Below are 126,003 nucleotides of genomic sequence, written 5' to 3'. Positions count from 1 at the left end.
TAATCTGTGCGCTCATTCACACTGTGGAATTATTCAGAGTCACTCGTCATGTTGGTACTCATCCCATGCAGACAGTTTTATTTGGAAAAAACAGGAATAAGACAAAAAAAAAAAGCTCATGCACATTGTCGCCTATATGTCTGTCCTGCTGTACTGAAAAACAAGAAACCATCAGATTCCTGCTGTGTGTGTGCGTGTGTGTTTGATTACACTTTGTTAGTAGACATGTAGGTAGCTGCATTACTGTTAAAGCCTCCAGTGAGAGCAGACTGAAGCCGACTTTTAGTTTCCTCTCTTGCATAGCCGGTCAAATGAACAAATGAGCTTCGTCCCACCCCCGTCACACTGACTGATGAGGATGCACTGAGTAGAAATCATCATGTAGGTCGTCTGTTGGAGTTTATTCAAGTGTTCCCAAAGGACCAAAGTCAGAGCTAGTTTGATCACGATACTCCCCTCTCTCTGTCTCAGTCTTGAAGGTTCTGTGAAATGTGTGAGTGGCACAAATGAAAGGATATGACTCGAGTTGCTGCATCACGATGGACTTCTGATTGGACTTTTCTGAGAATTTCTGTGTATGCGTGTGGACATTAGGTGCTGTACCTGTTGTGTGTATTCAAATGATGGTGGCAACATACTTTCTGAGCATGCTGATGTTTCAGAATGAGCCCAGTTTCTCTTCTCTCCCAGCCTTTACATTAGATATGCTTTCAGAATTCAGCTGGATAGAATACCACTTTGGCCATTTTGTGTAGTAAGTACATAGAGTAGGCTCACACCCCTCTTGTTCAAGTCACAGAATGGGCTGCTGCATCAGTAAAACTAGTATTTGAAATAATGTTTGCATGATAATTTCTTGCATTATTGAATTGTAATTGAATAATATGGATATTAACTCATAAGAAGGATGGATCATGAAGTCCAGGATTATGAAAAAGACTGTAGAAAATCACTAAGATGTAAAGGCCGAATTATTAACAATCTTAAATCTGAGCTCTGGAATATAAAAAAGGAAATTAAGCTTCCTAAAAGGAAATGAAGAGTATTCATCAGAAAAAGTGGGAAATATCAAGCACATAATTCTCTCGGATTTGTTCAGCACAATGACTACAGTTTCTGCCCTCATTTACAACCCTTTACCAGCTCATTTTTAGCCATTGGTGCTGTTCAATCTGTCTTACATCTTACATGTCGGGTTGTTTTGAATTGAATTTCCCTGTAAAAAGAAAAAAACATGAAGTAGGACTGTGATGCCTACATTCAACTGTGGTGACTGATATTTTTCCCTGCTGGTCATGGTACAACAAATGTTCATGTTTCAACTTAGCCTGCAGAAATGGTATTACGTATCAGGGGCTGTATTACAGAAACTTCCTAACTAGATCCTATCTTAACTGTTTGGTAAGCATGGTAATTACGATTCAGACTTAATTTGGGGAAAAAGCTTTGATTTGACAAACAGTTGAACAGTTCCTAAGTCAAGTCAAGTTTAGAAAGCTGAAATAGTATGTGAGATTTTTTAGTATGTCAATCCTTGGTTTGAAACCAATAGTATGCAAGGTGCACAGCAGTGTGCAAACACTGGACACTACGCTGGAAAATATATCCAACAATGCAGTGCAGTAGTGACAGCTGCTCTGGTATGATGTCAAAATGGCTTCAATTTAAATGTAGGTAAAGTTAAAGTCACTTTGATAGGGGACATATACTTCATAAATTGGTACACTGTTGCCAACAATAATTGCCATGATGAGCAATGCATCCAAAAAGATACATACCATGGTTTATTTACACAAAAGTATGTTAAAAAGTAGTGCACATTTTGGGTAGGCCATAAAGTTGGTAGTATGTGATTCCACAGCGAATGTTGCGAAAACTTGCATCCTAACTTCCCAAAATCTTAAATAAATTCCCCTTACTTCAGAAAAAACTGTTTAACTATCCCAAATTGAACTTTTCCACCTGTAGTAGTAGCTAACTTACTTACTAGCTAGTGTTAGCTGACAGTAGCTAATGGTAGCATTTGCTAACAGTGGTGTTTACTATTACTGTAGTAGCTAAAGGCAGCATTAGCTAAGCACACTGTCTTTCTTTTGTCTCCCATATTTATTTTTGCTCCGTATTGTTTCAGTCTGTTTCATGTGTTTCAATCTATGTTTGAGTGTGTTCAATGAGAAAAACAATGGTTGAAAGGTGTCTAGCTCAGCAAAATGAGAAAAATAGTGCTTTTGCTACGTAACAGAAAAAAGTTGACAAGTGATGTTGGATTGAGTGATTAGGATTTTCAAACCTAAAATAAGATAGGACAAATTAAGATAGATTTCAAAAGTTAGGTTTTGCTTCTGTCATACCAAATTGGGAAAAAGTCTATTTTAGACTCTATTAACTTAAATCTTAAGATAAGAAGTTTCTGTAATACGACCCCAGATCCCTTCCAATATTCCACATACAGTGTTATAAATAAAATATACAGTAGGAGCAGCATCTCTGAACTTGTAGTTTTGTGTGATTTGGTCAATGAATGTTAGCAGGATGCCATAGACATGTAGTGTGCCAATTAAGGTAGCGGTCAAAATTGTACAAACTCTGATTTTGTATGAAATTTATATAAACAACTTACTTTTAATTACAGAAGTGCCAGAAAGTCAAAATGCATGAACTTGACACGGCAAAGTTTCCCTTTAATTATGGTATCTTTAACATTAACTGCAAAAATTCTGTTTCCTTGCAAACGTCATATTTTCTAAAGAAATCGAAACACAAGCAGCTGCAAATTCATTCAATTCAAGACAAACAATGTTAAAGCTGTCATGTCAGGTTTATGAGGGTTTTACCGAGGTACAACTTTGGCTTTCAGACACTAAACTTGACTGTCAAAGGTCACATGTGTAGTGTAACTCCTGTTGTGTTTCATATTTTGGTTCTAAACTCCTTAAAGTGATGGTTAATCATGGATGTGGGTGTCAAACTGGACAGTGGAAAAAAATAATGCAGCCATGCATACCTTTGTACTGTATATTTGGTGCTGTTTGGTGGATTGTGAAGATGTAAAGTAGTAAATGGCCATGGACTTGAGGTACACCAGGGGGCACCAGTTACCTAAAAGAAGAGAGCTTTGCAGCAACATCAAGCATCCCCAGCTGTATTCCTTCTCACTGTTCCTTCACTGAAGGGCAAAATCACCCTTGGATCAACACCTAAGATCGAACTTACCTTCCTCTGTCCAGAAAAGGCCTGCCCAGGGAAGTCTGACAACTAATAACCAGACTGTGGATTGTTGCAGACATTTGGCTGTGGCTGAGACACCTGGTACCGTAGTCTGATTGGACGACCTCTGGCCGACCCTTAAACCTGGCCCTCTCCTGTCTGTACAGCGCCCACCACCACCACCTCCTCCTCCTCCTCCTCCTCCTCCTCCTCCTCCTCCTCCTCCTCCTCCTCCTCCACAGCAGCTTCATCTCTTCTGCTCTGCTGCTCTCCATTGCTTGGTGCCGTGTCTTTGTTGTACATTGTACTTGCATTCCTTCGAAATGAATAAAGAAGAGAGAAAGAATAAAAGAACAAGATGAGAAGGGAATCCCTGTTTGATCTCTTTTATATATCTGTGTTTGTGTTTTCACAGCTTGTGTGTGTGTGTGTGTGTGTGTGTGTGTGTGTGTATTTGTCCTCTAGGCCCCATAATGAAGTGCAGCTACTGTATTTTTCAATCATGAAAAAATAATGCAGTATAAAATAAGCTTTGAAGTTTCATATACATCTATATACTTGTGTTTTTTTTTCTGAAGACGACAACAAAAAACTCTCTTGCAATTTTTGTTCAAATATTGGGAGAAAAAAAGGCTCTAGGAAAGTTACTTCAGTGAAAAGAGAGTTACCAACTGTAGTTAGTGAGGTAAAACTCAGATGAAGTTGCTTACATAGTGTTAAAGATCACAGACAGATACAGCAAATGAAATAAAAAGAAACTCAGCCTTGATGCTCTCAGCATTGAGGGCAGTGGGTGTGAAGAGCAGCGAACAAATCTCAAGCAGGCGACAAACTCAGAGTTTGCAGGTATAGCTCTGCAGATAATGACTGCAGGAGTATCTGTTTTCAAAATATTGAATTTTTCTCTCTTGGTTCCCTGAGTTGAAGATGTTGGGACACAGAGTGACACTGAAATAAACAGAAATAACTTCAACATAAAAAGGCCTAAAGAGCACTTTCTGTAATTCCAAAGCCACATGGAAAAGAACTTTTTAAAACTCTTAAGAGTGTTTCGCTGCCTCCAACAGGAAATGTTCATGTTTTCTATAAATTATATGTATTGTAAGACTTAAAACTAATACTATGATTTACTCATGAAAGTGGCCACTTTTGAATTTGTCTCATTATTATCAGATGTATGTTGATAATAAATGTGACAAATAGCAAATTAGGTTTAACAAAGTCTTTATAAAAGTTCTTGTGAAGATAAATGGGCTGAAGGGTTTTCACAGGTCTGAAACAGCTTTGGTTAAACTCAGTGCTGCAGAAATTCTACTAGTTTACATACGTTTCCACCCCAAACTGTGATTGCTTTAATAATATCCAACACAAAGGCATGCACAAATATTATTTGCTTGTTGACTATAATCACAATCACTTAAATAAAATTAGACCACTGGCTCTTATTATTTTAGAGGTTTGTCTTGATGTTATCACTGAGTCTGTTTAGTAGAAGCAGTGGTTCCAGATGTATTTATTGCTGTACTTTATGTGGGTTCTTTAAGTCTGATTTTCCCATCAAAACTGAAAGTTTATTCTTCTCAATGGAAAAAGTGGTTTGACAAAAAAACTCTTACCTTGAAGTCCACTTCATAGCTTTTTCCAGTGCAAACACCATCTGCTGAGTAAGACCATAAGAGCTTTACTTCTAACAGCCTGAGGCGGCCCGACCTCTCCACTTCTTCCGACGCCAAAGAAAGAAATGAGGAAAATGGCATTATGTTTATTAAAAGCAGGTCAATCCATTCAGACATCCTAAGCAACGTAGGTACGTACACTGACCAATCTCATGCCAAACAGCAGCTGACAGTAAAATACCATCCCCACCTTGTAATAAGCTATGTTAGAAAAGTCAGTAATCACTGCCACTTGTACTGTATTACAATGCTCATCATGAAAGACGTAGGAGAAAGGCATGTTGTTTCTGAGCCCAAAACGCCCAAAAGATATGATCTAAAAAGTAACAAAAGTGAAAAATCTCAACCTAGAGTGCAGTTAAGGTCAGTTATTCATAAATTATAACATGAGTGAGCCAGAATACGGTGAGGATAAACAGAGGGGGGAAAATAAATAAAACATCTCTGGAATAATAACAACATGGACAATAATCATAAGACTTAAGGCTCATTTGGGACCTGAGGATTTCATACATACAGCGTCCAACAATGCATCTCACACTGTTGTTACACACTTATCATGGATGAGGGAGGAAGGTCAGACATCAATTAATCAACACAAGTCTGCTGTTTACAATGGAAGCCATATTGGGGGGGGCCTACACGTGGCGTTTTCTCACAACGATACAACAGGTGGAACTGAACCTTGTTGGCTCAATACCTTTGGTTACAGTCAGTTTCATGGCAACTCTGAGGTTTGGATGTAATGTGGAGCAACGTAAAAGCGTGAATAAAATCCAGGCAAAGTTACAAAGGTCCCAAATTCTGGTTTGTCATAAAGCAATGAGGCTTAGCTCCCTGTGCTCTGCAGGGATTAGTAACAGTTGGTTTTCCTTCTTAAGCGGTGCCAGAGGTTTCCCAAAGAGAGTCCAAAGAGAGGAGGGAAATGACTTTACTCACATAAATATGAGCATTATAAGTGCTTTAGGTCTCCTCCATCCTCAGGTAAAATAAAGTCCCATCATCCAATAAAAAGTCCAGAGGTACATACATATCCATTAAACAGAGCCTGCACAGTCCCACAGAGTAAACATATACACATCCTATTGTGCATCACACAGCACTGAGCCTCCAAGGTTAAAACCATGTGAGAATATCCATTGGTTAGAAGGGAGCAATGAAAGAAACGTCTTCAAAGAGACTACAGTCGAGTCACGTGTCCTTTCAGTTCCATAAAAGCAACTTCTGAAAGAGCCAGTTCCTTTCAGTGCCTCCTTTAGAAAGGTGGAGGAAAAGAATCCTGCTCACAAAGAGATCTCTGTGGAAAGAAGAGGAAAGACACAGTAGGGGCGGACAGGGAGCAGGTGGAAATGTGGCTGTCAGCCTCTTGCTGTCTTTGACCTGCTGTTTCTCCTCTTAATAAGCAGCTGTGGCGCCTGGTTCCTGCAGATGTTTGTCATAGTACAGTCCTGGCTGTGAGGATTAGCGCTACGAGGTTGACCATGGGAAATGCAGAAGAGTCCGGCGCTGCACCCACGGCTAAGGAGCCTGAAATACACAGACAAATCATAATCCAGCTGCTGTTTGCTCTTATATTCTTAAAGGATAACTTTGGTCTTTTTCAACCTGAAACCATGTTTTTGTGACTAATGTGGACTACAATTTTTCAAATTTCCCTAGTATTGAGTGAAAGCACTGACATGACACTGAGCTGCAACGTAAGCCCTCTGGACAGTTGTGTACTGTCAAAGTAAGACCACTAAAAGTGCCACTGACAGGCTCAGACTCTTTTTATAAGTGCTTGACAACATTATGGAAAGGATAGCTACAGAGAAAGAAACCTTTTTTACACTTTAAACTCTTTGTTTAACCAGTAACAGCTGTTTTACTGCTCTGCCCAAAATCGTCAGCCATTCAAACTCAACCAAGACAAAATAAAACATCTCGGCTCATCTTTCCACGATGTGAAAAAACTGAGAGTAAAGGGTTTATTTTAACCAGACAACCAGAGTTGGTGATTGTTGGAACAGTGGAAAGTCGAGCCAAGGTAGTTTTGATGAGTCTTACTTTGATTCTGTCAAGACAGTGTTAAAATTACTGATTTGTAAAAGGAAACTTGTTAATTTTATGAGAGAAATAAAACAGCTGTTTCTGGTTAAACAAAATGTAGTTGAGTTAAAATTAGTTTAAAAATAACTGGTGTCTGAAAGGGCCACAGATAAAGTCATAGCTGTGCTATATTATTCTTAACATTTAATTACATTATGAGTGGGTGTTTCGTTGTTCTTATGTTTTACCGGCCGAGCATTTTTCGCCTTCCTCCTGATGTTTAACCCAAGTCAGGGTCCATGTCTGTAGAAATTCTTTGCATACTGTTCTTGGAAACTTCTAATAAAAATCTGAGCATGTCCGTGGCAAACACAAGCACTTTTACTGGGCACACTCTGCACGTGTGCTGTTGCCTGGAGGGATTAGATAGTTGCCACAGAGCTCTGCCTCAATATTGGACCAATTTCAATTATTGTTGTCCCCATTAGTCACAAAAACATGGGAAAATAGATTCCAGGTTGAAAAATATCAAAGTTACCTCTTAATGGGTGGCGTGGTCTACAAATGACTGAATAAATAAAACTGAATAAATAACGACAGTAAAAATAATACAGTGAGCCCACTATAAAATGCATTCAGCACAAAGCGGTACAGAGAGGTGTAAGTACACAACTCTACCAATAGATGGCACTGGTCTGCTGCGCTCAGTTCTGGGGCAGACTGACTTTCAAAGACCTACACATGTGGTGGGTAAAAGCAACAGACACAGTTTGATTCAAAAAGAAATATTCACTTTTAAATAACCAGCTGCTGGTAATATTCTTTGTATGTCTGAGCCCATTTAGATGTTTGATAATATAGATATTCCTCAGCCTGTGGAAAAGAGACTATTTCACAGCCAAGACAACAGTAAACACAACATTCATACTTTCAAAGTGAAAAGGCTTATTTGAAGACCATTCTGAACCAACATTTAATGGGGAAAACAGTGGAAGAGTTAGCAATTTATCTACAGGGAGCTGCCTCACAAGACCAAAATGCAATGCAGCTATAAACCATGTTGTGTTTATAGTACTGCAGAATATTTTTAGACCCACACACTGGTCTTTGATTAATAGAAACAATGTCTCAGTCTGTCACTGGGAGTTCTCTGAAATTGTCCCAGATAGAAGATATTCAGAATAATACTACATATGCTCAAAAAAAAACAGAATATGGGTGTCCGCAGTCAGACTCAAAACTAGCTCAACTGAATTCATGTGATTTTTCACAGTGACGACATCATTTTCATGTTTCAAATCCATTTTTTTTTCATGGTTTTGGGATTAGTCGTTGCCTGTATCCTGTCTTCCCTTATGTGTCTTTGTTGTCTTACTGTCAAAGTTCAGTTCAGAGGAGGACCCAAAAATGCAGAAAGGACACATACAGTAAATTAACAAAAGGTAAAAATAGTGAAAAGTGGCTGAGGATTTCAGGTAAAAAACAAACAAACAAACAAACAATAGTACAACAAAGAGTGAAAAACGAGAGTCCAAAAACCACAAAGTATGATCCAGAACAAAAACATAAAAACGGGGAACACTGGGGAGCAGACACAGACAACCTGACAACTGAAAGAGGCAACAAACACTCACTAAATTCACAAAGGGCTTATAAAGGCCAGGTGAAGCTAATGAGAACTCAAAAGTATGGGGGAAAAAAACAGGAAGGAAAGACAACAAAGACCACAGATGTATCATAATGAAGTAGATGCAGCATTTAAAGATGGCTCCCACACAGTCCAATGAAAACTGCTCGCCTGTTGCAATCACCGAAAACGTTTTATAGCTTCGAGGTTTGCTTCCTGATTATACGACTCATTGAATATGTGCAGTAGTGTTTCCTCCGTTGTCCTCACTTAGTCTATATACTTCACAAAATTTCATCCTAGAAAGGTAATAACTGACCTTGTTTGCAGTTCAAGGTGTGCTGTCAACAGTTTCAGATGTCCCTTTTATAAGGGTGGCAAAATGCTTTTGAGGTTGCAGGACAATTTTCTGCCGCAATAATGCAAGTGACCACTAGAAAAACGTGGAGGCGAGGCTGAGCAGCGATGTCCTGTCCAGTTCATTATAATACATACATGACAAAGACACATAAGAGAAGACAATACAGGAAAAGACTAAACCCAAACCATGACATTTTTGTCAGAGTTCACCTTAGGAGTGTTGTGATCTACTGGTACTGACAGTAATGGTATTTAAACAATAAAACATTGATATAATGTTAATAATACACATATGATAATATTGTTTACCCCAAATAATGGAGAAGCTCTTGAACATACTGTGTAATTCATACTGAGTGTAATTTGTTTGCCAAAAAGAAACAAAAGGCTCAATTTTCTAACTATCACAATAATATCATGAAGATTTTTGGCCATGATAATCATGTAGTGAAAATCTGATATCATGACATTGCTAGTGAATCTGAAACCTAGAATAACATGAAGAATCTAGCTTACCTGATTTTTATTTTCAGGGCAATTTCGGCCTTTAACTGTATCATATTTCATTTCTATTTATTCCTAAAGTTTGATTACTGTGGCTTTTAATGTTTTGACATTCTGTGTATTTATCTAATTTGTGTTTCATTACACCAAGTAGCTTTTATTTTGTTGTAATTCAGCTACATTGTAAATGAAGCCTCTACCTACCATGTATTTCTGAGTTAAACGAAACCTTGAATGTCTTGAATATCTCTGCACGTGTCCCACCTGCTATCTTAGGGATGGTGATCTGGCGGCTGCTGCTGCCTTCCCCTCCCTCACTGAAGGGTTTAATCTGGATGACGTAGTCCTGGTTGACTGGCAGCGACAGCTCCAAGGAGGTGGTGTTGGTCTCAACCACGCTGGGACGGCTGTGTTTGTCCTGGCTGTACATCACCTGCAGGGAGCAGAGAGGGGAGAGGTGATAACAGTGTGAGGCGTGAAGTCACTCCAGATACAGAGCGTCACATGAGTGGTTTCAGAGCGTTCTTCTTGACGCACTGACAAGAGTTCTCCACCGTAGCTCGAGTTTGGCTCAGACAGCTCCGTGAGATGTGATGTGCCGCTGCTGAAACTAACCAGAATTAATCTCACTGTAGATATCTGCACACAAATGTGTTGGACCACCACAGGAGAGGGTGCAGCAGAGATAAGGGGGAATGTAGAGATGCATCAATCCTGATTTTTCAGCCGCAGCTTGACTCTGCGGCTGTGGATGTATGTGCCGATTTTCCTATAGAGTATGACTCCCCCTTGAGCAATAATCCAAGAAGTTGTAGCTTTGTGCATGCGGCTGAAATTATATGGCTAAAAATAATGGGATGTGGGCATTGGGGCTATCCAGGGATTGTTATTTTAAGGAAAGTAGGCAATTTGTGGAGGGCTTCAAAATTTAATTAAAATGCAGCTACACATCACATCGCCAGAATGAAATAAATATTCAAATATAAAAGTTTAAAAAACAAGTGTGAAAAACTGGCTGTACTTTGAAATTGAATGCGGTTAACACTACTGTAAGAAGTTTAGATGCTCCCTTACTTATCAGCAAAATCAGTATATTCATGAATAGTTGATGTTGATGCTGATATCCTTGTAGTTCGGCAGTCATTTTCGGGTTTTTTTGTCTGTCAGTGTGCATTACAATATTAAAACAATAAAAAAAAAACAGATAGAAACTCACAAACATGCACAGAGATAACATTATAACAAAAATAAGTGCTGGTGGTTGACTGATGAGAGAAGTTAAGCTTTTCCAGCATCTCACAGCTGTTGAAAATTACATATTTATACACATAAATATAGTCAATAATTATTTCAGTTCATTTCACATCACATTAAATCAGATGTAATTGTTTATAGACAATCAAAATTATGCTTTGTGACAGCATTCTACGAAAAGCGTGACAAGTTTCATGTTTCAAAATGTGTCACCTGTCTGTAAGTAGACTTGGCATCGTATAACCCGACTGAGGCAATATAAAACAATCACTCAAACAATCACTAGACCAATAAATCCATTTCAATGAAATCTTTTTCATTTTATTTTGCACTTTTCAAGCCAATGCTCATTGAAAAGGCAACCTACTGCCACACATCAAAAAAAGACTTTAAGCGTAGCCACAGGCGCAGAGTGGCAAGCGAAGCTCAAGCTGAGTGTCTTCACTTTGTGCGAAAGGCAAAAGTAATTAGGCTCTCTGACTTATTTTATTTAGTTATTTAAAAAGCAAACTTTTCAGTCATCAGTTGACTTATTATGAAAGTGGCACAATTATAATTTCAAGCAGATTAAAGCACTTAATCCAAAATTCAAGCACTTCTCAAACCTTGAAAACACTACATTTAAAGTCCAACATTTTCAAGGATTTCCAACACATGTATGAATCCTGTATTATACACAAATCAATACAACAGTTCGTCAGGCTGTGAACTTCACATACGGAGCAAATCACCATAAACCACAAAACTAACTGTGATGGAGGCAAAGAAGAGTGACAGACACTAAGGGCAGCATGGAATCGGACTAGGGATGTCAAAGATTGATCAACAATTGATTAATCGTTATGAAGAATTTAACCAATTAAAAATAACCAATAATTAATTAATGGTCTAGAAATGGCAGTAATTGTGCCTCCAATTACATCGTTTTGCAATTTGTTGAACAGGGAAACCTAAAACTGAACTTAAAATGAGAAAAAAAGTGTGTTTTGTATCTTATTAACTATTAATGATTAATTGATTCTTAGTGATTTTAATTATCAGTTAAGAAAATGCACAAAATTTGCCTTACAATCCTTCATCAGACAGTGGCTGACATGCACTGCAGCCCTGCAGGAGAGACGCTCTTTTTATACATGACAGATTTTATACCTTAACTATGAGCAGAAGCACACTTTTACTTCTCGTGACTGTGTGACAATCTGACGTTTTCACACCACAGATGACGAAGACCGGCATTAAAACACAAGTCTTACAAGTGAAACATACTCTTGTCGGCTGATGTAAGTTTTATTGTGGCGCTGAACTAAAAAAAGCTAATAGTCAAATCTTTGCATATTGAACAGCCAAATCCAATTCAACTGACAAAATTCTGAGTCGGGTTCAGTCCAATTAATAAATATGTGCAGTGCAGAAACAAACAGGGTACTCAAACAGAGTAAATAGACCAAGTGACAATCTGTCATTCTCTGTTACAATCAATGTTACAATCTATAAAACTATTCACTCGTTAGAGATGCAGCCTCTTTCCACAGTAAAACTCCACTTTTTTTTTTTTTTTACCTTATATCCTGTGACTTCTGACTCATTCTCCAGAGCATGTACTTGGTCCCACCTCAGGATGACCTTGGAGTTGGAAGTGTTCCACATGATTTTGACCGGGGCTTGACTGGGCGCTGGAGGAGGACGAGGAGAGTAGGAGGAGGGAGGAAAAACAACAAGCGACCCATTCAATAAAAGTAAAGCATGAAGGACATTTCTCATTATCAGTTCCCACTGTTCATCATCTCACTGTTAGGAGTGAGCATCGACTCCAGGAGGATGTGAGTGGGAGTGAGAACAGTCTTATGTTTGGATGTTTGTGTAACAGATGTATTAGAGGGTGATATTAATTTATATTAGCCTATATTAACATGATATGGTACACTTATTGGCACACAGGTGACGTCGACAGAGAGACAGGTGAAACAATATAAAGAGGAATTAACAGACATTTATGGGGAATCTCTCAGCAGGAAACATCTCATCATTTTCCAACTAAGCCTGCTTGTCAAATTGCTCAGTAAATTAAATTGGCATTTACATCAAAGATATGCCCTATCTATCAAATACAAGCAGGGCTACTACATTGTTTCACACTATTCATGTTGATAAGACGCTGAGAAACAAAACAATGTGTCCACAAAAAGGAGGGAAGAAGAAGACTTCTAGATGATGGAAACATGGCTGTAAACAGTGCAAAAAAAAAAAAGGTTTTTTGAGCCAGAAAATGTTTAGGCCTTTACTGAAAATAACATTATTTTACTCCTGCAGCCAGGACTCCAACCATGGATGTTGTGCAGTTTTGTGGTAGTACCTTAAAAGGATATTCAGTTTTTTGAAGTACTGCAATGTACTGCTGTGGACAGGGACAGCAGCATACTATATACTATATTGTATTAGATCCTCTTAAAAATTACACACTTAACCTTTAGGTGGTTAAAATATGTTTTGTTGCTGACACAGTCCACATAAGTTAATTGCTAGCTTACATGCTGGTACTCCCACTGCCTCTCTCCAAACTGAGGTAGTTTTAACCACCATCTACTTTATGTAATACACAGATTATGCATTAAGCACCTCAAAAAACCTGAACTATCTCTTTAAGTATTCAGCCACCGGGGTGCCCAATAAATATTACAGTCAATAAACAAGAAATCTCCACATGGTGCCTTTAAAGTGCTCTAGTGTAGTAAATAGTCCCTACTTTTACTCTAATTGGTGAAATGAAATATAAACCAAAGTGACCGTGCACCTTGAGCCAGAGGGAAAAAAATAAACAAAGAAAAAACACAGTCACAGCCACAATATGTCGAGAGCCCTTACGTGGTTTCTTGGTTGTGACATTGACTATGCTGCTCTGTGGACCCACTCCAGCGCTGTTATAGGCCCGCAGGGACAGGTAATAGGTACTGCTGCCCTCTAGATCTCTGATGAGTACTGAAGTTTTATTCCCCACTGTCCTGATCACACTGGCTGTGTCCTGCTTCTGCCTCTCGCCCCAGTACTGCAGCTACAAACATACAACAAATGCACACATTATACTTCATTTGATTTGTTATGTAAAGCTTCTATATGTAACTGTACCAACGAGGACTTCTTCATGCACATATTCTTTATTTTACTTCATGAATGAATAATTATATAAAATAGACAATAATAAAAGGTCATCGTATTGTTCATTAGCTGTTGGCGCTGTCCACTATATTTGCTATAATTCCTATTGTGTGGGCCTGTGTTGGTTTGACCTCGTAGCCCAGGATGCGTCTGCGGTTGTTGCTCCAGGCCAGTGGCTTCCAGGTGACCTCTACCTCAGACGCCGATACACTCCTCGCCCTCAGCCTCCCTGGAGCTCTGCTGGGCTCTGAAAGGCACAAAGGATAGTCAGGATAAGGAGGAAGAGAAGGATTCACTACACCCACGTTCACAGTCTGACTTATTGAATAAACTGCAGCTCCATCCACTCAAACCACACCACTGTGTGAGGAGGAGTGAAGGAGTGCTCCAACAGAAAGACCTGGAAAAACATGTTTTTCACTGGAATTTGTGTCACTCAAAAGTGTAATATGATAACTTGCTGCTTGGTGGCTTGGGGTCTGAAGCAGGTTCATCAAAAATACATCTACTAAATGAGGACTGCATTCTTAACACAAAAAAAGTCATAGTAATGGGAGGGCACTCATCTGAACACATTCATCTTCTTTTAAAGTATCTTGTGAACAGGAAAATGCGTCAAACACAGGAAAATGTTGTTTTACACTCTTCTATATGACCTCACTGCCCAAAAAGTTTAATTATTTAGATTTTCCTGTACATGTGTGTGTTTATGAGTATAAGATGAGCGTGTCTGGAGAATAACCAGGTTTTGTGGTTACTTTCTTTACAATAAACAGACCCTGGGCAAGAAAGTAATTACCTCTCGGTTGTTGTGGCCTGCTTTTCCTGATAAACAGACGTTATTTTGTTGTTTGTGCAAGCGCCAAACCAAAACCTACTCAGGCCACTGCTGCAAGTTATTACTTAATTCACTGAACACACCATTACAACCCCAGAAAACTTGTATCCTATCTCAGGTATATGAATATATATGTGTGTGTGTGTGTGTGTGTGTGTGTGTGTGTATACAACATTAACATTAATTTAACAATAAACAACTATTTGATATGTCTATGCATATTGGAGTAATAGTATCCTAAGCAGATAATAAAGCGGCTAAAAGAATTCATTCTAACAATATTCAATAACAATAGTAACGCAATATTTATTGAAAATCTGAGAAAATGAAATACACTTGGCAAATGAAATGTAATCAAAATATGAGTGTAGGGAGAGAGTCTGTAATCATAACTATTTGCAATTATAAAATTTGTAATTATACTTCATGAATATTGAAAAGCAGGCCTAGAACCTAATCATTCAACATCCAGTGCCTCTTTATTTTTATAGTATTGTCAGTTTTTTATGGACACAAAGGCCAAACGCCAGGGAATCAAGGCCATCAAATAAAACAATGACTGTAAGTCCACGGAAATAACAAATTTAACTTAAATGTTAATGTTGACTTTTATATACTGTATTAGGGCTGCAACTAACAAGTATTTTCACTGACCATTAATCTGTTGATTATTTTCTCAATTAATCGATTAGATGTTTGCTCCATAAAACGTCAGAAAAATGGTGAAATATGTGTTTCCCAAAGCCCAAGATGACATCCTCAAATGTCTTGTTTTGTCCACAACCCAAAGATATTCAGTTTACTGTCAGGGACGACTAAAGAAACCATAAAATATTCAAATTTAGGAGGCCCATATCAGAGAAATTTGACCTTTATTTCTAAGACTAATTATTGAGAGTGGTTAACTACTATCAAAATAGTTGGCAATTAATTTAATAAGTGATTAATCATTGCAGCTCTATACCATGTGTACTATTTTTAGATAGTTTCTCAAAATAATGAGATTGCATTTCAAAATAAGATGTTATCTCAAAATACTGGCTTATAATAAAATAATGACTCGTTATTAAAGTCGTTATTTTGAAAAAGCTTCTCATTATAATGTGTGAATTACAGCGTGTGAATGATCAAACATTAATATAACAATAGTCAATGGTATTGGCGGCACTGAGCGGGTAGAGGCCCCAAATCAAATTCTGCTCAGGGCCCTGTATGGGCATAACGAGCAAAGAAAATAAACAACTGTCACCAAATTTCCATTTCCATTCATCACCCTTTTCTGCACAGACTATAGTCAGAGACTGATTGAGGAAATATGTTTTCACAGCCTTTCAAAGTGTTTGAAAATATGATTGTAGAGTGAATCCATGCTAGACAGAACATTTTGAGCACTGGTCCACTTCACGCATTGCTTTTGCTTTCCTAAAACTGGTAGTAAAATCTGATTAAAAAGATTAAAACTGATTACTGATTGATTACTGGCTTTGCTGCAGATTTTCAATAGTACACACCTTCTTCTGCTGAGTAGATGGTGGTCACTGGACTAAAAGGGCCTTCTCCCTTGTTGTTGTAAACCCCGACTTTGACTTGGTAAGGGGAGAAGGGAGGGATGCTCTCATTCTTGAACACATATCTCGAGGCATCTTGGGACGTGACGGCAGCCTGCATCCAGCCCTGCGCCCCGAGTGGGCGGAAAGCCACCACGTAGCCGAAGCCCGGACCGCTCTGCAGCTCCTCAGGAACAGGCTAAGGAGGTATGGGATGACTCAGAGGGATGACTCAAGATGACTGATCTTAAAGATATTAATATACCTAAAAGATATGCGGCTATGCAGGGATTAGGGCACTTAGAGGAATAATGCTGAGGGTGGTACTGTACTTGCAAGCCCGGCATGAACTCTGGCTGCTTAAGTGCTTTTATACTGAGGAGAAATAAAATACAGCTAGACAAACAGAGGTGTAGACTTTAAATCTTTGTATTTAATGCTCTACTTTGCATTAAAAGAAATTAACAACCAAAGTGAAGACAGATATTCTAGACAAGGTAAAAATTAAGGTTATATTTCATTATTGTTGTGTTTGGTATCATTTTCAGTGTAAACTAATTTATATCACACATTTCATATGTCAAAACTGTGTGTTTTTTAATTTTAGTTTATTTCAGATATGTATTTGAATGAACCATATATATAAAACTTATATAACTTATATATAAATACTGAATCTATGTAAATACAAGTTTACCTCCCAAGTGATGACCAGCTCTGACCGTCCTCCACCACCACCATTCACTCTGGCTGGCGTCACCCTGGGAACTAACAGATCAGCCACAGTGTTAATAACAGTCTGCAGATTTAAGTATCTGTGATTTGAAATGAAAGTATGTTGTAGTCTGTTGCTCACTCTAACATTTTAACAGAATACTTTACAGATATAGCATTATGCCCCTAAACAATTTGACTCACAATGGACAGTTTTTAAAAAATCAATTGCGTTCTACACTAGTATCAGCTAATATAGTCTCCCACCGCTAGCCTGAAGCAGAGCTGAAGAGCAGACTGCAGAGGTCTGCTAAGCTCACTTCTTCCCAACTCCACACCCCCATATTGTTTTCATTTTCAGACTTGCAGCCTTCAGCCCCAACTGACAATGCTTCAGGTGGCATCACTTGAGGCAGTTTATCAGACTTCATGCAATTCCCTCTAGAGCCACAAAAAGCTTTATACAACACTTTTCATAAATGCAGCAGTACTCCACAATAGTTGTAATGATAGAAAATTTTTAACTTTGATACAAAACTAGTATAAAAAATAATGATGATTATTTAAATACCACGGCAAAAAGAAAAGTCTTTTTTTTTTTTGGTATGCCTGTACCTGCATGTATGTGTGTGTACTCCATTGACTTGATTGGGTGTGTGTTGGTTCTGAACCAAACATAGCTTACTCCATAACTGTTTCATGTATTTTCTATTCTCTGCCCTAAAGAGGACTTGTTTTTCCCTCTCTACTCACACTCACAGATGAAACTGTGAGACTGAAGCTCCTGGGCATCAACACATTTGTTGTGAATTTAGTTCAATCAGGTGTTGTGTGTCCTGAGGAAGTGGAGAATTCTTTGAAATACACTGGTACAATAAGGCCTAATTGCTGTCTTGAAGTAGCATCCCTGTATGTATAATGTGCATAATTTGCAAACAATTTGTGTCCCTGTTGGCAGCATAGGAAATGTCAGGAGCTTCTGATACATACGCATTTCTTTGGTGCGGGCCTTTTTGGAGGGTTTGCTTGGTTCTCCTGTTCCAATGCTGTTGGTTGCCAGCACTCTGAACTCGTACTCCACCCAGGGACTCAAGTCAATGACAGTGGCTGACAGCTGCTTCCCCCCGAGCAGCTCAGGAACTGAGAGACATCACAGAAATAACCTTTCATCAAAGCCCTGCGAGATCTGCCACTGAAAGTTAGCCACGCTCGTGATGTGTTATTTACTGTCATTTCACGTGTGGTGTTTGAAAAGGATACCAGTCACGCACCCCACGCATTCTTTTTTACCTTCTCAATAAACTTCATGTTCACACAGCCTACACACACACTGTCAGACGAAACCAACCTACCTGTGGTTACGGCCTGCCACCCCAGAGAGAAGGGCGTTCTGGCCTGGATGGTGTAGCTCAGGATGGGGCTGTGGTTGTCCATCCCTGGTCCCCAGGACAAAGCAGCAGTGGTCTCTGTCATCTCAGTTACCTGACAGTCCACAGGAGGGCCGGGAGGACCTGGAAGAATGAGACATACTGTAGAGATTAATGAAGACCAGAGGCAGAAGACACAGTGGGTGGGCCATACTTAGAGCTGATGTAAACTGATAAAACAGAGTGTATAAGGATGGCTGTGAGTGCAACACTAAACTACATCCAGTCCAAACACAATGCTCGTTAAACTGGTGGCAGAAAAGATTTTAAAAAATCTAAAAGTGAAACAAAACTAATAATGTTTTTTGAAGAACCGTTAATTGCACTATAATTTAGGAAATAGAAAAAAGATTATGACATGCCCTACAGCAATGGTTAAGAATCGCTCCCAGGGTTTGAAAAGTAAATTATGAGATGATTTAAAGGATAGGAAAGAAGAAAATACATGGATATAATTTCTGTTGCAAAGAATTATCTTAGTTCTTCTCTAACATTTGCTTTTTTTTAGGGAATAACTTAACAGTTTTACCTTTTCTAAAGGTTGAAATGTAACAATCTAAGGAAATTAAAAGGGAAAGTCACTCCCAGGTGAAACCATTTTCGGCTCATGAACATATATCTCATCTTAAGAGGCCATAAACTCAAAAAGTTGGGAACCACTGTCATAGAGGGATAGGAAGGCAAAGATGAGATCTTATTGTACATCTGCAAGGGTGACCAGACATCCTGAAAATCTTACGACTGTCTGCCCCCCCCCCCCCCCCCCCCGCCCCCCCAAAAAAACAGCTGTCCCAAATCCTGTCCTATTTGTCCTGAAAATTGATGTTATACTACTAGATTGTATGAATTAGCTAAAATGAGCGCCGTCTGTGTGCTGTGAGACTGGACTTGATATGTAAAGGCAAAAATGTTGGTGACACAGTAATACTGAAAAATGCTGCACTCGACCATTGTGTATTTTGGAGTGCTGCCAATTTTTTCATGAATAATTAATAATGGAGATATGTGCATCAAGCTGTCACCAGATGATCACTTATGTAGGCTATTATTCCTGCTTTTAGCTATTAATTTGTTTTTGGACAATATGAAGGATTTTTTTTTTCTGTTTTCACTGCACCGACTAGGCTATCAGGTGAAACTGTGGGAGGAAGCTATGATGACAAATATCTAAAAAAAAAAAAAATGTGTTTGCTATAGTTTAATGACAATCTTAGCTGTTGAAAAGATGTTTAAAATGACTGTAACACACCTCTAATCTGTGCATGTTTCATGTGTCCTGTAAACCAGGACACTGTACTTCATATCATCCTCAGAATCTGCGAGGCAGTCACACAAACTGTGCCTTCAATATGGGAATATGGTGTACACTGTCAGACTGCAATTTAATTAAAGTATACCCAACAGTAAGTTTGTTCACAGTCTTTCATTCACTTTGTCATATAGAGTGGTAATGGGATTCTTTGTTGCCGCTGTTGAATAGAAGACTACTGCCATGCCCTCCACCAAAGCACTTACATTCTTGTGTTTACATTCTTTCATTTACTGTGAAATAGGGTGACATTCATGGCTAGCAGAAGGTTTCTAGTAATAATAATGATAATACTACTAGGACTACTACTACCACCACCACCACTACTACTGATAATAATAATAATAATAATAATAATAATAATAATAATAATAATAATAATAATAATAATAATAATAATAATAAAATCACTGCAGGTTCGTGAGCCACACAGAATTCTTTGTCAATTAATGGCTACAAATAACTCTTCCAGTATAATGTTAACAGATATGTTTCGCTGAGCCCTCAGGAAATCTGGAAGAAAACTAGCCATGATTTGTATTCTCCCGTCACAGAGATGCAGTTATTGCACAATAAACACAACGGTTTATTACTTGTTCCGACTGACAAAAGTAAATAAATACTTGTCAGCCCATTCACTCTGTAACTGGCAATTTTCCCAATCAACTTTACATCTCTTTTAAGAATTGGAATTTATTCTCAGTCCGCAAATAGAAATTAGTTCATTGTGTATAAATCTACAAATTCATATACATAAATACATAACCTCTTATATTTCCTCGCTACAACTGTTCCAAAATTCACTTCTTTAACTGAAAATACAATGTAGTTTTGCATTAGTCCTTACTAATGTTTTTTTAACATAAAAATATCTCTCAAATCATGTTGACCTCCTCTCCAAAATAACTTTTGGATATCTCCAGGCAACAACTATTTTTTGCTCTGCACATAATTTCAATTGTTTTCAAGTCAACCAAGTCTCTACATTTTAGAGTTTGATAATAGTGAGTTAGTTCTCTGTGTGTAATTCCGTTTACAATTCGCTGAAGTGTGAAGATTAGATTAGTATTTGTTTTATCTGTTATTGCAATTGACTGACATTTTAGCTTTAATATGACTTGTGGATAGTTTATTATCTATTATTACTCCAAGAAATTTAATTTCCAACACTCTTTTGATTTAAGCATCATTTATAAAGAGTTTGCTCTTTAGCTTAGAGAGAAACATTTTCTCTGTGGCCGGCCAGCCCAGAGTGCAATGTGAGGCTTGACTGAGCCAATGGCAGGTGCAGCGCTGGTGTGATCGTATTGCAACTACAGATGTGCTTTAGAAAGACGTAACTAATACAATATTGTTTCATATAGTCTATGGTTCAGATGTCTTGAAGTAGCTCAGAGATGTGCACCTTAGTTTGATTTAATATCTCAGACACACGACAGCCTGACATGCCATGCAGGCAGCCTCTTGGAGGTCATAAAAAAATATAAAAGGGCCTATTCAACTAGCAGATGAATAGACCGACCTTATGGCCTCAGATGTGTAGTCTGTCAGCTGGTAGGGGGAAAAAAAAAAGTTTTAACACGAGTTTTATAAGCCAAAACTGAGCCAGCTGATCTGATGGTGAGGAGCCAGTATTATATAAACTCATGGACTCTGGAATAGTGACCCAGACTGGCACAAATGAGGGCCCTTTTCGGACACTATGATGTGACGAGCCCACATATCAGTGAATACTGGAAATTCCTAAATGTGTGTTAACCACTTTTGCTAATGCTGTATACCATTTATATTGTTTTATATTATTTTTTTTTATAACTGTCCACCATTGTTATTTCTGTCTTTTAAAGAACTTTGTTTTGAAAACTGCTATATAAATAAAGTTTATAAATTCAATTTATAAATGTGTGTTACTACAAAAGTGTAAGATAAATAAGATAAATACAATTTGCATGCATGAATGCATGTCAGCAGCTGTATGGCTACAGTATGTGTGTACACTCTATTGCCAGGTAATAACCTCTTAATGCAGAACAACAAACCTGACTTAAAGGTGGAAGAAGACAGGAAAAAACAGAAGTACAGAGCTGTGAGCAAAATGCAGTGCTATCTGGTTCTAAATCGTCAGTATACTATAGCACCTGACTGATCAACAACTGAAGTGAACCTTGACAAAGCACAGAGTGAGTGAGCACAGCTTTGCTACTGAAAATGGGAGACACAGGAAAACCTGGCTCCCTGCAGAGCAAGGACTCAACTGTCTCTGCACTCTCAGTGAACCTCACCTAATGTGTAAAGTATAAGCATCTTTGATAAACACATTTTAAAAAATTAAAATGCAAATTGAAACTTTTCAAATGAAGGAAAATTACCAGTCCCTCTAGGGGAGGACTCAAAAAGCTGCCAGTTAGCAGCAGTCTATGTTGCTGCCTGCCATAAACTGAGGGACAGTGAGTGACGCATTATTTATTTCCCAAGACATTTCTGCCTAGCCCCACTCTACTGTGCTGTGATTGGCTACTACCAGTGAGCTGTGATTGGCTAGTTCTTGATGCCTCAGTGACCCGTCTGTATGATTGACAAAGAGCCTTTCTACTGTTGTGAAAAGGTCTATTTTAACCATGAACCATGACTCTTTCATAATCCTCCCCAAGTAGCTTTTGTGTCTATGAATAGTTTTTGTTCATAAACCTAACCAAGCAGTGTTTTTGGCTAAACCTACCCAAGTAGTTTTTGTGCCTAAACTCCACTCAACTGTGACTGAAAACGGAAAATAAGCAACTAAGTCTAAAAATATTTAAAAGTGCCATTTAGCTTCACATGGGTCATTAAGACCAGTGTCCTAGATGGAAGTCCGGTCTTTGATCCATTCATCCACTTCAAGTGTCTTGCTAAACTTCTCCAAAGTAGCAGTCTATGCTCCTACTCACAGCTAAACAAAGCACACTTTCAGTAGACAATCCCAGCACAGTGAGTTACACTTAGGCTGCATGACACACATTGTTGTTGATATATTCAATGATATTTGTTCTGGTAGTGTTTCTTTGAGTTGCATGTTATTTCTTAGAGTATGTTTTCATATATATTTTCAGAGTATGTTTAGCATCTAAATGTCTGAACACTCCGAACACTGACACACTTACCTCTGACTACCACATCAGTGGCAATAGACACACTGTCCACCTTGGTCTGAACGGCACACGTATATTTCCCTGCATGCCTCAGTTGGATGTTTCGGATCATCATGTCACCAGCTGAGCGCTGTCAGTGCAGAGGGGGATGAAAAAAAAAACAGTAAAATGTCAGAATTTTAAAGTTGCAAAATGAACTAAAAGGACTTCAGAAACAAGTGCAATGCCAAAGTGATTTTTTTTGGCATTCAGTTTATTACATTACGGAGGAGAAAGGTACAACACAAGTCCAGGGACACACAAAATGACTGAGTGAAACTTTTCATGACCATTTATGAGGATGCTCCTTTGTGAGGAATTAAAAAGCTTCTTTCAGCTCCATCCCTTTTATTCACTCTGGTTCCATTTACTCTACAGACAACCATTCAATGCCAAATGCATTATTAGCTTTGAACTAAAGTTAGCACTAATGTTAAGTTGATGTCTTATCTATGAAAGTAAGGGACTGTGAAACAGGATGAGACTCGATAATTACTTTGATGTATAATCAGGGACATTTTATAAAGATAAAAATTCAGTTGCTGCAAGTCATCCACTCTTTGAAAATCCCTGCCATCATTACGATAATATAACTGAGGATAGGATGCGTCACAGATCTCTCAAATTTTATATACAGCAAGTAAAAAAGAACCTCAAGGCTTACTTATTAAAATCAAATGAAGCTGGAATAAGTCTTACAAAATGCAATAATCATATGTTGTGTGGCTTTCAGACATGGAATAAAAGGTAAATGTCATTGTCTCTGTTCACTACACAGCACATGTGTATCTATGAGACACAGCAATTCCTTTACACTAAGGCTGACTTGTCTTGATATATGGGGTCGCATGAAAAAACAGCAAAAAGCAAACTGAAATTGCAAAAACATACAGTAATATTTTTTCATATTTTTTTCCTCAACATTCAAAATGCTGACTGTGTCTGACACTGGCAATACATTCTTCCTTTCTGCCTTCTCATCTTCCTTTTTACCCCAGATAATATAAGTGGCATTTTATTTCAGGTGGAAGGCATATTTCAGTTTCTATACCACTGTGTTAAAAATGTCAGATAAACATTATTTTCTGGATAGACACCGGAAAGAGTCCTTAACTGGTTATTAAACAGTTTCAACTTAGTTCTGCTGCCTCTATATGACCTACATAAGCAAACAAGAAAATCACTGAGAAGATTATAGGTTATTTCTATATAGTTATTCTTGATGCCTGCCACCAGGTTGGAGGACACAGAGCCTGTATTTAAATTTTCCTCGCCAAAAGTACAGTAAATAGTATGTTAGCCAGTTAAAAATAAGCAGGAGCAGATTTCTCTTTGAATAATTTTATTTTTGACAATATGAAATGTCCCTGAAGTATCTTTAAGAATGCATTCAACTATGTTGTCTATTTAGTTAATTTTAAAGTCATTATTCACTCTTGAGTAGACCTACAAATGCTGCGGCAGGCTTTTAAACCGTCACCGCTCTGTGTCATCATTTCAATAGTAAATCTGAAAATACCTTAAGCCTGTAATGTATATTGAACAAAATCAGTCTGTTATGTTTTTTTTCCATCTCTGAGCTGTAAAGCAGTGCTCAGAGAGCTTGCTGCTTGATATTTACTCAAGGTATATAATATTACAGCCCCATGGTGTTACAACCCATACAACTTTTATATGACTCGGATATTTAAAACTGATCTTCAGTTTACTCTTGGACTGAGAAGACATACTTCATCTCTATTTATAACAGATATCTGAGCAATTAGAAAATGTTATTGATGGTGTAAAAGGTAAAAACAAACACTGGGATTCATATATTATATGAGCAGTGCTTCAGATGTTACAGTAGCTACATTAACTATGCCTTCACCTTATATATAAGCCAATGACTCACTGCTATTGTATGTTACAGGCTGTATTCTCCTTGACTTCACAGCAGAATCTATCAATCGTGAAAAGAAAGTCATGTGCAAAATACCTCTTTCCATACAGACTAGGAATGTTTATGTTAAGTGTCTGTTCACCGTCGGTATGTCAAGAGTTTCTGTATCACAACATGTCAGCGAAGGTTCAGCGTGGAGGAGTCGAGTGTTTAAATGAACCACAGGGCTACACACAATTACAAAGCTCTTGTTATTGTTAATAATCATGCCAAATGGAAAAAAACAACGAGAGGTTATAAAGAAGCCAAGACCTCATAATTGCTTTTCCTAATTAAAAGAGAAAAATATTTGGTATTAGATGATCAAATATAATGCATAGCTGAGTATTGCATAATGAATTCCTTGGTTGCTGCTTTTGTCAATAGAGGAGGTGTTATTAACAAGCAGAACAGGCAAAGATACAGCCCTCTCCTTCATTAAAAAAAAACAACAAGAAATTATCTGTATGATTCATCATGAACAAGTGTTCAATACTTTGCTCCTGAAAAGATGCAGATGAAATTAAGCTGCAGAGAAATGAGATGTAAATGTGTTAATGATCATTGTGATGGAGTTCAAATAGCTGATTTCCTTACAAGTCACTTTAAACTACTTTATATGTGTCTAACTGCATCTATATAATAAAAAGTGAGTGAAAAGAGAGAGACTGAATATAACAAAGAGCGTCTAAGTATTCACATATGGTTTTTCTTTAAGCCTCTGTCCACATGGTGTAAGCTTTTTCAAGTGGTAAAGTCAAATGTACAAAGTCATGTTCAAGTGGAAATAGACAGATTGTCAAGAGGATATAGAGGCACCTGTTTTTTATCTCAAGAAATGTTGCTTAGCACAACACAAGAGTCTGCTGCTTCAACACATTCTGTAGTTATGCCATTATGAAAAGTTCAAAGGTCATTTAAATAACATGACTCACAGACGTGTGTGTGTGTGTGTGATGTATAAAGCGCATTGTGGGGCCATATTACAGAAAACTAGGTAGGAAAAGACTAAGATAAGATTTTTCCCAGTATGGTATCACAGGAAAATCCTTAAGAGTCTTATCTTGCTTTTTCATATTTTATCTCAGGTTAAGAAATAGTAAATACTAAACACTGTTTATCAACTTTTGCACCTAGCAGCTGATACCATTTCTCTCATCTTGCCAAGCTAAACAACTTTATAACCGTTGATTTTTTTTAAACAAACATACTTTGAGGCATTAAAAACATTGAGAAAATACAACAATGGGCACGTCTACACAGAAGACTTAGAGGTTTTGGTAACATCTGTATGGTAACATCTGTAGAGAAATACAAAGATGTCTTTTTTATGGGAACTCTAAGAGAAGACACAGTCTGCACTGAGAGTATCCATAGGGTATTAAAACTATGGATACTCTCATAGGGATTAAACAGTTTACCTTTCACTACCACTAGCTGTTGTTAGCTAACATGCTTCTGTAAAACATATTTACTATCTTCAGTTTGGATAGGAACACTGACTCAGAAACTGTTCATCTGGAATGGCATTTTTCTCCCAATCCTAATTACCACGGTTACCAGTAAACAGTTAAGACAGGACCTGCAAGTTAGGAATTTTCTGTGATAAGGCCTCTGAGGGGGATGTTCATGTGCAACACATCATATGTGTCTTTCCCTGAAGACACAGGAGATCTAAAAATATTATTGCACTTACACCGCCAACTTTTTCAAAATGTGCCCAGTGGCTTCCGAAGTGGATGAGCTGCTCATTGAAGAACCACGTGAACTTGAGTTCCAGCGTAGGGTCATGAGATACCTGACAGGGCAGCACGATGCTCTCACCCACCGTCACATCCAGATGACCTGCCGGACTGGTGATCACAGTTGGCTCTGTAAACAGGGAACATAATATCAGCTGGGGCTGAAAATAATAATATTCTAATTAATTTGACAGGTATTGCAATTACATGGGTCATGATTTTAGTGGGAATGGTAATTTTTGCATTTCATTTTCACTGAAATATTTATCTTTACAAAACAAGCATGTTCCTTAACATCTGGAGAGCACAATTTATAGGCCAGGACGTCTCTGTACCACTGCAATGCTTCAGTTTTAATGGCACGTTGTGACACATTTCACCTTTATCAAAAAAAAATCCAACTCCCGTGATTTGGATATTGCATTTGGCCATACTGCGATTTTGATAATATTTCAAATAAGTGTTCAGCCCTAATATCAACAGTGACCATTCTCCTTCACAGTAGATATACCTTTTCCAGACTGTTCACACTGTCTGCTGTATTTATAATAATACACTTCCTTGAGCTTTTTTATTTCTTTATGTTCCCTGAACATTAAGGAATAATTGCAAAAACAGTCACACTCAAAAACAATTCCTTTCCTCCGTCAAAGCCTGTCCCAGATGTTAAACAAACAAGATAAATTACTTCTGAGTCTGCCAGTGAGCTTATATTGCATCTCTTTCTTTGAGTTTCATAAATCAGAGTATGGTCTTATATATCACTAAACAACGACAAAGAGGAAGAAAAAATAAACAAACAAAAGGAAAAACTCAACCATTATAGCAGGTCACATCTGAGCCTATAATTTAGGTCTGTTTGTGCTGAGACAAAAAGCCATCCTATTTCATCCTCACTGCGGTGCGCATCAACATAATCTTTGGTCCGTCTCGGCTGGGTGTCTCATTCAACAGCAGTGCGGTGCAGAGAATATAGCACCGAGAGACCCATACACCAGTCCACTGTGAATTATGCATGCATGTCATAAGCATCTAATGGACAGGCAAGCCAATGCAGCATGTCAGGGGGAGTAAAGGTCTATATTCGGCTCTGTCAAAACAAGCCAGCTTGTTTATCTCGCACCCCCTAAGGAGAACCGACTGGTCATGGCAGTGCATTCCAGGTGAGTCTTAGCAAAGTTTGGCACCAGATGTAAAATGAGAGGGGTAAAACTTTCTGCTTCCGATTGCAAAGCTGTCACGCTCATTTCCTGTTATGACTGGGAGGAAAATCACAAATTGGCTCCCTCATTCCCCGCAGTGTGCACCATGCTTGGCACTTTTCATTCTGTAAACCTATGGAACAACAACCATACAGAGATGTTTTTTAATGTATTGATATGTGCTGGATTTTAATGCACAGAACGGCACAGGGATTGTTGTTAGGCCTGAATATCTGCATTCAGAGCAAGTGAAATTTGAATAATACGCCTGAGGTTCAGTTAAGTCAAAATAACACGTCAGTGATGAAGTGGTAGCTGACATCAACCTCTGGTGGAATCCAAGGAATGATTTGCAGGTGAAATGCAATTAACTGCAGTTAACTAGGCAGCAGGATCGAAAGCCATCTGTGTTCAGAATCCTGAAGTCCGGTACAGTCCTGGTCCAGGCTTCAACATTCACTTCACAGATTCACTTCCAAACTAAACAAGTATTCAACTTGAATTGTTTTTAGTTATGAAATAATTAGGTGATTAAACTTCAACTGACAGGAAATGACAATAATTTTGCTAATCAATTTAATTAGATTTTATAATGTGGTCTATGTTCATTTACTTAGTAAAATGTTAACCCATTTACTGTTTCCTGCATGTCAAATTTGAGTCTTTTCTCTACTTTATAACATTTTAAATTAAACATATTTGGATTTTAGACCATTGTATAAACAAAATAAGACATTTTATACTTAATTAAGAGAAATTGGAATGAGACAAAATGTAAGTATGGATAATAGTTGTCTCTCTCACGTTAAATTATACCAAACAATGAAGTCTGATGATGTGAAGTGGCACGGGATCATGGGAGTCCTTTTCTTTACTTTTAAACAACAACCGTAACTGATGCGAATCTATCTGACATGATTCAGGCAGAAATCATGCTCACAGAGTATCAGAGTTTTATTCGTGTTACCTTTAGTCGCATTCACCAGCTTCCTTCCTCACTCTGTGATGTATCTGATATATCCCATGTTTTTCCAGAAGCTATAGCAACTAGCAGCTGGCTAGAAACAACTAGCAGGAAACATCATGGAAATTATGGATTTCTCTGCATTTGAAGATTTTTGGCAGCATTTGGGATTCAACATCATTCGTGCCTTATTATATTTATATTCAAATTTTAAAGGCAGTAATGCAGTTTAGCATCAGGTTTTCAACATCCAGCATTCACACCATATTTTCTCTGATTTCAGGAATTTCCTTCTCTAGTTTTCTGAGTCATTACCAAACAAAGAGGCCAAACATTTACTGTTTCCTTTTATCTAATTTGAGGCTTTTATCTGTTTTATTATATCATTATAAATGAGGTGTAGTCGAGTTTGAACTAACAAAATACGACATTTGAAAATTAATTAAGAGTGATTAACTGTAATGACATTTTAAAGACTAAGTTAAAAAAAAATACATTTTCAAGTAATCAATAATGTATACTATCATTAGTTGCAGCTCTAATCAACAGCATTATTGACATTGTCAGTAATGTTTTCTTGTGTTGGACTACTTTCTGTGTGTAAACCTTTATTCTGGAAAGCACTGTGCTTGTGCAGTTTCTTGAATTTGTACTCTAGTAAAGCACATGAACTGAGTAAATGTATAATTTACATTCCCTCTCTGGCCAATATTATAAATACACACACACATGCGTACATACAGTAATACAGTACGCTGTATAACAGCTCCATTCCTCCATGTAAAGAGGCTGTGGGGGAAAAAGGGAAGCAGAATTGGGCCTCTATGCAAGTCAATTTGCAATTCAAAAAACTTGTGAAGAGGAATCACCAAAAGGCATTTTAATAGAGCACTGTTGTTGACTCTACTCTTTAGAAAGACCTAGAAAATTCATTGCACTGCAGAAGTGTGTGATTTAAATGGATTGAAATCTTAAACAAACCCAGCATGGCTATGAGCTACCGTACAAAAAAAAAATAAAGGAAGTATGAATTAAACATTGAGGTGCATGAATGCAATAAGCTGTCTCGCTTCCTCCAGCAGCCACCAATCACCTAATTGGACAGTATATCTGTCAGGTGAGCAGAGGGCAGTCTTTATAGCAACTCTGCTTCACTGTTTGTTCATCAAGAGTACAGGGAGGGTCAATGGTTGTTAATTTTAGATGCAGCACTGCTCGGTTGGGTTTGCAGACTGGCAGATCATCGGTTTTATGTTCCTCCAAAACACTGACAGCCATAAATGATGTGTTTATTAGGAGGGCTGGATAACAAAATCTGCAAGACCTGTGATGTTCAAATAGATTACATAAAATGATTTATCAAATACATACCAATATCAATTCGAAAAATATCTCAAGCTTTTGAATATTACTGTTTTACTGTAACTGTATTATATTCTGTATAGTACAGGGGCAGTTATTTCCAAAGAAACAGCTAATGGGGATGAAATAAACAATAAAGAAGCAACACCAAACTGTAATTTTCAGTAAATGATGCAGGGCTGATGTTCGAAGCCAAGCCAAGAAATTAATGTCTTACCTTTAACCAAAAGGCTCCCAGCACTGCTCGCTACTCCAAACTGGTTTCTGGCCACACAAGTGTAGAGTCCAGCATCCATTTTAGTGACATTAGAAATCCGCAGGCTTCCATTATCCAACACAGTAACTCTGTGGGTAAAAAGATCACCACATTAGGCCGATCGACAGCGCATCAGTGCTGAGTTAATAAAGTTCAACTGAAATACGGCTCTACTTGTGGAAGCTCGCGTGGCTGTCATTTTATATATACATTCAAAGTGCATAAAAATCTACTCCAAATGAGCAAGTCCAGTGTCCTAAAGCAGTTCAACTTTAGCCTGGAGTTTATCTCAGTCAGTTTTTAATTGGCTCCCTGTGCTTCAGCGTGACATAAGGAGAGAGAAGCTCAGTGTGAAGAGCTACAGTTTGATTTCTCAGCACTGAGCTGATAAGGACAGCGCAAGATCACTTTATGAGAGGAAAGTTTCATTTTGAGTTCAAGAGGATAACAAGTTGAATCCTAAGTAACTGAATGTTATGTATCTACATATACTATATAAGCATATTATACATTTTATGTTAGTAATATTGCTCCAGGAGACATAAATAGACATATATTAGTTAGGAACATGATTTTTCCATATAACTTGGCTGTTGCCTAAGAGACTCAGGTTGTGACTGTATTACGATGTAGTACAATACATGCATCTAAGGTATTAATTTTAATCCAACACAACAATGCTGCATGATGGTTAAGACATCTCACCCTATGCACAGTTACAAAGGGAGGCAAAAGCAAACTGGAATTATCGCCTCATGGTCATATGCCTCCATCAACCAGTCAAGTAGTAATTACATCCATGTCTGTCCAGACTCATATAATGTAAGTAAATTTAATTAAATGATTTAAGTGTTTTTATCACTATATTGTATTATTAGATGTATCATACCAGTGAATAATATCCAGTGAGAAATGTGCTGTCTTCACTTGAGGAATTTACAGAGCACTGATAGAGAGCTGAACATTGTTCCTGAGATATCACATCTCCAGAACGTGAGGTCACAGTGACCGTGACCTTTGACCTCCAGTTTCAGTTTATCCTCCAGTGCAAGTGAACATTTGTGACAAATTTGAGGAAATTCTGTCAGGGCATTCTTGAGATCTTGTGTTCACAAGAATGGGACAGACAGAAAACCCGAAAACATAATGCGTCCAGCCAGTCAGGAGCTTTGCTTTGGTATTGAGAAGCTACAGCCTTTATTCAAAACAAACTATAACCTAAACTGTACATTTACTGCCAGACTGATAACTTCATCTCTCGACTTTCCCTCCGCTCAGCATGCATTCACTGTGACTCTATGCCACTCGCTTTCTCATGCTAATTTAAATGTTGCACACTACATTACTCTGACCAGTCCGTAGTCTGCAGTGTTTGCTGACCCACCTTTATCATCATTGCTAAATCCAAAATACTCCAAAACAGGGGCAAAGACATTTTTCTTTTTTACTAATGGTCCTGTAACTCTAACCCCGACACACCATGTGTCTCTGCTTGGCCGTGCTGCTTTGTCCACCAGTAGAGAGACTGACCTCTTGTGGCGTGTGCTGCATCCTGCAATGCATAACCCCAATACAGCATCTCTGTATCAGTGTAATAGAAAGAGGAGTGACTGTGTCTGTATGTATGACAGTACTGAAAATCACACTGTTGGGATTTCTTCTTTATGCCACCCTAGCCTAGTTGCAGCCCAAGATAAGTAAATTAAACTTTCATTTACTGCCTGTACTCAGAGATTAACATTTTCTCACATCAAACATAACCATGAAACAAATGAAACAAGACAGAATATGAGGTTTCATGTTACAATCCTGAGCTGAGAACCAGTGCAATAAAAAACATATAAAGCCATTTGCCAGTGGAATTATTTGGAATATTTCATTAGTAAAGCCACAAGTAAAAAAGTTTTAAATAACAGCTAAAGAGTTTATAATTGTATTGAGGCCTGCAAGATATCTTTATGTGGTTCAAAGCACCTTGCATGTGTTGGCATAGATACAACTGTTAGTATGTATGTATGTGTAAATAAGTGTGTGCGTGTGTGTGTTACATGCACATATGCAGGAAGAGTATTTGTGGCCTTGTAACAGCTAATGGGCATCCAAATAGACAATAACCTGCTAAGAGCTCTGCAGATGTTCATCTCTAATGTGGACAAATGCTTTAATAAATAAAGAATAAAAGTAGAAACAGAAAATTGTATTGCTTCTAACATTCAATGCATCCAGTTCTTGGATTAAAGTCATTGTAGTCTTGTATATTTCAGTGAAATGTTACGAGCAGAGAAACTAATTTGACCTGCCTGGTTGTGTGGTAATAAAAGGAAGTTGGAACAGATTGCCCCAGTGAGTCCAAATAACAGATTCTCATTTCATCTGCTGGCGTCATCAGTCAAGCCTGACAGATTTCCTCTGACAGAGAGAGTACCACTGCTACTTCGCCAGTCAACAAGGTGCTGCTGGAGTGACGTAGAGCCAAATATGAAAGATAAGTCAGCAACAAGGCACTGTGCGAATAGAGTGCATATGCCTCCAGTCTCTTCGTTCATGTTGTAGAGCTTTTTCAGTTCGTCTGTTTCATCTCAAAGCAACAATTAAATTCATCCATGGGCTTAGTTTTTCTCATTTCACCCACTCCGCTCACACTCAACTCAAACAATCACAGCATTATCACTTGTGCTTTTAACTGTAAACCATGACAACAAATCATGAACTACTTTTTTGTTATTTTAAGTGCAGTGACAAATTTCTAAGCAGAAAAAAATAAACTTTAGAAATGTTGATGCCCCCCTCCTCTTCAGGAGCACTGAAAAGATTTGTAGGGGGTTGAGTCCTTAAAAGCATGTCAGTGTCAACAAGGCCTTCAGTACAGTGTGTACAAAAACATGTGCACAAAGACCTTGCACAGAAATATGCATAATGGCATTCATTTTGCCAATTCTTAGTGCATTTGAGTGGCAGAGTCAAGGATAGATGATGAAAGACGAGAAACATTTAAGTGGGAAACTCGTTTGGCGAGACCCACACACTGAGAACGACCAAACACTTTACAGGAGTGAAATGAATGACGGGGTTACAGGTGATTGAGGCAGACAATAAAAAATAAAAAGGTTTGATTAGTTTTATTTATTTGCAAATCCGAAAAAGCATTTCCCCTCGCTTTTTGGTGAAAAACTGGCCTCACATGTTGCACATAATGCTCAGAGTCAAAAGCAAAAATGTTTTATTCGTGTGTTTAGATAATGCAATTCATTTCAAGCCGTTATTTAATCAACTAATTATCAGATCTCACTTATATTAGCTTGTTATAATGTATCACTAAATTATTTATTTCTAATACCTACTCTTCATGTTTGATCCTTTTGTCTTTCCTGGTATCAAAGCATTTCAGCAGGTTTGGAAAAAGCATTTTCCTTGTTCTGTCTCTTTTGATCTCTGTAATTACCGGAGGTAATCTATCACTTCCCTTAAAAGACAGTGTGACTGAAGCTTTTGCTTACTTCCTGTGTTCTCCTTCTGTTTCACAGTTGTGCCTCTAGCATGCTTTGAGGATACGGTAATCACGGTTCTTTTTCTTATCATGTTTTTCAAAGTAAACAGTCTGAAATAAATACGGTTTAAATATGTTAGTCCTAGTAAAGAAGAGTCAGCAATAACCTGATATTATGTAAAATATAGCTGTATTTTATAGCTGAGGTTTGGTTTTGATTTACAGAAGAATTGTTCTTGTCTTGTTATCTGTTTGATAAAAACCTTTTATTCTGGCTTCACAACACCACACCAACTTCCATCTCATGTCACATTTTGTGGTATCAACCGAAAAGTCTGTGTCACAATTTAATACATTTTAATTGTTCTGTGTTGACACAAATGTGCAAAACTCACTAACAGCTGGGAGTATCAGATACCTTCTGAAAACAACATCTCAAAAGCTGTTAACAGTAAAGAGATGACATGTATCAAGTTAAATGTAAGACTTTTTAAGATTTTTAATCCCATCATTCAAATAAATCAAACATAAAATGGGAAAACATAGACATACTCTTCTGAGTAAATACATATGTTGTCAGTATATTGTCATTATGAGTAAAGAAAAATGCCAATAACTGGCTGACATTCGTCCAAATATGTTTATTAGCACAAATCTAAAAGACTGTAACTGGTTAACAGAGGCACTCAAATTCAACTCTTGCACTTGGAATGAATTTTAGATCATTTTAGACCACAATTATGGGATCCAACAAATAAATATTTCTGACATTCCCAAATATAATTTAAGACTATTTAAAGGAGCAATGTGTAAGAGCCTAACTTTCAAAAATGACCGCTGTAGACCAAATAGCAAGTTAGAGCTATAGAGAAAGAACATGATGTATTCATAGCAGCACCACGACAACACACTGGAGAAAACAACAAAGTCAGTAAAGGGTCAATCACCCTTCCTGATCATCACTTGTAGATCTCTAGAGAATAAGAATAATAATAGAGGCAGACCAGGAGCCCATCCATCAGTTGTCACACTGAAGTCAAGAATCTGCCTTGCTGAGAAGTCCTGAAGCAACAGTCTGAGTGTCTCCCAGCTCTGATCTCCCCAGAGGGGGCAGGCATGACGAAAAAATCCCCACAGGGATCAATAAAATATCACACTGTTAAAAATGGATTCCCTCAGGCTAACATAACAGCCAGAGATTGCTGAACTAATAATTCATTTGGTCTAGTGTTATCAAAGTTGTTGAAAACAGGCAATAACCATTAAGCCTAATGAGCACAGGTTAATATTTGAATGATGTCAAACAGCTGCTAGATTTAACAGTCTGATGCCACGGCTTAGCTGACAAAACCAGGATGTTCACGCTCACTGCCATGTGTTGGGATTTCTGTCTTGAAGAGTCATTTGTCATAGAAAGAAAACTACAACACCGGGTAAACATCCAATGCTTGTGGGAAAATTGTGTTATTGACATTTTTGATGGATTCAAAGCAGCAAATGCTACAACTTCACCTCTTTTACAGAGTTGAGTAGAACTCCAGCACACTTTCTCACTTCCTGCTGAATTATTTTATTCTCTCCTCTGATTCACCTCTCCCTGGAAGGGAGGCTCGCCCTCAGTTAGTACTGACGTTCGGCCCAGATTATCCAGTAATGTGATGGGTTTACAGATCTGACCAGATCATTTTCAAACACGTTTAATATTTATGATTTAAAATCTGGATAATTACATCGGTACAGAAGAGAAAGACAGGCGCCAAGCGACAGTAAACGGTTTTAACTCTTGTGAGTTATGTTAGCTTGCATGCTACTGTTGATAGATATTAAAAGCGACATTTAAAATCTCAGCTCCAGTTCTCACTGAGGAATATACAGTGTTGACTGTTCCATTTTCTCATCCAGACTCATTTAACTTCTGCAAAGTATAACGTTTTTACAGCAAGTTCTTCAGCTACATGAAATCACACGAGATCACCTGAGCTCGTGCTCCCTCCTCTGGCATGATAAACTTGATAATATATATGTCGCTTGTGGTGTGTTATTATTTTTAAATCTTGTAGTGTGTCAGTGTTCGGGATTGGAGAGAAGAAAATCTGTGAAGTCTCTCCTCATGAATGTGAGATTTAAAAATCAGTTGCCTGTAGCGTGGGGCCAACTTAAGTTGCACCCTTCTCCGGCACACCCGTCACACATACAGGTGTGTGGAAAATCTATCTACACTTAATTTAATTGGTTCAAAAAGTCATGGCAATGTGGTTAAATTATATGCCACCAATCTTTGATACTGCCTTTCAACTACGGTTTTAGAACAATTTCTGGACCACATTTGAACCCTTGCACATTAATTACTCCATTGATAAATGCCTTGCCCTACAAATCCTCACTAGAAGCTCCCATCTTATCTTCTAAATGGCACAACAGTGTAATGGGGGTTGAGCTGGTGTTTCAAACATAACTGGTTTGAAAGAAGAGCTTGAACACCCCTTTCTAAAAAGATCCCTTGAAGGCAGCACGGACCTCCCAAAATGATCAGAAATGGCCTGTATCGCCTCAAAGGCTGGAAGTATTAAAATACATTAGCCTCTTCTGCAGCGCTGCCCATTCCCCGAGGAGCTGGGGGTATATTCTCCTAACTGAACTGAGGGCTTCCTTTATAATGGACTATAACAAAGAGTTATGGATATGAGATGTCGCAAGGATAAGACTCGCCATTAAACTGTGTAGTAGCCTATGTCAGACTTCCTCCTCACCAAAGCGGCAAAGGAACAGAGCGAGATAAAGATATGAGGAGCATTAGTTCTCTCAAATGCTTTCGCTTTGTTCCCTTTTCTCTAAAAGGTTGCCCTGGAGCAATTAAGGTATTGGGTAAATTTGTGGGGTACATAAAACTTGAGCAGTGTGATATAGTAAACAGGTACTTTACCTCAACCTTATTGGCCGGTGTTAAAGTGAGCTACTGTCTGTAATATAAAAGCCTTGTCTGCCTCTCCATGGTGCAACAAAAAACTAAGAGGCTGTAAATGAAAAACATTATTTTAACCACTAAAGAAGGATTGCATAATTAACTCAGTATATTACTACTGTAGGAACTTGTAGTATTCTCAGCTCAACTGCTGCTTATTTCATTCAACAGCAATGCACAGACATTGTGTACTGGCAACAAACACAGAAAGCTCTTGCAGTTCTAATAGCAGGATTATAAATTGATTCACATTACATATATATCGTTTAGCGTAACAATCTTAAACACAATCTAAAGGTAATATTCCTGAGAGCTATTTCCTATATCCGTTTTACAATTGCTGGCAGTGGTCAGCGGTGAAATTAAATTAAGGTAAGCACTTTATCGTTAACCTCATGGCTCGTTGCGTAAGTGCACGGCAACCCTGTTATAAAGCTATCTTGTTATACATGCAGGGGATGTGAGCTGATATAGGTATCACCGCTGCCTGATTTCATTAACTAATCAGATCCCGCCCAGTTCTTAGTTGATTTGTTCTCCCCCTGCTCTAGATCCTTGAAAACATTATCCCTGGAAGATTAGAAGGAATTATGGGTATTTTAGTTGAGCCAGTGGGATGGATTAGTGTTGTGCCACCGCTGTAATAGCATTGGTAGCAGCCTCATTTCGATATGGAGGAAACAAAATGCTAACGAGCCCGGCGTCGGGGGAATAGGTTTGCAAGAAATGCTGCAATAATGTCAAAGCCTGACATCTTGTATGCAGCTCACCTTCCTCAGGGCAAGGCTGTAACGTTAAAATCTCAAATGGGGAATCTCACCTTTTATGGTGCGATTGATATTACACATTGCAGTATGGATGCATTTTCCTTTCAATACTTAAGAGGATGATAAATCTGCAAGCTGGGTACCACGTTTAGCAGGCGTCTGCAACACATAATCTTGGTGCTGATGCTGCTGCTCCCCCTCAACTAAAACATCTCTCTCCTCCCATAACCAAGACGTCTTGGCCTGGCATTAACAATCACATCGCAACTTCAGTTCCCCCAGCATACTGTTTGACGGGGGGGGGGGGGGGTGAGACATTACTAAACCTGCTGTGCTCCCACTGTGGTGAGGATGGGTACCCCAGAGGTTGGGTGTGGAAAAGCTGCTGAGCCAGTTGAACAATTAATCCCATATCAAATGAGAAATCTGGACCCCTGCTACGTCACTGCATGTCCCGACAGGTGTGCTTTACCTCCTGCTGGTACATTTCAGCATGAAATAGAGATGTTATCAAACTGAAAGTGGAAATGCATCACTGAGTGATTTGTGTACACCATGCTGTGTTTTTTACAACTGAGAGAGACTCTGAAAGCACACCCAAAAGTTTCCAGCAATACCAACTAAAAACACACTTTGTTTAGTGCCTTACCTGACAGAAGGGCAATTAAAAGTGTAATAGCACATCAGGGTGTTTTGTTTCCTCCAAATTTAATCTTGTTGAATATTCAGAGCTGAATGAGAACAGTGCACATATCATCAAATGGTGACATTTCAGAGGAACTTATAGAACATGACACCCCAAATTTGGTTCCCAAGGAAAACCCAGTTTAATTTAGGTCAAAATGCTGTGAACAGTTCAAAATTATGTGCCTGAACCAGAACAGTGCCTGTGGGTTATACCTAGAACCTTCTGTGAAAGGTTTCATCCAGAACCCCCTGAGGCAGGTTCTAAAGAAGAATCCTTCTATGGCATGAGAACCTCTTTATATTCCAAAAGGTTTATCTAGAACCCACCCAGGGGGTTCTTCTAAGTTTTTTTATTCTAAGATTTCATCTAGAACCCTAGAACCCATCCAAGGGATTCTATTGTGAACTCTTTTATAATGTAGTTCAAAGAACACTCGATGAAAGAGTTTGTTAAGGATTGGCGTCTTCGGATGAAAAGGGTTTTCAACGGGACCCTTAGTTTTACAAAGAACCCTTGATGGACCATTTCATCGAGAAAAAAAAAAAAGGTTCTGCAGAAGCAAATGGTTCTGGGTAGAACCTCTGTTGTTCAAGAGGAATCCTTCTGGAACCATTATTTCTAAGAGTGCACCACATCTGCATATCACCCTGATTGCTGCCATGAGAGACAAAGCAGTGAATCCTGATCAATCACTGACCGCGGCATCACATCTTCAGGGGGAGAATTGGTTTTTCTTGTCTGATTAACATTTGTTTTTCCTTTTTCTTCTCCTCTCCAGCACACAGAGGTATTGCATTGATCTGTACTTAACCTGATTTCTAATAAAACAAGGTGTCCAGCTAGTTCCCCCAGTGTCACCACCACTATCACACAAGAATGTGTGTTGTTCAGCAGCTCACCATTGATCAGGCCCTTTTGGGGATTTCACCTGCTTCTCCCATGTCTCGATGGTAGCCTGGATCATCGTCTGCCTTGTGCTCTAATGACCCTCCAGGCCTTACATGCTGCTAATGAGCTGATGGATCAGTGCATCGATCCAAGTGCCGCAGTCTACGAACGGCCAATTACCTCAAGTAAACAGTGCAGAAACGGGCTCTGAGCACAGCCAGGAGAGCAAAGTACAATGGAGTTCAGGGAAGAAATGTAGATAGCAGGGGGAAAGTGGTGGAGTGCAGAACGTGTTATGCAATTCAAATTGTATTGTGTCACACTGTGGTTCTGTTCTTTGCAGTTTGTCACCATGAATATCAAGTAGGGAAAAATAAAATAACAAGTCGATGAAATACTATTCTGCAAGTAAAGCAGACAAACTAAACAATGGGCCCGTACACACTGCACTTACTGCTCTAACACAAAGAAACTCTGTACCTGTGGCTCTCTCTCAATGCTTCCTTCCCCTTCCTCCAAGAAATCACGCCCCGAGGAGACATCCTGGGCTTGCATTCGATCAGAACATCGCCACCCTGTCGGGCCAGAGTCTGGGCCTTCAGCAAGTTCTGGGAGAAGTCTGGAGCGATAGCTGATAGGAAGAGTGGAAAGAAAGGAAAGTAAGTATTGTGAGGGAGACAGAAGAAGTAGAAAAAAACAGGTTTAATTTACTGTCTGAGGAGACAGAGGAGCAAAGGCGGGGGGGGGGGCTACTGAGGAAATGAGAGCGGGGTAGCGTCCTAAAAACATGCAGGTCACTCCATCCATTAGGTAGGTCAGCTCTCACATCCTTCTCTTTCTCCACATACAGACTGACTGACTGACTTGCACACGTAAATGCAGGGGAACAGACACGGTGCATCATTTTTAAGAAGACATTTTATTTGAAAAAGGTGGGTTTTCCAATTCCATGAATTTTCCTTAGGAGGACATTATGCATTAAGAATTAAGCCGCGGGGGCTCTGAAGCAAAAATGAGAGAATGTAAAATGAGAGGGAGGCTTTGTTGCTGCTCCTTTAGGCCTTAATTACTAAGGCGCCGTCGTCTGGATCTGTTTTGTATGCGCACCGACTCAGCAGAAAGCTCTTCAAAGTGAACACGCAGCCTGGCGCCAGTGACATGGCTGAGCACCTGCCAACGCATGCTGGTGCACGTCCATACACAACAATACACACAGTGATACACATGTATTCATGCACACATCGCACTTCACAATTATTTCTTGACACCGAGTGTGAAATGCCAGCATTTCCTCCATCAGCACAACAGATATTTGTCTTCTCATAACACACATGGATTTATACGATCTCATATCTTAAAGCCAGAGTTGGAGGAATTATAGTTTCAATAAAAAGTCTTTATGCTCATGTATATTAAATGAATGTAGCGATGAACTATTCTTTTTATAGTTGGGAGGAACACAGGAACAAAGTAAGACATTCCTATCATGTTCTGTTTTTGATATTTGTTTTTCACTGATGCATGGTATACAGATAAACACTGAAATCTCATGATTGTGGTGAATAAAACAAGGCTGGGCAACGTATCAATGTTATATCGATATTGTGATATGAGACTAGATATTGTATTTTTGATACTGTTATATAATGATGTGGCATATGTTGTCTTTTCCTGGTTTTAAAGGCTATTCAAGCTGTTTTATTATTTGCCTTTACCCACTTGACCATTATATCTGCATTACTAATGTTTATTTATTAAAATTTTCAGTGTGCAAATATTTCATGAAAGCATCAACACTTATCCTTACATTACTTTTGCAATACCGATATTGGTATTTAGTCTATCCATATTGCCCAGCCCTTCTGTTGGATAGCTTCATCTCCAGCAATACATCATATTCTATAGGATCATAACCATTTTAACATTTACAGTATGTTATTTTAGAGAACACACATGGTCTCATAATACTTTGTAAAGTGTAAAGATGTTTGTGACGTTCAGGCTTTTCACTACTACACTTACTGATATGTTTCAAACCCACACACCTACAGTACAGTAGCATTAAAACATGTTCAGAGGCTCAGTGAGTTCCACCTGCATACATGCAGTTACTTTGCGTCAAGTTGCCAATCACAATTATGTACGTTTCGAAACACAAAGCATCTAAAAGCTGCTGTGTCAGGAGGTGAAGTGTTTTTGACAGACCCCTAAGACTTTATTTGACTAATGCCAGTGTGTCAAACTGCCACAGCAAAGTGCTGTGAGTGAAGTTTGCACTTAATTTCTAAAATAATAGGCCACTTATGTGGAAGCTAATGCCTACATGTATTGAGGAAAATACAGTCACAATTCACAACTCTTCTTGCCAGCATCTTAACCAGTTGGTGATCTGAAGGAGGACGAGGGGAGATGCTACACGACCAATAAAATCTTTGCATTCATATAAATCGCACTGGGACTCAAGTCAGTGTGGGAGACACACACACACACACACACACACACACACACACACACACACACACACACACACACACACACACACACACACACACACACACACACACACACACACACACGCGGGAGAGATGAGACGAGAGACAGAGAAATAAGTGAGTCAGAGAAAAATATTTCACATGGGCTGCTCTAAAAAGAGAAAAGTTAGAGAAAATTTTCCCAAGCGAAGGTCAACAATATGATAACTTGCATTATGATTCAGAGCCATTATATTGAAGAGGCCAAGTAGCTCAGCATATGTAGTCAACAACTGGCAAAAAGTACAATTTAAATAAGTTAAAACAATATTTCTTTTCACTTTTCAACTTAAACATGAGTGAATATAAATAACATGTATTCTAATGGTAAATAAATGTTTTCATTTTAAATAGAATAACAGTGCCATTTAAAAATAAAGTACCCAATAGAGTGCTTAAAATAAAGTGCTTCATTTTAAAGAAATGAAATAAAAAGTGTAACTTGAGTTTCCATTTTTTTCGTTTTTGTTAATTGTAACTTGTGCTAACTTTTACAAAGACATAATTTTTGCTTTATTTATTTATTTGTTTATTTACTATTTATCATCCCTCGGCTTCAGTGTGAAAACTGACAATAAAATCTTGGCTGGATAAGCTCGAGCTCATTTCTCTCACTGAACAAGAAGAACACCCCTGCCCTTGTAGCAGAGAGAGTTCAGGGGCAGAGGAGTTGCTTAGCTGAACATGTTGGTCTAGTCTGTCTGACTCATTGATCCTTTATCTGATGAAGTTAGAATCTATGGCTCCGACCACGGCTCTGAAAAATCAGCTGCCTAACTGTGCTGTGTGTCCTCCTAAGACCCGGCAATTCATTTTCGTCCTCTGTGAGGACACTGATGCCTTTGTCTCAAACATCATGCCTGTAGTTTATATGAGTCCTAATTTCCTCTAAAAAGCAAATCCTGGGCTTTCTAGTGATGTAACACTAATTAAGATTTTATAAGTTTTAAAATACACATTTTAACCCATGTCCTTTGAGGTGCACAAAATGACTTGCTTCCTCTCATTTTCAACCATTTTCCATACTTACATAGGAAACAGAGCACTGAGTGAATCTGATTTTTTGATCTGTGTGATGACATGATCACATGGGTACAGGTCAGACCACCAGGCCTCTGGGAGACCTGCACACGACAGACTGCAGTGTGCACTTTATTCAAATTGGTGAAGGGTTGAAGGATGTAGTGTTTGTTAAGTGCAGCATGTGTCTTAGAGTACAAGAACTTCTTCCCAGTGCAGCATTCATGACATGTAAGCATGTTATGTCATGTGTTTTAAGTGATTTCCACCATCAAAATTTACCCATTCAGCAGTTTTGAATGAAATAAAGTAAAAAAACTATACCATTAAAATGTCTGTTAAAATGACGAATGATATGATTTGTTTTACATTTATTGTCAGTGTTTATCAAAGGCGACAGAATGAATAAGAAAAGCAAAAAAACTTTCTTACATTCCACTTGCTTAAATTCTGCTTAAAAAAAAATCTAAATAATAAAAACTTTTTTCCTCCAATCCATGGAGCTGTCCGTGGTGCTGAAGTAGCAGGCAGATTTGTAATTTAAAGTTTTCTCAATCCTTCCATTTTGTCAGTTTTTGTCTTAGATCTATAACATGCTTTTAAACTACATAGCTTATAAAGTGAGTTACTTAAAAGAACCAGTTTTGTCACCCACTGGGCTATTCTGCCATTAAAAATTAACAAATCAGATCGTAACCTTCATGTTGCCTCCACCTGTGTGTCTGATTACATTTCCAACAACCTGCGCGCTCTTTGACTATTTTTAAGCCTGAAGGACGTCACAAATATAACACTGCTTTTACTGAGACTCCACATGCTGTGCGTTGGCATTTGCCTCCGAGTTCAACTTCCTGTCTCACTTTTCTAAACTGTGACACAAATCTTCCAAAATTCTATTTCTTCTACAATTAGTAACGCTAACATGAAATTCACTTACCTCACAGCATACATAGACACCTGACATATAGAACCTCAGTGAATTCGATATCTAGATAGATTCGATATTTCTGAATAACAGACTGTTGGATTGACACAGAATTGATCATAGACTCATAGATCATTTTTACATCAAATAATTTTCAAATTAATATTACATATCAATATTTAATCTTTTTAGTCAATGGTTAATAAGTGGGACAGGTCATTAGGGCAAAATAAACACATTTAGGCCGATTCAAGACCTGCGTCACCCTGTCTATTTTGGCATTATTAGATGCTCATTGTACATTATCTTTTACTCAAGCCATGTCTCCAGTCAAAATAATATAATTGTTATACATAATACTAAACATGGCAGTGAGTGGTTAGATACAATCAGGAGATTATTTTATTTACTTACATAACATAATATATAACCAACAAAGCAAAGAGTTTCTCTTATCGTCTGCTGTTCTCAGTGCACACAGCTGCTCATTCCCCAGCAAACCAGTCAGTTCCACTTTCCCAGCTGAGGGCTGACCATCATCAGTGTAGTCACTTGATCATGAGAACAGGACCAGGGTGCACTTTTGGGCAAACTACTGGCAAAACAACAGTAGACACGAATGCTCTTTTCTCAGTTTGCTCAACACAGAGGCAAGAACAGACACAAATTTATTTATTATCTGCTTTATCTGCTCTGCTTTAATAGAAGGGGGAGTTTTAGTTTATCCTTCAGATGTGCAATAAAGCCATTTATTTTTTGCTAAATATGGTTCAAACAAGAAAATAGAAAAAGAGTAATGATTAAAAATGAGCATTAGGGGAAAATGTTTTTTGAAAAATTATCTTCGTGATCCAACTGGCAAAACTGCAGACATGTGTCGCAAATGTTCTGCCAGTGTGACTGTGGGTGGAGGAGATATGGCCTCAAATGTGGACCTTTAATCAAAGCGCCTCCACCAGGCTGACTGCTGTCGTATTTATTTTGGCAGCTTTTGCACATTAATCATCTTTGCCAAATTTAAGCATCCATCATGTACCATCTAACAGCTATTAAAGACATGGCATGAGAACAACTCCACTGAATGTATTTACAGAAATCAACAAAGTCTTGCCTGTTTGGACTTACCTATGACTCGGAGCTCAGCGTTGGTGAAGATTCGGCCGTGCTTGTTCTCTGCCACACACTGGTACATGCCGATGTCGGCCAGATTCAAGCTGCTGATCGTCAGCACTCCATTATTCGCCTGTACCCTGTCCTGCTAAAGACAAACACACACACAGATACACACATGATTCAAAGTGGAATCTGCTGTGCTAACCTGACAACAAACACTAAACAGGTTTAGACAAGATGAACAGTCAGCGGGAGGCTTGAGTGGATGCCTCTGGTGCAATAATATGCCCCAGTATAGAACAAGGTTCACATCCAACCATGACCTCAAGTGTGCCATGACTGCTGTTTGATTCTTAAAGTATTTAGGCCCTTGGTTAATCAATAAGTAATGAATATGCTGTTATCAAAATCATAGTGTGCTTCTTTTTTGTTGCACATCCATGCTGATGCTTAAAGGTGCATTAATTGATTTTTTTTAGCCACTTGAGCCCTATTACCCTGGACAAAAAAACTAACCCCCACTAACATTTGGCTTTTTTCTTCAATGGGAAAGGACACAACTGGCACTCACGGGCCAAATTACTCTTTATGAGTATTTATCGTCTCCAGCTCCGATTGACAGTGATGTAAACATGACACCCAGGTGGACACACTAATTTTCAGCGCAGGAAATGAATGCTTGTTACCCCTTTTGCTCCTTTTTCATACACATGTGCCGCTTGGCTTGTCTCAGTTTGACTTGGTGCATCAGCCCATAACAGCAGAGACTGCACCTGCTTGAAGGTGTGTGTAAAACTGTCTGTCTGGGACAGAAAAACAAATTAGAATTCAGTTTTGTTCCCATTACAAGATAGGGCAATAGGGAATAAATGCCACTCATCTTGAAATTCAATAGATGGTTCAATAGTAACAATACAGCCAGTTGTAGCAATACATTCACAGTAGTAGCTATACATGCAGTTGTTCACAGTTCATATAGAAAGCAGTCCTTACAGAGCACTCAGAGGGTGTAATTTCATCAGACAACAGGTACAACTGTAACATCACTTGAATTGTAACAATGCGTTTTTTTCCAAAAGGAAGGCGTGGCTCCAGAAATGTAAAAACACACATATCATGCAACTAATTATATTTCTTACTAGCATCCAAATGTGAATTGTCTGCAATAAACTCCATCAAAGATCAAGGAAAAATAACTGAACTTTATGCTTCACAAGAACAAGCAATAAAATCGATCGTGATGTTTGCACTTGTAGATTTACATTTCAATGAAGACTGGACTATTGGCCTTGGTGGAGGTCTGCACTTTCCAAATGCCCTTGTAGTTCCCTGTGGTTTTGTCACTACAGTAACAACATTACAGGCAGGCATTTGATCCATTGTTAATAAGAAAATATTGTTCAGTGGAGCCTCTGTTGAGAAAAGAAGATAAAATCATCGGAGTTTCTGTCTAAACAGCACACTAACAAGTTACAGTAACTGGCCTCAGATTCACATGAGACATCCTGGCCCTTAAAATACCATCTGAGAGACCTCAGTGGATGATCCCTTAGCAAATCTGACAATGATCCCTAAAAGGAGTGACACCTGTTTATATAACAATGCCATTATATAAACAGAACACATGACACAGTAAAAGCATACTAGATCCAAGGTTTCAGTTATTTTCTGATCTTTGTATTTGTCTTATGTTGCATCTTCTTGTCTTATCGGTACTGTGTGATTTCAATTGTGCTTTTTTATTGTTGTTTTGGTGTGGAAAACACACAGCCAGCTTCTTTTCAGAAACTAATGAGCATCCAAATGAACAATAAAGAATGACATATATGAACCTTTAAATTCTACAAGCTAACAAAAGTTATCTGGCCTATATAATTCCCTAATTTGCTGCCTCTATTTAAAGCCTGGCAATTTTACACTCATGTCAGTATAAAGAAATAACCATCCAGCACTAAAGGCTTTATAAATGCTCAGTTTTTACACTTAGCACTTAGGATGATGACGGTCACCAGCAGTTACAGTGGAGACTCACAGGTTGACCTGTTTGATGGTGGCCCATTGTAAAAAAGTTCTCACCAAAACAGCAACATTTTTTATGACACTGTTTCTTGACTTTACTCCTAAGACTGATTGTGTGCAGTTTACTATATTTCTAATAGTTTCAAGTAATAATGTTTGGTTATTTTCTATGGTTCGATAAAATGGTATACATGAAGTACTAAAAGGTCACTGTAAATTCTTTCTTACTGTCTTGCTTGGAGCAGCATCTGGAGCATTTACCATCATTTAGACCAGCCGTTCCCAAACTTTGCGTTGTGACCCAGTTGCCAATTGGCAGAGTGTGTTGTGTAGAGGTAAGAGTTCAGTACTGTTGGCTCCACAAAAGCCAGTCAAACTGCAGAGGACAGGTCTCAATGGGTTCTCCAAGTTTTTGGACAGTGGAAAAGTAAGTCAGTCATGTGGTGTGTTATGAGTACTTGATAAATCTAGTTCTTATGGCAATTCATGACATATTTTTGTAAGTTTGGGTGTTTAGGAAAAACCAAACTTCAAACTGAAAAAGTTTGGGAACCACTAGTTTAGACTAAGCTTTCTATGGTTTATATAGTAATCTTAACAATAATTAACCAATGCAACAGCATCCTTTTGTTGTTTACCACAAACTATTTCAGGACTTTTGTAAGGAAGGTGTGAGATATTTTTTAAGGAGGGCTTACAAAGAGCCTAATTAGAGCCATAACTGTATCACATACTAGGTGTTAATATGAGAATGCCGGACTAAATCTGCTTCGAGGTGGGTAATTAGGGCTATATATGGACATTTTAAGTACCATGATGCCAACTGTGTTCATTCTGATGAATGGCCTGATCTAATTCAAGCTTTAGCCACACTTTTTCTCTCCTTGGGGGGGTTGATAATTGAAACACTGCTAATTTTCTGTGGTCTTAATAGGCCCGCAGTGACTGGATGTAACCCCCCTCTGCTTTACATAGCACTGAGACATTATCAAACTGTGGTTGAAATCAGACCTCTGAGGAATTAGTTAGGAATAAGCTGCAGCAAGTAGGCTATTCTGTACTCCTGAAAGTACTGTGGGGTGTTAGGTAGAAAAGAAATATGATATGTTGTTTGTTTTAAAGTAAATAACATAAGATTTTAAATATGCCTACACAGAGTACAGATAGTAAAAACAAAGTTCTCTTCTTCCCACTGCTCCTTTTTGACCTTTACAAGGTTTAGCACTTTTTTCTGCTCCCTTTTTATAGTTGTGTCAATTTGAGTGTGGCAGCACTCATTGTTCTTGCCCTTGATCTTTCCCATTGAGTGTAGCTGGACCTTTTAATGTCACTGACAAAGTAGTCCAGAGGGTCCTGCCGCCAGTCTGTCTGTCGTCTGGAATCATTACAGCACTGGCACTTGAAAAGACAAGGACTGTCCCTTAACATCAGTCAGTGACACTGCTGAGGAGCTTCAAACAGGGCTTGTTCTGAGGTCCAGTCACACGATGGACACACGGCTGACCTGGCGCTAAAGCCGCCGCCAGAGGGGGTCTTGGGTGAGGAAGGATACAGCAGTTTCCAAGTGGAACACAAGTCCCTGGATTTTTTTGGCCGGGACTGGATGCTTATATGTGTGTTCAAGGGGAAAAGGATGATAGAGAGGAAGGGGGAGGAACAGAAAGAAAGCGACTTTGAATAGATGATAGATGGTCCTTTTTAGGTTACACAGTGCAAGGGCCCAGGGGGATGAAAGAGATGAAAGAGATCTGTGTAAGTGCATGGGTCGGTGCCACACTACGCTATTCTGTACCCACTGCCCTGTTAAAAAAAACCCTCAGAGACTCCGTGGTGGCTCTATCACAATCTCTTTAGCACTGCAGACAAATGGTGGCATTCGTCTACTTCATGGCGATCATTAATTATGCTCGACTCTTCTCTGATACCAGCACTGTTTCAAGTTGAGCTGTGAAAAGGAGAATCATTTATGCTCTGTTGTATGCTGATGATGTAATGATCCTTCTCCTGATTGCAGTTAAGTTTGCCAACTTGTTTTTCATAGCCCTCTCCCAGTTTTAGATTTCCTATACCTTTTCCAAAGTCAAATTCAAGCACTTTTTAAGCATAACTTTTCAAGCTACTCTGGTAAATTAGATTTACACACAAATGTCTACTCAAATTTATTAGTTCACTTCTTCAAAAAAAAATATCTGTTTTTTAAACATATATATATAATTTTGGGGCTTTTATTAATTGTTGAATCTATAGAACAGTTGAAGAAAGGGGAAAAGAGAGTGGAGGAATGACATGGAGCAAAGGGCTTTCAGCCAGAGTCGAACCCACGGCCTCAGTACATGGGGTAAACACTAACCAACTGAGCTACCAGGCCACCAAAAATTAGAAAGAACTAGATAATGTTTTGTGATAGAATTATATTAAAGGAAAACACACAAAGTTTCATGTTTCAAAATGTGTCACCTGTCTGTAAGAGAAGTGAATGCAGTGGAGTCTGTAATTTAGATTTCCAACGTATCTGTAAATCATAGTCACTTCAGTTAACCACCTAGTTGCTATGGATTGATCAAACAGTGACATTTTTAGTCGCAGTAGGGAATGAAACTGTTAACATCATTAGCAGACATTTAAAGGCAAAGTTAGATGTTATATTACACAGTCCATCTATGAATGTACCGTATTCAGCTTACAAAACTTGAACTTGAACCATATTATATCATCCTCAATTTAACAATCTTATAGTCAATTCAACAACTTGGAGTGGCAAGTGTAGTCATCTTCATTTTGAGCGAAAGTCAAAATGTCAAAAAGTCAAAAGTTTTTTGTTAATCTGAAACTATTCAGTCAGATAACATTTTTTTTAAATGAAAGTAATGCAATTAAAATTCCAAACAGTTTCATCCAAAATCCAAGCACTTTTCAAACCTTGAAAAAATTACATTATATTCAGGTGTTTTCAAGGATTTTCATGCACTGACCCTGCAGTCACAATTCTCCCGTTTCTCACAATTTATGACACATTTTCACACCTTTTTTTTTCCTTTTCATTAGCTGTTTCTCACACTGTCAAATTTACTGAATCCACCTGATCAACAATACCACTACTCTAAACTTGCTGTATCCAGCAGCAGAAGGTTTTAAAGGAAAGACACATATTTTTCTGAGAGCAGTCCAATTCACATACACTTAGAAAAACATTTCTAAATCTTTTCTTTTTCTGTGTTTTTGAGATAAAATTTGAAATTGGATTAGATAAGCCTAAAGGCTGTGGTCCCAATGCGATTTCCAGCTAATAATGTCAGTTTTGGTCGTCTATAAGCATCTGTTTGCCAATAAACGTGTACTTGTTATTTTCCTTCTTACTGCAATCACCACAAATTTTCATTTAAAGGGTCAGTCTCATGTTGAGATCAGATCATGGATCTATTAAAACACCTATGGATCAACGTTGTCACATACAAGTCAGGCACACACATTACATACAGCCCTATCCCTTAAAAGAGCTATGCTACGTTTATGAAGGTATGCTTTAATAAAGTCCAACAAAGTGTTATTATTAAGGCAATCACTGTAAAAGGCCATCCCACGAGAATATGCTGCTTTGTCATCATAATCAGAAAAACTTCATATCATGACAGCCCTCACCAGAATACAGGAAACAAGTTTCATATTTTCCTGGGGGAGGACCCCAAGACTCCAACTTCGGTTTTGAAATCCTCCCTAGTTTTGAGGTCTCAAGGTTGAAAAGTATGATTGCAGTAGGTTTTTTGAAAGCGTGCCACAACATCAGTAACTCCTCAGAAGGCTTTGGAGGTCAAAGGTAGTAAAAATCTCAAAAAACACACACTCATGTACGTAACTAAAAGACAAGCTGGTGGTGGAGTGGAAAAATACAAGCATGAGTGGGTCCTTGTTTCAGCGGGGTGACATTTTGAAGTGACAGCCCTCCTCTGCGCCATTTAAATCCCTTGGAGGAGGCCCAAATTGAGGTGGAGAGAGAGAGGGAAAAGTGGGAAGATGAAGGATTGAAAGAGAGCGTAAGAAAGAGAAAGAGAGCATGAGAGATGCTGAGATAACGTGAGAGAGGTAGAGGAGGACTGATCCATTCTAATGAGGAATAACAAATGGCCCCCTTGGCCTTCCTCTCCTTCTCCCTCTCTCTCTACATCGCTGACCTTTGGGTTTGGAAATTGATTTACTGTTGCCGCTGTTGACGGTGGCATTTTGAAAATGGTAACACCCCACCTCATTAATATAGCCACATGTACAGAGAATATGTTACCTTGGCCACCCACCAAAGGAATTTTTTACAATGTTATTTACAAATCAATAGTGGAGATGCACAGGTGGAGTGATAAGGGTTTCCTGTGGTTAAGGATGTGAGCCAAATAGAGGAAGTGACCTTTGTGAGCGCTTCAATATTAACAAATACCACGCCAGCCATAAATGACAGAGAGAGGAGATGTTCATGACAATAATGTCTATTTATACGGATTAAATTTTGACTTGCTGCACACACAGGATTTGCAGATAACTACTTCTGTGTCATAATGGCAAACCATTTAGAGTGCAAAATTCTTCTAACTCTCACCGTATGTGCATTGTGATCCGACTCTCCAATTAAAGCGCCCCAGATTTCAGATATCATCTTAGCTTTCAATCCAAGTTACAGAAGACTAAAACCCACCTGCCCCCTTTAAAGACATGTCCAACAAAACAGTAACAGTCCAGTGTTGGGCTCATTACCCAATCCAAACACTTTCATTGACTGCGATTCACTGGAGCAGTTCTTTGTAGGCAGAAAGCACACTCACTCCAGCAGCACAATAACACAAAACAAGGCAAATTGCCTAAATGTGAAATGTATTTTGGATGATAAGGCATTTTTCATCCTCCCCAGAGAGAAGAGACTTAATGATAAAATTGAGAGTAGCAGATAGGAGAGATTGAGCACTAAATTGTCGACAGAGTCCCTGGTTGATGACAGGCAGAAAATGGCATCGCTTTGGCTTCTTTGCAAAACACAAACACCCTCGCCCAACACACACACACACACACACACACACACACACACACACACACACACACACACACACACACACACACACTTAAACACACTTTTGATGCCAAATTTAGTCCCAAGCAAATACAGCCATTTCAAAGTGACACATTCTTGCCAAGAACAAGCCTATGAGTTGGAAATATTATTTGCTTCTAAGCAAAATGAATAAAAAAACAGTCCATCCCTTTACTAAAATGGTTCTGAATCTAGTGTAATCTTATCATCTTTCATCTTACACATTAAGTTACGTTTATCTCCACCAACTCAACCGCCGAGAGGCTGTTATAATGAAAATAACATTGACTCTCTGCTAACAATAACAAAAGCCATTTCAATATAAGCCTGTCAGACTCAGCCTTGTAGCTTTCAGGAGTCTTAATGTGTTTGTTGTTAAAATAGTGCGGCCCAGATCGTATGATTAGGTGTTGATTAAAGTTGCTAAGCACAAATTCCAATTTTTTATTTTCTTTCTCATACCACCCACAGGTCTCATTGATACATATACAATACGTAGAAAGTATATCTGTCTGAGTGACTGACTTCTTCAACTAGTCTAAAAGAAAGAAAACACTCACTTTTTTCATCAATGAGGTTAAATGCTGTCTGAAAAAATATTGCATGTAGTATAAGACATTTGAAGCTGTTAATAGCCACTCTTCAACAAACAAACTGTGTTTTAAATGTCCCTGAAATGTGTGGCACTTTGTGCCATGTATTATGGACATTGCATATTATCCTACAACTCACTAAATGCGTCGTCTTTTCAGACCGAGCAGGATCACAGAGTCTGCAGGTAAACAATATGTCAGCTGCCAGTGTGGCTAATGTTAGCAGTGCTCCCAGCAGGTCCACATGTCTGTATTGAATGTGGTCCGGTAGACTGATTCTATGTCAGTTTGTTCTAACACAGCCTACATACAATCTTATTTTCATTTTCTAGATCAAATACTGCCAAACTGCACTGGCTTTATCTATCCCACTATGCTGATAACAACATCTGGGCCATTCAGGCATTATTGGTAGAGGAGGGCCGCCATGTGCTAGAGCTGCAGCCCTGGCTAGTGGTGGACAGCTGTGTAACATCTTAGATGCAACAGTTAACTAGCATTGAACATGAAAAAAAAATCAATAATTCAGTCAATCAGTTTTTACCACAGATCCCCCAAAAACAAACCAAATCAGGAAATAAAGATTGAAGTAACAGCATCTGTATTCAGATTTCAATAACAGATAATATGTAAAATATATAGACAGTAATAAATGATGTGGTATCTGATCAGTGCATGGAGCTGCGTACCTGCCAATACCCAATCCCATATTTTAGGCAGTATCAGAGGCATTTTGTGAAACTGTGGTACTGTTACAACTCGTTGGTTTTTTTGGTTTAAATTGGATGAGGATGATGAAGTGTTTGAAAAATCCAAAGTAACAGCTGCAGTTCAAACTAAATATTTCAGTGAAGTTGTAACACAGGCCAGGGGTGAAGCTTTGCCAGCAACTGATCTGCACTACCATAATTTGAACTAGTTTTCTGGTTTGGGAATAAAGTCAGTATTTGATTATTTTACCATTGTTTATTCATTACTTGGAAATACAATGAAAGTGTGGTGGACACTTGATTTTTCTGATTTTTTGTGCTACTGGGGGATTTGTGTTGTATGGTGGAAAGAACTGTAGATCATTGTTTGTCTTCTCATGTTCATATTATTGTTTATATTATTGAAATCAATTTTAAAAACTCAGATAAAGAAAAATCCCTCACTTCCATGTAGTCCAGAGGCTCTCCGTTCTTCAGCCAGCGGTACGAGGGTTTGGGCTTGGCGCTGGCTTTGCATTCCCACACCAGAGTGTCATCAATGGTCTTCTGAACGTCCTGAGGCTTCTCCGTCAAGTGAGGTGCAGCTGCGAGGTCACACAACAGCACATACTGTAAATTAACACTTTAAGGCTGCACGAATGCTTGAGCATTACCAGAACATAGCAGTTTCAGAATAAATCAATGAACCAACCAAGCGGGCAATTAAGTTCATTAAGGAAGCATCCAAGGGCACAAATCATAAATCCACTTCCAATTAACCCAAAGCTAACCTCCACTTGAAAAATATATAAATATATAGGAATAAAAACAGCTGTTTGAGCTCAAAATGGAGAAAGATCAATAGTGAATGGTGAAAATCCCTGACTGTTGGATTCAAAGCGAAAAGATAAGCCACTGGATTTGCTACAACTACAATGAATTAACTAAAATGATGCAGATCTTTTACAAGCATCAGCTTTACTGACTGTATTATATTTCTTGCCATGCTCACAATGGAGGGTTGTCATTCTTTTTTAGTGCAGTTAATAACACAGGTTATATTCCCCTTTTGTCTTTTGAAACCTCTGAAATCCATAGAGAAAATGCCTCTATATTTATGATGGTGGTCCTAGTGTCACATAAACGACTAGCACCTTATCTCTGGCGACAGTGCAACAAGATTTATGGCCCTTGTGAATCACCCACATAAATACCGGACGCCCTCCCAGGGTCAAGGGGAACAAGATAGTTGAGTCAGTCTGCCTGCTTACCTAGCTGTGTTTCTTTGATAATATAATAATAATTATAATGCAATTCAATTTTCTCAATTGAAATAGCCATTTGTCTTATCTATCTCAGACTACAGTCACAGCTGTAACAGTACCTGTGGTAAATCCAGTGTCAGGGACTTTTTAGCTGGGTGAATACTCACCTCCACACTGGGACTTAAACCAAATGTTTTCCACACAAAATAAAGACTCTCCTATCACCAGGATAATGTGGCTATGTGTGAATCTGTTAAGTCAAAAACAATGTTCAAGTTTTTTATCATATGTGCATAGCACTATACGTCGTCTATATGCTAGCATCTGGCCCAACAATGATAAAGAAGTTGTTCGGATGAGAACAAAGAGGAGTGGATTGCAGTGTTTCTGGGGAACCTCTGTATTGTGGCCTATTCCCTGTGGTCCAACTGGCCTCCATTGGTCTTGGAGGCTGTTTTGGTCCTGGTCTGGCCATGTTTACTTGAAGCTCTCAGTCCAGTAAGAGTCAGCTAATAGGACCACTCTCAACCCTTGATCCCTCCCTCCTTAGGTCCAAGGACCGCCGGGTGTAACGCACAGCACTATTGGCTACTCTAAACACCAATCAATGTCTGCAACAAGTCACTCCCCAGCTGCCAGTTTAACAGAAAACATGTAAACAATAAAACCTCCAACAGCTGTTGCATGGGAACTTTAAATTCAGTCATGATGTTCTCTGTGGAGCTCAGAAGGGGATCAAAGTTTTGTTTCAGGGTTGAAGTTGTCATATCCTGTCCAGTTTGGAACCGTCTGTGTTTAGACACCGTGTTCCTGTCAACTCGAAAGGCAAAATCACAAAAACATTAGATGAGAAAAAATGTCTGGAAGCGTAAAAGACAACAAGAGCGTGTTTCAAAACGAGCTAAGGTGTTTCCTGCTGATTATTTGTCTTTGTTTCCCCTATCTTCGGTAACAGTCCTGCATGCATTGACTGAAGAGCATTTTACTTGGTGGGAAGACTCATTCAAGTAATATTTAAAAAGCTTACAGAGAAGTGTTTGTCAGACCCATGTGAGAACTGAGATAATATTTTGTTATCAAAAAACAAGCTGTCTTTATGCTCTTTCTATGAGAAAAAATTGCATTATAAATACATTCGGAAATGAGCGAGCAGCACTGAATTGAAAATATACCACTTTACAGAAACAAACACTATATGACATCCCCGTTAACAATATTACAAATTAGACCATCAGAGATAACATAATGGAAGGGAAGACATGATGCAAGCGACATCTATACAAAGTCGATCTGATTGTGTGTGAGCCCATTCAAATGCAGTCAACTGCTAAACCATGATCTAATTTCATAAATCCCCTGGAACTACAGAAGGACAATTAAGTGGGAAATCGAAAGAGAGGCCTCCCCTTATTGTTCCTGTGCTCGCATTGGTTGGGTGTCGCAAACACCACATCCCCTTATTGATTCTCCTATTCTTCTGTACAGTTGATGGATGTCCCACAAGCTCCTGTCTATGGGAGTTTAAAATGAGATTACAGATTTTTATCACCTGGCGGCCGGCCAGTCTGCAAGGCTTTGAGATGAGACAGGACTTAAATCTTACAAGGAGAAACGTGACTTCCACACAACAACTACAGAGGAAAGGCCATGCAACATAGTACCACGGCAGTGATAGCTACAAGTTGTTGAAAAGATATGACCTTGCTCACAATATGACCATGACATGATCGCACCATTTTCTATTGTTTCAGGAGCGCTAAGTCATCAAGGCACGGTGCTGTGATGCTATACCACTCTACGAACAGGCACTTCACTTTAAAGTAAAGCATGTTTAATCCTCAGCCTACCTACAGGTACTGTGAGCATTTCATCTTACCCACAGGTGCCGCAAAAAACCCTGTATTATCATATCAAAGGCATCCTCCTTCACAGGAAAGAAAAATCTGGATTTGATGATTTCAGTCAAGCACATCCCTACAGGGCCTTGTGGGCAGACATCATCAATGCATAAACTGCAAAATAATGGAGAGAAAAACCATAAAAATCCTTCATCAAGGGCCATTAAAAGCTTTCTCAGAATATGGGCCATAAGTCCAGTGTTGGTGAGGGAAAAATCACCTCTCCCTGAAAGGTGGTATAAATCTGTGAGCTACGGCCCCGTGTTAGCCGCTGGCACAATAAAGAGCTTGTCAGAAATGAACTACTGGTAATAGGTTAATTTATTACCACATTCCACTATATGATGCAGTTATATATGGGTTCTAATAAAAGCTACAGATTGCATGACAACAAATTAAACTTTTTTGTGAGACTCACAACAAAGCTGCACTTTTATTCTGCAAGAGTTTCAATCAGGCTCAGAAGTAGTGAACCTCCGAGGCAATGAATCAGTGGGTAGAAGGCTTGGTAAAAGTCTATAAATGTACATGATATGTTAGGAAGACGACTGACAGGTTGAAGGTATAAGATATGTTTTGTTCCCAAGACAAGAAGTTGTGAAGTAAGGCATGTTTTCGATCAAAGTCAGTGAAAAATATCCTCCTACTCACCATAGAAAGACAGCTTTCCTTTAACAGAGTTTCTTCCTCTGCTGTTTTCAGCCACACATTCATATATCCCTGCATCCTCCTGCTGGAAGTAAGGGATCTCTAAAACTCCGCTGGCTTTATTTATGTCCACCTTCCTGCCAAAAGAGGCTCCATCCACTCTTCTCCAGCTGATAGTTGGCACTGGGCTAAAGGAATGAAAACAGCAAGGCCACAAAATGAAAAATACTCCTGAAGATCATTTTATCTGGGGGATTTAGCTTGGTCAAAAACATATATATATGATACAAATGAACACTGAAAAACACTGATAAAGCATGCCAGTGTTTAATTAATCTGAAACATTAACTAATGAGTGCTTTTTCTCAATATATTCTGGGTGTACAACACAAGAAGGAGTCATTAAAATGTGAAATCTGCTCTCAAAATCACTGCACGGGGTCCTCACACATTACCATGCAGCTCCGATTGGTACAGTAAACAACTAATGGTGGAGTTATAACTGCGTGTATAATAATTCACAGAGGGACATACTTTCCAAGTGCAAAACACTCCAGTTTGACAGTTGAGCTCTTAGCAACGGGGACAACTTCAGGGAACTGCACTTCGATCTTTGGCTCATATTCACCCATCACACCTGCAGTTACAAAGAGAAACATAGAGATGATGCCATGAATGCCTGAAGGGAATTCTTTCAGCTCAAGGCTTTGAAAAGGTCACAAAGACACAAAATCAAAAACAAAGTTTAAGGCATGACTGTGTTAGCTAAAAGAAATTATAACTGTATTTCTCTGAACACTATGCTGTGTTCGAGGGCTGAGGCGAAATATCAAATGTGTTTTTTTCTGACCACTGATGGGATTGAGAAAAAAACATCAATTATTTTAAATAAATGATATCAAACATAAAATGACATCAAACATATAATAATCATGATTACAAACCTATCTTGTTTCAACATGAAAAGAATCAGATAATATGATACAGTTGCTTGCTGCCTCATGAGGTTGACATCACTCAGGGTTCTCATTTCCAAACAAGTCAGATGGATAAAAGTCAACTTCAAAGGAAACTTTGATAATCTGATAGGCAAGATTGTTTAACCAAGAGACTCATCACTCTTTTGGACACATTACGCAGCAGCATCATCCACATACATTATACATTTGAAAAAATAATAGTTTGTTAGATGTCTAGGTACCGTCAAAGGTAGTGGAATTACAATAATGTGTTACTCCTCACACTAGTCTGGTAACACAAATCTGATCTGATCACTTACAAATAAAGATGGAAATACACTTGCTTTTAACTACGCGTTCGCATACGCACCCCTACGCTTCATGGCTGCCTCTCGTATCCTGCATCCATTTGGAGCGATGGTTGTGCGCGTCCTCAGAAATGAACGCGACGCATACGCGAACGCAAATGCATGGTTAAACAGCAAGTATATCACCGGCCGAACAGTGCAAACAGTATGTGTTAAAGACCTGAGAAACAAATCTAATTTCCCTGCAGTCTGAACACAGTCTAAAAGCATAATGAACACACTAACCCAACAACAGCAAAACTTTTATTTTGTAAGCCAAGTCACGGGCATAATGAGTTATAGATGATTAAATCTGTTGGCAATAGTTACTCACAGCCGGCAGAATCAATGGTCGCCAGCGAAGAGCTTCCCCTCTTAAAACTTGTTAACTTGCCAGGCTATACCTAATTAAAGTGACTGCACCTGCAATTTGAAAGTTGTGCTGCCTCAAATTTCTATTTCAAAACAAAAACAATACATCACTCTGCCTCTTTGTTCTCTGTGTATAACAAGAAGGGTTAGGGTAAAACTTTCATACCATCAACCCGCAGCACTAGAGGAGTTGGTGGTCCTTGGACACTGCTTTTGGTGACCGTGTTGGTGACTACACATGTGTAGTTGCCCACATCAGAGGGTTCCACTTTGGCGATGTAGAGGTTGCCTGTCTTCTGGGACACAAATCGCCGCGTGTCCTGAATGACGAACGTCGGGTACTCATTGAAAATCCATGTGAAGGTGAGTTCTGTGAACAAAGAAGTCAGAGACATGAGTTACACAGGGCAGAAGTCAAAAACACATACTGTATTTATACATCATCTATACCCATGTACAGATAATGTGCGCTTCATCAGCAGTCTCATCACTTCAACGTGAGTGGATGCCTTCAGGGATAAACCAATTAGTGGATTGGATTGAGTGCCAGCTTTCCATGATTAAAAACACAATTTATAATTGAAGAGCAATTACTCTTATTCGCTGTTGGATAAATGCCCTTAATATGGAAAAAGTTTCACAGGTTCAGTGCGTTGGAGTGATGTTACTGAGAGTGTGAATGATTGGCTTCACACTCACAGCAGGAATATTCAAGTATTTTCTGATGTGGAATGCATGACTTAAAGGCAGGGTGGTGAAATGAGGAGAGGGGTGGTTTTAGGTGAAGTAACGACTAGCACTGGTCCCTCTCTTAAAACCAATGAAGCACCCTCGAGCAAGGCATTTAAGTCAGTAACATCGGGATAACGCCATGTTTACACTGACAACCACACTGTATCAAAAACAGAGCCTGCAAATTCATTTCAATCTGAACACTACATTTGTACTAGGGTGTAATGATCCATCAATCTGAACCAATGTGTCAATCCAATGATCAACAATCCAATATCTTCAACACAAAGTAAAAACATCGATCTGTGCCATTACCATCAAGATACACCTTAATTTCGAAATTCAAACAGAGCTAGTATCTAGCAGATAATAGCAAGAAACAAAGAAAGAGACAATGAGAATATTTAGGTTATAGCAACTAGCACCTTGTCAGAAACGCCTCACCCTGAATTAATTTATTATTTCTCTGGGTGCGACCATTATTGGACACATTTGGGATCATGTAAGTCCACAACTACAAAAAAACTTTAACATATGTCTAGTGTTTTTAGACATTTTAATGCATAAATGTTACTCATTACAGCTTTAAAGTAAATTTTACTGCACTTCACTGGTTACAATCATTTACAGTTACTTATGCGTTGTTTGACCAAAAGCAGAAAAGGAACGGGTGTCAGCTTCTTCTGTTAAGTGGGCATATGATATGGTCTCATATTGATCCCAGGCCCCTGGACAGAATCGAAAGTAAATATCATATCATTGTTCAAAGAACCGATTGTATCATAGTGAAACTTGTGATTTTACACCCCTGATTTGTGCAGTGGGGGAACTGAAGCAGAGGACTTCAACTTCTGTTGAAATGCAGTTCAACATCATTCTGCAAATACACTGCGTTAACCAGTCACGAACATGACTTCATGAGCGATCACTGCAAAACAGGAAAAATTAGTTGTTGTGATAATTTTTCTTGGTTGTAAATCCTAACCGTGTTCAAGTGTCTTGGCATCTGGTTTGCGTTCCAGCACATGGATGTATCACTCAAATCAGCCTTCTTGGATCACATCTCATCTTCTCTCCGCTACCTGAAGCAGCACGCCCCCACAAAGGCAGTTCCTTTGCAGTTTTTGGTCTGCCCGACGGCCGAGGGCTGTGTTTGTACTGGCAGAATTTCCATGTAAATGTGAGGAGAGTGTTACATTTGTACTATTAAAACTCTGCCAGTGTAAATTAAGCTTAAAATAACATGAGTCTGTAATTTTATTACCACTGTATCATTAAATTATGCCCCGTTTTATTTCATTTTACATCTTTTATTTCATCTACCTTCTTTTTTTCATACCTCTTCTTGGGATTTATCACGTAATAAGAATTTGTTTAAAAACACAGACACAGTGATTGTACATAAAAAACAACAATAAGCCTCTCCCTTTGTGGCTGTCATGTGGCGGCAGAGGATCTTAAATCAACCTTTAAGCAGCAGATCCTGCATAAAAAAACTGTATAATGCCCAATAAAACCAATGTATTACAGATCATGTTATTCAGTGTGGTACCACCTAGTCTACTATTCATCATCCATAATAACAAGCTTCTGGGAAAGACTCCCAGTACTATCAACCAAATGGAGTGCAGTCAGAGAGGCTTTGCACTAACAATCAGCAGCATTATAAAAAGGAATGATGGTGTTTTGACATATTGACACAAGGATAGATTGCTCTGGACCATATTGCATCCCTGTCCCAAAAGCAATCTTGGCCGTTGGTAAAAACTTGTCTAAGCGATGACTCGGCACTACAGTACAGGGAATAATTGAGACGTCAGTTGGACACTCATCTACTGACTCAGTATTCTTCACTTCTGCTCTTTGGGGGGCACAAGGATGTGTGGGCTTTGACATATTACTGCAAACCTTGCAGATCACAACGTGACACAGGATCTTGAGAACTTGCGAGGTGCATGTGAGGACACTCTCTTTATCGAGCACAGACAAATACAGACAAGAGTGGGTGTTTTTATGTGGGTTGGACCAGCAGAGGACAACCTGACCTTGTGATCATCCCAAGAACACAACATGAGATTGAAAATGGGACCACACAGAGTAATCACATCTGTCTCTGTTTTGTGCCAGTGATGTCAATGTGGCCTGCTTTCAAATGTGCCATCTTTTCAAAGTTATAACGTATATAAACTTTACGATACGTAAGAGCTCACCCTGCTGTTAGCTTTATATGTCTGCAAACAACCCGTAGTTATGGACAAGTGTGTTTTGGCATTAAAGGAATAGTTTAGCATTTTGGGAAATACACTGTTTTGCACTGTTGCCAAGAGTTAGATTAGAGAAGATACCACTCTTTTCTCTCTATATTAAATATAAAGCTACACTCCAGAGATGATTAGCTTAGCTTAGCATAAAGACTAGAAACAGGGGGAAGAAGCTAGCCCAGTCCTGCCTAATAATAAAAAATCTGCCTACCATATCGCTGGGTAATATGGACAAAATCAAGTATGTTTGACCAAATACCTTGATATTGATATTTATCAATATTGTGACAATATTGTAGTAAAACTACTGGTGCTTTCACAAAATTTAAAAAAATCTAAAAGTTTTTGATAAATAATTATGGTCAGTAATATACAATGACTAAATGGGTAAAGGAAAATAACAGAACAGCTAGGACAGTCTGGTGAGTTCAGAAAATTGCATCACTTTGATGTAATTCAGTCTTTAAAACCAGGAAAAGACAAGACTTGCGTATTTGCTTTGCCTTGTCAGCACCTTTACAGCTCCCTAATTAACACGTTATGTCTTGTTTGTTCAATCCTTACCAAAAAGTAATTTCTAGTTTTTCAGATGATTAAGAACAAGACTACATCTTGGCTGCAAGCAGTAACTTTCTGGAGTCTTGTCGTAATTGTCTCTCAATTTTATTTTATTTTTTTTTTTCAATTTAATAGTTAAATGGATTTAAGAAACGAGACATAACACGTCACATTTTTTTTTCCCTCTGGACAGGGTCAGAGAGGGCAAGCCCATAACGGACAACTAAACTATTAGTCCGACAGGACTGATGACAGGGTATACAGCACAGAGGTAATTTACAGTGGCTCCAACCAGGACTCTGAAAGCAAATACATGAATTTCCCAAAATGTTTCTTTGACTGATTTGAGACACATAATAAGAGGAGTTGTGTTTTCAGATTTCAGTGTACATCTCTTGTGGCTTCTGCCATGAACTCCATCCTGGCCTCTGTGACTTATATCAACTATAACTTCCTGGCTTGATCCAGCCGACCTACAGAGAGAACAGCTGTAATATCCTCCCTCCCCTAAATAATATATCTCAGCTCTCATCTTGACAAGGTCATGTATATTTAATGTCTGTTTTTGAAACAATATCTTCCAATGGTGCAGGCCTTGACAAACTGGAACAACAGCAAATAAGAGGTTACTAATTGGTTAGTTAAAGATTCATGGTGAGAAACAGGAAGCAGGAAATAGGAAGTGGAGAGCACCAATGGTTGTATTTGATGATCTGACTTGAGAGCCTTCTGCGGATGGGCGGTAATGGAATAATGCAATCATGACTGACAGTGAGTGGCAGATTTTCATTGTGGTTCCATTTAGCCCTTGTATAATGAACAGGCAGCATCAATTCCCCCTTAATGATCTGAGAGGAGGGAAGAGAAATGGAACATGACAGGCCAAGGACATACTGAATCCAGAGTGGTTTTCTGCACGAGTGTGTGTTGTATCAAAGAAAAGTATATGCACAGCTTGTGTCAAAGTTTGTACTCACAAGTCTCTTCCCTGGACAGTAACAGCCATTAACCGGGGCTACCTATCTGTATTCATAACACAAGGCAAGTTCACTCTACGTAATGGCTTAGGTCACGCACATGGGAAAAATCCCTGCGAGCTATATGTGTTGTTACTGGCCACCAAGCAGCCTCTGTTTTGGGGTAGATGCAGTGCATAGAGAGAACAAGTGATTTCAGCCTTGAGTAAATCTAAAAGGCCCGTTTCCATTAGTGAAAGGAGGTCAGATGCATTAGGTCCTGGATGCACCATAGTCATTCAGGCCCTTTTCAAAGCAAAAGATGGCGCAGAGCCGACGCAAAAACTGCAGAACAGTGTGGTGCAACAACATCACTAGGGCTCCTTTTGGATATTTGACAATATTTTTGGTCATTTTTTAAAGCACAACTTCTCACTGTCTTACAGTTTTAGAACATCCTGACTGCACCAAAATAATTCCTGCAGCTGTCGTGAGGGTTTTGAGGCATCGTTAAAATGAAATAATGGCTTCCTGAATCATGCATGGGATATTGAAATCCTTTAAAGGGGAGATGAGGCACATCCTTGTCTAAGGCTGTATTGTGCTGATCATGAATTATGTCCTGTCACCCTTTATGAGAGCATGTTTCTCACTTTCCCAGCACTGTGAGAGTCTATTGAAACGCCAGTCTGGATTTTCTGTTTCAGATGTGCGACAAAACAGTCACAGTGCTATAAATATAGTAGAGCAAACCATTATTAGTCTGAGAATTTTTATGTATTTCTCATACCTTTTTAATACATAGAATTTGCAAAAAATGTTTCTTGCATTTGCAAAGATATTTTCAGTCAATTTTCAGATTCAGTAGTCTCTTTGTCCATGTGTAACAATATTCAGCAAGATTTCTCGGCCAAACCTTGTCCATCTTAAAGATGGAAAAAGTACGATTTGTCAGTTGCTGTTTTTAATCGGACCAGAAAGACAGCTGATGGTTGAATCTCATTCCCAGGTTGTCAAATACCAAAGTTTTGGGTTGGGAAACTGTCCTGAACACAGCAAGGTAATGAGAAAATAAGAAGGTATGGGAGGACGGTGGGGTTTGCTGTGGATGCAGGCGCAGCCACCCACTTCTTGTGGGTGGGAGGTGGGGGTGGAGGGGTCCTGCACAGTTTTTGCCTTTAAAATTATCATACATATAACGTAATACATATATTATCAAAAAAGTTTTTTCTCTACATCAGGACAAACTTTGATTGTCCCACTAAAAAGATCTGAAGACAAATTCAGTTACCTGTCTATACTCGAGGCCGATGCTGATATTCGGTAAGAATAAAATCATTCCGATATTGATATATGAGCCAATATTCTCTCTCACTCTCTCTCTCTCTCTCATGAATATAGCAACTCACTTGCAGTAAAAAGAATAAAACTTATCGTTTCACAATGGAGGGGGAATGTCATATCATTTTTAGTATGCAACAATATTTGTTGCTTCACATCTGAGACACGTTGTGTCCTTGTCCTGATTAACTGACTTAAATGATAATTATTCTATGGAGGAAATTAAAAACTGGCTTTGGGTGAGCAGATTTCTGACCCACTTTCCAGACGAGCCAAGCCAAAAAAAAGAATGTTGAACCTTGTTCTGTAAAAAAAATATCAGACAGCATATACAGAGACACTGATGTAGACCAGCATAGTTCTGCTAGGTCAATATCAGTGGACCAATTCATCTATCTGGCTCAAATTTATACATATATATTTAAAAAAAATAATTTATATTTCACAGTAATATTAGGTTATACATTTACATTTCTTTGCACCTTTCCACTGTGATAATTAACTGAATATCTGATATTGGACTGTCACGTGGCCAAAACATTTCAAAACATTTTAAAACATCATCATTGGGACATTTTTTTTCCCCCCACAATTTTCTAACTGATAATGATCATGAAAAATCATTTGTGATCATAAATAACTACTAACTGTGTCCCCTTTCTGTTAAAAAGAATGCAGTGGACTGAAGTGACCAGGTATGATACAGACATTCATATTTGTAGTCTAAGAAAGGAGCTGAATGAGGACAAGAAAATGGAACTGTTCAGTGTGTGGGTTTATGTGTACGTATGTAACTAAAACTAGATGGGACACATCATTATCATAGCAGATACAGTCGGGCCAGCCTTTCAGCAAAGACGTTTGAAAATTGGAGATGATTCATCCTAAAGCACATCTCAGCATCTCCATCAATAGGCATAATCTACGATGACAGCTGCTGAAAATATTGTCAGAAAATGGATCATTCCAAGCACTGCGCTGTGTCTCCGGAGAACAGCTATGATCCATCACAACAAGAAGGGATGAAGGGGCTGCTGGTGTAAATAAAAGCAGTCTGTACATTACTCTGCTTGGTTGGACAAAAGCATGCTTGGGCTGCGTTTATTTGATATGAGGAAAACAGCAGGGAAGGAAACTGACCTAGTTTGAATGAATTTTACCAGGACTAGCAATTAATCTCCATTCACCCAAATAAAATTTTTCTTGACAGTTTAGTCTGAGAGCATTGATGTTGCATATTGAATTTTGCACATCCTTGTACATCATGCTATCATATCATTGCATTACATGTAACTGTGCATGTTTTATGCAAGATCAGTCCTAAACACTTACTCCGGCAAAATTTAAAATACTGTACCTCTAGTCTATGATATTAATTTTGAGTATTTCAACGGTAGGTATAACAGCATGGGTAAAGACTTCATATTACTTTATTAATTAACTTGACTTTTCCCAACACAGTTTCTGTATAGACCATTTTCCCCCAAATGAATCCATATCCCAGGGAAAGAGTTTTCAAAGGAAATTACTCATTTTAAACAAGACAGCTGCCAGCTGATTTAAAGTTTTCACAGATTGTTCCTGATGAGGGACAGATGCATGTGTTTGACATGTTCATAAACATATTTATTTATTTTGGCTAATCTTGTACAAAGTAAACTATGTGTTGTTTAATACAGTAATAATAATTTATTTGTACATGCAATCTACTATATATCATCTTATTTCCACTGCAGTGTTTGATTTGAGGATTATTTGAGGAACAACTTAATGCCTGTACCATAGCGGGTCAGACCCCAACATTTGTCAGATTTATACTTATTTATTTCTAACCTTGCTTGTTGTTTGTATTAGCTACAGTTACTCCTTTAATCTGTAGCAGTGCAAACATTCCCTAACCTGGATTTGTTTGCATTTGGCATTATATTTCATAAATTACATTAAAGGGGTAGTTTGGATTATTTGTAGTGGGGTTATATTACCTTCAGCAGATGACGGTCAGTGCAGTCTTAGTATAAGGACAGAAGTCAGGAGCTTAGCACTGTAGTGTTGCAGACAGAGTTGACAGAAACATGTATTTTAGCCACATACATAAGATCCACCTAAAAAAATCAATATCTGTTTAAGTGTTTGCTATATTTACAGTTTTTTCACCACTTTACTTTGCCATTAGACATTTATTTTGGAAGTACATTTTCTCAACCATATTCCTACACATAAGAGCGCCTGCCTGTGGCGCACTGGTCTCCTTATTTATTGAAAATTTCTTTCATATGTTTATTCTTGAGTTGCTTGTTCATTATGTTTTGTTTTCTTGCCCATATATTTTCATGTTCTTTTACATGATTTAAATAAATCTATTTTAATTTAATGCAACATTTTATGGTTACGTTAAACTGATTTTATATGCCAATTTAGTTGAGGTGTTTTTTTTTTTGCAATATTGTTACACATGTACTTTGTTTGCATTGTGCAAATATATATTTTCTTGGACATTGTTAGTCAATGAGTTTTTCAAGTCTGCTTCCTACCACCTTCCTAGTTCCTCTGGTCAGGTATCCTTAATCCTAAATGAATGGCCAACATTTTCTATCACTGATAAGTCAGAGGGGAATTCTACCAAAATCTAGTAATAGAAAAGGCAGCAAAAGGAGTTACTACTCAGTGTGCATAAATACAAATCTGCACAACAGTTATCAAATCTAAAATCATATCATAATATTTGCATAATAAGAGGAATCATTTACTTGAATGATAATGTGATAATGACAATGTGAGTTTATGTAGCTCAGTGGAATTAAAAGTCTTATGTTTGTGTTTTCTCAGCATCTTCAATAATAAAATGATGATGGTGAGACATTTTACAGGCCTACAGATTTTATGTTAGCGTGGATGTAGTTATCATTCCTTTTTAAGAGCAGGTAAAGGCTTCGTTTCAGACTGGATGTGACAGATATGGGCCAGGTGCAATGTAACAGTGTTGGTTACTGACAACAACCCCTCCAGGACTCTAGTCCCAAATGATCAGTGTCACGTTAGAGCAGAGTCCAAAGGGAGTTCACAGTCTAAATATAAAGGAGTAAGCTATGGTAACAAATGACAGACAAGATGAACATGAATTATTGAACAGAACTATTGAATAAGTTTATTAACATTTCCCTGAAGACAAAAACATCAAGACCCAGACGTCATATTTCCAATTATTTAGTCAAATTTTTACCCAAACACACTGTGGCATTCATCTTGGTAAACATCTGTGAAGTGTGATGTTGTCAAATATGCAAGATCGCACTCACAACAAAGCAGTTGGAGATCTTGAGCAAAGTGCAACATCAGAAGCTGAGGGAGTTTCCTCAATGTTATGAAAATGAGTTTATAAAGAGAGATGATACATTTTTAATCCTAATTTAAATAAAATGATGTCCTGAAATCCCCTCTTTGCATGAAAATAAGACAGCAAAAAGCGACAAAGAATTTATAAAGCCCTGCTGGTTTAACCATCTGTTAGTTGAAGGATAAAATGATACATTTCATAAACCATAAAAGAAAATGCTGTGCAAGTGACAGGGCGACATGCCAGTTGTGTGAGAAAAAAATGACGTGGAAACGATTCACATGATTAGAGTAGGTTGCGTTTTCAAAGATGTTCAGATGAGGCACACTGTGAGGCTGCTTACAGGGGTGAAGCTTCCACCTGCTGTTAACGTAAGTAAAACATGATTCATTATTTGATGCGTTTCCTCACTTTAAAGGGTTTTAATTTTGCATTTTTCAACCCTTTTTCCCATGTTTTTGTATCTAAAAAGTGATTAATTTGGACAACATGTTTTGAAATTGGTCCAGTAACAAAGCTGCAATGTAATTCTTATGGACTACTGTTTAATCAGAAACAGCTGTTTTATTGCTCTTGCCAAACTAGCCAGACTTCCTTTACAAAATAGTAATTTTAATATCATCATCTTCATCATCATTCAAACTCGAAGCTCATCTTTCAACTGTTTCAACAATCACCAGCTCTGGTGTCTTTGTTTGGTTGAAATAAACCTGTAATTCACTTTGTCACATGTGGAAATATTGGGAGAGGAGCAAGAGAGGTCAGATATCAAAGAAAGACCAGGCGAGAAACCACATGTAATGTACCTTCACATGTAACGCAGAGAATAAAGGGTTTATTTTGACCAAACAACCAGAATTGGTGTTGAAATTGTTGAAACAGTGGGAAGACAAGCTAAGGCACTTTTGGTGAGTTTTATTTTGTTTCTGTCTTTGATTTATGTTAATATTTCCATTTCTGCAAAGAGCATCTGGTTAATTTGACGAGAGCAATAAAACTTACTCTTTAAAAACGGTCTATCTCTGTAGTGATCCTCTTCATAATGTTGTCAGACACTTAGAATAACAATCTAAGCCTGTCAGTACCCTACTTTCAACTTCTCTCCCCCAATACTGGACCAATTTAATAAACTGTTGTCCCCATTGGCGATTTAGACAGAAACTATACTCAGGGTCTAGGGTCTCGGCTGAAAGAAACGGAAGTTACCCTTTAATATGCAAGTCTGATGTTCACATTATGAGCCTTATTACCTCTGGAGAAGGTCATTCAACACCAAGCCCCTTTTCAGAACTGAGCAACAGCACTTTTGAGTAATTCTTGAGATTTGAAATTGTATAAGTAAGTGCTCAAAGCAAAAGCCCTCCTTGGCCTTGTTCTTAAATTCTCTCAAATCTAAAAATGAGAAACTTTCTTTCATGCCTGTCATTTAACAGCATGTTGTACTTGTACCACACTGTATGTGATTTCATACACTCGCATGCTAAAATGTAGTTTAGATTGAGTCCTCGCATAATCAACATTAGAAAAAAAAGCTGGACGTTTGGCAAGTAAATCACTGCTGATTTGAAATTGGCTGTTTGGCAACCTGTACCTGGCAAATTAAAATAAAATTATCAAATTTAATTACGATTTTCTACCTTCAGCCTGGCAAAGGTACAAAAAATGTTCTCACATCATGGGAATATGAAATGAACAACTGAACCACAAAAATAGAAACAGCCTGCAGTACATATTGAAAAGTCATGCTTTGTACACCTGTTCTTCCAATATGTACAACTTAACCTACGACTGGATTGGTACGCTGTGTAAAAAGTAAATAACAGTAAATAAAAACAAAATGGAATGATTTGCATTTTTTTTTAACTCATATTCAATTGAATACACTGCAAAGAGAAGATATTTAATGTTCAATCTGTATTGCAGCAGGCCAGTCTAGTAGACACACTCTTTTACAATGAAGCCACGCTGTTGTAGCACATCCTGAATGTTCTCTGAAAAAGACGCTGTCTGGATGTCAGCATATGTTGTCTCAAAACACTTGCCATGGGTGCTAACACACCCCAATAAAGCCATAGTTTATCGGTTAAAACATTAAATACCCTGTCTTTGTTCTGTATTCAGTCTAATATAGGTTGGAATTGATTCACAAATCATCGCATTCTGTTTTTATTTGTGTTTTATAGTGTTCCAACTTTTTTGGAACCAAGGCTGTACTAGAACAGCTCAAACAATGCTGCAAAGATACACATTTAAAATTGTTCACAATTAAAATTGTTCACAATTTTAAATATGTATTCACATTTTATACAACATGAAATCCCCGAACTAAATGGTGCAATCTACACCGACTTCAGCATTCATTAAACCTACAAATAATCCAGATTATTTTCTTGGCTAAAAGGTGACATAAAGGTGACTCGTTAAACTGCATCAATATACTTTCCAACTGAATAAATGAACGGTTGTTTACTGAATATCCCTCCCCTTTTCTGACTGGCTTGTAAATAGCACTTGCAGTCTGTGTGTGTAATATGTGCAAATTGCCCAAAAGGATTTGGCACATGTAATCTATCCAAGGAGAAGTCAGTCAATGTCGACTCATTTCTGCGCGTGTCGTTAAAATGCCGCCTAACCCGGAAGGTTGTCTGGGAAGCGCTGCATTCCTCGCCAATGCACTCACATAAAGGACGCAATCTTCCTCTTCCAAATTGTAAGCATTAGTCCTGTGCCTGCAGGATTGCCTTCACAACAGACAGTTCATCAAGCTTCCAAAAACAAACTGGACAGAATTTTGCATATGGGACAGTCTCCTGCCTAAATCTGTTTCCCTACGAATAATGAATAAACTATTGAATTTAAATTGCTGTGCCCAGATCTTTCAAAATATTTTTAGACACTGTCATGACACCGCTACTACAGCCCACCACTCCTGACAATACTGCTGTTTTGTTTTCAGCTGGCTGGAGTGTGTGCTGGCATTTAGACACCTTGCAGCAGGGGATGAATCTAAAAAAAAAAAAAAGAAGGCATTACACTATGAGGCTGCCAAATGTAAGCATATGGCTCATTGTTCCAGCTTTTCTTGTCAACACAAGGTGAGATGTCTCATTATAACATATACAGAACAAAGCACTACAAATGTAGGTCCACTGTTGGGTTTGCAAGTAACTGCGATAAAAACAAAAACAGCCCATCCTTTGTCTCATTACAGGAGCTGCACAGCGTGGTTTCACACAGTAGCAGCACATGAATTAGTGGATTAAAGTTTACACAAAATGACACCAGATAATAGTTTGTGTAAAATATGTACATATAAAATCCAGCAGCTGAAGGTTTAGGTACACGTTTTCCAGTTTGTTTGCTTCTCCTCAGTGTCGTACTCATACTAAGATCTTTAATGGCAATGGCATATCTTTATTGATCACTGTTGTCATTATTAGGGCTAGGCAATATGACCGAAATCAATATCACAACTGATAGAGTTGTGGAATATGACAATATATGTCTTGTATGATGATAGAAAACATAGTCATATTATGCAATATTGTTTATTTCGCTGTGTTGCAAATCACAGTTTTTACACTAATATTTTTCATCACTTGCACAATACATTGTCTTCTTCTGCAAAGCACAGATGCAGGAAGAAAATATGCATGAAGGCAACACAAACAAGCATGGAGGAGAGTGAAATAAGCTGGTCGGAGTAACTTCTCAAAACAGGAGAAGAACTCCAAGCAGCCAAGACAAACAAAACGAGTTGCTTGTAAAAAGGACTTTCTCTGTTGGACGTGGTTTGGGTATGAAGAGTCAAATTCAAAATGTAATAAGACATGGGCCTTTCTATGTTGTTATTTTATCATAATTATTTATTAATTAACCTTAAGCCTTTGGTGAGCCCTAATGACATAAACTGTATGCTAACATACACTGACTGCCAGAAAAAAAAGGTCACAGACTCTAATATTTTGTTGGACCACCTTTAGCTTTGATTATGGCACACATTCACCTTGGCATTGTTTCAGTAAGCTGATGCAATATCAGAACATTTATTTCTGTCCAGAGATGCATTAATTTTTCACCAAGATCTCGTATTGATGACGGGAGAGTCAGACTGCTGCATAAAGTCTTCTCCAGCACATCTCAGAGATTCTCAATTGAGTTAAGGTCTGGACTCTGTGGTGGACAATCCATGTGTGAAAATGATGTCTCATGCTCCCTGAACCACTCTTTCACTATTTGAGCCGGATGAATCCTGACATTGTCATCTTGGAATATATCCGTGCCATCAGGGGAAAAAAAAAATCCATTGATGGAAAAAACCTGCTCATTCAGTATATTCAGGTAGTGAAGCTGACCTCATTTTTTGGGCTCATAACGTTGCTGAACCTCGACCTGAGCAACTGAAGCAACCCCAGATCATAACACTGCCCCCACAGGCTTGTACGGTAGGCACGAGGCATGATGGGAGCATCATTTCATCCACCTCTCTTCTTACCCTGATGCACCCATCACAAACAGGGTAAATCTGGACTCATCAGACCACATGACTTTTTTCCATTGCTCCAGAGTCCAATCTTTGTGCTCCCTAGCAAACTGAAGCCTTCTTTTCTGATCAGCCTCACTGATAAGTGCTTTTCTTGAGGCTACACAGCTGTTTAGTCCCAATCCCTTGAGCTCTCTTCACACTGTGCATGTGGAAATGCTCTAACATTCATTTTTAAACATAGCTGTGAGTTGTACTGCTGAATTTTTACCATCTGATTTCATCAAACGTTTAAATGATCGCCGACCACAATCACTCAAGAGTTTTTTCCATCTACATTTCTTCCTTGAAGATCATGGTTCACCACTATCCTTCCGGGTTTTAATAATGCGTTGGACAGTTCTTAACCCAGTTTTAGTTCAGTCAGACAACTCACGTTTTAGAATTCAGTTTATTCAGAAGCAGAACATGACTTGAGTTTGGCGCCTAGGCTCCGACTTCATCACTCTCCGCAGGTTAAGTTACATAGAGATATAAGGGGAGTGATGAGCAAATTCTTGAACCCCTCTGTCAGAGCCTGCAGGTGGATGCTGGGGTGGTGGTGGGGTTACAAGAGCAGGCAGTGACACCAGTGCAGGGCACCAATGCATAGCAGGCAGAGGGGGAAATGGGAGGTTTAGCAGTCTAAATTAACTCGCAGGTGTGGCCACATTAGTTTTATCAATCTCCTTAGCTGTTTTCTTTGCTTGATGCAGGCCAATAATTTGACCCTTCTGAAAGAGAGTAGCATCTTATCCATGACCACAGGATATGTCTTTTAGAAATGAGAAGCTACTCACTGCATCAGTTAGGGTTAAATAACTTGTTGCCAGCTGAAACATATTAATAACAGCAGTAATTATCCAATGGAAGAATCTTACCTATTTGCTTAGTTAAATCCAGTGGGTGACTTTTTTTTGGCCAGGCAGTGTATAACATGACTATTTTAGCTATCATGATAAATAAAATTTAGGCAGGATTACATGTAAAATTCTTTTATATATTGTAAAATACAAAGCTTACTTGAGACATCACCTCAATAACTAATAGTTTGTCATAATTAATTTGGACACCAGATTTGAGTAAAATTAAAATAATAGCAATAATTATAGTAATGACAGCTTTTTGACACATCAAAGCTCATATTAACCCCTGGCTCTGCATTCAGAGTCAACTGGAAACAACAGTACATTAAATTTCAACAACATTTCATTGTGACAAAACATAACACAATGTCACCAGACATCCAGTGAATACTTTTAAAGACAAAAAATGAAAGTGAGAGAGCTAATTTGGTGTAAACCAGCTCTTTAAAACTGATCTTTAAAAATGAAGCCATCCCCTCCCACTCCCTGCTGTGTGCACTGTGTTACAGTACATCCTGATTCTCCAACAGTGGAAAATTACATTCAGCCTGGCTGACTGGTAGCAAAAAAAAACATCTCCAGACCCCTGTGTAGGAGTTAATAGCACTGGATGCTAACTCCCATTGATAATGTCATGGATGCAAAGGGCTGATGAGAAGCAAACAAAGCACCTTCAGAGAGAAGCTCTATTACTCAGCCTGGCAGGGCCCCAGCCACAGACAGCCTCTTCAGTCTGCATGCCAAAGTTTTTCCTCGCCCCCATTGAAAATCAGGCTGACAGGCCAGAGTGTCCCAAAGTAAAAATGACTCACTCCACTGACCTCAACAACACAAACAAACAGCAAGGAGATCTGAGGGGGAGAGCACAAACATGACTTCCACTTTGTCCAGATAACCACGGACGAGATGAGGAATCAGAGAGGTGATACCACACTTTAACGATATTTCTGTGTAAAAGTGATAGTGACGCCTCACTGATGCTGATTTTTTTTTTTTGGTTTGCAGCACAAATGACTGATTGTGTAAGGCAGTGACTGAAGCTGAGATTAAATAAAAAAAATGACACTTCTAAGCTCTTTAGATCTCATCATTACATCACATATTGTGGACATGTTTAACAATATTAAAGCCAGACATATATCAGACAGCTGATATTTTTTAATTACTTTTTAGCTTCATAGGCAACTGTCTGTATATGTAATTCTTTTTCTTCATTCAAGTTATTCAATTTATTGTAATTTATATATATATACATTTTATAAAAAATAAAAAAACAGTTAAAGTTTGTTGTTTCTATGGACATCAGCCCCAAAAATCCAGTCAGACTCTAAACATCACATGCCAAAAAATCCCCCAGAATCCATTACATGTTAAATGGGCCTGAACCAACCATTTAAGTCAGTAATCATTTAGTAATCATGATATCCACCCATCAATCAATCTTTAGCTTCTAGCAGCACAGAGCTTAGATTAACTAGTAGTTAATTAATTAACTAATTAGCTAGCTAGCAACAGCATAGTGAGTCGGATGATGATACGCCCACTTTTCTTTCATTTAAATGTCTCCTTTCATTTAAAAAAAATCTGATTGCTGAAAAAATAAATTAATTCAGAAATGTGCTACTTTTGGCTCTGATGCAGCCCCTTGGGTCTGGGTCTTGGTCTGTAGTCAACTCTGTAATCTTGCTCAATGTCCCATCCACAGCACAAGCCGACTGTTAATTAGGCTACTTCATATACTGCTGGGCAACTTAATACAAGCTTATAATAATACATCACAATTGTTCATAATTGTTTATCCATATTGCATATTAATAATCTGAATCTGCAAAGTAAATAATTAAAGTTATCAAATAAATCTTGCCTGGATGGAGTAAAAAGTAAAATATTTGCCTCAAAATTAAATGGAGTGGAGTTATACTACTGCAGAATGTAGTTATTCTAAAATTGACATTGGGATTTTTATTTTTACTGCAAATGTAGATCAGTTCCAAGTATCTGTCATCAGTCTCCTTGATTACTAATAACTACATTGGCATCAACCATGAAAAAAAATAGTTGATCCCCACTCTTGAAAAGCCATTTCATCTGGACTTCAAAATTAAGGTCTTCCATAAGATATGAAACCTCAGAATATATCTTACCTCCAGAGTGGGGCGGCGGGCCACACAGCAAGACAACTCCTTGACCTTCACGAACCCTTACTGGACTTCTTCTCTGGGTCTTGAAGTTCTCCAAGTCTGTTTACCACAACACAAAAGCAATAAAGCAAAAATCAAAACTCACCTCATTTTTCACAAAAGCCATAAGCACACAGGCAGCAAACAGATCATGCCTAGTTGTTGACTGAGATAAAAATGCACTACAAGTCATATCTGCTGTTGCTCAATAATTTCATATCTGGTCAGAACAAAGCGACAGACAAGAGTTTCACAGTGCCATATGATGCAGAACGTCTGCATATTTCCATGAAACACCGATGCTATGTTTGCATAAAAGCAGACAAAGTGCTGTAAAGTCCTAAACACTTCTGACTGGAGCAGAAAGCAATTCCTCAAGTATAAGTCACACATGAGTGAATTTAATTGGAACTGCGTATTGTTATCACTTTCTGTGTTTCATCCAGTGCACACAGACCAGCAACAATTAAATGAGTAAGACTGAAACATCATTTGTATGGAGACCGATTACTTGTTGACAACCTGCTGAGAGAAAGCAAATAGAGACGGCAATCCTTGAACACTTTGGCTTTTCTTGCCTGCTGTGGCTCTTGGAGATATCGCAGGCAGTGCAGCCAAATATGCGGCTGCCATATAATGACATAATCAAGACTGAATTCAAAAACAGGGAGAAAGAATGCAAAACTGACACCTCCTGTGTACAAGCACAGCGGGATGAGCTTCTGCATAATAAATACAGTACGTGATCTTTGCAGACCTTGTGAGTAATGGAAAACTGCATCCAGCAGAACAGTTTTACATTATCACATCTGAAAGCAGCTTTTTTTGTGGGGGGGGTTCACAAATGATTTAGTGGAAAGCTGCTGCTGTATGACTTCACAAATTAATTAGTAGATCATTAAGTTCTTTTCATGTTTGTTGCAGACAGATTGTGCTTCAGTAGCCAATTCTAAATCTATGGCTCATCCATGGATAACAATCACAAAAAGCCTCTTTGTGCATGAACAAATTCAGCACAGTCAGGGTCCCTCTGGAACACCAAGCCATCTATAGATCCTTAAGCTCCTAATTTATCTTTTTTATGCCGCATACACTGAAAATGTTTGTAAAAGCAAACATTATCAACCCTTTGCTATTGTTCATGTAATGCACTTCATGTAACATGACATCTTAACACTGGTGCTGTTAATCACTAAAAAAAAGGTTTTTGCTTTCACAGCCAATTTCAAACTGTACTTAAATTGAAGCTTTGAGACTTTCACAATATCCAATCCTTGGTAAAAGCCATTTCTCGCAGACATTAGCAAACCAGCATTGGAAACCCAGAGAGGCAGAGATAAAATAAGGCTTTCTACTGGCTGAGTTTTATCATAGATTATCTGCTTTATTTAAATATATTAAGACTTACTGAGATTAAAAACAAGACAAAGAGTCTACAGCCATGCTAGTGGCTCTGTGAGGCTTTACTTTGAATGCTTTGTGGTAAATGCTAACTCACCCACAATGACAATAGTACTGATAGAGGGTAACAGGTATAATGTTTACCGTCGTTATCATCTTAACTCAGCATGTCAACTTTTGATAATTAGCACTAAACACCAAGGGCAGCTGACTGGAATTAAGGCCGTCACAATAACAGCAATATTTATAAGCAACCTAAAAAATTTTAATGCATGTTAAATGGTGAAACAACCAACACACATGACACTGCTATCCCTAGGGCCACTCCAATAGCACGGCTCAAAATAACAGTCTTTTCTTTTTAACTGTTCCATTTTTTTCCCCAGCTACCTCAATATACCCTTCTGGCTTAGTGAGCAGGCTAAGGAGCTATCTGATAACATATTAAACTATAGCTGCTCTGGCAGGGCCACTACCTGCTGAGTCAGACAGAACGTCCCAGCAGCTGCAGGAGCAACGATTCTGAATGGTTTGATGTTGTGAATCGTTTGGAATGAGTTTATATTCTGCACACTCATCCGAATACTGATAAGAAATAATACACTATCTAGTAGGCCGTCTGTGGTTTCAGATTTGCTGCGGAAAACGTTTGGTCCATTGTCAGACAACCAACCATTTTATGTGGACAGTATGTGTGTGACTCCTTAGACAGAAAACAGCTCTGTGTATGTCCGACTGTATCTTTATGGTATCTCTAATGTCTTTAAAGCTTGGCTTCTGAAATGTGCATAACTATAAAAACATGATATCAATAATAACTAATAATAATGTAGCACATGTCAGAATTAGCAATTAAGAGGGGCTTTACAATGGGCAGCAATAAGGATGTAAAATGAAAACAATTCAAAATTTAGATCAAATAGCAAGAACAAAAAGTACCAAACACATGTACACACAAAAATTTCCACATATACAGCATATACAGTACATATGTATGCGAACAAGGAAATACATGTACACACAAAACCTCGCACACGTTTTCTAGATTAAGAAATTACTATAAGAAAGCCTGAGGATAAAAGTGAGATTTCAGGAGCATCTTAAAAGAAGATCCTGATTTTGCAAGTCTGAGATTTTCATGGAGTAGCATTTCTGGCATAGGAGAGTATTTTTTCTGATATAAAATAATTTTGCAAGGCTTTTGTCTGCCAGACTGAGGGTAGAGCAAGTGAACGGCCATCGTGTTTGTACAATATTGTGCTGGTTTTTAACATCTACCTGCCCAGGGATCGCAAGTAAATTAACTACATAGCTAACTCGAGCTCACAGCTGTGTTGTGCATGGAGCTGTGAAAAGTAAACTAATAAACTAAACTTCAGGACTTTTACTTCATATCACATTTTGAGAAATAAGTTAACACCTTAAGTTTATTTCAAACTTAAAAATGCCCAGAATAAGCTGTTTGTATAAAAAATAATATATGAATTTTCTTGACTAGAGCAGGCATTTTGCTCCAGGTGAAGGGAAATATGCCTTCAGAAAAGTTCTTAGCGTTAACTTTGCATAGATGGATTACGTTTTGAATTGCAAAACAATGTCAAATTACACTGCAGTGCATTAGTGTATTTTATTCCTTTTAAAATAATCTAAACTGAATAAACAGACTGTTAATTTATTGTCAGTTTAGCAGCTGCAAAGAAAGAACAGTTTCATCTGTGAATGTCTCACGGATGAAAAAGTCTTCTGATGAAAATGTCTGCACAATCACTCAGCAACAGCTCTTCTTCTTATGCACTCTTCCCCACTCTTTAAGCGATGCAGCTTAAGTGAGGTGTCTGCCACAAACGAGCGTGTATGGAGCACAGAGTTGGACCAAATTAATTATTTTACCATAATTACAAAGACATACAGGGCCAGATATTGGACAACATACAGGATCAATTTGGGCACTTTTCTAAAACCAGACTTACACATTAGAAAATATCAGAGTTGCTCAACTCACACTGAGAGTGAAGCTCTCCTGATCAATATTCCTTTGGAGTATGGTGGGGCGTAAATGAGCTAGACACACTAAAAGCCAACAATGCCTGACAACCCAAGCTGTTCTGCACCCCGTGGATCATCTTATCAAGCCTATCACGGCTCTGCACCTCCATGTGCTTCTCCATGGCAGAGTTCAGGCTATTTTGAGTGCTTTCAGATCCATGAAATTGGATGTGAATTTGCATTTTTGTGCTAGCTACATCAATGTGACCCATTGTAATGAATGAGAGGCGATTGTAGAGAAGAAAAATTGAAGCCATTCTGTTGGAGTGTGAGCTCGAGGGCAATTTGTGATGTGGTTACATTTGTCACCTAACCATTGGACAAAAGGCATAAAGAGTTTTTAAAACTTTCCAAAAGTGCCTTTATTGAAGTTCTGGCTATGGCATCATTTAGCTCCATTTAAAGGTCCAGTGTGCAAGATTTACTGTAATTAAGAGAATATAGCATGAATGGAATATAATATTCATAACTATGTTTTTAATACTGTATAATAGCCTAAAAATAAGAATCTTTTTGTTTTTGTTACCTTAAAGTGAGCCCTTTTTATCTACTGAGGGGACCGTAGTTTCATGAAAAGAGAGGATGAGGTGATTCACCACCTCACCCATATGTGCCGCTAAATCCTACATACTGGTGCTTGACGTCCTCTGATGTGATCTGACCAGTCGTGTGGGTTTTTATAGAACTTATTCTTAAAAAACTATGAATCTTTAGACTTTACTGGCCACAATCAAAGACCATTGTTAACAACACATATTAGGTTTGACAGAAAATAGAACATAAGTGGTAATTATCATCTACAGCTGTGCATGTAGATACAGTAACTGGTAGCTCCTTTGAACTTTTCTCTTTTAATCAATAATTTTTTGGCTTTTTTGCTGAAACACATTTCACCTAAACACTTGCAGGCATTGGAGAAGAAAGCGTGGAGTTTGGATTAAAAAGCATCAGACCCTGAGACAATCACTAAATGCAGTCAGATCAGCTGATGCACTGCCATGGACCATGCCAGGAAGATAAGAGGTGAGCAGAGACAAAAGCCACGCTACAGCTGGGACTTTGGGCTGCTCTTGGATAATGTCCGGTCAGGAAAATTAAAACAAAGTGGGACACAGGCAGGTGAAACACTGGGAAACCAAAGAGTGATGTGACCACATAGAGAGACCTGCCCCACAACATCCTGGATCGTGCTGTTGCATCTGGGGGCCGGATCGCCCTTTGAACCGACAGGATGCAGCATGCAAGACTCAAGCAGGATGAGGGGAAGAGGACTCTGTTTACATCAATGATACTTCATGCTCAGGCACAGTCACAGTTGACTGACAATGTTTTGAAGAAGTTGACTTTTTTACAATCTTGTTGCTGCAGTTTACATACAATCTGATGCAAATTCAAAAAACTGCACTATAACTACAAACCTAATATCATTGTACCACCCTGTGCTGTATAATGATAATAAATCACCTTGAATCCTTAAATCCTAACAAATGTCAGATGAAGTCTCGCATTACCTTTCTTTATTACAAGATATGAACGTGGTATAAGTTTATGTAATTATAACCAAGGCTGACAGAAAGTTAGTTGTTGATTTTAATTAATTTTGTAATTAACTAAAGTGTTAAGTAAACACTTCAACCAGCTTTTGGCTCAAGATTAAATGCCAGGGTATTATCAAAATATATTAATCTAATGATCAAATCCATTAATGAGTTGTAGAGATATTTTACTTTGGACCAAAGTGTTGGATTGGCAGGCCGACAAACACTGCCATCCCTTATGAATAGAAGAAAATCATATTACAACAGACCAAAAGGACATGAACATGTTAATGGAGGTTTCAAAAGAGCCATGTCCCTTTTCTAACTAAACCAAAGTCATGTCTTTTTCTTTTTTAGAGCAGCAAAGTTGAAACAGCCAAGGCTGTCGGTGAGTTTGCCAGGAAGCTAGTAACCTCCCACCCAGCTGTAGTCAAACAGGAAATGGGAAGAGCCTTGGAACCACTTTTAATGGGATGACATTCACTCATTTTTCATCTCTACCCGCTAATGCCATCTTTCTCTAAAGCCTTTTTACCAAACCATTTACTTTTCCTGAATTACTTTAAAAAGAGAAGTGAATTTTAATCCATCAAAAATAAGTAGTCTAAATAATAAAATGATAAAGGTGCAGAGACGTAATTATGTGTTTCACTGAGGAAACCTTGCCTCTCTCTTGCACTGCTGTGTTATCCACATACTTGACACTTTGCTGAATTAAAATATACTCGCACTCCAGACCAACTCCAGCTGCAAGGCTAACTTGTCAACACTAGACTTATCTGTTCATCTAAAATATGTTGCGTATGTTTGTTTTTGGTTTGGGTTTTTTTTCACCTTATGGAAGGTTTTATATATCTCCTAATGCAGCTGTTTTTTATGTGTGATTGTGTTTTTATGTTATCTCCCTCAAAGCTCTTTGTACACCTTGGTTTAAAAGTACTATGCAAATAAAATTATTATTATTATTATTATAGCATTATTCACATTATTTTTAGCTTTATTATATCTTGATCAAAGAAACTGGCAGGAGAATGTGTAATATATAATTTGCATGTATTCAGCATGGGAGGAAAGAGAAAGACCCAGAGGAAACCTACACAAACACATGGTGAGAATGTAAACACAGAAAGAAAAAAAGGTCAATTCAACCCTCGAATCTTTTTTGTGAGGCTACAATAGTAACCAGTGAACCATCAAGATTATTATATATGATAACAATTTTGGATTTTTTTTTCACCTCCAATTAAAGTTCTCATGCAGCATTTTATCATTATCCATTTTTCATTGCAAATTGCCCAACAACTGTAAACAAACATGATTGCTTCTATGAAAATGTTTACCAGCTGCTGCACTGCATAAAGTGTCATGGTGCCAAGTCTTGATTTGTGGAAATTCCTTCTCATTGAAACAAACACATACTAAGTGTGCCATTAAACATCTAAAATCAAAGAAAGAAGTGGTTTTGGGGAGAAAACAGTTTTCATGCAGACCTAAAAAAACTGACACAGTCAAGTACAATAGTTGAGTCAAAGTCTTTTGTAATTATGAAACAGAGAAAACACAATGACTGTCCCACTAACAATTAATCAAAGTCCCTGGTTATTGTTTGGCAGTCCAGAAAAATCGGAGGCACTCTGATTGTGAGTCTAAAAATCCTTCATTAGCTCATGGATTACCAAGGTGTTCGAACTGTTCATCAGGGTACGAGGTGCAATGAGAACAGGTGTAGGAAAAAGAGGTGTAGAATTTAAAAACTCATCAAGTGGTCATGTGATCAGGCCAGGCGTTTTAGTTCTGCCACCTGAGGACCTAATAGTAGGAACTACAAAAGTAAGTAAGTAAGTGTGAAAATGCATACCACCACAACCACACACTGACATAGTGACACAGTAATATACCGCAGTAGTCATTCCCAAAGATGGGTCACACAAGATTTTATTTGGGTCGCCAAACAAATGAAAAACTGTGGAAGGAATTCAGTAAATTTCATATTTATATCTGCATCACAGCTTTTATAATGCATTTAAATCGTGTATATTGTTTTACTGATGAGAGGTAAAAACGAGATCCTGTTAATTCTTCCTTAATGCAATTATTTTGTCTCATTTATGAAGTAGGCTAAAATGTCCTATATTGTTTCCTGGAAATAAAAACAATTAGATGTTTGTTAACTCCTAAATGCATTTATTTCTCATTTCTCATATTTCTGATATATAACACGTGTACATGTTTTCAATAACATGTCTCAAGAGAATATAAGGTGAAGTGGAAATGGCAGTAAAAATGGTCAGGAACATTAATTTACTCATTAATTAATTAACATTAATTAACTCTTCCAACAAATTGCTGATAAGGCCCACTGTGAATGTTCAGAAGTCTGTCATTTTCAAAACGTGGATCCCCAGAAAAAAATTTGGGAGAGATACGATACTTATTTTAGAGGGAAAAAAATTAATAGATTATCAATATTGGGGCCAATATGGTGAATTTTTAAGCTGGAATTAAAATAGACCTTTTGCACAGTGATTTTGCACTAATAGGACTCACAGTCTCAGAAAGCTGTTTTATAAAACAAATACATTTATTACAGAATATTTACGTAACTATTTTAGAATGTTAATTAATTTAACATTTTGTCAACCGATTGTAGAAATTAACTAAGAAAATAAAGAATAAATAAATAAGCATTGTTTAGTATCAGTCAATTGCTGAATATTTATTTTTTTTATATGATAATCTATAAGGTTCAGGGAAAGAATCATACCTTCTCAGTATTTGCACCTTGTCCTCATATATGTTCCACCTTGTGCTGAATCTGTACAAAAAACCCATTTATATCTGTGCATAAACATATATGCCAATACTGATATATCTGTTATTTTGATCCACAATCAAAGGGCCTCAGCTTTCTCTGGACTGAACCATGGATGTAGTATTTCACCACTGATATTCCTATCCTTGAAAAGTACCTGACCTTTTTATTCTCATATTACCAACTACTACTTTTTTGACTGAGCACCCCCTACATTTTCTTTGCCTTGTGTTATTACTTGTACAATGCAGAAAGGTTTAGTGAAACTTTTCTAAATGCATAAACCCTCCAACATTAAAATGTACAAAAACAAATTTACCAAAAACGGTTCTCCTAATTCCTATAGAGGACACAATATCTATGGGATGTTACATAGAAATCTGACAGTTGTTGGAACTGATTAGTAACAGAAAAGGTGTTTCTGAAGTTTGGTCTGTTAAATTATGTTGTTCTGCTGAGAGATGTGTGGCTATTTCTGGAAGCACTTATCTACTTTTCACAGCTGGAATTTACAGCAAGCCATTTTTTCATGCAATGCGATACACATATGCATGCAAAACAAGCAATGAAAAAGTTATAGAGTGGTAAGCTAGTATTCTTAAAATGGGATATCAAGTCTTTACGTAGACACTGGAAAAAATACTGACTGTGGTTGCAGAGAGTGAGGGAAGTAACTACACAGCTCCTATCAACAAGTCGTACGTCATATATTACCATGAGGTAAAAAAAAATGCTGCAGATGATGAAAAACCATCATCTCTGTCATCTTTGTCTGCTTCTCGTCTTCTCTCCTCTGAAGCATCATGAAGTGAATCCTTAACAGTGAGTGGCACATGACATTTGAGGAGTGATAAACATCAAAGGGGCCTAATTCATACAGAGGGCTACCGCTGGTCTCCCCTGACAATTACAACACTGTTGTGAAGTGCTGCATTCAGTGCCTTCCTCACTAAAAGATGATTTGAAACCCATATAGAGCACTTAGCATCTCAGTGCTGACGATAAATGTTATTGTCCTTTCCTCAGATGCTCTCAAGCTCCAAACAGACTTAATTTTCACCTGAGGCAAAGCAATGAATAAAGAGTACAGAGCTGATGGAAACTAGAGAAGCAAGAAAAAAAACAAGAGATAGAAATCTTGCAAAGTAATTACACAGATAAGGCAGTTAGGTTAGACTGGAGCCAGTAAGAAAAAAAAATGCAAATTATGTGCAATTACAGGACTGAATTTGATAGGAGAAATCATGAGCACCAAGGTATAAGGGAGTCGCATCCTGCATTGCTTTCATAAATACAGCTATTTCACCCTTCATTAAACACTGTGTTACCCATGTCGCTTTATAAGCAGCACAGCATCAAGGCTGTAGCATGTTCTTCTTCAGGACAGGCATCCAATACACTCTGCCTGTATTGCAGGCCCTGCAATCTGTTGTAAAATGTTGCATCTTGCATCAGTGGAAATCCTTTCACTTACACCAAAAATATCCCCGGGAGATTAGGAAACTCAATCTGGCTCGATAACCAACTAGATTATTCCTTCCAGCACTCCCAGCAGGCGAGCAGAACCTTTTAAACATTTAAGTCTGTATTGTCAACAGGATCAAGAACCTTTATACTTTTAGAGGTTTAAGCCCCAACCAGATGCTAACAGAAACTGTTATATCATCTATCCTTCAGAGGATTAAAAATGTAGGCTATCCTAACTGTTACGTGTGCACTACATATTCATGCAACACAAATATGATGTTGTGGGACATCATTAGTCGTTGCAAATCCAAGACATTGATCTTGTTCACCATCATCAGCAAGGATTTCCATGAATGAACCGCCAAATATAGAACACAATGTCAAAGAAAATACAAAAGTTTTTAATAATGAGTATGAGTAATTACTGTTCTACATGTTTTCTGCAGCAGAGCCCAAAAGCACTGTGCCTGGTTGCACAAACCACCTTATTTTTTTCCTAAAAAACAATGTATAGAGTCATCAACATAATTTCTTTCAATCCTCACCTATATCCCACAAGAAGTGTGTGGTCTCTGTATCTGCAGAGACTATGACTGTATCTCCTTATTTTCTCATTATTTTGCAGAGGTCAAGATGTTTTACCAAACGTACTGTTGGTTTTTTGACAACCTGGCAATGAGACTCAGCAATCACCTGTCTTACTGGTGCATTAAGAAACAGCTCAGACAAATCCTACTGATTCTACCTTTAAGTTTCAAACTTAGATTTGTCCCATATGCATGCATAAAGCCCCTTAGGTTGTCTCCTTGCCTGAATGTTTCAACAAAAGTTTTCACAGTAGCTACTGTCATGATACAGGTTACTATGGTTACGCTTCACTCACATCATATTTTAGTGTTACAGCATTACTATCAGTGTTATTTAGTTTCTCCAAATGAACAACAATATGAGACAGCGTTATGGAAATGTTTGACTAGACAGCTACAAAGTTGCTGGTGCTAATGTCAAAGTTATACTTTCTAACAAGTTGCACGTCGCTCATAGTATCCAGTGGGTTTTCCCTAGACTGAAAAATGCATCTTGCTATCTCGTCATCCTCTTCAGCTGCCAAGGATTCAACTATTGTCATATATATTCCACAAACAGTTTCCTTTTTAGGAAATTATTATGAGTCCCTTCAAGGTCCTTCTTGCCCCAACAAATACTATTTTAATTTAGGTGAGATTAATGTATTAATTTAAGATTAATTCTAATGAGAATTTAGCAAAACTAGGTTTGAAATGAGTAAATCCAGAATTACAATTAAGCAGAGTTGTGTTGCACAATCAAAACTAATCTTAGTTCAGTAAATCCAAATTTAGTGATGTACACTGAAACTAAATTAAAGTTAAATTACTTAAATTAATGTTGAGGTGCTTGCTTACCCAGATGGACATAATAAACAAATAAATAAATCTGAGTACTGTCAGGACCTAGCTTTGTAAGTATAAAAGAGGGATTGAATTTGTTAACTTTCAGCTGCTCTGTGTTTATTAACATTGCATTGTTTGCTAGCTAGCTAAAAAAGGTATTAGAAAAACAAAATGTTACATTTGTATGATTGATAGAAAAAAGTAAAAAAAAGAAAGAAAGAAAAAACCCTTATTGTTTGCTAGCTAACTTGCAGAATTGTAAATGAATGAAAAGAGGAGGCACATCATAACACTCAACTGGGTTAAGTCAGTCCCTTAACTTTCTTCAAGGAACTTGACTATTTTTCTCAATCTATTTCAAACAGACAGCTATTTTCAAGTTTATACCGGATCATATTTTAAATATGAGTTAAAAGTTTTGGTTCAACAGCATTAAATTTAACCTAGGTTTAGAATAAAAAATTAACTGAGGTTTGAGGTTATCAAAAGGTTCAAAAAAGGTTTAAAATTAAACTTTTTTGGTAAAATCCAGCCTCAGAGATGAAAGGGTTTTCTCTTACAACATCCTTAGAAAATCCTTATGTTGATTTTATTAAACTCATTCTTTCCTAAGGTAGACTGATGAAAATTTAAGGGAAATCTTAGCCTAAGTGAATTTTATGCTACCAGACCTGATAGGATTACCTGCAACACATCATTGTAGATCCTTGTGTTTTCTTTATTAATGGCCTTTACCTCGGTCTTTGTCTCCCAGAGTTATTACATGACCAAGAGAGGTGCAAACCCCTCGGTGTTTGAAGGAGCATATTGAGCCACTCTGAGTCAGAGTCTGTTACAAATGACACGATACTGACTCTCATAACAGGCTGCTCCTCCATGAATTATTCCCCTGACCCGAGACCTGCTCAATCATACGGCACACTTAATTAAGTTAAACCAAGAGCAATAAATAAGATGTACGACACATCAGCACTGATGCTTGTCCTCATCCGTTGACAAAAGCAGCAGGTCCCAGGTCAGGCCCAGGCAACGAATGAGACCAATCACGATGACATACAGTTCAGGTCAGGCTGCAGAAATTGATAGGAAATGTGAATATGATCAACAGCCTGCTGAAAACTCAGGGCACCGATTTATACACTATATGCAGAAGATTTAATGCTGCTTTGTGACAAAGGAGCACCAAATCGTGCCTAGATGGATACCTCTGGTGCTCTCTCTGCCAAGGATCATCTCTGTGCCTGCTACGGCAGAGAAACAGACATCAGAATTCAATCTAGCTGCACCATCTGTTCACAGATATCAGTGCTGTCATTTGATATGGGCTGCCCATCAAGAATGGAGGCCTCAAGTTCACCTTGCCATCAGAGATGCCTTAGACTCTGGTCTTATAAACCGTGATGGATGAGAGGCTGTAAAGCATCAACTATACGGGATCTGTCAAGGCCCACCACACAATCATCACAGGGATGTGAAAAGTTTAGAACCACCAGGCAGAGTAAACACCAGCACTGGAGCTTTAAGCAGGGGCAAGGAGACAACATACCATGATTCAGACATGGACAATTCATTTGTGTTTTCTCATTATTAACTTTAACAGTATTAGCCTTCTGTAAAACTCTCTTGTTGCTTGTTTTTTTTTTTGTTAGAGAAGATCAGGTCTGACAACAAACAATTTCCAAAGAATCCTACTGGGTCATTATATTTTCAGTGAACCAGAACGTCTGATGTTTAATGAAACTTTTACTTTCTAAGGCAAACACAGACTGAACTGAACTCAAAGGAGCTGAAGTTGAATTAGGGTGAACTAAACTCAAATGAAATAAAATAATAATAATGAGAGGAACACAAATTTTTCGAATGGGTTATATTTTTGTATCGTTGTGTTTTTGCTTGTTAGAATGGGGTTACTATCAGTCACTGTGAAATAAGACATTGTTTGGTGAAATGTAAGATAGACTTACATGCGATGTGCAGACTGGCCTCTCTGCTGACGATGGTGCCAAAAGAGTTTGATGCCAGGCACTGATAGATGCCAACGTCTCCCTCTTTATTCAGATGGCTGATGTGTAAGTTTCCTCCCATGAGGGAGTAACGTGACCCCGGTCTGGGCAGGATGAAAGAGTCATTGAGCTTCCACCTGTGAATGGAAGCACATGACACACCACAAAATGAGTTAGAAAAAAGTTAAAATACACTATTTTTCATCCACATCCATGAGCTGATAATCAATTCTGATTATTTGTTTAGACCAATTTATGCTGATGCGTAAACACTGAGTGACAACAACCTTTTTCACTCCACCTCTCCCTATTATACACGTATTTTTGTTATTTTTAGGAGGGGAGGATAACAGTTCAGCAGTATATGCCGCATAAAAGTGGTATGCATCATGTGAAAGCTTAAAGATTAATTTATGATACAGTCAAATTTATGACAAGTTTTTCTAGTCATAAATGTGTACTAAACGTGCTTTCTTTAGGCACCTATAGACACTTTTTTAAAGTGTATAGGGGCTTACAGAAATATGAGGGAAGTATATGATGCCTATTATCATGCTCCATAATGTCCCATACATTGTACCACTTATTACATAGATTTGATGGACAATTTAACAATTTTTACCACTGAAAAATTGACATAAGTAGTCAGAAATCCCTCCAAAATACCACACTCACAAAATGCAAACAGTTGTTGTTGTGGTAAATCGCCATTCCTCGGGAATATGTAGCCTTTTCACCATGGTAAAAAAAAAAAAACATCACAGCCCTGCCTCTATCCTCTACATCCTCTGGATTTGCACAAAAATGCATGGGATTAGCATAAAGTGTGCACGTCTGTAAAGGGGGGACTCTTGGGTACACATAGAATCCATTTTCTTAAGGTGAGACATCAAAGGACTCTTCTGAAAATCTCCATGCATTTCACTCCCCAAAACATAGCCTAACTTTGTTGCTTAATTTACATCCCAACAAGCTAGCATAACATTGTTGGTACCACTGCCATCTGTTTTCAAGTTAGTGTTAGGGTTTCATATGATACCAGTTTTAAGTGGTAGCTTTCAAACTGACCCTGCTAGAACCTCTGAAAGAGAACAAAAGTGGCTGGGGACATGAATGTCCCTACAGCGTTGAAAAAGTTCATGTATAATAGAGACCACCCGGTAGTCTAAACTGTGATCAAGCAGCCATTATGCTAGATAAAGCCGCTGTTAACAGAAATGACAGTCTGATGTGTGTTGCAGCAAAAACCAAAATGAACATAACTGAAATGAGAGGCAATCAGCAACAGCCTTTTCAAACAGTGTTCATTTCTATTCAGGCTTTTTTCCCTTCAAACACAACTCTTACTCACAAATCAAAATCCTCTACATTCATTTGACATTTCCTTTTTCTTTTCAGTCTGTTTGTCCATCAACCATCACAGCCACATTAGGGGGAGGCCCTTTCACTGCAAATCAAAATCCTCCCCTCCAATCATAGTGATTACCGAACGGGAGGGCCAAGCACCAGGGCTGCTCAAACAAAATGGCCACATGCAAAGCACAGGATAACGGTGCATTTTGATTAAACCTCTTGTTTTGAATAATACGGGAGTCCAGCAAGTGTGTGTGAGGAGGAGAGAGACCAGAAACATGTCAGAAATCAACTTTTAAGTTCTGAATTTATGTTGTTCACAACAAAAACCTGCTGAGTTGATACCACTTCAACCAAATGTGGCATGTGACCATAACCTCCTTAATGATTATGTAGACTTCAATGTTCAGTTTCTCTTCACCGTGAACAGTAAAGAGTTTACAACAACACATGAAAAAGGATTTAACTTGTTTTGCAGAAAACTTTCTTAATGTATTCAGATACATTTCATCAATTCAATAGGTTACTGAAATTGTCTGCATTATACCCAAGCTGAGCTGGTGTGCAAATGGCACTTTCATTTTCAAACCAAATTACAGTCAAAGGGAGAAGAAATGAGAAAAAAGAAGAGGGTAAACACAGACTAACAAGAAAGTGACACTTGCAAAAGGAGCCTCTCAAGAAATAGCTTTTCATCGAAGAAATAAGGCACAATTAAGTTGAACATTAGCTCCTTGGTCTTGATTAGATTTCCACATCTCTGAGTAAAAGGAAGCTTGAGGTTTCTATTTCTGACTTATTTTCCTCCTTCTTCAGTAGGAAAGGCTTTAGACAAAGAGAGTGGGAGGCAGTGTTGGAGAAGGGAAGGAATGGAGGGGGGACATATGCAGCAGAGCGGTGCTCAATGGCAGATTGGCTGATTAGATTGATTTAGTGATTTGGTGTTGCAGCTGGAACTGGTCCAAGAGCTCCAGATGAGACAAATCAAGGGACCATGGTGACAACTTGGAGTGGGGGCTTTATGTGGCAGCAGTCATTGGGTAGTCTTAGACAAATTAATTTGTCCTTGGCGCCCCTGAAATAGACCTGCCTCCACACTCAGCAGTGAAAAGTCACTACGCATATGGTGTCCTGCTGCTGAACCTCAAAAGGACCCAAAACACCCTTTCAAAACTCATTTCAAAAGCTGGCACAAGTGACCATGTCAAAATGAAAGCACTGTGATGTATGCCTCCTGATCTAACAACACAACTACTGCACTCAGGCAGAGGATATTTGGATGTAAGCCCTCTGGAATCATCAACAGTTTGATTAGTAGCTGTAATTAATTACATTTTTTTCTGAGTAACTAACAAATTACAATTACATTTAATTACATGGAACTAGTCAAATGTGACTATTTACTTTCCAACACTTCAAGTATCCTATTAGACATTTGTGTGAAATTTTGTCCTTATTAACGAAGGAATTCTTGGCTTATGGCGGAAAATGTGTTCTGTAAGGCTACAGTGACTTTGACCTTTGGCCACCAAAAATCTAATCGATTCTTCCTTGAGTCCAAGTAGTCATTTGTGCCAAGTTTGAAGAAATTCCCTCAAGGCGCGCTTGAGATATAACGTTCACAAGAATGGGATGACCCAAAAACATAATGCGTCTGGCAATGACTGTCGTCGGTGTGGAGGCATGAAAAAGGCTTTTGAAGGTTTTTCAAAAATTGTGAATCACACTTACGCCTGGGGGAGATAACAACACGTCCATCTGAATATCAAGCCCATCATTAAAAGGGATGAAAAGTATGATATCATAACAGCTTGTGATCAATCTGAAAATCACTTCTTAATGTGGTATATCAACTGCCACAGTTGGTGGCACTTGCTGTAATTAAAGACCTAATTAAAGCAAATTTTGATTTGACATGGATCCGGGCACGCTCTCAGAACTTGAACTCAGAACGTGGAGAAAAAAAAAAAAAACTTGCAGATCTGAACTCATAAATTGATCTTCATTTTAAAAAGCAGGACTACCCAGACAGTGAAATAGCAACTGATTGCTTAATAAGTATTCCAGCCAATCCAAGTGATAAGATCTTGTACATTCATTTCAATTTGTGCCCATTAGGCATAACACCAAGGATCTTCAAGCTACATTAACGGCCACATATGCTGATGTTATGAGGGATCGTTTCAACCTATTACACATTAAATGCTTGGCTTTGCAATTTGCATTTAATTACACTGACAAGACTACAACAGCTATGTGGCCCCGTTTGATAGACTATGAATTAATAGCTTATGCGCTTGATGCACTTTAAAGCAAATCATCGTTTGTCATTTGTTTTCATTTGTCATCATTTTAGCAACAGAGGAACTGAGCGTCAATTTGTTTCTAACACAACTGCTGGGAGAACACTCAACCTCTCAGGGCCAATAGTGTACTGAACTTGCTCTTCCTGTACCTCAGACCACCAAGTGATTTGAATCATGTTTATCATGTAGCGATATCCTCCATATAAGCTGCCCTGTAGCAATGTCTCTGCAGCCGGAGGCCACGATGCTGTAAAGTTAACTCTAGCAGGTCTAAAGCAGCGATAAGGAAAGACAACTTCTGCTGCATCATTTTTTGGTACACTCTTATAATGAAGGGTTCCAAAAAAGGTTCCTACTGAAGGACTTAAGTTCTACCCAGAATCATTTGCTTCTGATGAATGCTTTTTTTTAAAAGAGAGGGTTCTTCAAGGGTTCGCCCCTTCAAGGACTGTTGAAATCCCTGGGGAACTCTTTTGTCAAGGGTTCTTTGTAGAACACCCTGGGCAGGTTGTAGACAAAAGTTCTGGAATGTAAAAGGGTTTTCAGAAGGACCTCCTGGATTAGTTCTAGATAAAACTCTTGGACTACAAAAGGAGGCTCTAGAGAAAACCCTTGGAAGACAAAAGGGATCTCTGTAGAACCCCCTGGGTGGGTTCTTGATAAAACCCCTGAAATATAAAAGGGTTCTCAGTAGAACCCCCCGGGTGTGTTCTACATAAAACCCTTGAAATATAAAAAACATCTTAATAGGCACCCTTGGATGAGTTCTAGGTAAAACTCTTAAGGCCAAAATGCACTAAAGGCGCCTGATGCTCGCGTTTTGAAGTGCACCCATTGTTCTAAATGGCAGAATGTGCACTGAAAGCTTTGACGCGTGTCAAACTGACTCGACGCTCGCACTCCGAACTTGTTTCGATTTTGGAGCGTCAAATGGGGACCAGGGCTTTTTTATCTGCAGCCACAGTTCGTGTTTGGGGAGAGTCAAATGGAATAAAAAAGGCATGGGCGTGAGGAGCAGGTGCTGATTGAATTTTAGCTCCACCTGAAAGCAGATTAAAAAAAATTTACCCGCAGCAGAGAGCGAGGGAGAGAGAGAACGTGTGAATATGGACAGATGCGTCGACTTGATATAAAAACTTTTTATGATCATGAAACATAATATTACTGTATACTTCAGTGGTGTGTGATTTTTTTTTTTTTTTTTTGCTCCAAGTCCCATTTGTGTACTTTTAAATACTTAATTACTCCCTGTCGATTAATCATAACTACGAAGATCTAAGAAGATAGAAGCCCTAGAGAGGGTTCTGGGTGGAACCGTTACACCACAGAGGGGTTCTCTGTAGAACATCCCATAGGGGGTTCTGGGTGAGACTTTTCACATATGGTTCGAGGTATAACCCTTTATGCTGGGTCCTAGGAATAACATGAACATGAAAGGGTTCCAAGTGGAACGTTTATAAAAGATTCTACCAGGAATCAAAAGGGATTGGGGACAAGCCAAGGAACCATATAAGTTTCTAGTTAGCGCCTTTATTTCTAAGAGTGTATGTGAAATATGCTACGCTGGTGTTTTTCGTCTTCACTGCATCTCTGCCATGATAGCAGCAGAGTTTTGGTGCATGGTTCTCTTGGGTCACTTGATCTTCTCAACAGTCAGTGATACTGATGACAGGAAGCTCTCAAAGTGAATCCTAAGCAGATCGATGTCCAATGCAAATATAAAACAGACCAACAACTGAGAGCAATTAATTCATCATTCTCAGATTCACCCTGACAGACAGTGAAGCTAAATGCCGTGCGCAGGGAGTGTCAGCGAGCCATAAGGTCAACAAATGCCTACTTTTCCCAGTCTTTGGTACAGATGTTGCACTTGAAAGCTCTGGGATATTACCTGAAGGTTCTGTATAACAAAAACTGAACAGTGTGCATAGAGCCATGCCTGCAGCTGTTACCTGTAGAAGGGTGGTGGGTGTCCCTGGGCCTCACAGCTGAACACCACCTCTCTGCGATTCTCACCAGGTTGAAGGGGAAACACCACACTGCCGGGCTGTTTGGTGAACACGGGCCTCAACAGGATTCCGCTTCCTGGGTGGAGAAGCAACAAAACTGCGTCAGCTTTGATGTCCCAGTCAGCCTGAAAGCCAATTTTTCAATTTTTTTTTCTGCTGGCAAGTAGATTTCCAAGGCTTACAGGACAGAGGAGGGAAGCAAATGGAAAACAGTGCTGCCTTGGGAGAAGGTTGAACAACAATAAAATCTATGTTTGGCATAGATCCGTTGGCCATGCAAGCAGAGCCCATGAGCATTTTTCATATTAGTCATAAAAAGTTGCTAGATCCCTGAGGTACTGCATAATCAGGCTGGTAACCTTCATAAAACTTTAATGCAAACATCTGAATCTACAGACTTGTCAAAGGCACATTGCACTGCCACCATGCTTCGGTACAATTTCATCTAAACCCTTCAAACTTATCACCTTCTTCCCAGGGGGTGTCATCCAATAATAAATTTGAAAAAAAAAAAAATACCACAACAAATACCGAGAGTAACATGGTCTCATTTTAAATCATTCTCCTCTCATTTGAGCCATCAAAATGGTGCCCTTTGTGACTCAGACAAAGAAAAAAGACAGTAATTTCAGCAGCTGGGGGGAAAAATACTTAAGACAGGAGCTGCTTTTCTTCCTGAAATACAAAATCAAAACAACTTCTTGTGCTCTTTCTAAATAGATTTTTTTGATCTGAGGAAGTGGAATAGAAATTGCTTTTATTTTATTTTAAATTTCATCTAAACTACTCATTATTGTTTATCATGCAAGCTTTCCATGATACAACAAATCCCTAGTGCTGCCTGCAAATCTCTCTGAATTACAGTTATTGCTGCACGGTATTTTTGCATACATGCACTGTGTGTACACTGACAATCATTATCATAACTGTTCATCATGTGGCGTTCTGCAAGAAAGAAATACAACCATAAAAGGAGATTTATTCATCATTACAACAAGGTTGTACAATGAGATTTTGACACTGTTCCCTCTCTGATTGATTGGATTGACTGAAGAGACTAAATCAAAAATACATATATAGAAAAAGTATAGAACAAACACATTTACATGAAGGAGTGGTTTGGATGAATTAAGCACAGCCTGAGGGAAGAAGCTGCTCTTCAGTCTGGTGGTTCACCTGCAGCAGGGTGAACAGGATTACTACCTTCAATAATACCTTTAAATAACCAAACTGTACAGAACTAGAAATGCAAGTAACAATTATTTTCATTATTGATTGATCTGGCAATTATTTTCATGATTATAATAATTGATATATATATAATCGTTGATTGGTCTTCAATGGGGGTCCTCAAGGTCACTGCAGGGTTCCCCCAAATTATTGTTTAACATTTTTTTTAAGTTTTCCCCTTTTTTTTCGAAATTGAAATCCAAACTTGCTAGTTATGTATTTTTGAAAAATACTGATCATGCACCCCTGGTCCGTCTTTCTATTAACTAAGGGATATCTGGACTTAAACCCCTGGTTTAGTCTATAACATATAACATAAATGCTCATCACAATTTCCCAGAGCCAAAAGAGAAGTCCTCAGATTGCTTCTTCTGTTCAATCAACAGTAACCCGGAGTAACACAAGAGTCTTTGAAACCCAAAGACTCTTCATTTGATGTTATAAACAACGACGAAAAGCAGCAAATCCTTATCTTTACGAAACCGGAACCAGCAGGTGTTTGACATTTTGCTTTAAAAAGGACTATGTAATCAATTATCAAATCAGCTGACAACTAATTTCCTTTCATCAGCAACTAATCTCTGCAGCTCTATACAGCACAGCCCATAAATAATTGAAATGCGATAATAAAATTCACTGAGTTATACAATAGCATTGTTGATTTGTTTTCTTTATAAGAACAAAAAGAGGAAAAAACAAGAAAACACAAACAACAAAGACAGCAGTATGTCTAGTGTGACACTTGTTTCTTGGTTAATTACAGAGGTACAATAGTGAATGTATAGTGTGCTGGAAAAGCCTGCAGTCAGAGTGACCCATGGGGTAGTAGACACATCATTGGAATAAACATTTCTTTCTGTGATGGAAGAGGAATTCATTTGGATTTGTCAGAATATATTTGCATTTATGTAATGGCACAGAAGTGGGAAGATCCTGTAGGTAGGGTAACTAATTTGTATGAGAGGCAGGTATCCTTTTCAAGTCTCTGGCACCATGGGAGTACAGGTTTATCCTCAAGACTCAAAATAACTCTCAGAGAGGGTGGAGCTGTTTGACAAGGGACCTTGTATGCTGATTGTTCCTCTCCACAAGGATAAACCTCTCAGAAAGTTACACAGAATAAAAGGCCGCCTAATTATAATCTTTGTTAGATGAAGCGTGTCCCTCGAAACCACGCTGAGAGATGATTGATTACCACAAGACACTCCATGTACGGTCCATATTCAGACACAAATCCTCGTACTTGTTGTACACCAACTTGGAAGGATGATAAAGCCTGCGGTAAACAACACAGGATGAATCACTGTGCCTGATTAAATTGATAAATGATTCCAGTTATTTAGTCACAAACATTTACATTCAGCATTATTCTGAAAAATGCTTAAAATCTGACTCTTCAGCTGGCAGCCCCAAACCTAATCCAGCCATGTGGTTATTAATTATTAGCACTTGAACTCCAAGCAATTCAGAAGTCAGATGTCAAAGACATTTTATCCAAAATGAACTTGTCCAATTTTACACAAACAGCAGAACAAACAGAACAGTAGTAGTTTAAATACATTTTGCAGTAGCTTGCTGGTAGTACACTTAGATTATTACAATATTTCAGTAGTGATTAAAATAGTTCGGTTACTTTTCTGCCATTTTCACTGAAACTACAAACAACTGTGGGCCATGAAAGGAATGTTTTAATGTTTAATTTTACCATTGCTTTTCTTGTGACTGATGCACACTGAACACACAACCAAAGCTGAGATTCCATGCATCTTCCCAGCGGAGTATTTTATTTTTATGCTTATGTATGACCCGTGAACAAACAACACTTTCTGCAAAAAACTCAATTGTGTGGAGTTTTTGCCGGCATACAACTTTTTGTATTATTTTCATTATAATTTCATATCGTATGTACATTGTCACTTTGATCATTTTTCACACAAACTACTTTTATTAAGTAGCTTTCATTAACCAAACTAGATTTCTCTCTAGGGTAACTTTGCTGTAGTTCAACTTCTCCCAGTGTGAAGTAATTGGGAGCTTGCAAAGCTCTGCTTACAAAACAGTTTCTCTCACACAGCATGTGTGTTTTTTGATGTTACGAGTTCAACCTGAAAAAATCTTGACCTGACGGGGATCTTGGATGCACTGTGTGTATGATTCATTAATCATGTATGCTACAGTTTACTACAGAGAATAGTATATAAAAAAAGAAAGAAAACTGATGATGCCACAAACCCAGTGAGACAAAAGATATTCATTCACGTATTTGAATTTACATTGAACTGAATATATATATGGCACAACTGTAATGAAAAGTCTCAACACTCATAAGAGCAAAAGCTTTTTGTGATAAGGGAACAGTCTATACATTTTATCTAAAATGACATATCATGAATTCTCAGTAATGTGGATGTAATGACCAGGTGGGTAAAGGCAAATAACAGAGCAGCTAGAGCCGACCAGTAAGTTCAGAAAATTACATCACTTTACTGTAAAGCACCACTTAAAACCAGGAAAAGACAACACTTGTACCATAATATGATGTAACAATATCCAAAACCTAGGATGATATCTAGTCTAACATCATAATATAGCGTGGTGGAAAATCTGAAAATGAAAACAGGCACGAAGACCAAGATTGTCTTTGTGGTGTTTTAATAGAGCTTTGCAAAGGATCAGTACACAGTCACACAGAGTGTAAAATGAACTGATAATGAGTCAAGAATGTAAAGGGTTAGGAGGAGGAGGCTGGGTCAGGATGGACCTGAAGTGCTTCTTGGGAGGGTCAGGATGTGATTGTGTTATCAGAAGTTGTTCTTCCAAAGGGAGAACAGCTGTGTGTTCAAGGATGAGTAACCAGTTAGTGCCTGACAATACAAAGAAGTGACTAAGAGGAACAATAGTGACCAGTTCAGCATATAATTTTCCCACTACAATAGATATCATATTGACATATTGCCCAGCCCTAATTGAAACACTTTTTTAAAAAAAACAATTGCTTTGCAGTTGTTTTTCTCAACAGTTGGTTGTCACAGCAGTTGTTTATATTAAGAACTCAATGAATGCATGGAAACTGTAACAAAGAAAATGCACTGCTTTACCTCATCCTAAACTTATTTTAATAACCACCTGATTAAGAAAGTAAAAAAAAATGTCTTTGAGCACAATGAGTGATTCATCAGGCTTATTTAATGTGCTGGACCTCTCTTAATTTACCTCTTGGTGCGTTGCTCTCGCAGAACAGAACAACTTGCATTACCCCTACTGCAGCCACAAGCAAACACCCTAACCATCCTGAACTATGTCTATCAGAACATTATTGCATAAGTCGGGTGTACATTGGACTCTTGATCAATCCCTGGGTTAACTGCAGCGCATAGACTTAAGTCAATATTCAATTAATGGGAAATTAATCAACACAGATATTTGGTTGCAAATTAATCAACACAGATATTTGGTTGCAGCCCCCAAGTCACAGTTCTAACACTGCTGAACTGACCTGATCTCTGGCAGCACCATGGCAACTGTTATTAAAGGTTGTTATAATAAGTGTCAGGATAATGAGAAGGGATTGAGCTCCAGGGGCTGTGCCCGGGGGCTCAGTTCAAACTGATGCAAACTCTCTGAAACTCTTTCGTTGAGGGAATGAATGTAAGATTCGGTAGGGGAAAGTGGAATAATTTTCAGACTTGCTTTCTTGTAATCAAACATTGAGGTGCTACACACTATTCCAGCACGGCTCAGACTGAGATCCACAGGCCAAAGACAGTGAGGGATTTTTCTTTTCTGTTGGAATTTCATTTTGGGGCCTCAACCAGACCATGCTTATTAGTACAGGAAATTCATAACTTTAATATGTCTACTTTTTGAAATGGATGGTTGTATAAAAATATTTTATGTCAAATTTAGTTTGTTTCATTGATGTTTGCATCCTCCTCAAGGAAGGAAATTAGAAAATGGAGCACTTCACTTCACCCTCTGGTGTTACAAGGCTCAAACAGGTAACTCTGCTGACCTGCTCGCGTTTTTGGTGAATGGGGAACTGAACAAATCAATTTGCAACTAATTAATGTGAGTGTGAGTGTATTTCCCTCCTGCGAGAGATAAGACCAATCACTTCATCAGCCAATAAAAGCAGAAGTGTCGACATGATATACATTTTTTCTTTGCACCATCTTTCATGGAGCATGAAGTGTGTGAACTACACTGCAAACTGGATTCTCTGTTACATTAAGAAGCAGACAGATAGATCTGAGTTATATACTCTCCTCTCCTCTGCGTTGTCTCGCTCTCCATGCAGTTTGTGCAATACAATGAATCATGAATGCAATTTGAACTGGAAAGTCTGATTTTCTGAGTTCCTAGTTGGAAATTTCTATAGTATGTTGGTATTTAAAATTTGCTGTCTGCTGAATCATAAACAATTTTCAAATTGTTGAAAGCTGTCAATTTAATAACTATTTAGTTAATAACTTAAGTAAGGTGTCTATAAGTTATCATGTCAAATCTGTAAATTTTCAATTTCGCCATCATAATAATGGAAATCAGGCATACAATGCAAGTATCATTCTGTGTAACATCTTCTAGGAGTCCAAACAATATCATTACAAAATACAAATCAATACAAATACAAAACACATTAATATCACATACCATCAGTATGACATCATTATATAGACTCCAGTGTCCCTGCAGAGGTTCTATTTAACATTAAATTAAAAAAAATACAAATACAGAATGTGATGAACGTGAGCAGGTTCAGTTTTGGGACTATGAACTCAGTTCAAAATTCAAAATTGTGAATTATGAACATAGTTCATTTTAATCTGGGTGGACTGAACTTTAAGCTAGCCCTTGTGAACTTGCACAACACGGGTCACATAAATATGTGCAGAGGACAAAAACAATAGATTAAGACAAAAAATGCATGCATTTCCCCTATCTGTTACAATCATGCATTTCCCCCTTCGCAGTTAGTTGCCATTTTCTTAACCTGGAGGAGGAAAGGTCTTGTTACTATAAATGATTTGCACTGCAGCCATCCCACCTTTTCAGGTATCTACAAATCAGGAACTATGTCAGAGGAAACGTTTCAAATTTTGAAGTTTATGATTCTCCTGATGAACTTCAGTCCTTATTAATAACTGAACCTGATACCAGAAAACTGGTTTCTAAGTTTGTCAGTGTGTTCACGGGTCAGACTGCTCCATCTACACAACATCTGAGGGAGTCCTGGGAGAGTGAAATTGGAATACAAATTTCAGAGGACACATGGGCTAAATGTCTCCATAACATACACTCTTGCTCAATCAACTCAAGATATCAATTAATTCAGTATAGGGTCATACATAGGCTCCATTATTCACGTGTTAAATTGCATTCATTCTATCTATCCTTGTCACCACTTTGCATTAGGTGCAAAAAATCTGATGGGACTTTGGCTCATATGTTTTGGTTCTGTGAAAAACTTCACAAGTTCTGGTCAGGTGTCTTCCGTTGCTGAAACATAGGTCACACTGTAGAATAACAGATGGTCATACTGCAAAGCCCTCAGCTACCAGATGCAAAAAGGCTTTTTTTTATAGTTCAGTGTAAGTTTTCTTAATACTAGAAATACATCTGGCCAAGTAGTTAAAGTTTAAACTTTAGAATCAACACTGACACTTTTAGTTGACAGATTGTTATCATGCTGAAAACAGGATGTTAGACTGTGATGGCAGGTCCAGAATCTGAGCACGCCAGAGCACAGAAAGCACAATGATGAAAAAGCTCTCTATCAGAGAAGTGCACTGATCCAGAATCCTAACAGGAAGTTGACTGCACAATGCCAGAGGACAGAGATGGAGGTCATTATGAAAGGGTCCTTTTAAAAAAACTGGGCCACCCCTACTCATATCTGTCACCTGCTGCCAGATGGTGATATGTGCAGCCGTTTTCCAAGGCTCCTCAGACAACACAAGACTCAGCATCGGAGCACAAGTGGAAGGCAGAGGGAGCTGTTTAGGAGGCTGAAATAAAAACTAATCTCAAATTCAATACTAGCTGACAGCAAATGAATTCCTCCAGCTTACCTCAGCATGAATAAACAGGCACACGGGGAGTCGGCTGTGGGGGAGGTATCGGTCGTTTGTGAGGTCCCAAATCCATTCGTTTCAGCTCAGGGTTTTATGCATCAAATAAAAAAAGCCAATCTTGCTTTTTAAAGCATCTTTCCCCTCTGTCCAGGCCGATAAGGTACACCTTTAAGGTCTCTCATTCAGGGGCTGCAAATGTTACTCCAGAGCAGGAAGGTTTGGGTAGTTTTGAGCAAGCTATAGATTCAAATCACATTTAAATGTCTGAAATATCTGGGGGACTTGTGTTTCATAGTCCTTGAGAAACAGAAACATCAAACCTAAAAATATTAGCATTTTTATGTTTCACCAGTAGAATAGTGGAAAAAGAAAAAATAGCAGATGGAGATTGCCATATTCTTGTGAACCCAGTGCTAAAGAAATAATGAGAAGACATATTAGAAACATGAAAGAAATAACCCAAACGTCAAACTAATACAAAGTGTTCCAGACTATACTTTACTGCCACGACTATCAACTTGCATGTACTTGACTGTACTATACTGCAGACTCTCGTTAATTCAGTTAATTACATTTTCAGTGACACAGTCTACACGGAGAGGAATGTGGCCAACACATTCCCAACCAATATACCGCCATGTCACACCATTCTCCAGCTAATCAAAGCCAGTGCATCTGAAATTCAATAACAGCCCATGTATCCAGGGTATCCAGTGCCATGTTCACTGGGGAACACAGAATTGATTAGGTCCAACCCCATATGTGGGAAGGGCAAATTAAAGCTATTTTTTGTTGTTGTTGCTCCCTCTATTGAATGTCTACATAAGCTCAGGAACATATTGCTCCTGAGAATGCCATTTGTCATCTAATTGTAGTAATATCCCTACCTTTTCCTCTTCAAGATTGCTTAGAAGGTTATTTGTCACTTACCAGCTCTTATGGTCCACACTAATGGAAACATTCATCATACTTTATAACTGTACCATAATGTTTCCAACCATACAGTAGTAACTTACAAAATGCTTGATTTGACCATTAGTGTTTGTTTTTTTTTATGCAGTGTAGGAGTGAATTCCTGTAATTTGTAAACAGAGATGACAGAGTACAAAAAAATCTATATCATGATTATAATGACCAGTATTATCTCTGTTATCAGTATTATCACAGTTTTGTTAAATGAACTGAAAATTTCAAAAAGCTCTGAAACACACTGAAATAGTTTAACCAGGTTTAATATTGAAAATGTCAGTGTTTTCTCTGATGCAAAACAAACCCCCGTTCCACGCTGTGCCTCCATCTGAGAGACTGTTGCTAACTTTGGTTGATGCTACTGTAGACAGTATTTACAGTATTTATTTAAAGAGTTATCAATGATAATTAAAACTGAAAATGGTAATAGTAATTGTCAGGAATTTTACAGTGATTTATTATGAAGCCAGTAATAATTTCATTCCTATTTGTAAATATTTCTTATTAAAAGTGGCACAAATCTCATAAATACTGTAGTTGTCCCCTAATAGTCAAACCGGTAGAGGTGAGAAGAGTCTTAGTCGACCAAATTTTCATTTGTTAGCCGCAGGAAAAAAAAAAAGCTCAAACTCCATTCAGGAAAGTGTCAGAGGATTGTTGCAACACAGATGTTTGCTTGTTAGCTCAGTTACACGGTCCGATTAGAGATACCTCTGAGACCGACGGAGGCCAATCTGATGACCGGTAATTTAAGTGCCGAGGTCCAACTAGGACTCTGACTACGACGATGAAGACACGGCAGGTTCAGGTGGGGAGAGGAGGTGTGAAGCGGTTGAAGAGGGAGTTTATAAGAAGTGAATTAGTAATTATGCATCATCCATTGATAAGTCTGCGATGGACCGCAAGTATTTGTTTTTGTGATGTTGGAAGTTACACATTTGTGTACTTTGAACAACGAGACTTGTGTAAGGTTATACTATGTTGAAATCAAATTAACAAAATGTTGAGTGTCATTGCAGGTTGTTCCAAATCATTCAGAATTATTGGTAACTAATGCCGCTGGTATTCAACAGAAGGCTCATTTCATGCTCCAAAAATGCATATTCAAATAATTAAATTAGTATCATAAACATTTGATGACTAGTTGACTAAAGACTTGAACTAACGTCTACTGATTTACTGTTTTATGAGTACTTTAAAGCATGGTAATCAAAAACAATTAAAATTTTACACAGAGCAGTGCATTTTTAAGTACTAACTGTCAGGAATATTATCATGGTTTATCATGAGACCAGTAATCATTTCATCCCTATTTGTAAACAGTTTTTAAGAAATGTGGCATAAATCTCAGAAATCTTGTTATAAGCTATGAAACAGATCCAAAATATCATATTTATTTTGTTTACCAGCAGAACATACACTTTCACACTCTCCAATTAAACTACTCTCTATGAGTGATTGGTGTGATACTGAAATTAAATATTTTAATTCTTTCAGATAAATATAAATCTGGTGGTAAGTGCATAATTATTGCCCTGCTTATATCTAAATAACACAGGTAAATTGTTCACATTAACGTCATCTTTACAGGCCAGTAACATCTGCCAGTAAAAGCAGCTCAGAGATCCTGACACAAACTTATATTGGTGTTTAATTGATAGTGATGTATTTACATGAAATGATGCAAAGTGCAGAAAGATTATTATGCATCTATAATTAACACTACACACTGCGTATGCAAACACGTTTAAAGTAGATGATTTTTCATTCCTGGATGGCACAAAAGTAGCGGCCAGCTATGGGAGGAAGATCCACTGGGGAATATTCCACATCTTCACATATACAGAACTTCAAAAGATGCAATAAAATCCTTGCTTAAGGATTCCTAAAAGGCTTTGCCATGTTCTGATGAATCAATGAGGTAAGTCAATATTTGAAACTCCAGTCGTCTCTGGGATGCTCACTGGAGGATACAGAGCAGAGTAAATGTAGTTCTAGGAGATTATAATGCTGGCCAGAAGCAGCCCTTCGTTTTTCACTACGATCTGCTTTAAATGAACAGTGCTGGTGCTAAAATTATAAGTCTCGTCTTGTATTTATTTAGGGTCATTTTTTAAGCCTGTCTTAACACAATATTTAAATTTACATTTAAACAGTTTTTGGTCTCTGTAATGATTCCTCCTGATCATACTGAGATCTCCTACAAATGATGTTTCTATGCGAGCGACTGGGGGTATGAATCCCACCATTTAAAATTTTAAAGTTAATATGAGGGTTGCAATTGTTGCAACAGTCGCAATTAACACTAGAAACTCCAACAGGTAAAATATAAAATTTACCTCTGTAGAGGACGCAGTCATTTTTGTGCTGTTAATTTAGCACCAGACCAATATTCTGACTTACTATTGGCAACGCCTTTTGACAACTAAGATGTGTGATAGAGCTGCATCATAAGTGACTGGCTACCTTTTATATGATGAGAAAGAGTTATTAAAGCAAAATAGGAATTAGAGAATTAGTGAAGATGAGTCTGATGGTCAGTTTGATTTCTCTAATCTATATACTATAAATATTATTATTTATTGTAAGCTACACACTCTATAGACAAGTGTCACCTTCATGATTAAAGTGACAAGTAGAAAAGTGTAGTTACAGAGTAGTAAGAGGATCATAGCGACACCCTGCTGCCTGTAAATATTTCTATCATTCAGCGCCGTCTATGCTGATGAAAATAAACCCCCAGACCAAGCTGCCTCTGTAACAAAATATTTCAGGGGAGACATGACTACAGATGTAGTTTTTACTATAGATGTTTGGTGGAGCCAAGCAGTGGAGCACCTAATGTAAATTTAACCTGTGCCGACCATCTGCACTCAGCTGCTACAGCTACGCTATTCAAGCTAAAGTTTATACCTTCAAAACTACACTGTGCTTTAAAAAACAAGCTATATTAAAATGCTGGTAGTGTGGGGTGCTCCTATTGGGCCACCCCCCTGTTTAAAATTAACAAATCACACACTGCTTGTACCTTGAAAATTAATGCATTATAATAACTGGTAAATTTTACCCATTAGCTGTTTGAGGTAAACAGCAATCTTTGGAGTTCTAGTGTGAGACTATCTTCCAAAATTATAGTCTTTTTTTTTGTACAAAATGTACTCTTTTTGTTGTTGTGCCTCCCTGCAGCTCAACAAAGGAACCTTCCCTAACTGTGAAGATACCCACGAGAGCTGACCAACTCATATTAGCTTCAAAACTTCAAAACAAAATGCACTTTCACTTCACATCACCACATCACATACTTCCATTACTTTATGAGGCGATTTCTTTGCAAGCAGTATGGACAGGAGGAACAATTACACTGAACAACGTTTGTAATGCACATATGAACTAGGGCTGCAGGATATACAATTACTTCAATTACTAATTGAACTAATACTAAATTCAATGAAACGGTCACACAGGCGTCATTTGTGACAGTGGCACAACTGCTGTGCCAAGCCACTTCAGCACAGCACAATGAAAAACTCATTATGGCTGTGCTGAATACTTAGTTCTGATCGGCCAATAAACACAGTCTGAGGTGAGTGATTTCTAAACACTAGACATCTAATCATATCACTCCACTTTCAACAAGTCCAAGAGATTTTGTTGATTTTTCATCAAATTAAACTAAACCAAGATCCTGTGCCAAAAATACATTACTTCTCTGAAGCTGCGGGCAGCCACTCAACTAACCGTGCAAGATTTTTCAGTTGTTAATTCTGAATTATTCCGACAGCACAAAACATTTGATTGCCGGTTAGAGCCTTGATAGCAATCTTACTGGATTTGTTTACGTTTCTTTTTCCAGTGCTGTTAAATTGCAGCCCTTCAATGCCAACTACAGATGTTTCTATGATTGCACTCCTGCCAATTATTGTTAGGCAGATGCTTGGAAATTTCATTGAGCCTGTAGTAAAATGTTTTGAAATCTTTTGAATGTTTTGCACCCAAGTATTTATGTGTTTGGCAAATGGTTGCGTGATAGGAGGGTAAATGTAAAGCAAACTTCACAGCAGGGCCTTTATTTTGCTTGTAAGGACTTATTTTTTTCCAAACAACCACATCTCTTTGCTTCATTGTAATGTTTTTGAATATTGCAATGTGTTAATTCAACAGAAATTCCATCTCCTCCGTCTGTGAGCTTTTTTATTAAAGGAGCAATATGCAACAATTGCATCTCCTAATTAATACTGCTGTGAGCTGGAGCCATAGATGGCAAATTAAATAGATTGAATGGTTGAATGAAGTTGTTTGCCCCCGCCCCCTCCTCCCGAGACTCGAGGAGGCTCAGGCAGACTACGGGGCTGCTACAGGAGCGCATGATAAATGCAACATTAAATTGACAATAACATGTGATGACTAGTCCTACAATGTAAGTTGATCAACTGTTCATAACAGTCAGTTGTCTGTCAATGTAAAGTTAAGCCTGTTATCCTGAAAACAATAGCCCACTGCTTTGAAAATGCACACACTGGAATTGGGGTGCAGTGGCTGCTTGTCTGATTACCTGAAACTAAACATCTTCTCCATCTACAAAATTATATTATGATTTCATACGACTAACAAACAGACACAAACTCACTCAGCGAACATTCTGCATTTATTTGAACTCTGATTAATGTGAAACAGGCAAACAAAAACACAAGTTATGGACCAGAATAGAAATTTCAAAGGACAACTCCATGGCTGTCCTTAATCTCTGATATCATGGTCATTTTGTGATTAAATACTGGAGGTGTTAAAATTTCAACATTTAATCGATAGAAATGGGCTTTCAGTTTCAAAAATCCAATCAAAAGGCACAATCAGTGATTCTCCCACTAGGCCTCGTTTTTCTCTCGATCCCTGCCTACTTGCAGTACTCAGCTTGTGTCTGACGCACCATAACCTTTTAAAGACGAATTTTAAAATGTAAATTCCAGTTGTCAGTTGAACTGCAACGATTAATTGGTTAATTGATTATTAATCAAATAGTAAATTAATTGTAAACTTATTTGGACAATCAATTCATCTGTTTGAGTAATTTTTTAAATTAAAAAAAAGACAAAATTCTCTCATTCAGATGTCTTAAATGTGAAACTTGTGGATTTCTTTCTGATCAACATTTTTTACCATTTTCTGACATTTTATAGACCAAAAAACTACTTGATTAAACAAGAAAATGATAGATTATGAAAACTATTGTTAGTTGCAGTCCTGTCAACTTAAATATTCAAGTATAACAGATTGCTTCTTTAAAGGAAAAAAAAAATCGAGCTTTCTTGTTAATACATCTTTGTGAGCATGCTCTCCCATACAGGTTACGACTGAATGACAAAACCACTCCCGTCAGATGGAGACTGTTAATGCAGTGCTGGAAGTGACTTGCTGTGTGAAGGTTAGCTCTATCTGTGTGGGGCAAACCACATCAAGCCGAACCTCAATGCCTCTTCTTTGCTCCCTTGCTCTCTCTCACACACCCACACTAAAACATGCACACGGCACACGCCCCTGCCTCAGGCCGTTCAGACCCTCAGGGAGGAATGGAGGGGGAGAGTTGGTTAACTCCCAATGAACTCACTACGGGAATGACTTCCCCTTGGCCCCATTGCTCTCCCACACAGCCGATGCCTACTGTTAAAAAAAAAAACAAAAGCAAAAACAATTCCGAGTCTGGATAAATAACCTAGAAGCAGCGATCTAACAACCTCACACTGTGCTTTCTCTACCCAGTAGCGCACGTCTGCATACTAAAATGCTTATCATGTCTTTCTCAGAACACAGAAGCTTTAGAGGTCTATCATTAGATTGCGCCATACTTGTCTTGCAAGCAGAGCATATGTAATGTAACCCTATACTGAATATTAATGCCTGGTTACTCTGCGTTACCAACTGTGAGTGTGAGCCTCAAGAGTGAGGCAAGGTCTGTGCAACACAATGCTTTTCAGAAACGATTTGCCCTCTGCTCCTTTGTTAAGCACTAATTTGCTTTGAATAGATAACTCTGGATGTGTTTTCTGCACCTCATGATTGCCAGAGAGTACATTTTGTGGCTGGGATCTGGTGTTCAGTGCAGCACAGACTGCAGCAGACTTGAATCATCTCCTTGAAGCTGTTTGTTTGAGATCAAAACTCACTGTCAGGTTTTGTGGCAGGATTTCCACCGATGTCGAAGACATTCGCTCTTCTGTATATTTAACAGAATGCTTAAGTAGGACATAAAATGTGATCCAGACTTGTGGTGTAGATCCTAATCCCACAGTGAGTCACAGTTCCCTGAGGAAAGCCTCATTAGACATCCACTGATGTGTATTGGATTTAGTGATAAGTGGTGCTAATTGCCATGTAGGCAAATTTAGGTGCAGACGACGTGCTGTTTTGCTTTTGCGAAGACACGCGCATGCACAAACAAACACACACAGTGGCAGTTACAAGCACGCACACACACGCACGCACACTAATTATTTTAGGTCCCAGCTGTGAGGAGGGGCTGCTGATTTGGAGCAAGGCAACATGAAAGATTACTCATTCCTCAAGATATTGTACTCATGCGACAAAGCCTTTATTCATCTTGTGCTCAGCTTCAGACACTCTGAAGAGAACCAACATTTGACCCTGAACGTTTTGTAAGGGAGGAAAATCAGGTCTCTCATTAAAAGCAAGATCAATGACAAGATTTCTGTACTACTACTAGTGCAATCTCAATTAGAGCAACAATAGAGGGGCTCTTTAAAATGAATGACTGCACATTCAACTACTAGATAGGGACTGTCTTTCAGAGATAGAAACCTGGCTTATTCTTTTCTGTCAGGTTCCACTGTTGGGGAATAAAAAAGAGATAGCTGCTATGCAAGGGTGGATATTTAATTTCACTGTTGGGGGGGGGACAAATGACAGAAAATTTTCACAAAAGTGATTCCTGAACCAAAAGTGCTGCCCAAAATACTGTTGTATGAGTAAAAATCCAGATGATATGAAGCCTGCCAGAAACTCAATATTTTCACATAGTGTTTGCTGTCTTTTTTATGAATTAATTCTTCATTTAATTCCAAAACTACAAACAAAACTTACATCATGAAAGCCATTTTACATGTAGTAAGGAAAAACATATATATATATTTAAAACCTAAATACGAAGGTAAGTCCACCTTAACTATGATATAGTAATATTAATCTTACCATGTACAAAACAAAGTATATTCACACTGACAACTTAATGCTACTGCTAAGTTGACGCCTCTATGGGCAGCGCCGTCACTCGTCTGCTGCTCGCCTTCCCTCACTCGCATGCCGCACACACTTCTGCACTGCCCTATTCCTAAAAGGAGCAATGCTACTCCAATAAAGTCCAATAAAACATAATTATTAAGGTAATCGCAGTCACAGCATATTATTATGTCAAATTATATAGTTATGTTTACAATGATATGTTAAGGGGAACAAATTTCTGTTTTTCTTGGAAATGAGGCGTTTTGGACCCCTCTGCCCCCCCATAATTTCCACCCCTCCTGCACAACTAAAGCCTTGAGGCTGCCAATGAAAAGGCAACAATTTGAAGCTTTGATACCATGTGTAAAATTGGTGGAAAGCTTTGGGCACTCTTTGCCATAAAGCCTTTTAGTTTTCCATTTTGCTTTTAACTGCAATCTGTTCTGTATGCCAAGGCACCATTCACACAAAAATCTATAAATAACAATTCATAGCTGCTGTGCTAACAACATAAAAAAAAGTGTATGTTTGGGAGGCTTACCTGCCAGACACTCCACCAATGACAGCAGCACTATAAGTTTCCATAGCAACTCCATTTTAATGGTCTCAGGTCAATACGAGCTCACATCCAATCACAGGTGTGTAGAATCCTGGCTTTGTCCTTTCCAGCACTTTCACCGTTCTTCTGTCAAATAAAAAGAGAAGGAGGGGGGAGAAGCCATTAGACATTCAGAACCTGGGTCACTGGTCACATCAAGTGGTGTTATTTCACAAGGACTGTAATTGTTCGTGTTTGTTAGGCAATGACTTTAATGATCTAAGAGGATGGTAAAACCCTGAAAAAGACAAAATATTTTCTATTAATATTTAATCTTTGAGGTCTAGACAACAGTGAATAGCAGCTCTGTTTTGAATTGCAGATACCGTGACAGAATGATGTATATCTGTGAGAATAATCAAGAAAACACTCCATCTTTCTTGCACAAACACAGAATGATTTGTCCAAGCAAAGCACTTTCAAAACACTTGTGCTGTGGAGTTTGCTTAAGAGTGCTTAACATTGCATAATAGGGATCATGTCTGCAAGAGAAACATAAAGGGATTGCTTGCTTGTACTCAAACCTGCTGAGACAAAACAAAAAAGCGAGCTGGTTGTCAGACACATCCCTAGCATGTAATAAAGCACTGTCCTGGCTCCTCGAATTCGTCTGAGCTGCAGGGATTATGTATTTCTGACATAAAGAGATGACTGTACGCGGGGCAAAACCATTTTCAGTCCCCCGGGAGACTCACACAATTGATTTTTCTCAAGGACTAAAGCGTAATCTATCCCTGCTAAGACTCCAATGAAGTCCCAAAAAAAGTTGTGAAATGATAATGAGACATATTCCTCCTGCTGCTGACAAACGGTGATGTATTTATTTGTCTAAATACTCTAACGCCCCCAACATGTTGATAGCTGAGATCCTCTCTGATAAAGCAGCAGATAAATGTTTGTGTATCATAGGCCGGTTATGGAGCAAAAGAGGATGAAGAGGAGGAAATTAGCCATTGTCTTTGCTCAAACTGACTTTTGCTGGTACATTTAACTGACTGATGGCACAGTTTCCTCTGACTGCACACCATCAGCGTGCTGAAGTAAATGAGAGGACAAAATTAATAAGAACATACAGTAAAGTCTATCAAGAGGCAAGTGCCAAAAAAGCAGAGACAACTGAAAGATTACACATTCATAGTTTCTCAGTTATCTGCATGCCTCTTATCTTTGCACCACTGAAAGGCATGACAGAGCATACTGATGCTTATGTGAATATATCAGCTGCGTCCCTGACACGTTCGCCTACACTACTCTTCCTTCTGCTTGTGCTAAACCATTAAAGGTTTTCCCCTATAAATCTCATTATGGAGATTGGGTTTTAGAGTGTCATCTTAGTTCCAACTTATCTTGCAGTTATTAGGATGCAAATGTCATGAGTAAATGTTGGCTTTTAATAATAAAACAGAGAGACTTCAAATCCCTTCTTATGCTCCTGGATATTTTTGGAGTGCTCCTCCTTTGAGGGAATAATTGTGAGAGATGCGCTGAATAAATTACTCCACACAATGTCTTTAAAAGGAAAAAAGAGGTGCCTAGAAATCCAGAAAAACTTTGTATTCCAGCTTCACGCTTATGCCATTTTATTCAACTGTTTGGTTAACATCGAACATTCATATCTACACTAAATAAGACAAATTAGTAAATTTTATTATGACTACCAAAGTAAATATGTGAGTCACCTCAGCCTGCTGCAATATGACACTCATACACTTGATAACTAGATAACTGAATTAGGATATAAAGATAATGGTGAAGGCCAACTTCACTGTAATCATACAGTAATACAGGCTAGAATTAAACAGTCAAATTCATTAATTTATTTACAGTATTCTCTGCAACGAACCCATCCAAGTATTAGGAACTAACCTCCAGTTCTTTACTGACAGGAGAACTGACCAAGCAAACATGTCTTTGATGGTGGAGAAACCAGAACACAGCTGGAGAACATGTAAACTCCACACAGTAAGGCCGTAACCAAATCGTGATTCAAACCCTTGACCTTCTTGCTTTGACGCAAAAGTGTTAACCCTTTTTTTTCTTAAGTCTGGAAAGCTTATGTAGTCTCTGTAATGTAACTTGTGTAATGATGTTCTTCAACCATTCTGGCTTGTGACATTCACAAGTGCAACTGATAGACTGCCCTCATTTATATAATTTCTCATGATGCATTCTGGAGAGTTTAAGCTTGCCCTTTCGTTTGTTAGCGCTTGTAATGTGTTTTTTCAGAACATGGTGTTTTATTGTGGTGATTGTCATTTTTGTGCTTGTTTATTGTTAGACCATGAGTGAAGTGACAAGTACATTACTTTATTTTAGAAGTCATTTCCCTTCTATCACAAGCAAAAACAATTCTAGCACAGTGTTTACAAATGAAAGATATTTGGCAAACACCTGGATTATGGAGTTTAGATCAAATTACAATAGTGATGGGAGGATGAAGCCTTATGAAGCTTTGGGGCTTTCTGTCAATTTGTACTAAAAAAAAAACTAACAAAGATTTAGGGCTTTAAACTCAGCGAACATAGTGACATCTGGTGGTTTGTATAAGTTACAATAAACCTTCAAAACTGGAATTGAAGCACTACCACACCTCACTGATATTAATAGTCCAAAAGCCCGAATGTTATTAAACAGGCCTATACTTTTAATCAGAAGTGCCACATTAAATAAGCCTATATTGTGCAACATGTTACTGTCAAATAATTATGTGTTATCCAAAAGTCCTATATACAAAATATTTTTGCTGACACAAAACATTAATGTTCCTTTTTAGTGTAGTTTAGTCTGAGTGCCACTGTGGGCTCATGCTTTTAAACTTTATGGTTGATATTTGTGTGACATTTCATTTATGTTACAATGTCATGTGATTGGAAAATGATATTCATTGAATTAGCTCTAATTACATCATTACTTCCTATCATAAGGAAATGTTCTCATGCTTATGATTCTGTCTTTCTAAAGTAAAATGCCACAATTATTCTCCTCTCATCTTATCCCCCTACTGTGCCAACCATACAGTTCAGATAAACTGTCAGAATGAATGAAGCTGTATCTGAAGTATCAGTGACGTTTGAATCGTCAGACGTCATAAGTCATGTGATATTCTTCATTCGACACAAGCTCTGGCACGATGTATTGAAACAGTGTGCTTCACAGGAGGGAAACAAGCTTCAGCATTTCTGTATCATCTGTCCGTCTCTCAACTACAGGTCAGCGTTGTGAGTCTGATACCTAATAAATGCCAAACATCATGTCATTCAATTGTTCGGTTAACATCTAACATAGAAATCTCCACTGAATCAGACAAATTACCAGGTTTTATTTTGACTATCAGAGTAAAGGTGTGTTTCTCCTCTGACTGCAGTTTAAACAGCTGTTATTTGACACGCATACGCTTGTGACAAGTGCTTCATATTTTCAAAAACTCTTCAAGTAATTGTTTTGTCAGCTATGTAAATGTTTGACACTCTGGTCATCTAAAATTAATTCATCCCTGCCTTGACAGCACCACAAGCGAACATGACCAGAACGTGTGAAGTGTTGAGACACCCCGTTCATGAAGGTATCTGTTGGCCCCCTAACAGCAATCTCTTGATCTCTATTAGTCAGCGAGCCCTGAGACACGAGACATCAGACAGCAGGGTTAGTGGGGGGGATAAAAGACAGCCTTTTGATCCCAAGAAGCTCAGATGATGGCTAGTGGGAGTCGGGGGTGTCCGTGGCAGTATTTGACTTCCTCTTCAGTACAAATTAATTACCCGTGTGACCTTAAGTGGTAGTGACAAGGCCAATGACTTACTTTCATCCCAAATCGATTCTCTCATTTGTTTGCTGTATGAAATGAAAGTTAATGATAGGCATGGCTTTCAAAGTTTTGCCTTTAAAGTTCCACCCTCTTTCATGTCTCTGGAAAAAGCCAATGGTTGAAAAATGGAACATGATCAAGGCTGGAATGACAGTCGTGGCCTAAACATTTCCTGACCCAATTCGCACAAACTCATAAGCATTTAAATGTGACACACAACTGCGATGAATTCAGCCTCTCATTTCACAAATGCAGGTTACATAAATAAAGATTAACATACAAAATCTCAATGCAATAAGTGAAACACATTTACAAATTTGCTTTCTTTCTGGGTAATAATTTAACCACCGCTGACCATGTGACGGGCATGTTGCATGCAGCATTATCTCAGTGAAGTGCCTCGTTTTCCTCGCAATGAAACTGGCATTTTCACTCAAGTACTTAGACAAACTTGTCAATTTCTCAGGGATATAGAAATGCTATCTGCAAAATTCAAAACCTTTGACATAAGTTTACTTCAAGTGTGTCAAATTGCGGGTGATTGATGTTGGGAGATTGAAACATTTTAATTAGTGGCAGGTCATGATGATGAGAGGAGTTGTGCAAAATGTCAGGTGCAGCTCAGTGATGTTGCCTTCATGATCTGTGGGTAAAAATAAATGTCTAGAGTTTGAGGGAAAATTGTGTTTAATGCCCACATCACGTAATCTTAATAACCTACTTGCAAGATGATACCTCGTCTAATATGAAGACATTAATATTAGAGCACATATTCCTCTGTAGATTAACAACAATTCTGATAATAAATTAATCATTTAAGTTATTTATCAAGCAGTCAAAATGCCAAGAATTTGCTTATTCACGCTGGTCAAAAAAAATGTGAGCATTTCTTGGTTTTCTGTTATATTTATATCTCTGGGCATTTTATGGTTGCTCAGACAAAACAAGTAATAGGATGACCTCATCTTAGGTTTCATGTGCTTCAGGAAATTGTGATGTTCCTTTTTGAATGATTACATGTACTCAGACTTCTAATTACATGGAATCAATGTCATGTATTTAGAGCGGCAACGATCAGGCTTGTGTCTACTGGGCACACCTGCATCACGTTGCGGCTATGGCTATGCCATTTTATACATTGCTTGCGTTTCCACCAGCCGGGTCTCGGTGCATCCCAGAAGCAGCTCTCCTCTCCACTATGCTTCAAATATGTGCCAGGTGTATTTTTGATGGATGCAACGTCAAGCTGCACAGAGCGAATCAAGTAGGCAGGAAGACAAACAGAGACGGCATTGAGAATCCAGTCAGTTTTCAAAAATAGAACCCCCTGTGCAGGTAAGTGGTCATAAAAACAGACAAAAAAGAAACTATTTAACTACAAAACCAACTTATTCATATTAGAAAAACAAAATGCAAGAAAAGAGGACAGGGAATCAATCAAATATGAGCAAAGTCTGAGCAAATCAACAAAAACAAGAAGGAAAAACACTCTCAAACTCAGCTGTTGTGTAGGATGGATCAAAACAATGGCGCAGATGCGACGTGCAATGGAATAAAGGAGTTAGCCAAATAATTAATTAATCAATCAAAAGAAAACTACTTGCTAACTATTTTGATTATCAATTGTTTCAGTAATTCTTCGAGCAAAAATGTCACACATTTTATGCTACCAGTTTCTTAAATGTAAGGATTTACTGCTTCTCTTTGTCATTAATGATAGTAAATGAAGAGTCTTTGGGTTTTGGACTGTTGGTTGGACAAAAGAAGCAACCTGAAGACATCACTTTAGGCTCTGGGAAGATTTTCATATTTTTTTGACATTTTATAGACTAAACAATTAATCCTTTAATGTTGAAAAATGATCAGCAGATCAATCAATACTGAAAATAATCATTAGTTGCAGCCCTAATTACATGTACTTGGACATCAAATCACACTTAATCAATGCCATGTATTGAAACAGCTGCAAGCTTCGACATAAAACTGAGTGAACACTTCATTTTGTTTGACTTTTGAGGAAATGCAGCAGCTTTGAGGGAAGCCTCAGATTTGTGGAGACAAAGCCCTTCTCCAAATTCCAGTGTTGTCAAAGTGACACCTCTTTCCCTCTTCTTCTCTGACAGCACCAGCTGGAGTTGATAAACCACAGATTGTAGTTCAGCCAGCCACAGACGCTGACAGTGATGGCAGTTGATTCGACCCTCTCCACTACACCCGATCTCTCCACCAGCATCAATTTTTCAGGGCTCAAAAATGTATTAATAGAAGGGTACTCCAGGTCCCGTTGGTTGAAGAGTCCAGATGAAGATAAAATTCACACTAAAATGCACAAGCACCCCACACACACACACACAATCACACCCCCCCAACCCCCCCAACCCCACCCCGAGCTCTGAATCATGAATGAGAGCAGACTCCCACACTCCACAGGAGTGAGACAAGACCAGGAAAAATGGCATACAATGCTGCATCTTTAATCACCTGAGCTGTGACTTCACTTGATCTGCAGACACCAGCTCGATCAGTGTTTTCCTGCATGTGAGGCTCATCTCGCGGCTCTGAGTGCCTCCAGTCATTTAAAATTCATTTTCTGGTGGTGCTCGAGTTGAGACTAGTAGTAGTAGGGAACGTGAAATTTCTACTTAATCCTGCATACTCTGATTCACCGCACACATGAATCAAAGATTTACCGAGCTGCTCTGTGGAAGAGTGGCAGTGATAATGATATCAAGTCCTAATCAGATGAGAGTATTTTATCGTTGGGAGGCTCTTTACACTAAATATCAAATGATTAAACCGTAACACGTGAGACAGGAATTGAAATTTAAGTATTTTCTTTACTTTTTTAAATGTGGGAGCTATTTACACAGTGACCAAGACCATACTGCACTCTTAGAGATAAGGGTTCCAAAAAGGTTCTTCTAGAAAGGCTGAGGTGCCATGCAGAACCATTGCTTCTATAGAAAAAAGGGTTCTTTGTAAGACTAAGTGTTCCATTAAGAACCCTTTTCATCCAAAGACCCCTTTTTGGAAGAAAATGTTCTTCAAACATTGTTGAAATCCTTGAAGAATAATATAAAAGGGTTCTAGTCAGAACTAGAGCTGGGCGATATGTTAAAATTTTCCAAACAATCATCGTCAGCCCATCCATCGGCGATTGGTGATATCTTCGTCGTCCCCCTCCCACCTCCTCCTGTCCTCTCGGGTCTCAGCTGTGAGATGCGCGCAAGTCGTGAATTCAGTATGTTAAGCATGCTGCATGCGCTCACTATGTCCAACAGACAAAATAAACTCACAAGCTGTCTAAAAATGACATGTCCTCTCACTTATTTCCCATTTTAAATGGAGAAATACAGTCGTACACCTTCTGAATTCAAGTTTCTCTCTTTTACCGAACTCAGATGACCTTAATTGGCTCGTTAACTCCTTGGAAAACACGCTCAATTCAAACTCGACAGAAGAACATGTAAAACTCACCAAAACCGTCTTTGTTAGTCTGTCCACTGTTCCAACAATCACCATCTCTGGTTTGATCAAAATAAATTCTTAATTCACCATGTGAAAACTGTAACAGGGTTTCCATCCATTCTTATTCCAATTTTCAAAAATAGCAAAAATAAACATTAATGGAAACGCTAGAAATTCAAAAAAAAACGTTTTTACGCTTGGAGGGGGTGGATTTGTCTGCATATCGATAAAAGGAAAGTGCAACTTTTTGCTATGGAAACAGGTTTTGCGGATAAACGATGACTGGACCGGATACCACGTCACACGTATACGTTGTGGTCACAAAAAAATGGCGGCGGATGATAAAGTAAGATATGTTTGGCAAAACGGTGACCAGAGTTCTTCCAAACGCCGACAGGTCGATCAGGAATCTGTCCATGATCAGTTGTTGACTGTCAGCCAAGTGTGTTGTTTGTTTTGTGGCAGAGAGACTGTCTCTGATGACGTCATCTCATGGCGCACTCTCCTCTCAATAATCGCAAAATAATAAATGGAAACAGGCATAAAGTTAAATTATGAGACATTCGGATGGAAACCTGACTAGTGTAAAGAGTCTGACTGTGCAGGCTGTTTTCCTCTCGCTCGTCACCCAGCTCAGCGCACTCATGGTCAACTGAGTGGGTGTGAACCGCGCCGCTGGTTGAGAATGCGGTGCAGAGCAGAGGCTGTCACTCTGCAGACTATTACAATAGCAAAATGAAATGACAAATATAGCCCTCAAAATTGGCCAATCAGCGATGGATTCAGACCATTGTCGACAGACGATATATTCATCCAATCGCCCAACCCTAGTTAGAACCCTGAGTGGATCTGAGATAAAACCCTTGGAAAATAAAAAGGTTTTCTGTAGAGCCCCCTTAGTGTGTTCTAAAACCCTTGGAATATAAAACGGTTCTTGGTAGAAGCCCCTGAGTGTGCCTTTGTTGGCTTTACAAGGTGGAAAAGTTCTGGATAGACCATAAAGAGAAGTTTCTGCGTGGAACCATTATGATGAGACCGGTTCTCTGTAGAATCTAAAGAATCAAACCATGTCCGATGAAGGGCTGCACCCAAAACTTCAAATGTGGTGATATACTATTAAAAATGCTGTAAGGGGCAGTGTCTGATGTGGGGACTTAATTTTATACTTCTCTGTAGAACCTCTCATAGGGACTTCTCGGGAGAACCTTTCATAAATGGTTCTAGGTGGGTTGGGTTCTAAATAGATCTCTCTGAAATGGCTCCAAGTTGAACCTTTACAAAAGATTGTAAAAAGCCAAAGAATGCTTTATGGTTCTAGGTAGTACCTTTATTTCTTAGAGTGGGTTGTTCTATGATGGTTTGCATGGTACCAGCTATGTGTTAAGTTGCCATTTGTAGCCTCCTGTACATTTTTACCAAGAATAACAATTCTTTCAAAAGGTATTTTGGAGCCGTTTACTTCTGTTTGTACTGACTGTAAACACTGAAAAAGGTACTTTAAAAGTTGCACTGACATGAAAGAACCTCCAAAACACAGAGACTTCCCTCTGCCAATCTTGCTCTTCAAGAAATCCATGCACATATAATCAATAAGCTCAAAACTTTCTTGGGTTGATGCTTTTATGCATGCCAAACCAAATTTTTCATTCCTCACAAATGGCACACCACGGGAGTCAAGGGAGTGCCAACGTATTCCCTAGCCAAGATTCTACCTCAAACAGTGGCACAAGACAAAGAGACTAATGGTGTTTTGATCTAAGCACACAAGCCGCAGGCATGACATAACACATGCCAGCTTCTTCATTCCTCCAGACCACACCAGGGGCTCTCCACGAATCGTCCCAATCTCCCCTGTGACAAGAGCAACTGAGTATGTTGAAAGGTTCCTCCTGCTTTCACGCATGCTCCAAGCCCGAGTTTTAACATAATGAGGACAGTATATGGTAGTTATTTACACATCATTCAGTGTTTCCCCCTAGCTTGCCTGCTCTGGGAGGACGGATGGCAGGGGAGATGGGGGCTGACAAATTACAATATTACAGAACATTTGGACATGAACAAACAAACTTTTCCATATTAATTTTATTTCCCAGTCAGAAGAACAAGCAAAGAAATAAAGTTTGTTGCTTTGTTTCAGCAGAACCTCTAGCATCTTCACCATTGTCACTTGTATCTGGTTGGATGTAGGGCTCCAACTAATGATTATTTTCATTATCTATTAATTTGTTGATTATTTTTTAACTTAACTGTTTGGTCTATAAAATGTAAAACAAAACAACTGAAAAATGCTCATCACAATTTCCCAAACCCAAAAGTGAACAGCAAAATACACTCACAGTGTCGCACATAAATTAGGTAAACTTAAATAAAATATTTCATTTGGGCAATGGCAGGTGAATATTGTCATTATAGAACAATGCATTAAATTAAGTGATTTATTTAAGCATTATAGATTAAATGGTTAAAGCTTAAGCAATGCATTCTCTGTAAATACTCTAAATAAGCAGGGTAGCAAATATTGCGCATTTTTTTCAATAAATAAGTGAACACATTAACAACTAATTGATTGATTAATCATTAGTAATTACTAAGATACAATTCTTGTGGTATGCAAGTTACATGGAACAACAGCAGCACCTGTCCTTATTCAACAAATGACAAAAAAATGTCAGACGGGGCTGAATTACCACCATTTCCCAACTAAACCTGTGAGCCCTGGAGAAAGGGTGGGCTACACAAAACATACACTGGCAGATAATACATTTTTAATCAGTTAAATTCTTAACGGCGATTAATTGATTAATGATTCATCACTAACATCCCTATAAATAAGTAATAGATGTATGTGAATTAATAAATCTTTGTGACTTTTATTTTCACTGGAAATAACCTAGATATGAGAGTAGTGGCCTAGATTTTAATCACTCCAAATAGGTACCTGCAGCAAATATATTGTGTAGTTGTCTTACAACTGATGTTAGCTCTGACTGAAAATGTTTTTAGGCCCAAGTGGTTGATTCCTGTGCACCTGCCTTCACTGAGGCACTAATTAAGGATCCCATTAGGATTTAAAAGCCTGCCAATTAATAGTTCATTAAATGCACAGATTTAGGTCTTTGGTGAAACACTTCAGTGGAACTCAGCAGTTATCATGGGAGGTAATTTTAAGGCTACAATGGAGAAAGGTTGAGTTTCTGTGAGGATCATAAATCCTCTTACAGACAACAAACTGTCTGCCGTTAGTATCATGGCAATCAGTCGTATATACAAAATTGAAACACAGTGATCATATTAAAAGTCTCCCAAAGTATAGTTGTTTATATGATCACTGTAGCTTTTACAATGTTAACAGGACCTTGTTAATCCGAAGACGTTTATGTACTTTCCTTGCTTGTAGAAACTGGAACATAAGATGTGCAGTGATGTCTCTCAATCAAATGACAATTTGAGAATCCTACTTTCAATTTCAAAATTGAAAACTTCACAAATAGTAAGTAAAAAAAAATGTTTTTCCCTTTATTTATAATCTTACTTTTATGTTTTATGTGTGACTCTGGAGACGCCCAGCTGTGATGTCCATCAACATCACATTCTAAAATTGAAGGGTTTTATCTTTGTCCTTCCATTTTTATAATTACCACGCCTCATTTTGTTACTTTTTTCACTTCATACTGCTCACACTACTACACATGTAGGATAATGGATAAAGGAAGGTGTTTGCTGCATTTGCCTTGTTAGAGTGGTCAAGATGTAGAAATCTAGTCCACTTCACTCACTGTATATGTAACACCTAATTTTGTGTCATATTTGAACATTTGATCAAAAATTTAAGTATACAACTCATTTCCACACCAGTATATTACAAATATAGAGGTTTTGTGAGGAGAGGAAATTATTTTTCTGTGACTTACATGATATTTCACTGCCAGCACAAAATTATGTTTATAGATGGACACGTCTCTGAGGATGTCGCTGACTCAAAAAGTGGAGGAGGTTGGACAATGAACTTTGTAGTGCTCCTCTGAGGCAGTGTGCATGAAAAATGAAAAAGAAAAAACACACACATGCAGCAAAAGACTGAGGCATTTTGATGTGGGGGAAAATATCTGGCATCTGATTAGCACTTGAATTGGGGTTGATGATTTTAAACAGGCAGTAGGTAAGAATATGATCCAGATGGTTTTTGCTGCTGCTCCACTATAGCCTACACATTATATAGAATTATTGTGAAGAGTCACATACGGTATACACATAACACACGTAAAGGTCAGATCAATCAAATATCAGTATTGGGTGCCAATACTGACGTAATTCACTCATCAGATAGCAGACTGAAGTCACTGATTCACATACTGATCCAGATATCATAGTCTGACGTTCTTATGAATTATAAACATATGTAATAATTCAATTAGAAGCCCACAAACAAAATGTTATAGCACAAATTAATTAATTAGTAATTAAGCAGTTCTATAAAGATAACCATTAGCCCTAATATTTCTTTGTCTCCCAGAATTCTATGGATTAGACGTACAGACTAGAACTGCCACGATTAGTCAATTAATCAATTAGTTGTCGACTATATTTTTTCAGAATTATTTTGAGGAAAAAAATACATGGGGCAAATGCTCTACCAGATCACTGTGATTCCAGTTTCTTGAATACAGATATTTTCTAGTTTCTTAACTCCTCAAGGACAGTAAACAGAACTTCTCTGGGCTGTGCACAAAACAAGACATTTGAAGACATCACTTTGGGGTTTGGGAAACACTGATTGTTACTTTTCACTATTTCTGACATTTTATGGACCAAACACCTAATCACTTAATTATGAAATGATCAATATATTAATTGATCATTTTAAAAAAATAACCCACCAAAACAAAACATGATACTTTCTGCAAATGAATTAGCTACAGCTGGTTAACTCAACATGCCTTGGTTTTGGAGGTATTTTAGTCTCAAAACTTTCTTAGTGTTCATAGTTCTGATGAATGTTTTATTATTCAAATCTAAAACAGTTCAGATACGTTCTAATTAGGGATGCACCGATCGACCGGCAAGAGACCAGAACTAGCCATTTTTCAGCGTGACCGGCCAGTCAGCGTCACATATCCCATTTTGTACCGTCACTGTCACACACATGTTCTGCACGATGGTCACGTCATGCGCGCAGCAGACAAACTGAGCGTGATATCACAACCACCACAGCACTGGTCACAACTACACATGCTTGCATGAAGTTGGTGTCAGCGACAGATTCTAAGAACAGGATAAAGAGAAGACAGACAGTCTACAATGAGACAGAGCAGCTGACAGTGTCGCAGAACAGCCGTGAACTTTGTAGCTCTTCAGGCTAATGTTAGCCAGCAGCAGACTGCTGTTCACAGAGGGACAGTTAAAATCTCACCTCCTGTTCTGGATGAAGAATAAACAACCTTTGGATGAGAAAATGTTTGAGGAGACACATCAGCAGACTCGTTTAACTTCTGTGTCTCTGTTTCTCATGGCAAAGTTTTATTGCAGTAAACTGTTGCACCGCGTCAGCCTCTCTTTTGTTTACGTCTGCTTCCACACGATATCACGTGAAATCACATCCCGCGAAATCCCGTGAGATTCCATGATCGCATTCCTCCTATTCATAATCTTAATATAAAACTATAAGAAAATGTAAAATAGTACTTAATGAATATTTAATAGTCAGTGTTTTATTATGAACATCCAATTTATTATTTTTTATTTTTTACAAGAAAAGTTGCAAAAATGTTTCTGAATGCTGTCAATTACAGTTCTTGGAAAGACTTAAAATTGGAATACACCAAAATTGGAATCAGCAGGTCAAACCCTTAAAAAAAAAATCACAATCGACCAAGAAAATTGAAATCTGTGCATCTCTAATCCAACAATCTATACCTCTTAAAGAATATAAATATAGTAAACATGTATATTTTTAATCATATATATGTGATCTTCATCCCGCCAGTCAAGCACGCATTACCCAATGTAACCCATTAATGGTGGAAACCAACTCTCTCTAATCCAAGATAGATACATCAGACGTTCCCCGGTATACCTTATAAGGAGTCCATCGCTGAGAAAAAAAATTGAGATTCTCTGTGTTAGGGTATCAGTATCAGTAATCAGACTGGAACTGGAAAAAAGTGTATTGTGCATCTCTAGTAGAATTTAGCAGGTTCATTCAAGCTATAACAGCCACTGCCCCAAATGTACTTCGTTTTGAATAAGCAGAATAATTATATAGCGTAGCTCTGCAGGTAAAATGTTGGTGGTGTGCTGGAAAGACAGAAACCATGGATCATACTACTACCTTTGCTTACCTGTAGTATTAAAATGCTGCAGAAATACCAACCCCTATATGCTCCGTGTCTGACTGCACATAATTTTGCCTGCATCAGCCTCCTTCAGTCCATGTGCTGTTTTCCCACTTCTCATGCAGACCATGCTCAGCTTAGTGAGGTACTATGAACTTCATGTTTCACCCTCCTCCTCCTCCTCTTTCTCTTTCTGAGCCACTGACATCATCAAAAAACGTGTCCAGCCATAAGCCCACTTCCCCAAGGAGATGTGTAGTAGCTCTACTATTCCAACCACTTGGCTTCGAAAGGTAAGAAGAGTAACTGCACTCCAAAGTAGTGTTTGTGTGGGGAATTAAACCACAGCTTTTGGTAGTAACAGGTAGTAACATCCAGCTGGCATTATGTCAACACGAAACAAAAGACTTCCTTGCAAACAGAGGAGGAAAATGACACAAACTGTCCACAATGTAGGACAGGGAGGAGTTAATTGACAAAAGAAGCCTATCCTGCAACCTTCTCAAAATTTTCTTAGTAGGAGAATCAAGATGTGCAAGGCAGCTCCCTCTCAAACATATGGACACTTGATTTCACGAGGATAACTGTTTCCAACAGAGTGGCACGCTAAAGGACTTCAGACAATCTGAACGGCAATCAAGCTCGGAGCTGGGTGCAATCAAAGAGAGGCAGAGATGATGAGACTGGACTGAGTCCAATCCCCTGTTGATCACTGACGACAAATGAGTTCTGCCAGAGGATTTCAATGAGGAAGCACTGATAGGTGGATTTGTGACCTCTCTTATAGGGAAGATGCATGATATAAATGATGGCCACGGCAATCAGAGGACACACAGAATGTTATTGTCTCTAATGAGGGACGTGGAAATTGTGTAACTCGATTGGGAGCTGGACAACTGGCACTTCATTTAGATGTTTCTAATTGGCACATGGCCACAAAGGCATGGACACCAATATATGCATGCATGTGCAATTACACGGGGCTTGTAACGTGTGTGCAACCTATACTGCCTGTTAGAGAAATTAAAAATGAACATATAGCATGCATGCTATATTTTCTCGGTAAAATATCTAAAATATTAGATTTTTACAGTTTTAATGCAATTATCTTTGATGCTAGAAGTGGAAGTTTGTGTGGACATAGAGTACTACAACTCCCATGCTGTAGTAGTCTGTGTGCTGCCTATATTGCCTGTTGGCGAAATTAAAACGAGCCTATAGCCTGTATGCTAATATGTAGGTAAAATGTCTAAAATATTAGGTTTCAAACTGTTTTTACTGTCATTATCTTCGATGCCAGGAGTAGAACTTTGTGTGGACTGGTGGTTGAGGGCAATGCAAACCAAAAATAAGCAATAATTGGTTCGGAAAATTGAAAATATGAGTTTAAAGAAGCGTATTTACCTGAGTCGGTCCCCTGTGGCGTTGGCTGTTTATCCCTTCTCGGATATCCATGTTACACCGCGCATCTCCTCACTCCTTCAGCCCAGCAGCTCCCAGCATCGAGTCCACGGCCACGCTGAAGTTGGTCTCTTCAAAGTGCGGACGTTGCTCTAGAAAACGGATCCAAACTCTCCTCTCTCCTCCTCTGAGGAAGGTTACCCTAAAACACGCCGCCGCTCACTCTCTCCGCTCCGGGTGCCAAGCGGTGCTTTCACAGTCCGAGTGGTAGCAGTCCGCTCCTCCGCTCCTCCGCACTCCAGTCCCCGGCTCAGTCATTCAGGGCACCCCGGCAGGCTGGTACGAACCGAACCCGCTGCGGTGACTCCAGACAAAGAGGTCCGCGGTGTTAAATTTCGCTGTATAATGTCATGTTTTAGGAGCAGAAAGTGTTCACGGTCTGGTTGCCGTCTGTGTTCCGTATATTCAGTCCGGCTCAGCTCGTCCACACGATGAGGACTGGAGTTGTCTGCGCGCACGGCGGCAGTGGCACATGGGACATCAGAGGTGAATATACAGGAAGGGGTTTTTTTTTCACGCTGCAGGTTTAGATTGTACGTTCCCCTCAGTGTCCTCATCCTCATGAGCCTACATGACTGTTTGTTTTATGTGTTCTTTCTTTTTCCCCTCTGAATGAATTATTAAAAACAAACATTAAACAAGTTTAGTTTCCACTGGTGGCAAAGGTATTTTACTCGAAGTAGCAATGCGCCTATATGAAAATGCTTACAAATAAAACTCCTGCATTCAAAATATTACTGGAAAAATGTAAATAGCCCCGTATTCAAAGAAAAATAATACTTAAAATATCAAACGTGAAGGTTCTCACTTAAGTGTGCAAATCTTACTTGGATCATTCTATTATTTATTGAAATACAAAATAATATTTGAGATAGAAGTAAGCTTAATATAAAAAAATCGTGGTACTTTAAATTACGAGGAGGCTGTCTCAAATCCTAACCCCTAAATGTTTACTTATAAAAATTATATTAAATAAATAAGACCTTTTTGACGTTTCTTGACGAAACTTAAATACTACATTTAGTTTGTATTTTCTTTGTAAATCATTAAGCTTTATGTAAAAAAAAAAAAAAAAAAAGGTGTAAGTTTTAGTCCATGGACTGAGACTGATTTCAGCCACATCCCTACATTTTTAATAGTAGGAGTAGGTCCCATCATTTTGAAGTAAATGTGTGCAAAAGTCTGTGCCAGCTTATGCTGATTAGTATCTTTGAGAGCTCATTTACCAAATGTTGTCAC

At 38.4% G+C, this 126,003-nt stretch overlaps 1 protein-coding gene across 1 annotated transcript; it reads right to left on the bottom strand.

Annotated features, from left to right (window-relative positions):
• Nucleotides 1–4,953: 4,953 nt before the first annotated feature.
• cntn3a.1 (contactin 3a, tandem duplicate 1) lies at nucleotides 4,954–125,518 on the bottom strand. Its single transcript, XM_084721410.1, has 23 exons — nucleotides 124,708–125,518; nucleotides 109,642–109,785; nucleotides 93,541–93,673; nucleotides 87,891–88,066; nucleotides 75,215–75,310; nucleotides 58,667–58,870; nucleotides 57,357–57,459; nucleotides 56,826–57,010; nucleotides 53,477–53,616; nucleotides 44,652–44,784; nucleotides 39,531–39,681; nucleotides 30,220–30,347; nucleotides 26,429–26,604; nucleotides 22,785–22,902; nucleotides 18,261–18,419; nucleotides 17,899–18,048; nucleotides 16,892–16,962; nucleotides 16,159–16,393; nucleotides 13,941–14,056; nucleotides 13,519–13,705; nucleotides 12,217–12,329; nucleotides 9,667–9,835; nucleotides 4,954–6,410 (listed from the first exon to the last, which is right to left on the bottom strand). The coding sequence occupies exons 2-23, from the start codon at nucleotides 109,694–109,696 to the stop codon at nucleotides 6,319–6,321; spliced, it is 3,090 nt and encodes a 1,029-aa protein (XP_084577536.1). The 5' UTR covers nucleotides 109,697–109,785; nucleotides 124,708–125,518; the 3' UTR covers nucleotides 4,954–6,318.
• Between the last annotated feature and the right edge of the window lie 485 nt (nucleotides 125,519–126,003).

Source organism: Lutjanus erythropterus, chromosome 6 (genome assembly GCF_056507025.1).
Source record: "Lutjanus erythropterus isolate fLutEry1 chromosome 6, fLutEry1.hap2, whole genome shotgun sequence".
NCBI lineage: Eukaryota > Metazoa > Chordata > Actinopteri > Lutjaniformes > Lutjanidae > Lutjanus > Lutjanus erythropterus.
Note: the sequence above shows the minus strand (reverse complement) of the source record. Positions and strands in the feature narration are given on the sequence as shown.

Excerpts from the sequence above, each read along its gene's own strand:
- cntn3a.1 (XM_084721410.1), bottom strand. The coding sequence starts at position 109,696 with ATGGAGTTGCTATGGAAACTTATAGTGCTGCTGTCATTGGTGGAGTGT. Across the intron at positions 26,605-30,219 it reads TGGGAGCCTTTTGGTTAAAG|AGCCAACTGTGATCACCAGT; the intron begins GTAAGACATTAA and ends CCCTGTTTACAG. Across the intron at positions 9,836-12,216 it reads CAGAAGTCACAGGATATAAG|GTGATGTACAGCCAGGACAA; the intron begins GTAAAAAAAAAA and ends TGCTCCCTGCAG.